At 39.2% G+C, this 144,179-nt stretch overlaps 1 protein-coding gene and 2 pseudogenes across 7 annotated transcripts; 2 read left to right on the forward strand and 1 right to left on the reverse strand.

Annotated features, from left to right (window-relative positions):
• Positions 1-9,042: 9,042 nt before the first annotated feature.
• On the reverse strand, positions 9,043-89,566 carry YES1 (YES proto-oncogene 1, Src family tyrosine kinase). 7 transcript variants are annotated; one of them, XM_067014372.1, is made up of 13 exons: positions 89,217-89,305; positions 86,400-86,549; positions 37,079-37,351; positions 32,713-32,812; positions 28,970-29,068; positions 26,822-26,925; positions 26,585-26,734; positions 24,453-24,608; positions 24,105-24,284; positions 17,935-18,011; positions 16,586-16,739; positions 13,542-13,673; positions 9,937-12,696 (listed from the first exon to the last, which is right to left on the reverse strand). In XM_067014372.1, exons 3-13 carry the CDS (start codon positions 37,341-37,343, stop codon positions 12,488-12,490), a joined length of 1,626 nt encoding a protein of 541 aa, XP_066870473.1. In that variant the 5' UTR covers positions 37,344-37,351; positions 86,400-86,549; positions 89,217-89,305; the 3' UTR covers positions 9,937-12,487. The 7 variants fall into 7 exon arrangements, with proteins under 7 accessions (XP_058895951.1, XP_066870476.1, XP_066870473.1 ...); XM_067014371.1 differs by lacking the exon at positions 89,217-89,305 and adding an exon at positions 88,909-89,087; XM_067014370.1 differs by lacking the exons at positions 86,400-86,549; positions 89,217-89,305 and adding exons at positions 39,023-39,105; positions 88,909-89,077.
• On the forward strand, positions 22,477-22,835 carry LOC131742314 (small ribosomal subunit protein eS26 pseudogene; annotated as a pseudogene).
• LOC131742993 (U6 spliceosomal RNA) lies at positions 75,335-75,434 on the forward strand (annotated as a pseudogene).
• Positions 89,567-144,179: the final 54,613 nt, after the last annotated feature.

Raw genomic sequence — 144,179 nt, forward strand, 5'->3', positions numbered from 1 at the left:
TTGGTATGGCAAGGATGTTTTCAGGGATACCCAGGTCACCTCTGCTGCTCAAGGATGCAAACCCCGTTGAATGAATTCCTTTGGCTAAAGACTGATATGGTTAACTCAAACGCCTACAGAGGCTGGGTGGACACCAAGAAGCAAAGGCGGGGGTGGCGGGGGGCAAGCAGCGTGAGGCAAGAGGCAGTCAGAGCAGCTAAGGGGCAGCCAGTTAGCTCCAGCTGATGTGGCCCTGTGGGAATTAGAGCCCAGATTGCTGCATCTTCACATTTTCCAAGGGAAGTCTGAAATTTGAATGTTAATAGGAAACAGCCCCTCTTTTCCCTGTCCTACCCACTTTGCCATTTAGACAGAGATAATTTTACATATGGATCAACATTTATTAACACTTAATCGTGTTACCTATTTGTTCACCCTTATTTTTTGCTTTCTTGATTTGGGGGGTTGGGGTGTATGTGGCTGGAATATATGCTCATTTTTTTTTTTTTTTTTTTTTCAGAATGGGTCTCTGGCCTGGGTGATCTATTCTGAGTACTTTGTGTTCTGAAGATGTCTTGAATACTTTTTAAAGTAATGTTAAGTCTCATTCTTTAAAGAATAAGCTGAGTTTTTTTTTTCCACTCTCTGGAAAATGTTTTGATTTTCTCTCTATGGTTTTAAAATATTACTAATATATATTTATGATTAACTTAAGTATTAATCTTACTCCACAACTGATGGATTCTTTCAAGCCAGAAGCAATGTATTGCTCTGGAAAGTTTTCTCTACTGTTCCTTTCACTGGTTCTTCCTCTTCATCTGGAACTTATATTGGTTTGATACTAAACCTCTGAATCTGTCACCCATGCTTTAACTTAAACAAAAACAAAAAAACCACAACTTTTTTGACTCTGTTGAGTTCTGGGCATATCCTTTGGTTTAATATTCCAGCTCACTGACTGGATCAGTTTATCATACAGGGAGAGGCCTGGCTACCCAGCTATTCCAAATGCTGACCACACCCCCCATCCAAATCCCTGTAATTAATAGCCCCATTACTTCTAGGAAAAATAAAGTAAAAGTGACAGGATTTACATTCCCATCTTACACAGCTAGAAAACCAGCTAAAATATTTGGAAGAAAGGACTTAAGACACTGGACCACAGGAGAGCAGAACTGTGATTTTGGAGAGAAGAAAAACAAACAAAGCACCCTACAGCTGCACCAGCTTACTGTCTGGAGGCTGGAGGCTACTGGAAAGGGGGGGTCCCAAACTGAGCCTAGCAGCCTTACTGACTTGAGAAGACTAATATTAGTGTTTGAGGAGGCCAATGTGGCTGTAATTTGAGAGGCAGAAAACAGAAGGATCTCTTCTAATCTTTGGCTGAGTGTGGATATGTGTGGATATGCACATGAATTAGAGGAAACTATTCAAATTTGAGGAAAGTCACCAGAAAGGAATAGGCAAAAAAATTATTGGAGGTTGCACAAGGTAGGGAATGGTACCTATTCCTGCCAGCCAGAGTGAGAAGATTTAGTAATACATGGGGCATCAGGTAGAATCCTCAATGGGGTATTGCCTTACTAGCAGAAAAAGTCTCCTAAGACTAAAGATTGTTTTGGATCTAACAGAGCTTGAAAGCAAAACTTGGAAGGATTCAACTGATGGCAAGTTAAGACAGACAAAATAATACCTGGAGATTCCACAGGGCTTAAAATAGTTCCTGTCCCCACAAGCCAGGGTAGAAAGTGTACATGAATCAAAATTCAACATTATTTAAAGGAATGACCCCCCTCCAAGTTCTAGCAACCAAAAATTACAATATATAGTGTCCAGCATCCAATCAAATTTACTAGGCATATATAAAAGCAGGAACATACAGCCCATGAACAAGATAAAGGTCAATGAATAGAAACAGACCCAACAGTCCTAAAATTCAGACAAGGACCTTCAAGATGGAAACTACAAGCATAAGGAGGAGAGGTATGAAAGATACAAAAAAGAAAAACATGAAAGCCACAATTTCTAAGATTAAAAAAATACACTGTATGGGATTATAAGCAGAAAAGACACTGCAAAAGAAAAGATTAGTGAATATGAAGACAGAGCAAAAGGGAAGTATCCATTATGAAGCAAAAAGAAGGATTAAACAGAAAAAGAATAGAACAGAGCATCACTGACCTGTGAGACAACAGTAAATGGCCCAATAGACATGTAGAGTTCCAGAAATGAATACAGAAAACAAACTGAAAAATAATGGCCCCAAATTTCCAACTTTGATGAAAACTATAATCCACTGAATCAAGCATCTCAAACTCTAAGTAGAATAACCTTTAAGAAAGTCATGTGAAGGTACATCATAAATAAATTGCTGAAAACCAGGAATAAAAGACTATTTTTAAAACATTCTAAAAAAAAAAAAGACACTCTACATTTAAAGAAATAAAATTGAGGACAACAGAAGACTTTTTGTCAGGAATAATGCAAGTTAGAAGACAGTGAAGAGACACCTATAAAGTACTAACGGAAAAAAAAAACCCTGTCAACCTAGAATTCTTAACTGAACTAAAACATTTCAAAAAGGAAGTCAAATAAAAACTTTTAAAATGCAGTACTAGCAGACCTGTGTAAGAAGAAATATTAAAGGAAGCACTTCATGGAGAAGGAAAATGATATCAGAAGAAATCTGGATCTATGCAAAGGAATATTATCAAGGATAAAGGGAAATATTTAATAATGATAAAGGAGTCAATTCGTCCTGTGACACAATAATCATAAATGTATATGCACCTAATAAGAGTTACACAACACATTAAACAAAAAAGATAGAATTAAAAGGAGAAACAGAAAAATCTACAATTGTAGTTGAGGATTTCAACATTCCTGTTTCAGTAATTGATAGGAAAAGCCAACAGAAAAGCAATAAAAATATAGAAATACTATCAATTAATTTGACCAAACTGACATTTCTAGAACACTCTAGCTGACAAAAGCAGGATGCATATTATTTTCAAGTACAAACAGAACATACATCAAGGTAGAACATATTCTGGGCCATAAAACAGAGTTTTAGTACAGTTGTACATTTGAGAGGATTGAAATTATACAAAATATGTTCTCTGGCCAAAACAGAAATAAACTAGAATAAAAGAGAGATATCTGGAAAATCCCCAAATAATTAACAATTAAATAGCAAACATATAAATAAGCCATGAGTCAAAAAAGAACTCAGAAGGGAAATTAGAAAATATTTTGATATGATAAGAACATATCAAAATATGTGGAATGTAAAGTAGTATTTAAAGGGAAATTTATAACATTAAATGTTTGTATTAGAAAAGAAGTCTCAAATCAATGATCTGACCTTCCACCTTAAAAAAAGCTAGAAAAAGAAGAGTAAACTCCAAAATGACAGAGCAAATAAAACCCAAAAGGATGAAATAAGTGAAGACAGGAAATCAGTGAAACAGAACACACATGCACATGGGTGATCGTGCACACAGGCACACATACACACACATAAATACACGCATATAGAGCAAATCAATAAAACCAAAAGCTAGTTCTTTGAGACAAATCACTAAAACTGATAAATCACTAGCCAGACTAATGGGGAAAAAAAAAGGAGAGAAGACACAAATTACCAAGATTACAAATAAAAGTGGAGGCAGCACTACAGACCCTACAAACACTAAACAATAATAAGGGTAGATTATGTACAAACCACCAAAGTTCATTCAAGAAGAAATAGAGAAATAATCCTATACCTATTACAAAGTTTAATAATTTAATTCAAAGTGAAAAATTTTCCCTCAAAGTAAATTCCAGGCCATCTCAGCTTCACTGTTTACCAAACATTTATGAAACAATAGCAATTCTATGTAAACTCCTCAAGAAAATATGAGGGAACATTTCCCAGCTTTTAAATAAAGAGGTTAGTATTACCCTGATACTAAAACAAGATATTACAAGAAAACAAAACTGCAGAACACTAGCACTCATGAACATATATACAAAAATCTTTTTTAAAAATAGCAAATCTGGGGCTTCCCTGGTGGCGCAGTGGTTGAGAGTCCGCCTGCCGAATGCAGGGGACATGGGTTTATGCCCCGGTCCAGGAGGATCCCACATGCCGTGGAGCGGCTGGGCCCGTGGGCCATGGCTGCTGAGGCTGCCATCTGGAGCCTGTGCTCCACAACAGGAAAGGCCACAGCAGTGAGAGGCCTGCATACCGTAAAAAAAAAAAAAAAAAGCAAATCTGACACTAGCACTATATAAAAAAGACAAAACATCATGACTGGGTGAGATTTATCCCAGTAAACATTATGACTGGGTGAGATTTAGTTTAGCATTCAAAAATCATTAATATAATTGTTCTTCTTAATAATAGACTAAAAAAGAGAAACTATATGCTTCATACAGACTGAAGAAGTATTTGACAAAATTCAACGATTCATGATTTTAAAATAATCTCTTAGCAAAGTAGAAAAGAAACTTCTTCAACATGATAAAGGACATTAGGAAAAAACTATTGCCACCATCTGACTTTATAGTAAAAAGTTAATGCTTTCCCCCTAAGATTAGAAACAAGGCAAGGATATCTGCTTTCACCACTTCTATTCAACACAGTTCTGAAAGTCCTAGTTAGTGTAATATGGCAAGAAAAAGAAACAAAAGGCATATTGGAAAGAATAAAGTAAGCCTCTTTATTCTAGGATGACATGATTAATGGTCTTTGTAGAAAATCAACATTGACTCACAGACATAGAGAACAAACTTACGGTTACCAAAGGGGAACGTGGGGGTGGGGCGGAGGGATAAATTAGGGGTTTGGGATTAGCAGATACAAACTACTATATATAAAACAGACAAGTAACAAAGTCCTACTGTAGAGTACAGGGAACTCTATTCAATATCTTGTAATAACCTATAACGAAAAAGAATATATATATATGTATAACTGAATCACTTTGCTGTATACCAGAAACTAACACAACATTGTAAATCAACTATACTCCAATAAAACTTTAAAAAAGAAAATCAACTTTGTAGAATTTACCAAAAAAAGCTATTAGAATTAACGAGTTTAGCAAGTTTTAGGATTCAAGGTCAATTTAAAATCAATTAGGGACTTCCCTGGTGGTCCAGCGGTTAAAACTCCATGCTCCCAATGCAGGGGGCCCTGGTTCAATCCCTGGTCAGTGAACTAGCTCCCGCATGCCACAACGAAGAGCCTGCATGCCATAACTAAAATAGCCTGCATGTCACAACGAAGATCCCACATGCCGCAACTGAGACCCAGTGACGCCAAATTAATTAATTAATTAAATTAAATATTAAAAATATAAAATAAAATCAATTACATTTAATATAACTAAAAACTGGAAATTAAAATTAGAAAACAATACCTCTTTGTATTAGAAGTCTGGAATACTTAAGACACAAATTTAACAACGACAACAAATAAGCAAGATCTATACACTGAAAACTTAAGACCTAAATGTACAGAAAGTTCATAATCTTGGAAAATTCAATACTGTTGAGATATTAGTTCTTACCAAATTGAACTACTGATTTGATGCAATCTAATCAGAATCCCAGCAGGATTTTTTGTAGCTATTAAGGACTTGATTCTAAAATCCCCATGGAAATTTAAAGAACCAGACTAGCCAAAATAATCTTGAAAAGAACAAAGCCAAACAATTTAAACTACTTGATTTTAAGACTTAATATTATAAAAGCCACACTAATTAAGACAATGTGATATTGACATAATGATACATGTAGATCAATGAAACAAGAGTCCTGAATTAGACCCACACATATACAGTCAACTGATTTGAAAAAGATGCCAAGGAAATTCAATGGGTAGAAGTCTTTGCAACAAATGGTGCCAGAACAAATGGATATTTGTATGGAAAAACAAACAAAACACTACCCTTGGCCTTTACCTTATATCATATACAAAAGTTATCTTGGAATGCAGACATAAACATAAGAGCTAAAATTATAAAACTTCTGTAGAAAACAATGGAGAAAATCTTTGTGAACTTGGGTAAGGCAAATTTTCTTAAGATACAAAGAGCGTAAATCATAAAAGGAAAAAGATGATAAATTGCACTTCATCAAGATTGAAAATGTTTTCTCTTCAACAGACACCATTAAGGACATGAAAATGCAAGGTGCAGAATGGGAGAAAAATATTTGTAAAACATGTATCTGGTAAAGTACTTGTATCCAGAATATTGAAAGAATTACAACTCAGTAACAAGACAACTTGGTATCAAAAGATGGGCAAAACAGACCCTCCACCAGAAAACATATATGAATTTGAAATAAGCTTATGAAAAGACTCTTTTTTTAATATAGCAGCCTTATTCATGATAGCCCCAAACATCCATCACTTGGTAAATGGACAAAATCAAATTGCGGTACATTCATACAAGGGGAAATTTCTAAGCCATAAAAAGATGAATATCAAAAGCATGTGCTAAGCGAAAGATGCCAGACACAAGTGACTACATACTGTGTGATTCCATTTATGTGAAAACCTAGAAATGTAGAACTGGAGTGGCAGAAGGCCCTCAGTGGTTGCCATGGGTCAGGAGTGAATGAAGAGGACTGACTGTAAAGGGGCATGAGGGAACTTTCTGGAAAGATGAAAAAGTTCTAGATCATGATTCTGGTAGTGGTTTCATGACTGTATACGTTTGTCAAGACTCATCTAATTGTACACTTAAAATGGTGAATTTTATTTTATGCAATTATACCTCAATAAAACAAAAAAATGTTGCGCTGAGGCTCCCTCCTCCTATTTGTTGATTTTGAGTTTGAATTCTCTGATATTGCACTTAAAACTCTCCAAGAATTTTCTCTTGTATTTATTTTGGACTGGGTTTCTTCTGGTTCCAGGAGTTTCTCAAAATTTCTGGATTGATGTCATCTTTCTAATTTTCTAGCAGTGGTAAGGATTACAAAAACAGACAAACCAACAACCCAAGATCTTTGATCCTTTCAAAGAGTTTGGGATCAGGAGACATAAAAGCATACATGTAGTTCGCTAATTCCACAGTATATTCTCTCAATATTTTAGGAGACCAAGGCTGAGGCTGTCCTTGAAAACAGTAATTATAAATAGCAATTTTGAGTAAAAGGACTCTCATAACATTTAAGGGACACACCACTTTAAATAATTCAGTTTTTCTATTAGGATCACTGTCACTCCTTCTGGCCGACTGCAAAGTTGTTTCTTTTTATTTCTCTTGTCCCTATTACCACTTGGGCTGGAGGCAATTATTTACTTTGGATTCTCAAACTCCTCCAGCTTCCTCACGCTAACTTGACCTTTAAGATGTGAGTGAAGCTGTACTGACCTGCTCCCCTGTGTATGTGGGAAATCTAGTGTCCCTCCCAGTGTCTCTGAAGTGCTTGGCGGACTTTTATTTCATCACAACATTTAAACTCTTACGTGTGAAATCCACCCCTCCCCTTTTTTGTACCTTGTCAACCCTCTGGACATTCCCCTAATCCCTTTACTTCCCTAAATGCCACCCATCCAGGGTGTGCAGCAGAGTTGAAGGAAAGTTTGTGGTAACAGAGGAGAGCTGATCAAGCATCTTAGACATCTGGTTTCTCGAAGGTCTGTCGGCCTTTCCTGCTACTGTGGGGTTCTCACATCATTTAACTTGGCTTTTATTGTTTTACTAACTTTCTGGGTACCTCCTTTTTCTTCCATTTCCTCTTTTTCTTAGGTCAGCACTCCCACCCCCTCATTCCTATTCATTTTTCATTCTACTCATGAATTAAATGATTCATTCATTCTTGAATTGGAGTGTTACATCTAACTAGTCTGTTCATGGAGTTTTAACATATATGGCTACCAATTTTTGTAAAACAGAAATTTAACTGAAAAATTCTTAAAAGGTTCCAATTTAGAAATGAAAGTTTTGAATATGCTCAACATTTGGTATGTTCTCTCCATTTAATAAGGTCTTATGGTAACTTTACATTTAACAGAATATTGTATATTGCTACCATACCAAAAATGTTACTGTTTTGTATTAACTCTCACTCTGACATATAACATAAGAGTTTCCAATTTTCTACTAATACATCTAGTGGTGGTATGATGAGCATCAGTCAGGGTCCCAGCTAGAAACAAATGGCACCAAGGATATTTACAAAGAGGGGGGCAGGATAAGGGAACCACAAGAATTAATGCAGCAACCAACATTAACAGAAGCACCCCTAAGGTAGAAAAGATAGGGGATGGGAGGTCCCCCAAAGGAGAGGAGGTCCCTTCAGTTGGAGGACATAGCCAGCCCAACCTCACAGGGAGTGAACCAGGGGAATAAATACCTTGACCTCTCTTTCAGATTTCCTCCGGTCTTCTGCTAGAGCTCCTCGTTGGCTCAGCCCAAGAGGAATCCAGAGCGAGGGAACCCACTGGTGAGTACAGGCCAGCCTTCCAGCAGTGTATGGCTGTGGAAGGACAAATGGAAGATACCGGGCACACATTGCTTATTTTAATCAGAAATATTCCTTTCTGTATCGACAATTTGAATGTTAATTAATCGGGACTCTGCTGTTGAAGGAAACTCAACTTGATGTCTTAAAAAAAAAAAAGTAAAGAAAGAAAGAATATGGAAGAAAGGCAGGGGAGGAGCTGATTTTAGGGAAATAAATGCTGTTCAGGCACACACTCTCCTCCTCATCTCTGCATATGCTTGTTTGTTTCGTATCCAAGTGGGGACCTGGACTCCAAGAGCATTGGAGTAGATCTTTAGAGCAGTATAATCAGACAAAGGATGACTCATCTTCCAACTCCATGGAGAAAAGTCTCAGAGAACTTTACTAGGAGATTTAAATCTTGATTAAAAGAATAAATCAAGGGATGAATAAACATTTGAATAGATGGGATGGGAAAACTGATTGGAAAGATGTTATTTATTATAAATTAACTTATAAACATAATGTAATCCTAACCAAAATCTCACTTGAACTTTTTTGGAGTATGAAAAATAAAGTCTAAACTTCATCAAGAATTTGCCAGAATACCAAGATGAAGGAAAAAAAAAGGAATCGCAAAGGCAACTTGCTTTATTAAAATGCATTATCAACTGATTAGTCATTGAAAGTATTATACTGACGTCAGAATGGCCAGTTAACTGGACAAAACCAATACAGTGGGCATGGATTAACCAAAATTGGTGCTGGGAAAATTAACTGTATGGGAAACAATCATGCTAGACTCATAAGTCACATTTTATACCCAAATAACTTCCAAACGAATTAAAGAGTGATGTAAAACACAAAAGCATAAAATGTAACAGATGAGATGAATATTTAATCTTGGGATGCAAAGGACTGTTTAGGCATAAAAAAGATTTGATAACATACAAATGTACAACTTAAATGTCAAAAAAATTACATGCAAACTTAAAAGGCAAACAGCAAACTAGGAAAACATTCTTAAGTTGAGAAACTATTACTGTACTGTAGAAAAATATTTAATAAATGTTTATTAAATGATGTGTTTGTTGATTAAATGTTACTTTTCTGAAATCATTAGGGAAAAACAAAGCTAATAATTTTGATAATATAACAGTAAATGGCAATTAATATTATTACCTTATTGAAAATAATAAATGCTTTTGATTGGCCATTCATAATTTAGTATCTTATTTTCATTAAACCTATAATAGAAGTGTAAAACACACATAGAAATAAGGCTCACATATTTTTCATTTTTAGAAAATTGAATCCCTTATGATCAAAAGTAGTTATTCTATTTTATACCCTTCACACAGATTCTTCTGTGAATAGCTTCACTTAAATCACTTAGGTTTCTCTGTATAATACATTAAAACTGTAGTTGCTGATATAATTTCAAAAAAACCTGTAAAAATAATGTCACTCACCTGACATGGAAAATTAACCACACAGAACGAGTTCAATAATGTTCTGAATTTAATAAAAAATTGATTTAACTCTGCTCAAGAGTCACAACTCAACACTCTTTTTCCCCAATGGAAGAAGAAACAATATACTTTATTTTAAATACCAATTCTTAAAAAACTGATGAGAAAGTATGAGTAGTGGCTAAAAAGATAAATGGGTGCATTCAATGAAATTTTTATTTCAATTATCCACAAAACAATATAATAACACTTTATAAAAATATTAAGTTTTAGGCTACCATTATTCATTTAAAAAAGTGTGCTAGAAGGCTGTTTTTGCCAACTTCCTCTTTTGGTAAGGAAAACACATTAAGAGGTTTAAGAAGAAAAGCTGTTGGAAAAAATCTTCAAATGTACAAAGTTGTTTATTTTTCTCAGCAATTTAAAAATACATAACTATTTAAACTGAATACACATTAAGTTAGCGTTTTATTTCCTAACCATACAACCGATATTATAAAGAACTGCTCCATTCAGTTAAAACCTAATGAATACCATCAACTTTTTCTGGCCTATTTTTCTTAAGAGAATTAGTACATAAACATATAATTTTATCCTTTTTAAAATGCTTAGAAAAATTGTAATATCATAGTTCACACAAAGCCCTTTAGAACTCTGGTGTCACAGGTTGTAGACGTTAAAGGTAAGTGATGACAGCAGTTTTCTTGGGAAAATCCTCTTGGAAGAGGGATTCAATACTAAGCAGGTTACGTAAACATAAGAAGCCACCACAATTTTTAGTACCAGAACTGTTGCCAACCTGCATGAAGTTCATCTGTCACATTTTTAAATGGTTTGAATCTCAACATAGATACCACAGCACAGAATTTTAAATTTAATGATCAAATCAGGTATGTGATGGTAGTCAGTAGTAATATTCCTAAAATACTGGGACCTGATGTGTTGCTTTATTTAAAGTATGACTATAAAAGAGAGTATTTTAAAACGTAAATACCAGACTTTTATTTGTCAGATTCAGTCCCTTTGCTAGACACTTAAACCAGTGATGCTGCTATTCAAATTCGTATTTTGGAATTTTCTTTCTGAGTTAGTCATAAAAATCAGTATTATTCTGTACATTTCACTTCTTTACTTTAAATAGGCAAAATCTGTCCCCCTCTTTTCACCACTACTATTATTCCGAATATGTTTTCCTCCTCAAATCAACTAAATTCTAAAAGGGAAAAAATGATCATCATTAAGTATATTTGAAAAGTGAATGTAGATTCAAACATGGATATGAAAACTGGAGTTCTAAAAATGTTTTGCATAAAAGCTGTATCACTGGAATTAGTGGGAAGCCTTAACTTAGCTATTTTGAGGCAATAGCACTCATTTAGTATTTATGTTAAGAAAGATTAGTTTTATAGTCATACCTTATAACTCTTAAAATCTCAGAAAATAAGTGAGGAGCTTTGAGTGCCAGCAAAGCCATTTTGTCACTCTGTAACATCAACATTAAACATTACATTCCATCTCTCTATCTGTAAAACTTTCACATTTTCTTTTCTCATATTTCTTTAAATACATTTTCCTCTCTGTTAGTCTATATTCAGTAAGAGCAAAAGTGCATTCAAGTCCCTGATCTAGTGATATTTTATATTTGTGGCACCCATCATCATAAGTACATATTAGCAATCTCACAGTACCAGTCTGTTTTTCAAAAAGGACTATTTAAATGCTGAGTTTATTTTATTTCATGCTATCTAAAGATTAAAAGATTTCCCCTTGGATTGGATAGTATGATTTCAATTATATATTGCCTTTAAAAAATCAGTGCAACCTTATAAAAGATTAACCCATATTCTAGTTACCTTCATTACTTTAAACTGAGCTATTCAGAAATGATTAAAATGAAAAATTTCTTCTACTTTCCAGTTCCATGAGTATACTGAGTATTAATATAGTGCGTTATACTTTCAAACTCCACTGCTGTTGTCTAACATTTAATCAAGTTTTAGATGCTGTTTATATTCCTTTTTGCTTCTAAAGACCTGGCCCACTTCCATGCAAACAGAGGCATATATTAAGGTTGCATATTAACTGTTCAACTTAGAAAAAACTTTTAAGAATAATAAATGCAAGAAATTTTTAAAAATTGGAATGGAATTGTTTGGTCCCATGAAGTTCCGTAATTCTAGACTTTATTATGGTATAACTTTTTAATCTCCCAAGTTTTGTCTATACTGATTGATAAATTTCTCTTAATTATGAGTTTGGGGAATAAAAGGAAGGTAGTGATTCATAAACAGTAGCCTTGTTGCTCTTCATTGTCATGCTATCACTCACACAGTCATCAATATCTTAACTATACTTTCTTTGGACCCTGAAATAAGCTGAAAAATTCATCATTGGTACTTTAGAGTTTAACACTTGGAAAAAAAAAAAAAAAGTGGTTTTGTGCAACCACATCTGTAATTCCAGTTTACCATCAAAAACATGCAGGGTGAAGAAGATTTTCTTCTTTTGATTCCTGTACGTAAGTGAGGAAGTCTACACATGTTCTTTACATTTTGGCAGATTTGTGCATATAAAATTGGCTTCTTGGATTATAAATTTTCTCCTGGCTGGTACTGTGGCTCTGTAGCAGTGAAGTAGTCTTCCAAGAAGGACTGGATATATTCAAACGTTGGTCTTTCATCAGGGTCCTTCTTCCAACAAAGATTCATCAATTCATGTAGGGACTCTGGACAGCCCTGTGGGCACGGCATCCTGTACCCTCGTTCCACCTGTTCCAGCACCTCGCGGTTTACCATACCTATCACGCAAGATTCAAACACCAAAAAACAGTGACGCCAAACACCACTAGCAAAAAGAACAAATCCCCTAACCACTAACTAACTGGAAGTATATTCAAGTGAGTTTATTTAGTGAAACGATTCTTTCAACAAAGAAAGTAAATTTTAAATATCAAAGTACATCAACAAGAGCTTAGAAAATGCTAATCTGTTTCAACATATCTTTTTTCATTCCACCTAAAATCTGGCTTTTAATATTAATGCCTTCAATGAGAATTCAGAGTGCTACTCTGAGGTATTGATACTTTCTGATACTAACAGTTAATAATGACCAAACTTGTGCTAATGAGGAATAGTGGCAAGACAGTGTGTGAAATAACTTTCAAACAGGAATTCAGAAGAAAGAGTGCTAGTCCTGGTTTTTGCCAAATATACTAATTATGTTATTTTATATCAAGTCACTTCCTTGAAACAGTTTCCTTAACAACTGTCACCTGTTTGACTTACCTCAAGTTATTACAGTTCCTTTCTTGTATTCCTCTGTAATCCCCACCAACCCCATCAGCAGTGCACCCTGTGTTATCACAGGGTAAGCATACCCTCAATTACCTGGGGAAGGAGAGGACTAGGATATATTTATGCTCATCTCCTAAGAGAACAGTAGAGCGAAAAGGCCCTTTTAGAAAATGCCCTAAAGGGAGAAAACTGTGCACACCTTACACTATCTCAAGGATTGTGGCTCTCATAGACTGCTCCCCATCCAATGACAAAAAAAAAAGAGACAGAGAGAGAAAAATAAAGGTCTCCCCCAACCCCTTACACTTTTGCTCATAATAAATTCCAGTTACATGAAATGCAAACTTACCTGGATATGGCACTCTGCCCTTTGTTACCAGTTCTGTCTGCAGAATTCCAAATGACCATACATCAGACTTTATTGTAAATCGACCATATAGTGCAGCCTCAGGAGCTGTCCATTTGATTGGAAATTTTGCACCTAAAACAGTATTGACAAGCTTGCTTCAGTAACTTGTATTTCTCTATTTGTGTAAGTATGGCATAAGCAAGGTTAATTTTTGGTCACTATCCCTACCGTACATGTCATCAGTGTCAAATTCTTCAAAAGTACAAGATACATGGGAAAATTTTCTTTAATACTATTTAAAATTTGCATTAATAAAAATCACATTTCTTCCTGATAAGATATTCAATGACAGAATGGCTGGTGGGGATAGAAAATCATTCAAGAAAATAGAGGTGGGGGCTTCCCTGGTGGTGCAGTGGTTAAGAATCCGCCTGCCAATGCAGGGGACACGGGTTTGAGCCCTGGTCCAGGAAGATCCCACACGCCACAGAGCAACTAAGCACGCAAGCCACAACTACTGAAGCCCATGCGCCTAGAGCCCATGCTCCGCGACAAGAGAAGCCACTGCAATGAGAAGCCCGTGCACCTCAACGAACAGTAGCCCGCGTGCAGCAACAAAGACCCAAAGCAGCCAAAAATAAATAAATTAATTTTTTTAAAAAAAGAAAAGAGAGGTAAAAGCTCTAATAAGAAGCAACCAAATACATGGGTTATCGAATCTATAATTTTTAAGTCAGTCTAGCTCTTAGTACTAACTGATGGTTGCCAAGAACATATTCTATCGGTTCTAACGTCTACTGGTTTTCGACCACAATCTCCTTTCTAAATATTTTATATCTCTCTGGAAAATTTTATTGTACTATCATTTTTAAAAGCCTAAAAGACTAAAAAATATTTAGTCAAACATTTACTGTATACTTACTTTTTATGCACAAGACATTATGCTAATTGTTATAGGAGACACAAAAACACAGCCTTTGTGACGTTTATACACTTATAGTGAAAATGAGATGATAGGTGTCTTAAATACTTGAAGTTGCTTATATATGTACATATTATTATAAAATAGTTCTTCAGATGTTCAAACAGATCAATTTTCATTAGCACAATCACAAAAGGTTTCATTTAAAAAGTGGAGGCTAAGTTTAGCCTTAAAGAATGCTTAGAATTTTTGCAGGTAAAGATTAAAGAACAATAGGAAGATATTTCAGCTGGAGAGAACAGCACAAACGTATGGAGATTGAAAAGAAAGCACTGTGTTGAAGACAGGGTTTCTCAACCTGGGGACTACTGGCATTTGGGGCTTGATAATTCTCTGCTTGGTCGGGGCTAGCTTGTACTTTGCAGGGTGTTTAGTGGTATGCTGGGCCGCCCCCAGTAGATGCCATGTCTAAAGGGACTTCTCTGGCGGTCTAGTGGGTAAGACTCCGCACTTCCACTGCAGGGGGCACCGGTTCGATCCCTGATAGGAGAACTAATATCCCTCATGGTACGTGACGTGGCCAAAAAAATAAGCAATAAAATTAAAATAAAAATGTCTCAAGACGTTGCCAAATTGCCCTCGGGGAGCAGTACCACCACCCCTGGTTGAGAACTGTGATCTAGGGAACAGTTCCCAGTGGTTTGTGTACCAATATAGTCAGTGACAAAAATATACAGTCCAATGAAAAAAGGAGAAAAAAGATCACGTATCAATTCATAAAGCTAATATCATTAATTTATAGGTATATCCTTTATTCTGAGATTACATTCTTCCTGCTTGTGAAGTGTTAAAATGCTCTTTTTTTAATGAAATGATGGTAATAGTGGATAGCTGAAAAAAGGTTTTTTTGGGGTATATCTACTAAATAAATCTTTGCTAACCTTTACATTGGTCTTACTAGTTTGTATTGAAATAGTCTGTTTATAATTCAGTTGCAGACAGACATTAGTCAGTGAGCTCCTTGACAGCAGAAATCATGCCTCTTACAGCTGTGCCCTGACGTCCAGCACGTGGAAGGACTCAAATGTTTGTTAAAGACAAGCTGGAACTAGACAGTAGGAGATTCTGAATGCCAAGGTATCTTTTTTATAGGTGTGGAGGCCTGAAGGTTTCATCAGGATGAACAACCTATGTGCTAATCTGCACTTGACCTTACTTATTACTCTCTGCCTGTCAAAGTTACACTCTTTCTTTTCATAGTGGACTAAGCATCCACTATGTTAGGTAATGTCAGGCATTCTACATCTATTAATGCATTGTTTCACAACAATCTTGAAAAGTAAGTATTACCATCTAATATTTACAAGTGAGGAGACTGAGGCCCAGTCAAAAAGGTGAGGTAACTTGGGTGAAATCTCTGGGCTAATAGGAGATGGAATTGGAACTCAAAACCCCATATTCTTTCTGTATGCATATATTTTGTCCTTTAAATGTTTACTGAATGAGAGCTCAGAGAGACAGACACCAAATAAAAGAACTGACCTTTGTTAATTTCTGTAAGCTCCCCTCCCTCACTGTTTACAGTGTCAATCTTATAAGTGTTTTTATTTACTACAATTTTATATATAATAAAGAATTATTGTAAATCTGGCATGGAATTGGTTTCCAAAGCCTTTATAAAACTGTATGCTATTTCTTAATATATTAACTCCTAGTCCTTAGTGTAGTAAGAACTGGATGGTTCTGAAGTTTCTTACAAAAGTTATTTTAAGATGTTTCTTATTTGTTGGCATGCCAAAGGAAGTATGAAGAGAATACTGCTTGCTATATTTATAATGCAAAGAAACACCCAAAGTCAGATTCTTCCTTGGGGGAAATAACTATCAGAAAGCCACAGTACTATGCACCGTGTATAATTTTATGAATAAAAACCAATGTTTTTATGACTTTTTTTTCTTTTCCTTTCTTTTTTATTGGAGTACAGTTGCTAATGTTTCTATGACTCTTCTGAGCAGACCAAGAGCTGTTCTTCTTATTCTGTAAAACCCTGTACATTCCAAAGAATGGTAAGAAAAATCCATCGAAAATGAGGTTACAAGCATTTATTAAAAAGTCATTTTACCTTGTCTAGCTGTATACTCATTGTCTTCAATTAACCTTGCTAAGCCAAAATCTGCTATTTTGCACACAAGGTTTTCTCCTACAAGAATGTTAGCAGCCCGAAGATCTCGATGAATATAGTTCATTCTTTCAATATATGCCATACCATCAGCAATCTTGGGAAGAAAAAAAACATATATGATACAAAGGGAAGGAGGGAGAGGACAATTCTGGTTAATGTTAAGTCAGATCGCTGAAGAATCATATATCTTCAAAAGAGATGATGGTAACGGGCACAGTCTAGCAGATAATAAGAAGAACAGAAAACCTTTTAATGGAGGGGGAGGGAGAGGAGGATACGTAGGGAGAGAGGGAGAGAGAGGGAAGGAGAGAGGAGAGGGGATAAGGGAGTAGGAGAAAGGCCCACAAAGCCTGAAGCATTTACCAGGCCCTTTCCAGAAACAGTTTGCCGGCCCCTAGTATAGAGGGGCTCAGAGCCTTAAGCTCAGGTGTGTGGACGAGGCTTGATGTATGCTAAAGTCTCACAGGTAAGGTTTCTTGGTATAAAGTTTCTCTAAATTGCTAGATCCCATGGACATGTGGACACTCACGGAGAGAGGAGTCTTAGACCCAATGTGTCAACCAAAGCCAATAAAAGGCCCCTTGAATACCTACCATACATCTGAATATAACTTTTAACAGTTTTCAATTATATTTAAAAAGAAAAATCGAGAATAGTAAAACTATCCCATCTATAACTGTATACTGCCATCTTAATTCTTGTTTTGGACTATATTAAATAAGAAATTCAGCACATACTTTATATTTATTTATTTATTTACTTATTTAAAGACCAATATTATTAATTATTTTAGGTATATTACTTTCCAACCTTCTATCCTTGTAGGATCAGTATGATTCTATGTTGCTTAATATCTGCCTATCTACGGCATCCCACTCCCAGCTTTGTTCAGGGCCTTTTGCAGCATACACTTTAGATTTCTAATATTTTCTTTGGAAGAGCGATTATTCATTGTCTTAAAATTTATCTACTGAAATATAAATACATATAGATTTTATATTTGTGGATGTATATGTTTCTGAAAGGCCATATGATACAGGACAGCACTGTACTGGGAGTTACTTACCTGATTCTAATACTAATAAGTTATATGACTTTTAGATACCTGGGTCCTCAAGATACTACAGTATCTGTAACATATGGAGTTCAGACTGGATTATCTGTAATGTTCCTCCCAGCTCTAAAATTCCATGATTTCACTATTTGAACAATAGTATCTACTAAGATTAGTTTACATTTTTAATGTACACTTGCAATTCAAATGGACACATGTATAAACACACAAGTACCTGAGCAGCCATGTCAACCAGTTGTGGGAGCTTCAAGTACTTTCCATCTCCCTCCTTCAGGAAATCTAATAAGCTCCCTGTAACAGACAGCAAGACATTCATGAAAAATAAGCAAATCTTACATCAGAATTGCAACAAACATTCCCCTACCTCCAAACAAATAATATCACAATACAAAACTTCAGCTTTTAATTCTTCAATATTTTTTGCAGCTTTGGAATTTCTGAATAATTATCTTTAAGATTCTAGAAGAGGGCCCTAAACTGAATTTTTTAAAACTTCTGATAACATGGAAAAAAAAAAAAGGGAAAATGCAATGATCTCACCAGATTACAGACATTCTTTCCTTGTTTGCTTTGATAAAAATCAGTCCAATTTTTAGTCAAAAAGTAGTATTAGATACTTATATTTTTAAGTCAATCTGTAACAAGAGCTCAGACAACTTGAGGACATCTTGGGGTACTTGAAACTAAAGCTAGGTGGCTAAATAAATGAGGTGATGTGAAGTGTTAGTACAACCAACTTCTCTCAATTTTAGCAGAAGATACCATGCAACAGCAAACTACTATGCATTACAGCAGAGATAAAGTCTGGAAAGAAAACGTCTAATTGCTATTCTATTACAGGTTAAAAACTTACCATGTACCTGAATTTAATCAAGAGAAAATATCAGACAAACCCTAATTAAGGCACATTTTATAAAACAACTTTGTTCCCTTAAAAAAAATAACAATGGGGCTTCCCTGGTGGCGCAGTGGTTGAGAGTCCGCCTGCTGATGCAGGGAACGCGAGTTTGTGCCCCAGTCCGGGAAGATCCCACACGCCGCGAAGCGGCTGGGCCCATGAGCCATGGCCGCTGAGCTTGCGCGTCCGGAGCCTGTGCTCCGCAACGGGAGAGGCCACGACAGTGAGAGGCCCGCGTACCGCAAAAAAAATAAAAATAAAAAAAATAACAATGTTATGAAAGACAAGAAAAGCTGAGGACTGCTCCAGATTAAAGGAGACTAAAGAGATGGATGACTAAAAGCAACGCATAACCATGGACTGGATACCAGATCAGGGGGAAATTGCTATAATTATCACTGGAACAATCGGTGAAATCTGAATATGAACTGTATTTTAGGCAACAAAATTGTAACCATGTTACATTTCTTGAATTTGATCACTGTACTGTGGTTATGTAAGACAATGTTCTTGTCCTCAGAAGACAAACAAGTATTTAGAGGTAAAGTGAGCATTATGTCTGCAATGTACTCTCAAATGGTTCGTGAAAAAACCCTCACATTTATTCATACATATATGTAGCACTGGGCGAATCTGGCTGAAACATACATGGGAATTCTTTGTATTATTTTTGCAACTTTTTTATAAGTTTAAAAGTACTTCAAAATAAAAGTAAAATAAAACAAAAAACAAGGCAAGGCAAAGAAAGCCCTTTCCGTGTTGACAGGACTATGAAGCAAGGCATAGTCATGACTTAATCTCTTCATTTACAGAGATTCAATGTCAGGGAATATATCTCTTTTCCTCTGGTCCGTCGATGGCAGGGAGGACATGTTACTGTGTTTGTCCATTTACCTGCCCTTTCAAATATTTACTGAGGGTCTACTACATGTGAGGCACTGTAAAAGGCATAAAAGATACAAAAGTAAATAAGATCTTAAAATACTATATGAAAGTATAGTATATAGATCTAGAAACTATATGCAAACAAATAAATAGTGTCCAGGAGGTGTTATAAAAGTTACTGTAAAAACTACAGTGGAGATACGATGGATCTGGTTAATTCTATGGAGAAATCAGGAAAGGCTTCACAGAGGAGATGCATCTTGAAGAAGAATGGGGGCAGATGGGGAATTCCAGGAAGAGAGAATAACAAGTACAAAGGCAGTAATTCACGAATCGGCACAGTAAGTTCAAGGAACTGAAAACGGTCCTTCCTATGCAAGAACATGGGCACAAAGATGGGAACTGATGAGAAAAAGGCTGCAGGAGTCAGAACACAGAAGGCAATGCATAAATGGACTTTATCTTTTTTATATAAGTTTTATACTGAGAAGCAATATGATCAGATTTATGTTGAAAAAGCAATCACTCCAATTTGATGAATGAAATCGGACTAAAACTGCATAAAAGGAATAAGTTTAAAAGTTCCTGCAATAGTCTAGGAAAGAGTGAGAAGAGGAACATTTCCGGAGACACTTAATAAATGAAATTAACAGCCTGCAATGGACTATTATTACATAAGGGGGTGGGAAAGTGAAGACTCTGGGGCCTCATTGCCAGCGTCTGTGTCTCTAACAAGTGTCCAGGTGATGCTACTGCTGCCGCACCCAATGTTCCAGAGTCTCTTTCCCCTTTCCAAAAATGGCAAGTACAAGAATATTCACTGCAGCACTGTCTGTGATGGTGCAAACTAAAAGCAACTTAAATGTTCATTGGGAAAGAAATGAATAAACAATGGAATACTCATACAGAATTTCATTCCATTAAAAGTACACAAATGAGATCTTCCCTTATCCACATGAATAACTCTCAAGCACGTAATGTTGAACAAAAATAAAGCTGGTTAAATTTATGTAATTTAAAAACATACAAATACTGTTAATAGGTAACTATACATTAGTAAAAGTATATCAGCATGAAAAACAGAGATGGGAAAAGCAACAACTTCAAAACTGAGGTTACCTCTGAAGGGAATGGGCTCAAGAAGAGGTAAAAACAAGGATTCAGTTAGATCTTTAATGTGTTGTTTCCTTAGTAGAAAGATCTGAAGCAAATATAGCACAATGTAAACATTAGTTAAATTTGGATGGTAGGGACATGGGTGTTATGGTATTCTTTGTATGTCTGAAATATTCTGTAATTTAAAAAGAATAAAATGGCTAGTTAGGAAGTAAAGATGTAATAATATTGTCTGTTCTTTAAAGAATCTTGGGGCTTCCCTGGTGGTGCAGTCGTTAAGAATCCACCTGCCAACGCAGGGGGACAGGGGTTCAAGCCCTGGTCCTGGAAGATCCCACATGCCACAGAGCAACTAAGCCTGTGCGCCGCAACTACTGAGCCTGCACTCTAGAGCCCATGAGCCACAACTACTGAAGCCCACGTGCCTAGAGCCTGTGCTCCCCAACAAGAGAAGCCACAGCAATGAGAAGCCCACGCACCGCAACGAAGAGTAGCCCTCACTCGCCACAACTAGAGAAAGCCCACGCACAGCAACGAAGACTCAATGCAGACCAAAATAAATAAATAAATAAATTTTTAAAAAAAGAATCTTGGCTGTGAAGGGAAGCAAAAGGTAAAGAGAAGTCAGTGAAAAGCAGATGTTGGGACCAAGAGAGGGATTTCCTTTTAAACGAAAGGAAGGATTTAACTGTCCTTAAACAGAGGAAGGAACACTTCTTTTTCTTAGCCTGCAAGACAGACTGATGTTATATAAATACTCTGCATGACAATGCTGAATATACAGAAAGTAGCAAAAGCTACAGTTCTTTGTTTCGGGATTTAGAATCTAGATAAGGAGCCCTGATCAATCCACTATGTAGAACATCATTCAGTGTAATAATAATTGCTAAAACAGTGCAAAGGTTGCAGAGCACAGAAATCCAGGACTGGAATGTGTGTTACTTTGACAATTCTTTTTTTCTGATCTTTAACTAATTACAACAAATCCCCCCTCCCTTAAAAGTTTCTTATATCCATTTATCAGAGCATTTTGGATCATATCAGTGGGTCCTTAACCTTTTTTTGGTCATGGGTTATTTTGAGAATCTGATGAATGAGTCTATGGACTCTCTTTCTAGAAAAACACACATAACTGTGCAAAAATTGACAGATAACTTCGGAGGAAGTTCACTGACCCTCTGAAGCTCATTCATGGCAGAGAGAGCATGTATTTGATAAGTAATTATGAAATCAACTCAGAGCAGTACTTAAGTTTGTCTCACATACCCCTCTGGACTTATTTCCAACCAGTTACCTTCTATATTTTCCACTACCCATTGTTTTGTTCCCCATTTCCTCATAGCTCTGCAGAAAAATACTGGTACCCTTCACTTTACTTATTCGTGTCCTTCATAATCTTAAAGGGTATTTCAAGACTTGTCTTTTCTACTGATATTTCTCATTTTATTCCAACCTATGTTATCTCTTCCTCAATTTCTATGTTACTTACTGAATGTGTCAAAACACCTAGAAATCCATTATGCTTTGAACTTGTTTGTTTATAGCGAGCTGTTATTTACTTTTATACTGAAAATTAACTCATCAGGTTAGGACTTTTCTCTCCTAATTCAATGTATGTTGGTTAGATGGCTTTATTTCTTTGATACCTTATAATACTGGCACACTGTTTATATATTAGAAGCATTCAATACATTTTAATTGTTAACAATTTCTAGAGTATTCTGATTACAAAGAGAACACACGAGGCAATGAGTTTGGATAGATTATGGAGGGCCAAGGTCTAAGTGCCTGAATAGCAAGATGGGGGATTATAGAGTTTAAAACTAGAAGGGCCTCTCTCGCCTCCTCACTTCCAAGATGACCAAGAAAAGAAGGAATAATGGTCGTCCCAAAGAGGGTCGTGGCCACGGGCAGCCTATTCACTGCACGATTCGCACCAACTATGCCCGATGCGTGCCCAAGGATAAGGCCCATTTAAGAAGCTCGTCATTTGGAACATCTTAGAGGCTGCAGCCGTCAGGGACATTTCCGAAGCAAGTGTTTTCGACGCCTGTGTGCTTCCCAAGCTGTATGTGAAACTGCATTACTGCGTGAGTTGTGCCATACACAGCAAGGCAGTCAGGAATCGTTCTCGGCAAGTCCAGAAGGACTGAAGACCTCCACCCCAATTTAGACCTGCGGGTGCTGCCCCATGACCTCCACCAAAGCCCATGTAAGACGCTAAGTCCTTAAAGACTAAAGAAATACTGTCCCCTGGAAAGACAATAAAATGGAAATTATACTTAAAAAAAAAAAAACTAGAAGGGGCATTTGTGATCTTGTATTCTAAACCTCCCATCTAGAAATAATCCTAACCCAGCATTCTGACAACATAGACTTCTACCATATTCCCCAAATAAATACTTCTTGAAATCAATATACAAAGCTAAACGGACCATTAGCTTTATCTCCACTATATTCTTATGCTATCAATATCCTGGATTTGAACTTTCACCTTGTCCCTTTTCTCCCTTCTAGTTCATCTAATATACTCTGACATGGGATATTTGGCAGTTGTTTGAAGTAGAGATTCTTTGCCAAAAGTGCCATGTGCTTTGGGAGTTTTAGGTAGTGTTTTGGCTCTCAGTTAGTAGGCTATGTCAATTCTTAACTTTTGGTTTTTCTGTTTCTTTTGGGAGGAAATATTTTCTTATGGTCAATGTGTAGCTTGTAGTTGGTCCTGTCTCCACTAGATGGAACTACATCACTGACCAAGATGGACAAATGGTGAGGGATGACTCCATCAGTGGCTTTAACTGCAGATTAGTGACTCATTAAGACTAAAAAAAGGAGATAAAATTCAAGAGGATAAAAAGCAGGCCTGTCAGCAAGCATATTTGGTGACTTACTAGTTCCTCTTCTAATGCATCATCAGCAAAGGGAAAAAGAGAGAAGAGCGACAGCCTTCCCTTCTCCTTTCCCTGGCCGTAACCAACCCTATTACTGAAAATCCCATACCTTGGGGTCTGGGGAAATGGAGAAATTGCAGTTGACAGTAGTGGAAAAAAGCAGTTTCTGGGACTCCTGAGTGAGATTATTAAAACTAGGTAAAGTTAATTTTCTTATCTTTATCTGATTTCTTTGCTTTAGTACTAAAGATATAAATAGCTTTCTGATTGCATTTATTTTCAATCAACTAGTGTGAATACTTTTTTTCTTTTTCACCTTTCCAGCTATTCCACTGACTTTAGTCAAATGGAATGAAGGACTGTTTACTTTCAAAATAAATTCAGTGCCTTATTTCCTTTTTAAATTCTGTACTATCATTTGGAATAACTGGAGCTAATTTCCATTAAACAAAATGTCAGGTTTTCTCTTTTCACATGTCTACATAAAAAATCTTAAGTTAGAAAATACAGTAAAAATCTGTATGCATAAAAATAGAGTTGAAGACTTAAAATTTATTAATAACATGAATACCCCATGAGATACTAACATACACATACCTTTTGACATAAATTCAGTGACAATGTAAATTGGCTCTTCAGAAACAACAGCATATAGTGGAACAAGTTTATCATGTCTTAACTTTTTCATTATCTGAGCCTCTTGAAGAAAAGCTTCTGGCATCATTGTACCTGGTTTTAGTGTTTTGATTGCAACTTTTGTGGTTCCATTCCATGTTCCTAGAGAAACAACCCACATTTCACTATTTTAACCTATATTTTAAGAGATTTACAACAAACTTTAATGAGCAGCAGCAACCTTAAATATTTCAACATATCTTATCATAAATTGGGGCATTTTCATCTATGGCTAAACAATGACAAAAAACAAAAGTTCAGGCTCCTTACCCATCCATACTTCACCAAAACATCCTTGTCCTAGTTTAACCTCTAGTCGCAAAGATTCTCGAGGGATTTCCCAAGCATCTTTTGCTAGACCTTGAGTCTGCGGTTTCACAGTTGGACACACAGTTGTTAACTTATGGCATAAACCATCAGCATGTTCTAGATAAACAAATAAACTACACTGTAAAATGAATAACTTACAAAAATTAAGGTACATATAGTTGTACCAGTGTTTTTAAGTTTAAATTACAGGAAATAAAAACAATGTTCTATCAGTTTTATTACAAAAGCACAAACACAAAAAGGGAGTTGCATAAAAGAAACAAAACATACAAGAAGTGAAATATTTTATTAAATACATTTTTAAAGTTATTATTTATTAAATACTTATTATGTCCCAGCTATTGTGCTAATTCAGCCCTTTACAAATATCTCATGTAAATAAAGGAGACTTAGAAAACTTAAGCAACTTTCACAAGGTGACCCAGTAAATACATGATAGAGATGGGTTTCAAACCCTAGATTTGACTGCCTCCAAAGTTCTGCTTTTGACCACTGTGCTTCATTTCTTCCCAAAGAGAATGTTACCATTAATTGTTATTTCTAAAAACCACAAGTGAGGGACTTCCCTGGTGGCGCAGTGGTTGAGAATCCGCCTGCCAATGCAGGGGACACAGGTTCGATCCCTGGTCCGGGAAGATCCCACATGCCGCGGAGCAACTAAGCCTCTGCGCCACAACTACTGAGTCTGTGCTCTAGAGCCTGTGCGCCACAACTACTGAGACCGCATGCCACAACTACTGAAGCCTGCATGCCTAGAGCCCATGGTCCGCAACAAGAGAAGCCCCTGCAATGAGAAGCCCGTGCACTGCAATGAAGAGTAGCCCCCGCTCTCCCCAACTAGAGAAAGCCCACGTGCAGCAACGAAGACCCAACATAGCCAAAAATAATAAATAAATATTTAAATAAATAAATAAAATAAAATAAAAACCACAAGCATAAGAAGCACACCAAAAATCAAGGAAAAACTTCTTTACTTAGAGGACTGATCTTCAAATAAAGGAGACACAAAAACTGTGAATCCCAAATTTATAATGGTTTGACTTGTGAAACCTGCTTAGACAATCTTTCTTATGGTAAATATGACGTGTTCCCTTCCATTCTCAACATCCACATCACATCCAATTACAACTGATGACACTGCTTGGTAACATGTTTAATCAGTGTCAAGACTGGTGATTGACTTGACAGACTTAATTCGCAGTTAGCTGTCACTGAAGAAGAAATCATCATGGAAGCTTCCCCTCCCCTAGTATTAAACATTTAAAGACTTTCAGATTCATTCATGTATCAAACTGGAGATTAAAAATTTTGAGAGAGAAGACTCTAATAATGAATACCTTTCAAAGGTCCTTGAAAGACTGATGAATGTCTATAGTTGCTATACCTTAATTTTCCATGACAAGAAAAATGCATCTTCAGATCAAATTTCATTGGATTTACACTTTAGGAAGTCTTATGTGGTTCAGCGCACGCTGAGGAACGTAACCCAACAGGACATATGATACAGCTTCTTACGTAAGTGTTTAGTTTTACCTACTTAGTAAGTGTCCCGAAATAAAATTTTTGTTTTATTTATTGTCACATCTATTTGGTATTTAGCTGTTATGAAATGGAACTCCGATGTAAACAAACATTGTGCCAGTAAGATATAAGGATGCAAATGATGACAGTCTGATTTAGCAAATCATCCAAGAACCCAACTCAGGGACTTCCCTGGTGGTGCAGTCGTTAAGAATCCGCCTGTCAATGCAGGCGACATGTGTTTGATCCCTGGTCCGGGAAGATCCCACATGCTGCGGGGCAACTAAGCCCGTGCACCACAACTACCGAGACTGCGCTCTAAAGGAGCCACCACAGTGAGAAGCCCGCACACCACAACCAATGCAGCGAAAAAAAAAAGAAACCAACTCAATAGTAAGTATTATCTGTTCCTCATTTTAAAACTAAAATACATTGGGCACATACTGTGTATAAAGTAGCAGGCTAGACCTTAAGAGACATGAAGACATGGATGCTGTCCTCATAAAACTGAACATGAGGAAATAATTTTCACCTTTGAAATATTCACGTACCTGTATAGTGTTTTACCAATTTCTGCAGAGTATCAAATTGTGCTCTGGTTGTGATATAGTATCCACCATTGTCAAGTTTCCTAATTTTGTAGTGTTTCACATTGTCACCCCTTACCTCATCCCAATCACGAATAGAGAGGGAATAAGCACCTAGAAGGGAAAATGAACACTTCTACTATACCTTTCTTAAAATACTGCCCAAGAAAATTTTTATACCTATATTAACAATATTCATACCTTTAGTAGTTTCACTCTCTCTTACTAAGAAAATACCTCGTTGATTCCCAGGATTCAGAAGTAATCTTTCAGCATCTTTTCTCCCCATTTTGCCAAAATACCATCTGGAAAAAAAAAAAAAAATGAGTAGTGTTCTGAGTTAGAAGGGTGTAATAAGCATCAGAAAAATTATACATAGATATTAGTAAGAATGGAGTGGAAAAGGGAGGATGACAAAGAATAGAACACAGCTTTAAAATACAGTAAAACAGAATGAAAGATCTTTCTTAAATATTACAAGTATTACTATCAGAATATATTCTGTCATAGTATTTTCATGTATTAACTACTCAACAAGTCTCTTAAACTCCACCTGGCAGTCACAGGAACCATAAATACAGAAGGAAAGGCAACAATGACAGCCTTTTAGTTAATGACAGATGAAAATATTAAGATTATAGCAGGAAGAGTAAAAGTGGTTCTCTGGCAACAGTGTGGTCATTTGTATTCAGTAAGATGCAAGTAAACCATATCCAAATTATTAGGGACTCTAAATTAGTGTGGGTTCATTTAATACAGTTTTGTGAATAAAAATGTGATTTTCGCTGAGGAGGAGCCACAGAATAGTGGAGAAGAAAGACCAAAGGACAAAATGGAAAGTAACAAGTGCCAAAGCAGAACAGAGAGTTATGGAGACAAATTACGCATCACTAATAAAAAAGCAAACACATATTGATAGAGCACCTACTATGTGTAAGATGCTGGGTTAAGTGCTGTGATATGAAGATGATGCATTATTTATGGATCCCAGATAAACCTGCTTTGACATAAAAGTACAGGCATACCTCATTTTATCGTGTTTTGCTTTATTGCGTCTTTTTAAAAATTGTAGGTTTGTGGCAACCCTGGTCAAGCAAGTCTATCAGAGTCATTTTCCCAATAGTATTTGCTAACTTCGCGTCTCTGTGTCACATTTTACTAAGTCTTGCAGTATTTCAAACATTTTCTTCCACATAAGACAGCAAACTTAACTGATAAATGTTGTGTGTGATCTGACTGCTTCATCAACTGGCCGTTTCCCCAACTCCCTCTCCTCATGCCTCCCAACTCCCTGAGATACACAATGCTGAAATTAGGCCAAGTAATAACCCTACAATGGTCTCTAAGTGTTCCTTTCTCTGAGTGAAAGGAAGAGTCGATCAACATGGCAAACTTCGTCGTTGATTTATTTTAAGAAATTGCCACGGCCACCCCAGCCGTCAGCAGCCACCACTCCAATCAGCAGCCAGCAACATGGAGGCAGGACCCTCTACAGCAAAACAACTATGGCTTGCTGAAAGCTCAGACAATGGTTAGCATTTTTTAGAAATAAAGTATTTTTAATTAAGGTATGTACATTGTTTTTTTAGACATAGACTGTTGCACACTTAATATACTACAGTGGAGTGTAACCATAACTTTCATATGCACTGGGAAACAACTCACTTTACTGCAATATTTGCTTTATTATGGCTGTCTAGAACCAAATCCATACTCTCTGAGTATGCCTGTAATATGTCACTGAAGGTGAACTTTAACTTTTTGAAAGTTGTAAGAATGGTACATAGAACTTCGATATACCCTCCACCCAGGTTTCCTGTTAACATTTTGCTTTGTCATATTCTCTCTTCCCCTGTGTGTGTTTGTGTGGGTGTGTATATTTCCTTCTGAACTGAATGATAGTTGCAAACATGCTGAATCATTACCTCTAAATGCTTCAGTGTGTACATCCTAAAAGACAAAGATACTCTCTCTCCATAGCCATGGAGCAAGCACCTAAGTCAAGAAGTTAACACTGATACAATAACATCAACGGAGGATAAATTTTTGAAGTGAAAGACTCTGCAGAATATAAAAAGGGTTAATGCAATTATTTTAAAGTGAAAAAATAAAGGCTAGGGACTAGGCATAATACAGTATTATAAATGCAGATTCATTTATGATCCTACTGTAAGCAAATACTATGGCATTAATTATTAATTTTCAAGTAACATCTCCTATTAATACGATATATTAGCTGTATTAAGACTGGTATGTAATTGCACGTGTGTAAAGTTGTGGCTAAGTAGAATGTGCATTAAGACATTTTAAAAATCAAAATAATTAATAAAATATGAAGCAGTGCCATACTCTTCTGCCTGAATGGAATCTGCAGGAGCTACATAATTGCTAGGGATATAGCCATTCTTTCCTGTAGCAATTGATCTTGCTTCCCACCAGTCTCCTTCCCTGCAACACATAAAACAACAATTACCACAAGGTAGACCACAGCTCAGGACACGATCTATTGCAGTGCCATCTTGTATCTGAAATAGACAAGAAGTATTACTTCCATTTTTATTTATGCATTCATTTGATCAAGAATTAAACTCTAAGAATAATATTTTAAAAATAGGTTACAGGACATCCCTGGTGGCACAGTGGTTAAGAATCCGCCTACCAACGCAAGGGACATGGGTTTAATCCCTGGTCCAGGAAGGTCCCACATGTCGTGGAGCAACTAAGCCCGTGAGCCATGACTACTGAGCCTACACTCTAGAATCGTGAGTCACAACTCCTGAGCCCGTGTGCTGAAACTACTGAAGCCTGTGCGCCTAGAGCCTGTGCTCAGCAATAAGAGAAGCCACCGCAATGAGAAGCCCGCACACAACCACGAAGAGTAGCCCCTGCTCACCGCAACTAGAGAAAGCCCACGCACACCAACGAAGATCCAACACAGCCAAAAAAAAAATAGGTTACATGAAATAAGGGAATAAGGCCACGCAAAATCACAACTGCATTATTTCTGCTTCAAACCAAAAAATAAAACAAAACCCCTGAAAAACAAACAAACAAAAATACCCCACTTTTAGTTATAAAATCTCTTTTTTATGTAACCTAACCTTTCAACCTAAGACAATAAACTATGCCAAATAAAACTATTTGGGAAGTAAATCTTTCAGATTACTCAGTCTCGATGAAATGTTTTCTCATTTAAAAGCTTTACTGAGATATAATTTGTATACCATAAAATTCCCCCATTTAAGATTTTTTAAGAGTTTTACAGCCATTACCACTATCAATTTTAGAAAATTTTCATCACCCCCAAAAGAAACCCTGTACCCATTAAGAGTTACTTCCTATCCCACCCCTCCCCCACCATTTCCAACCACTAATCTGCTTTCTATTTCTATGGATATGCCCATTGTGGGGGCATTTCATATAAATGGAACGATACAACACGTGGTCTTTTTGACTGGCTTCCTTCACTCAGCATAATTTTTTCAGCATTTATCAGTTGCTCATTCTTTTTTTATTGCTAAATGATTTTTTTACTTTTTTTTTTTTTTTTTTTTTTTTTTTTTGCAGTACGCCGGCCTCTCACTGCTGTGGCCTCTCCTGTTGTGGAGTACAGGCTCTGAACGTGCAGGCCCAGTGGCCATGGCTCACGGGCCTAGCCACTCTGTGGCATGTGGGATCCTCCCGTACCAGGGCACGAACCCGCGTCCCCTGCATTGGCAGGCGGACTCTCAACCACTGCGTCACCAGGGAAGCCCTCTTTTTTTTAAAAAAAATTTTTTATTCTTTATTTTTTTTTTTTTGGCTGCCTTGGGTCTTCATTGCTGTGCGAGGGCATTCTCTAGTTGTGGTGAGCAATAGCTGTGGCAAGCAGGGGCTACTCTTCGTTGCAGTGTGCGTGCTTCTCGTTGCGGTGGCTTCTCTTATTGCAGTGCACGGGCTTCAGTAGTTGTGGCTCGTGAGCTCAGTAGTTGTGACTTGCAGGCTCTAGAGCGCAGGCTCAATAGTTGTGACTCATGGGCTTAGTTGCTCCGCGGCATGTGGGATCTTCCCTGACCAGGGATTGAACCCGTGTCCCCTGCACTGGCAGGCGGATTCTTAACCACTGTGCCACCAGGGAAGTCCCAATGATTTTCTTTTTAACAATGCATAAAATTACAATGTTTCTTTCTATCATATTAGGAGAAAAAATTCAGATGCCCTAGAACTACTGTAACCAAAACACTGGCCATGAGCAATAATAAAAAGATTTAATTCCTGGAATAAAGTATATTTACAAGAATGTTATCCATGAATATCCAAATAAGACTAAAATCAATTCAGAACATGAGAATTGCATGTAGCTTGTAAAAGATAAGTCTTGACTTTTCCAAAATTAATGTGAAAGGAGAGTATATTATCAATCTGCAATGAGGAAGACATATGGGTTCTGCTACTATAGATTAAATGCATGTTTTGCTTTACCAGAGATAAGTATTGAAAATATTTTGTCTACATTGAAATTTTATAAATTCTTGAGGTGAATCTGATCTTTAAAAAATGAAATGGAAAATCCTTTCATAATTCAAATGTTTACAAACTCATATACTTGGCTTGTAGCTTCCTAGTATATATTAAGTACTTTCAGATATACAAACTGAAAACTTTGATCCTGATTATCATTCACTGATTCATTCAAACATTCACTGAATATCTTTTAAATAACAGACCTTACAATAGAGTGTGCTAGAAACAGGTAAAAAGTCCTTATCCTCAAGTAACTCCATCTAGAGCAGTATTTCTCAACCTCGGCACTACTGACACTTTGGGCTGGACAATGCTTTGTGGTGGGGGGGGCTGTTCTGTGCACTGCAGGATGCTGAGCAGCATCCCTGGCCTCCACCCACTAGATGCCAGTTGTAGCACCATGGATGTAACAAACAAAAATGTGTCCAGACATGGTCAAATGTCCCCTGGGTGATTCTGCCCCCATGCTGAGAAACACTGGTCTAAAAGGATGATAGGCAAGTGATAAATTATAATTGAAAACTGTGATGGCAGCTATAATTGAGGTTTGTACAGGTTGCTATGTAAACATGTAAGAGAGACACCAAATCCAGCAGGAGGTAGGGACTGGGCCAGGCAGGAAAGGTAGAAAGAATATCAAGAAAGGCTTCCTTGAGACAGGACACAGGAATATACACTTTGATGGATGCACAGCGTTGGCCAGATGAAGGCAGAAAAGTGGAGGGACAAGAAGTTACATTCCAGAAAAAAGAAATCGCATGTGTGAAAGCACAGAGAAGGGGAGAACCCCCAGTGTATTCAGAATCATAAATAATTCAGTCTGGCTGGGCAGTGGCGTGAGGAAGGGGAAGAAGCTCAATGAATGATGCCTGCTCTTATTGCTGTTTTATCCTGACAGCAGCCAATAGCTATTGAAGGATTTTAAAGCCGAGAGACAGAATCACATTTCATATTCTCAAAAGATAACTGGTAGCAAGTGGGAACAAGGATGGAAGGAAACATGACTGGACGCAAAGAGACCATAAATGTCTATTCTGAAAAGTTACAAAGTGGTCGCTGTGCCTGCTAATGAAATTATGGGATCTATTTTCCGTAACAAGCACTGAATTTTCTATGGTGGCCCACTAAATGACAAGAAGTCTGAGAGTCACATAAGGAAACAGCAACATAACATGGTCAGTTTGGGACTGCAGGAGTTACTTAGCCTTTTTAGTTTGTTTTTTTAAGAGAAAGAGATTAAGATCTTTAAATCATCTAGTACTTAGATAAATGGAATCACAGAAATATCTTTATAAAGGTTTTTTTTTAAACTAAGGTATTTACTTACATATACTCACTCAATCCTCACTCTTAAATCTCTACTGTTTATGGCAGAACCACAGCAACACAATTTGTAGAAATCATAACTTCTGGCTCCGGCAGTAGTATTATGCCGTATGTCTAAAGAAACCAAATGTATCATCCAATCCAGTGGGCAGAGACCCATGCCCCACTACTCTCGTCTCTGAAACATCAACCAGCTCAGTGGTTTCAGTGTAAAGTAGGCTGCTGTTGGTATTTCTCCCCAGTAAAATGTTCGTAACACTTACGTATTGTTAATTATTTGAAATCTTTCACCCTTCTTAAATGAAAGGTCTTCTGTAGTTCTAGCTTCATAATCATATAAGGCCACAAATACAGTAACACCACCTATTGGGGAAGAAAAAGACCAAGGTAAATTATATACAAATTAACAACAGAAAAATTTAAAAACACTGCTAACAACAACAAAAAAAGCTTAAACATAGTTCTCTTCCTGGTCTCCAGAATCTATTTTTAAAAGTTGGAGATCTGGGTCGCTGAAGTTTTCAAGTTATTAAGATGCTATCTTAAGGCTTTCCATGAGACTACTGTACTCCACAAATTCTAAAACTCTATAGACCCAGAGAGACATTTTTAATCTTGATTCACAGCTGCAACATCTCTAGCTTGAAAAGACAAAGTTCAAATCAATTCTTTGGCAGAAAAAGCATTAACGAGTATTATAAACTACTAGCAGTGATCATCTCAATTTCTTAAAAACAATAAGTGAACATTTCCATCCTTAAGACTTATCATTCACTGTATAGCACAGGGAACTCTACTCAATACTCTGTAATGACCTATATGGGAACAAATTTTAATTTAATTTTTTTTTTTTATGGTACGCGGGCCTCTCACTGCTGTGATCTCTCCTGCCGCGGAGCACAGCAGGCTCCGGACGCGCAGGCTCAGCGGCCATGGCTCGCGGGCCCAGCCGCTCCGTGGCATGTGGGATCTTCTTGGACCGGGGCATGAACCTGTATCCCCTGCATCGGCAGGCAGACTCCCAACCACTGTGCCACCAGGGAAGCCCGGGAATAGAATTTTTAAAAAGAGTGGATATATGTATATGTATAACTGATTCACTTTGCTGTACAGCAGAACACAACATTGTAAATCAACTTTACTCTAATAAAAATTAATTTAAAAAAAGACTAACAGTAATAACTAGGGTTTTATTAAGATTATTTATTATATTTAACACAAAGATAAAAACAGCATGTTTTTCTTAGAAATTAAATGGTATGGCTAATATGGATGATAAATTCCAAAAATAATTTTGTCATATAAAGCACTGTATGTAGTTGCTTAAGACATAAGCAACTTAAATAGCCAAACTATTTTGAACAAAATAGAACAAAATCTCATTTATCTGGCTTCTCCCATGAGGCCCTGTCATATACTAACTACCTATTTGACATCTCAAATGTCTATCAAGCATTTAAAATTTATTAGGTACAAAACAAAGGTGTTGACTTTTCTCCTCTAACCTGAAGTATTAGTGAAGTCTTCCCTACCTCAGCGAACACTACCAGTCAGGTATTCAAGCCAAGTCCATTACCAGCACTGTCAGTTCTACCTCTAAAGTACCTTACCTACTTCCTTTTCATTTCCAGCTCTTCCACCCTAATCCAAGTCCCTGTTATCTCTTACTGGGAAAGTAATAGCCTAGCTCACTTCTATATCTGGTTCCCTACATCCACCCTTCACGCAGCTGCCAGAGGGAAGTTTTTAGAAAGGGAATTTAATCATGTAAATTCTTTACTGAAATCTCTTCAATAACTTCCTTCTAGCTTTGAATAAAACCCATACTTCTTACTATAGTCTATGAGGTCCTGAGAAATCCTGACTCTTCAACCGCATATCATGTAATTCTACCCTCTGTCCATACTAATCCTCAAACCTGCCAAGTCCATCTGTACCTCCGAAAGTGCATTTGTTATTCTCTCTTCCCAGAAAGCTCTTTTCCCATTTATGCACATATTTAGCTCATTCTCATCAATCAAACTTCAGCTCAAACGATTTCATCTCAAGATGGCTTTCCTTGATCACCTAAAGGGCCTTCGCCAATCATTCTAGTTAGTTCCTTCATAGTATTTATGAACCATTAATCATCCTATTTAGTTGTTTCTATAATTATTATCCAACCCTCATTATAATGTAAACTCCATTAGGGCAGAAATCTTGTTTCTCTTGCTTACAACTCTCTATACCTGGCACACAGATACTCATCAATAAATTAATACCCATGAGTGGACTATTTCCCGTAAATAAACTGCTTTAGGTAACTGAAATATGTCTTCTCTACATTTAATCATTTTGGATTACTATCTTTCCAGAACATATAATCCCCTGAAAATAAACTTTTACTGGTGACTGAGAAATACCATCATGACCAACTATTACTGAAGTATTTAGAGTTAGGGGGCTGGAAATAAGACTATAATTGACTCTTTGATGTCCATAACTTCTCAAATGAACAGTCTAACAGAATAAGTGTATGACATTCTCTGGCCACATTTTTGGTCTGGAGGTGAGTAGAGTGAAGGGACACATTTATAGTCCATGCTTGTAGAAGAGATTCTTCTTTTGTCCCCTCATGTTGTTCAATTTGGTGCTGGCAGCTGTTTTGCCAAGCCTAAGGATAAAGTGGACACTCCAAGGGCTGCAAGAGAGACACCAAAGAAACTAGAGTCCTTGATGACATCAAGGAACTGCTGGATCAAGGAATCCTGGAGCTCACCCTACCTTTTTTTTTTTCTTTTTTGCGGTATGCGGGCCTCTCACTGTTGTGGCCTCTCCCGTCGCGGAGCACAGGCTCCGGACGCGCAGGCCCAGCGGCCATGGCTCACGGGCCCAGCCGCTCCGCGGCACGTGGGATCCTCCCGGACCAGGGCACGAACCTGTGTCCCCTGCATCGGCAGGCGGACTCTCAACCACTGCGCCACCAGGGAAGCCCTCACCCTACCTTTTAAAGCCAGTTGTGCTTTGTTACTCAAGGGAAAAGCATCCCGATAGGGGACACTTCACAAAACAACCATCTCTCTTTTTGAAGTTTCTGACTACGTTTTTAGAGCATTTCTGCCTCCATGAAAGGTTGTTGGCCATCACTTCTTGCTGTTCTCTGAAAGGATATTGTAGGGTAATAAATGAAGTTCTAGAACAGGGCATTAAATCTGTGCCCTCCTGCTTATTATCTGTGACTCTGAAAAAAAAAATCATTTAAACACTGAGCCTCAGGATTTTTCTTTTTTCAGTCAGTAGTATCTAATAGAAAAACTGTATTATCATCACGAAACTGCCATTTACCTAACATTTATCAAGTAACTACTTTAATACTTTAATAATGGCTAGCACTTCACAATCATCAGAAGTTGAAACATTCTAGAGGGAGGGGTATACATTTTTCGGGGTTGTTCTTTTTTGGCCGTGCTGCATGGCATGTGGGATCCTAGTTCCCCAACCAGGGATCGAACCTGTGCCCACTGGACTGCCAGGGAAGTCCCCAGGAGGGAGGGGTATACTTTTTTTAAAAAAATAGATCTTTATTGGAGTATAACTGCTTCACAATACTGTCTTCGTTTCTGTTGTACAACAAAGTGAATCAGCTATACATATATATATATCCCCATATCTCCTCCCTCTTGCGTCTCCTTCCCACCCTCCCTATCACACCCCTCCAGGTCGTGGCAAAGCACCGAGCTGATCTCCCTGTGCTATGAGGCTGCTTCCCACTAGCTATCTATTTTACGTTTGGTAGTGTATATATGTCCATGCTACTCTCACCTCGACCCAGCTTCCCCCTCCCACACCGGTCCCCAAGTCCATTCTCTATGTCTATGTCTTTATTCCTGCCCTGCCCCTAGGTTCAACAGTACCATTTTTTTTTTTAAGATTCCATATATATGTGTTAGCATACAGTATTTTTCTCTTTCTGACTTACTTCACTACATATGACAGACTCTAGGTCCATCTCCCTCATACAAATAACTCAATTTCACTTCTTTTTATGGCTGAGTAATATTCCATTGTATATATGTGCCACATCTTCTTTATCCAGTCATCTGTCGATGGACACTTAGGTTGCTTCCATGTCCTGGCTATAGTAAATAGAGCTGTAATGAACACTGTGGTACATGACTCTTTTTGAATTTTGGTTTTCTCAGGGTATATGCCCAGTAGTGGGATTGCTGGGTCATATGGTAGTTCTATTTTTAGTTTTTTAAGGACGCTCCATACTGTTCTCCATAGTGGCTGTATCAACTTACACTCCCACCAACACTGCAAGAGGGTTCCCTTTGGGGTGTACGTTTTTAATCTCTATATTTCCAGTGCCTGCCAGTCAGCACTCAATAATTATTTGAAAAATGATTTAGTGAAATAATTAATTATATAACCCAGTACATAATCACCACCAGATTACTACCATATATCTCAGAATAATATCCATGTATACAATAAGACTTGAATTTATGTTGGAGACTTTAATTTTCACATAAACTTATTATAATAGTCCCCCAGTAAGTTATTTCTCTTACAGCAGGCAACTTTATGTATGTATTGCCCAAGGTCACATTCTCAAACCAACAACAAGATTGTCCATTTAAATCTCACCTGTTAAACCAGCAGGATATGAACTTGGCACCACTGAAAATGAGGAAGATGCTCCTCCAAAAGGTGTCACCCCTGAGGATCCTCCAAATGGTGTCATGGAAAGGTTGCTGAAATTAACAGTTGTGCTCTTTGTGGAGGATGTTGGTGCCACTGCAGTGTGCTCTGCTCCATAATGGCTGACACTTGTACTGATCGGTTCTAGATTGTTATCTGGTCTGTATTTAATGGCTGGACTTTTGTTCTCTTTACTTTTAATGCAGCCCATTATCAAATCTACAAAGGTGATAAGGCGAATTTTGAGAAGCAGTTAACATAAAGCATACTTCAAAAGGTGCAATTCAATAGTTGACTTTAAACGAGGCATTTTTCCCCTGCAAATAAGTTAACAAAAAAAAAAGAACACAGACAGCTGCAAATAAAGTCTCTCCACCTCATTTATCTTTATTACAACTCTGCTAACGTATCATTCCAATCATGCATTCTCCAGCTCAATCTCCTTTAATGGTTCAGTGACAACATGCCACACTGTATTGGGAAAACCATGGGCTCTGATGCCAGAGGCCAGAGTTTGAATCCTAGCTTCCTACTTTCTAGTGCAGTGACCGCAGGTACGTTGCTTAACTTCTCTGCACCTCAGTTACTTGAAAAAGAACAATAGTATCACCTACTTCATAAGGTTTTCTATAAGGATTAAATCTCTTACAACTTCTAGACAATCTCTGGTTCTACATAGTGGGTACTAGCAAATTCTGGTTGTTTTCCTTCTACCTATACCAGCACTGTGTAACAGAAACATAATCTGAGCCATGCATATGATTCTAAATTTTCTAATAAATACATTTAAAAAATAAAAACAGGTAAAATTAATTTTAATAATATATTTGACTCAATAAATCTAAAATATAATTATTTCAATATGTCATCAATATGAAAAATTTAAATGAGATGTTTTATATTCTCTTGTACTAAATCTTAGAAATCTGGTGTGCATTTTAAACTTACAGTACATCTCAATTTGGACCAAGCACATTTTAAGTGCTCAACAGCTGTATGTGGCTAGTGGCTACTACACAGGACAATGCATCTCTATATCTTTTCCCTTCCCTACCAATGGACACACTCCCAATGCTTGCCAAATTGGACTTCAATTTATCTTTCCCACTTTATCATTTCCTCACTTATCTTATGCACACATGGAGAAATAAATTCCTGTTTCCCCAATACATATGCCCTGTGCTTTCCCATTTTTGTGTTTTCCCTCCTTAAAAGTGCCTCTGTCGGTTAATACTCTCCTCACATCTCTACCTGCTAAAATTTATCCATTCACTAAGGGTCGTTACAAATGTTACTTTACCATTCAGGCTGTCTCCATAACTGGTAAAATACCTTCTTCCTTAAAACTTCTAATGTACTTTTGGAGAGATTTTTGTACAAGACTCTCACTTGCATCTTGTTTTTTGCTCATTCCCAGCCTACCCTCAAGTCACTGGCAACACACTTCTTAAAAAGCAAGAGTTTCTCACCTCTTATACACTGTACAGCCTACATAACTGGTAAAATATCTTCTTCCTTAAAACTTCTAACGTACTTTTGGAGAGATTTTTGTACAAGACTCTCACTTGCATCTTGTTTTTTGCTATCCTCAAGTCACTGGCAACACACTTCTTAAAAAGCAAGAGTTTCTCACCTCATATACTATACAGCCTACCAACATGACTTGCATATAGTATGTTTACTGATATTACAAAATCTGCATTATTCCATTCACTTCCTGCAGAAGAACTAACGGTGATTTCATTAATTCACTTTTTTTTTTTTTCCTGGCTGTGACTCGCGGCATGCGAGATCTTAGTTTCCCAACCAGGGATTGAACCCGCACCCCCTTCAGTGGAAGTGCAGAGTCCTAACCACTGAACTGCCAGGGAATTCCCCTAATTCACTTACTTTTTACAGTATTTCCCTTCTTTTACAGCATTCAAAAGGAAGTAGGTGAGTGATAAGATGACTGCTTCATCAATTCTGAAAGACTGAACATTTTTACAAACTCAACTACATAATATTGATTTTAAATGTAGCTATAAATATTAAAAGAGAAACAGTCGCAGAAACCCAAAGTTGGAAGGTTTTCACATCTAAAAACAGGTATATTCTGAAGACGTGACAATAAAGCACAGGATTGGAACATGACTGGGACTGGAAACTTAAATATCTACTGAAAACACTATGAGAGAATAATAAGCTAAATATATAAAAGGCAGTCTTCTAAATGTGTTAGAAAAAACTAAAGGTAAGCTGTTTCATAATCTAGCAGTTGGAAAAGCCTTTAAAGCGTAAAAGTAGAAACCTTAAAGGAAAAGACTAAGAGATATATGATGAAGTTGGGTGGGCAGATGTGGACACAGAAACTCTTAAGTGAAACTAAAGACATGAGAAGTAGGGAGAATTTGCACTTCCTCATTCTCTTACTTGCTCTCTCAACATATGAATGTACTCATGTGAAAATTGGTTGACATTCTTAACACAGACAACTCTTACACATTAAAAAACATATATATAAGCCCCTTAGAAAAATAGGAAAGCCTATCAACAGGCAATTCACAAAGGAAATATGAAAGGCCAATTAGCATATGAAGATATGGCCAACCATCCCAGTCTTCTAATAAATGCAAATTTTTAGGGAATTCCCTGGGGGTCCAGTGGTTAGGACTCTGCACTCTCACTGCTGAGGGCCTGGGTTTGATCCCTGGTCGGGGAACTAAAATCCTAAAAGCCACGTGGCACGACAATCAATCAATCAATCAATAAACACAAAATTTTAAAGGTATCCTTTTTGCTTATGAGATTGGCAAATTTTGGCTCAATACTCAAGGCTGAAGGGTGAATTTTAATCAACAATCAATATACATCCACAAAATATGTTAAATTGCAAAAATATTTTAAAATCTATATAAGACTTTCATATTACCTATATCCAAAGTCTAAATATTAAAAAAATATTTTAACAATTACATAGACTTTGAAAGAACAGTAGTTGTATGACAGAGATAAAATTATGAAAGCCAGTAATGGTGCTAACATTTTAAATTTGATAACAGACCAACTGAAATACATCAATTCATAACCGAGGTTACTATAACTATTTACCCACCCTCATTTCTATTTCCAGCTTCCTTAATTCCTCATTTTCACCTTTTTCTTCACTCAGGATCTTTGCTAAGGTCTTTTCTCCCCATAAGACATCACTCCTAACTTAACTCCTCTTCCTTCAAAAGTCATATCTTTTTTCCCTCACTCTACCAGTTTTTCCTTACTACTGTCCTCCAGTCTCTTTTTCTTAAATAGACTCTTTGGTACAGCTCCTCACATCTACCCACTTATTCTTTTCAGTAGCTCCAGGACAGAACATCATTTTCAGTCCAGTTCCAATAGCACCCAGTATCAATACACAGGAGCCATCACTGCTGCCCATCTCCTTTAGAAACATTAATATATATATATATGTATATAAGTGTGTGTGTATATATATATATTGGCCACACTGCGTTGCTTGTAGGATCTTAGTTCCCCGACCAGGGAATGAACCCGGGCCCCCGGCAGTGAGAGTGCAGAGTCCTAACCACTGGACTGCCAGGGAATTCCCTAGAAACATTATTGTAAGTGTAGGATGTGATTTACATTTTTAAGTAAACTTCAGGTGCAATGAGTTATACAGATTTTAATAGACTGTCTTAGAAACATAACATTATTTAAAATATTTACATGGGAAAAGCCTCTTTCAAGTTCCAAACTTACAGATACATATTTATTAACAACATATATTTATTAGACACTCTAAAGGGAGATAAGGATGGCAAGAATGGTTCTTTTTCTTTAAAAAGGTCACAAATAAGTGCAGGAAAAAAATACATTGTTGTAAAATTTGAAAAATGCCAGAGTGAAAAAAAACCCTAGAGCAGAGGTACATACAGAACATGTATGTATACATACATGTATACATACATGTATTCATGGGAATACAACAGAAGTTATAAGCTCTGCCTTGAGTGTTTGGGAAAGATAAATTTGCAGACAATGGCATCTGAGCTAGGTCTTGAAGAGCTGGAGATTTAGGGAAGAAGAACTAGGATATTCCAGGAAGAAAGAAGTGGGAAGAATGGTTTAGATGTTTGGAAAAGCATGGTGTATTTGGGGAACAGAAAACCCTGTGGCAGGAGTATAAGGGGGTGTTTTTGAGAATGGTGGGACAGATGGCTAATGTTAGAGAAGAATTTACACACAAAGAGGATTATTTGTCAAGCAATAACTTTTAGATTTATCCAGGGAGCATTGCAAAGTTAAGATTCTTAAAAAGGTGAAGAGCAGAAAATATGTTTCAGAATAACTGTGGTAAAAGGACAAATTAAAGAGTGGAAAGAAAGAAAGAATGGAGGCAGTTAGTCAAGTTACAAAACTACTGCCATGACCCATGTGAGGCAGGACAAAAGCAGGAATACTGGGGCCAAAGATGAGGGGAAATGAGAGGTACACACCAAGTAAAATAATCAACTCTAGGTGATCGGCTGGGTATGGGTAGAGGAGACATGAAAAAGGAGTCATTTACTCAGTGTCTACAATTTACCAAACACTTTAAAAGTAGTTACTATGTGCGTGCTACGAGCTGGATGACTCCAAAGTTTCTAGTTTGAACTGAGTGGAAAGTAACACCATGAGGTAGAGAAAAGAGAAACAGGTTTTTCTGGACCAACGAGTTCAGCTTCACATGTTAGTTTTAGGGGTCTGTGGGGCATGATGTTGAGAAGTCTAGTGGTGAATGACAGTAAGTGTAAAACTCAGAAAGAGGTAGAAACCAGAGAAAAGTTAAAAATTTTTTCACAGTGTAACCACACCATTTGGAGATAATAAAACTCACCCAAGGCACAGATTTGGAGGGGTGTGAAAAATTAATAGTGTTGCAGGACACCTACAGATAAGGGATAGATAGGCAAGGAAATTAGGAAGCAGCAATTAAGAGTTGGGAGTGCTTTCATAAATACAAAAACACAATTGGAAAGGATAATCATTAACTTCAAGATGGTGGAAAGGGTTGGGGAAGAGTTTCAACTGTATCTGTGGCACTTTTTTTTTCTTAAAAAATATATGAAGCAAATAGAGAAAAATGTTAATGTGTTAAACGTAGGTAATAGATATAATTTTTCTTGTTAGTTTGGAGTATTTAATACATTTTTAACAAGTAGAATAATACGGTGGGAATAGAGAAATAGACTTTCAAGAAGAAAATGGCTAATAATGGTAAAAACCAACATGAAATCAAGTGGCATTTAAACTGATTTTAAAAGGCCAGCTGATTAGTAATTAGGAGCTCACTGATGACTTTCACAAGAGCATTTCTTAGCATCATGAAGATAAAAGTTAGAGCGCAGTTAAGTTGAATAAATTAATGACTAGGCCATGAAAATATGGTGAATTCTGGAGTGCAACATCTTCATAAGCTGGGAACATATACTTTGTATCAAAACATTTTCTATGATTTCTTTGTCTACTTCACAGATCCTTTCCTTTGCAGTCTTGGTAATCTAATTTGGCACACTTGGTTACTCAACAGCCATCCTGCTTTGATAAAAGAAAGCTGATTTTGTTCACCTTCCTTCATTTGTCCAGCCCCAGGTAATAAATAATGACTGATTTAAGCCACTCTTGGTCCTATCCCTTTGCCATTAACTGTGTAAGACATGAGCATGGGCTTCTAGGAAGTTTTTCCTCACTTGTAAAAAGGAATACAAGACAGAAACATTCCATTTTCATTCCCTAGATGTTATTGTTGTTGATGCCTAAATCTGAGACTACAAAGCACCCATGTGAAAGGAGGACACAAACATACTGAAAAGGGGAGATGAAAGGAACTTGGGTCCCTGATGCTGCTGCTCAGTTACTGAACTACATAACCCTATAACCCGAGAAAACAATTTAGCTCCAGAAAACTTACTATGTGAGATAAATATCTACTGTAAAAGTCAATTTTCTTGTTTGGTTTTCAGTTACTTGCAGCTGAAAGGATCTTAAATAATAAACTACTCAAATCACATGACAATGGTTAATATATTAAATCCCTTTCAGCATATCAAGATTCAATAGCTTAACAAACAGATCCTCTCTCAAAGTATTTACATAAATCTGAGCTATCCTTAAGACTGTAAAATTTATAGTCTATAAAAGTAAAATTCAATTTTTAAGCAAATGATTTCATATAGATATTTGCTTGAGTATAAGGTACATGAATATTTGCTGAAAAACAAGGCTTTACCTCAATTTGAATATTACTGTTATTTTAAGATTTTCTGAGAAATATGAATTTAAAATTTACAGAAACTTCTTCCCTTAGACACTATCAGATATTCTTTCCTAAAATGTTCTTTTTTTAAAAAAATAGCTTCGGGACTTCCCTGGTGGCACAGTGGTTAAGAATCCGCCTGCCAATGCAGAGGACACAGGTTTGATCCTTGGCCCAGGAAGATCCTGCATGCTGTGAGACAACTAAGCTCATGTGCCACAACTACCGAGCCTGCGCTCTAGAGCCCACGAGCCACAACTACTGAAGCCCGTGCGCCTAGAGCCCATGCTCGGCAACAAGAGAAGCCACCACAATGAGAAGCATGTGCGCTATAACTAGAGAAAGCCTGCATGCAGCAACGAAGACCCAATGCAGCCAAAAAAAAAAAATCAACTTTGAGGTGTAATTTACATACAATAAAATGCACCCATTTAAAGTGTACAGTTCAATGAGTTTCAGCAAATGTCTGTAACTGTGCAACCAATACTATAATTACAATATAGAAGATTCCAATCACCCCCAGAAGATTCTGTTGTTCCCTTTCCCCACTAGGGAAAATCCCCAACCCCAGCCCTAAGGAAATCACTGACTTGTTTTCTCTAACTATAGATTTATCTTTTCTACAGTTTCATATAAATAGAATAATACTATAGTCTTTTCTGTGCCTGGCATTTTTTTTTTAAATTAGGCATTGTGTACCTGAGATACTTCCATATTGTTGCATATACAGGTAGTTCATTAATTTTTATTTCTAAGTAGAACCCCATCATATACCTTAATTGTTTATCCATTCACTTGATGGGTATTTGGGTTGTTCCAGTTTGGGGCTATTTTAAATAAAACAGCTACAAACATCCCCATACAAGTCTTCGGGTGGGTAGATACGTGCCTCTCCCCCCTCTCACCATAAATACCTAAGGAATGGAACTGCTTGGTCATATAAAGTTAAGTTACTGTAATAAGCTGCTAAACTGGTTTCCATAGTGACTGTACCATTTTGCATCCACACCAGCAGTGAATGTGAATTCATTCTCAACAAAACTTCTAAGTCTTTCTTTCCCCTCTCAGAAACCCATCACATGTTTACTTGGGTTTGGATATGATCCAAATAGTCTACACAGCTCTTTGACTTTTTATTCTATCTAAAATGCTTTGACAATTGAAATCTACTGATATCAAAGGTAGCTGACAATATAAAATGCATATGGCTGAAATGATGTTACACACATTTACAACATGAGCATTACCAAGATCATTAGAACTGTTGATTAACCACTGATTTTAGTTCACTCATATAAACAATGGTCAGGCCTTAGGTAACTGCCAAACACCTTTACCACCATTTAATTTGCCAATGTCATCAAGAGCATTTCAATCTCAAGCCTGCCCTCTATAATCCAGTATTTTCTACACTCAGATTAGATCCAACGGCAATCTAAGACTGCATGGTTACTAAGATGCAATGATGGTTCTTTCATATCTTACTACATCAATAGGTCAGTTTCTCACTTTTAAAACCCTATCTTTCAAGATTAAGGCATAAATGTGTAAAATCCACTCATATTAGTATACAAGTCTGCAAGTTTTGACACATGCATACAGTCGTGCAACTGCCACCTCAATGAAGACAAAGAACAGTTCCATCCCAATCCCCATCCCATGACACCTCCATGCACTTCTTGTAGTCAACCTCTCCCTCCGACCCCAGGCAACCATTAATCTGTTTTCTGTTCTTACAGTTTCACCTTTTCCAGATACCATAGAGCGTAGCTTTTTGATTCTGGCTTTTTTCAGTTAGCATAATGCATTTAAGATCCACCCATGTTTTTGCAGATATCAGTTCACTCCCCTCCCCCACCCCCCTTTTTTTAGTTCATTCCTCTTTATTGCTGAGTGGAATGCATATACCACAGTTTGTTTATTCATTCCTCAGTTGATCTGGGTTGTTTCCAGTTTTTGAAAATCACAAATAGAGCCACTATGACCACATACACATAGGTTTTTCTGTGAACACAAGTTTTCATTTCATTTGACTAAATACTTAGGAGGGAAACTGCTGGGCTGTATGGGAAGTATAACTTTATAAAAAACTGCAAACACTTTTCCAAAGCAGCTTTAACATTCTGCATTCTCACCATCAAAATGAGAATTCCAGTAGCTCTACATCCTCATCAACACTTGTTATTGTCAGTTGATTTTTTTAGGTGTGTAGTGCTATTGTTAAGGTTTTAATTTATATTTTCCTAATGACTAAGCACCTGATATTAAACATCTTTTCATGTGCTTATTTGCTACTCATATCTACTTTGGTGCAGTATCTGTTCAACTCTTTTTTTTTTTTTTTTGGTGGTACGCGGGCCTCTCACTGTTGTGGCCTCTCCCGTTGCGGAGCACAGGCTCCAGATGCACAGGCTCAGTGGCCATGGCTCATGGGCCTAGCCTCTCTGCAGCATGTGGGATCTTCCCGGACCGGGGCACAAACCCGTGTCCCCTGCATCAGCAGGCGGATTCTCAACCACTGCACCACCAGGGAAGCCCCAACTCAATTTTTTAATTGGGTTGTCTTCTTTTCTAATATATTCTGGAAACAAGAATATTTACTAATATAATACTATTTATTATATTATTTAATATTCTAGAATCAAGTTCTTTGTCAAATATATTTTTTCCCAACCTATAGGTTGCCTTTGCATGTTTATAACAGTATCCTTGAACATGATTTTAATTTTGATGCTCAATTAAGAAGTTTTAATTTTATGGTTTGTGCTGTGTCCTAATTGAGAATTCTTCACCAGAAGAATTTCTCCTGTTTTCACCAGAAGTTTTAGCTCTTTATATCAGGCCTACTGAGCCATTTTAAGTGGATTTTTGTATATGTTGTGAAGTCTGAGATCCCATATTTTTAAACTGGATATACAGTTCTTTAACTGCCATTTATTGAAAAGACTATCCATTTCCCATTGAATTATCTTGATACCTTTGTCAAAAATCAATTAATCAGGGGCTTCCCTGGTGGCGCAGTGGTTGCGAGTTCGCCTGCCAATGCAGAGGACACGGGTTCGTGCCCCGGTCTGGGAAGATCCCACATGCCGCAGAGCGGCTGGGTCCGTGAGCCATGGCCGCTGAGCCTGCGCGTCCGGAGCCTGTGCTCCACAACGGGAGAGGGCACAACAGTGAGAGGCCCGCGTACCGCAAAAAAAAAAAAAAAAAAAAAATCAATTAATCATAAATGCATGGGTCTGTTTCTATACTATTAGTTCCATTGTTTTATATTATATGTCTATGCTTATGTCAATTATCACACTATCTTCATCACTATAGCTTTACAGTAAGTCTTGAAATTAGATTTAAAAAGTCCTCCAGGGTTTTTTTTATCTTCTCCAAAATTGTTTTGGATACTCTATGGAAGGGGGTCAACAAACTTTTTCTGGAAGGGGTCAGAGAATAGACATTTTAAACTTTGCATTTGCAAACCAAATGGTCTCTGTCACAACTACCTGACTCCACCATGTTAGTGCAAAAGCATGTTAGTGCATAGACAATACATAAGTGCTAAGTGTGGCAATGTTGTAATAAAACTATTTCCAAAAACAAGCAGTGGGTCAGATTTGGCCTGGAAGTTGCAGTTTGCCTGTGCACTAGGGTCTTTCATTTCCATACAAACTGCAGAGTCAGCTTGTCAACCTCTAGAAAAATGCCTGCTGGAATGCTGACTGGGATGATATTGAATCTATAGATCAATTTGGGGAGAACCGATATCTTGAAAATATTGATCTCCTGATCCAAGAATACAGTACTCCATTTATTTAGAACTTTAAAAATTTCCCTCAGCAATGTTTTGCAATTTTCAGTGATAGACAGGTCTTGTCCAATTTTTGTTAAACTTATCTCTAGGCATTTCATAGTTTTTTGTTATGACTATAAATGGTATTACTTTATTTCTATTTCTAATTGTTCATCACTTATACAAACATATATTAACATAGTAATAATATATATACTTGATACTTATATATTGACCTCATATCCTGTGACCCTAATAATAATAAGTTCACATCTTAGTTCTAATAGCTTTTTCTTTTAGCTCCATAGGATTTTCTATATTCAAGGTCAAGTGTACAAATAAACACTTTTACTCTCCTTTAGCACCTCTAGTACAATGCTGAATAGAAGTGAGGAGAGAGAACATCTTTGCCTCGTTCCTGCTCTTAAGGGAAAAGCATTTAGTCTATCACCATTAAGTATATTAGCTGTAAGACTATAGCTGACCTTCATTAGGCGGAGGGACATTCTCTTCTAATTCTGTGTTTGCTCAGAGTTTTTGTCATGAATGGGTGTTAAATTTTGTCAGATATTTTTATTTATCTACTCAGATGATCACATGGGTTTTCTCCTTTACTCAACTGACATGGTTGATTAAACTAATTGATTTTTGAGTGTTAATCCCACCTTGGCACCTCTGCATTCTTGGAATAAAACCCATTTGGTTATGATACATTACCCTTTTAATATATTCCTAAAGGCTAATATTTTGTTCAATATTTTTATGTCTATAGTCAAAGAGATATTGCTCTTTAGTTCTCTTCTAATTTGTCTGTGTTTGGTATCAGGATAATTTTGGTCTCATGAAATAAGCTGGGAAATGTTCCTTTCCTCCTCTATTATTTTAAAGAATTAATATTAGTATTATTTCTAAAATGTTCAAAAGAATTCACCAGTGAAGCCATCTGGGCCTTGAGGTTTCAATTACAAATTTAGTATCTTTAACATACAGGGCTACTCATATTTGATTTTTCTTGTGTTACTTTGGTAACTTTTCCAAGATTTGTCCAATTCACCCAAGTTATTAAATTTATATTGGCATAAAGTTGTTCATAATATTCCTTTGCCACCAGCTCACAACAACAAACCGCTCTTTGCCTGGCTTTACAGCTTCACGTTCTGCAGGTACCTTCCAGAATTCAGCAAAAAATCAGAGACTCCTATGTAGATTGTTAGCGTTATTTTTTCTAAATAGTGGTCTTTCTGCTGGAATTCTCCCCTGCAATTTCCAGCTGCCTTGGCCTCCATGAATTATGATCTCCTCGACTTATTAAGACCACTCTCAGGCTTCCCTGGTGGCGCAGTAGTTAAGAATCCACTTGCCAATGCAGGGGACATGGGTTCAAGCCCTGGTCCGGGAAGATCTCACATGCCGTGGAGCAACTAAGACCGTGTGCCACAACTACTGAGCCTGCGCTCTAGAGCCTGTGAGCCACAACTACTGAGCCCACATGCCACAACTACTGAAGCCCGCACGCCTAGAGCCCGTGCTCTGCAACAAGACAAGCCACAGCAATGAGAAGCCTGAACACCGCACAACACAGAGCTGCCCCACCCCCGCTCGCCACAACTAGAGAAAGCCTGCGCACAGCAATGAAGACCCAATGCAGCCAAAAATAAATAAATAAAATATATTTTTAAAAAAAGAAAAGAAAAAAAAAAAAAAGACCACTTTCCTTTGCCCAAGATCCCTATCCCTGCTCTGCAATTCAGACCATGCCTCTAGAGAAAGCTGGGGTGATTAGCTGACTGTCCAGCTTACCTCATTTGTTTCCTGTCTTTCAGGGATCACAGTCCTGTATTGCTGTTGTTCAATGTCTGAAAACAATTGTTTCATATATTTTGTCAAGATTTTCAGTTTTTGTTTTTGGGGGAGTGGTAAATCCATCATGGTAAATCTATCATGGCCACTTTAAACGCTCTTAAAGGGGACTTCCCTGGCAGTCCAGGGCTTAAGACTCCATGCTTCCAATGCAGGGAGCGTGGGTTCGATCCCTGGTTGGGAAACTAAGGTCCCACATGCTGCAAGGCACGGCCAAAAAAAAAAGTTCTTAAAAGTTAACCCCTAAAAAAAATTTCATTCCTTAGTTTTAATATTATTAAAGTGCAGAGAGTATTATTTCTAAATAAATTTAAGTCAGTTTATATAACAGATAATGGACTTATTCCTTAACAATAGCCACTTTCAGGGACTTCCCTGGCGGTCCAGTGGTTAAGACTGTGCACTTCCACTGCAGGGGGTGTGGGTTCGATCCCTGGTCAGGAAACTAAGATCCCACATGTCACTCCACATGGCCAAAAAAATCATCATCATCATCATCATCATCATCATCATCATCATCACTTTCAAATTAACATTTTAAGTGTTTTACTATAATTGGTTAAAGTGCTCTGTGGTATTTTTATTTTAATTTCAAGAAATAATTTTTAAGGTAGCATTTATGTACCCACTTGGTAAGTCTAAAATTTATACTCAGCTTAATGAGTTAGGCTCTTTTGGACTCAAGAAAGTTTTTATTCTAAACATAAAAACGGTAAAAGGGAAGAGGCAAGAGTCTCATAAAAATCAGAAACTACAGAACAATCTGATCATACAGATTAATCCCAAAAGGCCGATGGTGTTCAAGTTTGAATGCAGGTCTTGACACTGGGTAATCATTGTTTTATTGTTAGGAGCTTATTGCTTCCCTTCTATAACGTGGATTCAGCATCTCTATTTCCATACCCCTGATGCTTCAACCAACTACTTCACTCTCTACTGGGATAACAGTTCCCTACTTCTAACCCCTATTTATTCATAATTTTGATCCATTTATGGTCTATTCCAGGTTTCCTCAAACTCCCCCAGCCACTGCCTAATTCACTTATTTCTGAGTTTGCACTAGCATGAAGAAGAGTAAAAGCAAAAGAATGTAAGTTGCTATCTCAGTGCCCTAACCTGCTGACCAGATTTGGCCGTCAGCTGCTCACCTCATGGTCTCCTTATGAGATTGTGGGCCTAGAAGTTACCATGATGATTAGTCTGTTCAGCATAAGCTCTTGCTTTAGTACCTTGTAAAAATACATATATTTTAGCAAAATGTACTAAAAGTAAAAACTTTTCCAACTGAAACAAATTTCTGTGTTAGATTTTTTTTCTTTAGTGGAAAGGAAGTCAGAGATATGGAAGATTAATGTGTGATGCTGATCTAGCCCCACTAAGTCACCAGCCATTACCAGAGGGTAGAGTCAGGCAGGTTAACAAATGCAAAGTTTTACTTTGATCCCTCATCGCGCCTAAACTATTGTACTTTCTCATCTTCCCTGGATAAAGGGCAAGAGAAGGTAGAGTGGAACTAAAACTATCAACAGAGCTTTGCTGACGGGGCAAATTCTCAAAAGCAGAGAGGTAAAATGGCCCCTTTCTGTTTCTCATATGGCTGTCTTGTCATCCCCCCAAAGAACGTAAATTATAGTACTAGAAAACCTTTTGTTTCAAAATGCTATAGGAAATAAAGGATTGATAAGGTAGTGACAACAAGAACAAATGCTACCAGATATTTAAGATGGTCAGGCATTCTCTTTTCAAACCTCTGGCCTTCATAATCCTGTCCATTTCAACTTTCCCTCTTCTCTCCACACATCCCACTTATTTTGGCAAAACTTTTTCTAACTTTCCTATGTTTCTCATACTCACTTAAAATATAATCCAAATTTTCTTGATTTCTGCCCATGCTTGCTGCTTCCACTACGTTAAAACTGCCCACTAAGGTCCCCAATTAACTTCACATTGCTAAATCAATTCAGTCCTCATCTCACCTAACCAGTCAGCCACAGTACACACAAGAGATCCTTCCCTTTACCACCTAGTTTCTAGGACACACTCTCCTCACCTCCTGACATCTAAACACAGGCCTTCTCCATCTACACTTGCTCCTTTGCTGGTACACCCAGTCTCATATCTTTAAATACCTATACCATTTATATATCGACGGTTACCAAAGTCTCCTCACTTGAACTCCAGATTAGTTTTCTAAATATCTACTCAATATCCTCACTTGGATGTCTAAAAGCACCTCAAATTTAACATTTCCAAGACTCCTAACCTTTTTCCCCAAACCAGCTCCTGGAATCTTCCCCATATCAGTAAATGTTAATGCTGTTCCTCAAGTTGTTCAAGACAAAAACTCTGAAGTATCCTTTAATCTATTTCACATCCTATATCCAACTCTACAGCAAATCCCATGGCTTCATTTTACAAATATATCCAGAATCTGAAAACTTTTCTCCACCTCCACTGCTAATCTGGTCCAAGTCACACCATCTCTCACTAATTCAACAACATGGAATTACTCCCAACAGCCTAGACGGTTTCCCTGTTCCTGCTTTTGCACCCCCTCACAGGCTTTTCTGAAAGTAACAGAGCTATCCTTTTAAAACATTATTCAGGGACTTCCCTGGTGGTGCAGTGGTTAAGAATCCGCCTGCCAAAGCAGGGGACATGGGTTCGATTCCTGGTCTGGAAAGAACCCACATGCCACGGAGCAACTAAGCCCGTGCGTCATAACTACTAAGCCTGCGCTCTAGAGCCCACATGCCACAACTACTGAGGCCACGTGCCACAACTACTAAAGCCCATGCACCTAGAGCCTGTGCTCTGCAACAAGAGAAGCCACCGCAATGAGAAGCCCGCGCACCGCAACAAAGAGTAGCCCCCGCTCGCCACAACTAGAGAAAAGCCCATGCTCAGCCACAAAGACCCAACACAGCCAAAAATAAATAAATAAATTTATTAAATAAATAAATAAATCACGAATCATTTCACATCACTCTGTGCCACAATCCGTCCAAGACTTTCCACTTAACTCAGAGTAAAAGCCAAAGTTCTTACAATCGCCTTCGAGATCCTTCTACGGAGCCCCCATTACTTCTCTTACCTCATCTACTACTACTGTGTCCTTATTTGCCCCATAGCCTTCTTGGTGTCCTTCAGACAGGCCAAGCAACTCCCATCTCAGGCCACTGCACCTTCTTTTCTCTGCCTGGAAAGCTCTTCTGCTACATACTGGCATGGCTCATACCCTCAGCTTCTTCGGGTCTTTGTACTATTACCACCTTCTCAATAAGAACTTCTCTGACCACCCTATATAAAGCAGCAGTACAACATTCCCTAGAGTACTGCCTATTCCCCTTTAACCTGCTTTATTTTTCTTGATAGCATTTATCACTATATAAAACATAAGCGTTGACAGCACAGGCTGTTCTGTTATTTGCTTATTGGATGTACAGCACAGTGCTTAAGAACAGATTTTAGAAACAGGATGTCTGGATTCAAAGTCTGAGTCCACCACTCAGCAGCTGTGTGAGCTTTGGCAAGTTACTCAACCTTTCTGTGCCTGTTTCCTCATCTGTAAAATGGGAATAACAAAAGTTAAGACTCAAGTGTTATTGTGAGGATTAAATGAGTTAATACATGTAATGCGCCTACAACAGTGCCTAGCATATAATAACCACTAATGTTTGCTATAATGGTAATGACTTTGATAATGATGGCTCTCCTCTCCAGAATCTAATGGGCAAATTTTGTTTTTAAATTTTATTGAAGTATAACACATATGCAGAAAAGTAAATATAACAAATGTACAGCTAGACGAATTAGCACAAACCAAACACCAATGTACTCACCACCCAGATTAAGAAACATACTTAACTGCCAGCAACCATCCTACTGGAAATATACCTTGCAGGAGATTGCTGGGTCACAGAGTACACACTGCCAAACAGTTTTCCAGGGTGGCTGCACCAGTATATAATCCCATCAGCAGATTATGAGAGTTGCCAATGCTTCACATGTTCATCAATACTTGGCATTTTCAATCTTTTAAAATTTACCTCTTCTGGTGGGTATGTAGTAGTCTCTCACTGTGCTTTAAATTTTATGTTCCTAATTATTAATGAAGTGAGCACCTTTTCATGTTTATTGGCCATTCTCTTTTGTGAAATGTCTATTCAAAACACTTATTCAGGGCTTCCCTGGTGGCGCAGTGGTTGAGAATCCGCCTTGTAATGCAGGGGACACGGGTTCGAGCCCTGGTCTGGGAGGATCCCACATGCCGTGGAACAACTAGGCCCGTGAGCCACAACTACTGAGCCTGCGCGTTTGGAGCCTGTGCTCCACAACAAGAGAGGCCGCCATAGTGAGAGGTCCGCGCACCGCGATGAAGAGTGGCCCCCGCTTGCCACAACTAGAGAAAGCCCTCGTGCAGAAACGAAGACCCAACACAGCAAAAATTAATTAATTAATTAATTAACTCCTACCCCTAACATCTTCTTAAAAAAAAAGTATTCAGTTTTTTATAGAGTTGTCTCTTTTTCTTATTGATCTATAAGGCATTCTCTATAGTATTCCCAGAACCTAGAACAGAGCCTGGAACATAATAAGCATCAATAATATTTTTAAAATGAATGAATGCCTGCTCTGTTTTTCTTCAGAGCCCAGTCATCTCTGTTTCTGCAACTATGTTTCATAATTGGATAATTTATAGTGATTCTCAACCTCTAATCCAATCCAAGGAGGTTCTAACTTGTGAACTGCTTAATAATTTTTATAAAGGAGACCTCTGTCTAGAACACCGTCCTGGATTAAATCTTTCAATGGCTTCCTACTACCTACAGAATAAGAACCCAACTCCTTAACCTGGTATTCCACATTAACTTCCCCAATTTACCTTCCCAACCTTCTTTCCCTACCACCTGCTAATCTTCCCAAATACAGACCTGGGGTTGTGGGAGACAAAAAAGCCAATTAGACTTCAAGTATGTAAATCAGGGAGCAGAGACTGTCTTTCAGAGGCAGAGCTATCAGGATGTACAAAAGCCCACAGACAAGAGAGAACAAAGTGGGATTTTGAAACCATAAGTAGTTTGGTGCTGTAGTACAATGTGGAAGAGTATAATAAGGGGAAAGATGAGGCCAGAAGAGACAGCAACAGGGAACAGAACCTATACTACAAGGATCTTCTTCTGCTTAATACAAATTGCTTTAGATGCATGGGTATTCATTTAATTTTTGTTGAAAGAATAAATCAGGGACTTCCTTGGTGGTCCGGTGGTTAAGACTCTGTGCTCCCAATGCAGGAGGCCTGGGTTTGATCCCTGGTCAGGGAACTAGATCCCACATACCGCAACTAAAAAAGGCCGCATGTTGCAACTAAAGATCCCGCATGCCGCAACTAAGCCCTGGCGCAGCCAAACAAATAAATAAATAGTTAGAAAAGGAAAGAATCAACCACTGAATTGTAACTTGATTCTGACTTACTCTTTCCAACAACCTGCCTAACATTTGTTTCTCCCCAAAGGGCCAAGCATAGCAAGCATTCTACAAATACTTGTAGGTTTTTCAACTATTTCCTTATCAATTCCATAAGTCAGATAAAAGTTTTTCAAATTTCTATCAGGCAGTCATATATCAGAACTGCCTGTACTATATCAGAACCTGCTTTGTAACGGTATGTTTAGAGCTGGAACAGATTTGAAATAATTTTTAAAATGCACCTGGCTCAATCAGTAGCAAATAACACTTCACATTGTACTCTATGTTAAGGTATTCTGTCTTAATAATATTTTACACTTTGACAGTGTTTTATGTCTCCAAAGTATTTTTTTATTATTTAATTTGACCCCATAATAATCCTAATATTACCAGGGAAAAAAAAGTAGGTATAATCTCTACATCTTTTATTTGAAGAACCTGAAGTCTGGGTGGGTGAAGTCACTTGGCTCAAGATGAAGCTAGAAGTGAGCACAACTGGGAACTGGGTCTGAGTTCTAGGCTGCCCTCTTTTCACTACTCGTATAGCCTCTGGGGAAGCTTGTGTATAACACTTTCTGTTCTTTGATAAGTTACTAAACATCAGCCCTTTAGAAAATGTTACAAACATGATAATACTATTGGCAGTCAGCCTCACTGCTCTACCCACGACACAAATCTACTAACTCTGAAAACAGCATCCCGCCCCTCTCTACCATAACCATGTTGTTTTATTATTAGTAATAGTGATTAAAAATTCTCAGATGACAACACATTTTTGAACTCTTAAAAAAATTTAAATGTACATTATTTCTATAAACTAACTCTAGCAAGTTAACCAACTGTGACGTTATATGCTGTATCCATTAAGGGGGTAAAAAGCCCTAGTTTGACACAGTGCTCTATGGATCATAAACATAATCAATGATTTTTTCTCTTACTTTCATTTTTAAATCCCTTCCCTTTAGCATAAAGTACAAAAGATAAGCAGGACCATGAAAGAATAGAAAACAGACAGGGAGGAGGAAACATCACACGACTAAAGGGCGTGCACTTTGTCTAGTAAAAGCAAACAAAGAACTTAATTTCCCAAGAGTCAAAGGAGAACAGAAAATGTGAGCAATGGAAAACTGAGCTTGCAGTCTCACTGATAGCAATTTTCTACCATCATTTTTTCCTTTTTTTGCACTTTAGATGTGCAAACAAGTGACCTTAAAGAAAAAGCCAACTCATTGTAAATTCTGGGTTGTTCTGCGTGGTTTCTTTAATGAAGTCTGGCACAGGATCAGCCATAAGGACCTGATGTAAAGAACTGTAAAGAACACTTAAAATTTATTGTGTTAGGAAATATAGTAACAAATTACAAATTAATGTAAAGCCCCAAGATATTTATTACTTGTAAGTATTTATAAGCATCATTCTCTCTACAAATTCAGGCAACTCTTGAAAAAATAAGCTGATTTTATACCTATCTTAAGATTATTTTTATCGTTCTTTGTCAAGATTTCTGACCTAGAAATTATAATTAGTAATTGTAAACAATTAGTTAATACTTTCAAGTCCTTATGGAAATTAAATGCTCCTCAGACACTGTATGGATTCTTCTTTAGTCATAGTTTTAAACCTTAAAAATATATCATTCAACTATTTCTATAATAATGTATATATCCCTTCTGTTTATCTTTTTAAGATTAAAGAAAATAAATTAGATACACACACGATTTTAGAAACATCAGTTTATAAAACTGACCCAGAACTCTAGCTTTTTCCAAATTCCTGTAATATTTTTTTTCCACTATGCTTTTGCTGTAACAATATTTTGAGTTTCAATGCATGTTTTAGTCAATAGATTTAAAACTGAGACTTTTTTGGTAAATAAAATATATAACTGTAAACATGAAATTAATGCAGATTTGAGGAAAGGGAGTTTTGGCAACAGAAGCAACAACAAGGAATAGTCAGATGTGTTTCAAAAATCAAAATAAATCACACGACGAGGGGCATGGCTGGAGATGAGTTTAGGGAAGCAAGGCGAGAAGCGAATCAGTTTAATCTGTTACCACTCTCAGAGACCAGGAACCTTTCTGACCTTTGATACCATTTGGTGCAGGTCTTATATTCTGCAAAATCACTAGCCTTTTATCAGGAATAAGCAGAAACTGTATCCCTGCCTCTTGAACTCAGGCTAGTATTTATACTAGTATGAAAGAAGTTTTTAAAAACACATTTTGGGGAGTTCCCTGGTAGCGCAGTGGTTTAGACTCCGCCTGCCAATGCACGGGAACACAGGTTCAATCCTTGGTCCGGGAAGATCCCACATGCCGCGGGGCAACTAAGCCGGCGTGCCTAGAGCCTGTGCTTCGCGACTAGAGAAGCCACCGTGATGAGAAGCCCGCGCACCGCAACGAGTAGCCTCCACTTGCCGCAACTAGAGAAAGCCTGTGCACTGCAACCAAGACCCAACGCAGCCAATCAATCAATCAACAATACATTTTGACTGGTATCCAAGAATTTAATTGTAACTTGTGCATACTATATAGGTTTAAATACATCGTTTATTTTAAAACTATTGTGAAATAATTTTAGATGTATGGAAGAATTATAACCTTTTTAAAACACTGTCTTTTTTAGCTTTTTTTTTTTTTTTCTTTTTTGGTACACGGGCCTCTCACTGTTGTGGCCTCTCCCATTGCGGAGCACAGGCTCCGGACGCGCAGAACCAGCGGCCATGGCTCACGGGCTCAGCCGCTCCGTGGCATGTGGGATCTTCCCAGACCAAGGCATGAACCGGCATCCCCAGCATCGGCAGGCGGACTCTCAACCACTGCGCCACCAGGGAAGCCCTTAGCTTATTTTGCTAACTTCTCAAACAAGATGTTACATTACTACATGAAGTAAACAGTTTACGTTGGTTTTGCCAGAGGTTAATACAGTGTTTTAAAATGCTTGCTTCAAAATTTGAATTACCAAGTATGTTAAAAGATATTTTAATTTTTAACTTCCACGAAGAAAGTTCTGTCCTGTCAACAATATTTCTTTTTAAACTGTGGTTTTGTCATACAATATGTACTCAATAAATGTTTATTTTTCTCTTTCCTGGCACTGATTTTGAAGGAAATAAAAGCTAATATAATTCTCTAGATATCTACTAGGTAAAAGGATATGTGAAGTACCAATTTTGCCTTTAAATAGGTTTGGTTTTTTCTTCTAAACATAAAAGTCTACAGAATAATGGTAATTACACAGTAGAATGGCAAAGACAAGCAATGACTTTCTAGCGATTTGCTGGAAGAGACCATGATTTTACTTTTTAAAAATTAATGGAAAGTCTTTCAAATCCTCTAAAATATAAAAATTCATTAGATACCTACAGGCACTGCCCTCCAGAAACATGAAGGGTGAAGATGAAAGGCTAGTTCTCATTTTGTCAAAACATCCTCTCTCTGCAGGAGGCTTTGTTAAGTGGGACAGCTATCTTCCAAGAACTCAGATTCATCACGTCCGAAATGGAACCTGCCATCTTTCCCACCAAAATCCACTCTTCCTCCTCTGTCACCCAGGTGTCAGTGAACGGTGAGTACACTGTTGCAGTCCACCCCGCTGCCTCAGTCAGAAACCAGAGAGTCATTCTTAACTCATACTCCTCCCACGCTCACACACATCCAGTCAGTAACGGAACTGACAATACTACCCTGTAATCTCCAACATTCCACTTTTCCCTCAACTAATTACTACTTCCCTCGGTACTAATCATTTACTGTCTGGATTACTGCAAAAGCTTCCTTCACTGACCTTCACTACCTCTAGTGTTAAGAATTTCTCCAGTCTTTTCTGGGTGTAGTGTGAAGGATGTTTGTGTTTTCTAAAGAGAAAATCTGATTAGGAGCCTTCAATGGCCCTGCCCATATACTGCTCCCAATATAAGGTCTAAATTCCTTAATATGAAATAGGAGACCCTGCATGATTTGCTTTATTTACCTCTCTGGCTCACCTCTTTCCATTGATCTCCTTGCTCCCCACATATGAATTTTTTTTAGATCCTCAAATGCCCCATTTTCTTTTCATAAATGCTCACCACAACCTACCTCTTTCCTTATGCTTGGCCTATGACTACTCAACCTTCAGCTCTTAGCTTAAATGTTCAAGGCATCTTCCCTGATGTCTCAGGTGCTCTTATAGCCCATTTTATTCCTTCCCCACAGCATTTACTAAATTGTCACTGCCTGTTGGTCTCTGTTGTACCTTGGCCTGGTGCTAGCCCAGAGAAGATGGTCAATAAATGTCTTTAGAGTGAATGAATAAGAACTGACTTGGAATCAGACCACATTTCAATTCTGGTTTTGTTTCTTATTAGCTACTGGGATTCTTGATCAAATTAGTTAAATCTCTCCTAAACCCAGGTTCCCTCATTTTTCTGGAGGAATGATACCTATCATGCAAGGTTGTGAGAATTAACTAATATTGTATGTAGAGCAGCTAGCAGTACCCTAACAAAAACAAGTGTTTGCTTTAGTTAAGACTATTCTGGCTACAAGGACAGAACTAACTAGAGGTAGATTAAGCAAAAAGAGGATTTTAAATAAGGTTACAGCAGTGTCTCATGGAATCCAATCGAAGGTCATAAGAAAAAACCAGAAATCAGGAGTCCAAGTCATAAAAAGTTAGTTTGCTCATTTTTCTCTCTTCCTCCTGAGTCCTCCTCTCTCTGCTTACTCCCTCCCCAACCCCCTCTTCTTTCTTCCTCTCCCCCCTGCCTATTTATCCCTCTCTCTTCTCCATTCCCTTCCTATATTTGTCTCAGTCCCTCTCCAACTTTCACCTCTGCTACTCTGTTCATCTGTCTTATTCTTTTTTTTTTTTTTTTGGTCTTATTCTTTGCTCCTGTGGGAGAATGGCTTTTTGGCTCTTGACTTCACATGGTAGAACATGGCTGTCAACAGTTCCAGAGTTATGATCTTCAGTTTAGAGCCAGACAGAGGATTCTAAGTATCAATTCCAAATTCCTAAAGGACTCTGGCTCATATTGGGTCAGCTACCTGCCTCTGGGTTGGTCTCGCTAAGCCAAGAGGTGGGATCACCACCGGAAATGGCAGATCCCACTTTAACCATGAGATGGTGGAGAAGGTCCTAGAAAATGAGGGAGTCTGAGCAATCAAAACACTTGGGGTTTACTATTCCATCAAGTGAAAGCTATTAACATTTAGAGAGAATTATTTTACTTGAGTGAATTAGCTACAATAAGAATATATTAGTAATTAGTCATGTTTTAAGTTATACTTCTTTGATTTTAAATTTTATATGAATGGAAAACTTGATAACAGCATATATAAAAAGGATTATATTCTCTTTATTTCTAACTTCCTGAACTTCTGATCTCAACAGCTAATGATGCAAAACAGACTACTAAGGTAAATTTATTTACTTAATTTTATTTTTTTATTGCCTCACTTGTTGGATCTTAGTTCCCGGACCAGGAACTGAACCCGGGTCCTCGGCAGTGAAAGTGCTGAGTCCTAACCACTGGAGGGCTAGAGAATTCCCAAACATTTGTTTTTTATAAAGGAAGAGGATTCAAGGATATTCTAAGAAAGTTTTAAAATTATACAGTATACTTAAGCTAGAGATCCAAAGACAAAGTTCAGAAAAGACATCAAAAACACTTCTAAAAATTTTAACTAGCACACTCTAAATAAATGCCTTCCCCATACCTTGTTCCAAATTGAACAGAAAACACAAAAAACCTTAAGTGGAAAAACCATGTGGGAAAAACCATTACATAACCTTTTACAGCTCTTTAGCAATAAATAGGGATACAATGTTATAACAAAATTAAATCTGAAAGTTCAATTTAGTTGATTGGAAACACTAGGAAAAAGCAGTAAGAAGTGATTTAATTTCTGCTTCCCAGCCCCACACACAGATTTTCCTGAGCTTGTATCTATACTGGTCAATTTTTCACCTGATAATAATATTTGTAATATACTTAGTTTTTTAGCTTTTTCCTTTAAGGATAATAAAACTGGCATGATAAATTATTAACTCTTCCAATCAAATTTCACATTGGCAAAAAAAAAAGAAGCCCACTTTTGAGATATATTTTGTCATATATATAGCTGAAACTTTTCTTATAACTCTAAATGTTCAAAAGACACTTACTAAATATAACTTCTAATTTCTTCTTATAATAAAATAAAGTTTTTATTTTTTCTTTCTCTCTCTCTCTTTTTTTTTTTTTTTTTTTGCTGTACGCGGGCCTCTCACTGTTGTGGCCTCTCCCGTTGCGGAACACAGGCTCCAGATGTGCAGGCTCGGGGGCCATGGCTCACGGGCCTAGCCACTCCACAGCATGTGGGATCTTCCCGGACCGGGGCACAAACCCATGTCCCCTGCATCGGCAGGCAGACTCTCAACCACTGCGCCACCAGGGAAGCCCTACTTTTTCTCTTTTTAATTGCAAATTTCCTACATGCTCACCATATTAAATTTAAATAATAGATGTATACAAAGTTAAAAGGTGTTGGATGCACTAACTTATTTAATCCAGACAATATCCATTGAAGATATGTCCTATTACCCCTGTTTTACAAATGAGGAAACTAAGGCCTGAGAGGTTAAGTAACTTGGTGCTCTATATCACAAAAGCGCCAGAAATTGAGCATGAACTCAGAAGATCTTGTCTCAGCCTTTTCTATTTCTATTTCTACCACAACAAATTATCCATTGATAACTTCTATTCAAATTACCTATTTCTATAACTGCCTTAACAAATCATCATAAACGTAGTGGCTTTAATCGACACAAATTTATTATCTTACAGTTCAGAAGTCTAGCTGGGCTGCTTTCCCTTCCGGAAAATCTAAGAATTGGTTTTCTCATTCCTTCCAGCTTCTAAGGGCTGCTGCCCTCCTTGGCTCATTGACTACCTTCTTCATCTTCAAAGCCAGCAGCATTGCGTCTCTCTGGCCTTGCTTCTGCCATTTACACTTCTTCCTTTGACTCTTCTGGCTTCCTCTTCCACTCTTAAAACCCCCTGTTCTTACATTGGGCCCACCTGAATAATCCAGGCTAACCTCCATATTTTTAAACCAATTTATTAGCAACCTTAATTCTGCCTGCAACTGTACAGTAACTCCCCTTGGCCATGTTAACCTAATGTATTCACAGGTTCTGGGAATTAGGACATGTATCTCTCTGTGAAGCCATAATTCTGCCTGCCACTGTGCCCATACTTGTAATCAATATACTCTCAAAATCACTGATCTGGGGGCTTCCCTGGTGGCGCCGTGGTTAAGAATCCACCTGACAATGCAGGAGACAAGGGTTCGAGCCCTGGTCTGGGAAGATCTCATGTGCTGTGGAGCAACTAAGCCCGTGTGCTACAACTACTGAGCCTGCACTCTAGAGACCATGTGCCACAACTACTGAGCCTGTGTGCCACAATTACTGAAGCCTGCACAGCTAGAGCCCATGCTCTGGAACAAGAGAAGCCACTGCAATGAGAAGCCTGCTCACTGCAGCGAAGAGTAGCCCCCACTCGCCGTAACCAGAGAAAGCTCGCGCACAGCAACGAAGACCCAACACCACCACCAAAACAAAATCACAATGGTCTGTTAGGGTTCAGAGTTTATTATGATATAAAGCTAATTCTGTACTAAGCAACATAACTTTGCTAAATTAGGAGAATGGTTTAATTTAACTAAGTAGAACAAAGTAGTTGAATCAATCAAATGAACAACTCATTCATTTAACTAGGTTTTAAAGGGAAATAAGCCAATAAGAGTACCACCTTCCTCTTCCCTTACAAAGGGAAGTACTAGCCTTGGGGAAGAAATAAGAACGGGCAGATCTGGCCTGGCTCTAAGTGGCTGGAAGAGAGAGAAGCACTGTAAAAGGTCCGAGTCCTGGTAACAGGGCTGTGGTTGGCATTACGAGCAGCCTGTCTGGATGACACTCTGGACCCAACTGTTCTTTCAGTGTCCCCTGAATGGGAATTCGGTAGGAAGCTGGTCTCAGCATAGCAATTACCCAAATCACAAGGACTCAAAGATGGGAGACTAAGTGGGTGGGTGACTTCCTTGACGGCACAACACCAAACATGGAGGCATTTTCCTTTTTTCCCTCTATGGAGTGAGAGGGAGGGGTGCTTAATATAGGAGCACTGAATTTGGGTGAAACATGCAGGAGAGCTAAGGAAATCTGAAATAGGACCTTTGTCTCTTGTGGTTAGCCCAGAAGATATTCTGCAACATACACTACTATAAAAATGTCATCATTAATAAATCCTCATTATCCTGGATTCCATATTTGCAAAATAGCCTGCTTGTTAAGATTTATTTGTAACTCCCAAACCAATGATAACTTATGGTGTTTTAGCAGACACTTGCAGACATGAGCAGAGCTGTGAAAAATGAGTTGCGAGATCCACACGTACCCAGCTCAGGGCAGGCAAGGCTCTCATACTGTAAACTAGTGTCCTTTCCACAGTCTCTCTAGTGCCACTTTCTTTTCTTTTTTCTTTTTGTGTTTTTGTTGGTGATGTTACTGTTTAAAGTAGTATCCCAGGTGTTGCTGCTGAAGCGCTGTCCTCTCTCTAAACACAAGGCGGCTGTGGTGCACCTTATGGAGAAAATGTGTGCTGGATAAGCTTCATTCAGACATGAGTTATACTGCTATTTGTTAGTTCAGTGTTATTGAATCAACAATACACATTAAATAAGGTGTGTTTTTAGTAGTTTTCTCCCTACTTGTTGAGCCTTCTAGGGCAGACTTAAGATGTATTACTGGAAGGAATCTTAGTTCTTTCAGGAGAGCTCAAAAAGAAGGCTAAGTAACTGTAAACTTGGTGAAATCTAATTGTATTTCTCTGTTTTGCTAGATAAACTATTTGCCTCCTCCAAAAAAAAAAATAAGGTGTGTTTTTAAATAGAAGCACACATAAAACAGATTATACATTGATCAGCTGACAAAACGTTGTAATCAGAGGCTCACGGGGACCTAACCTTGTATTTCCTCTAGGAGCGATGGTTCAGTATTCACTAAATCAGTGTTCAAGGTGACTTTCTAGAACATAACTACTGCAAATAATGAAAACTGACTGTATATAAATACTTTGATAGGGCTTCCCTGGTGGCGCGGTGGTTAAGAATCCACCTGCCAATGCAGGGGACATGGGTTCGAGCCCTGGTCCGGGAAGATCCCACATATGCGGAGCAACTAAGCCCGTGCGCTGCAACTACTGAGCCTGCACTCTAGAGCCCGTGAGCCATAACTACTGAAGCCCATGCTCCACTCCTAGAGCCCGTGCTCCGCAACAAGAGAAGCCACCGCAATGAGAAGCCCGTGCACTGCAATGAAGAGTAGCCTCCGCTCACCACAACTAAATAAAAAATATATAAATAATATATAAATTAAATAAAAAATAAATAAATTTAAAAAAATTTTTTAAATACTTTGATAGAAAAGATTTCCATAAGCAAGTCAAAAGTTGTGCTTTTTGAAAATTGATTACATACTGCTAAATTTCCCTATAATAAATTTTTTAAAGGAAAAATCTAAAATGCTGTACTTTAAAAATGTATAGCTGGGCTTCCCTGGAGCAGCGGTTGAGAATCCGCCTGCCAATGCAGGAGACACGGGTTCGTGCCCTGGTCCGGGAAGATCCCACATGCCGCGGAGCAACTAAGCCCGTGAGCCATGGCCGCTAGGCCTGTGCGTTCGGAGCCTGTGCTCCGCAATGGGAGAGGCCACAACAGTGAGAGGCCCGCATACCGCAAAAAAAAAAAAAAAAAAAAAGTAATACTCATTTAATTAAAAAAAAAAAAAATGTATAGCTTTTTGTTCTGCTTTAAAATTATATCTTTAAATATACTAAAGCCCTCCAACAATTTCTATACCACTTTTGCATTTTTAAGTGAATTAAAATTCATTCAAATGAATTGTTACATTGTTTTGCTCCAAATAGGGAAGTATTGAATTTGCTAGCCATGTATTTAATCATCAATTACTAAAACAAAAATCAGTAATTTAGCAAATAAAGAACAAGTAGTTAAGACATTCTCTTTTTTTGTATATCTAATATTGTGCACACCCACTACATTTCAGAATGTTTTTCTGAATAAATGAATGAGCAAAAGAAGTAATATACACAAGGTAATATACCAAAAAGTAGTCTGATTAAGCATGTAGGGTAAAATAACGAATTTAATCATAACCTAGTAATAAATATATTTCTCTTAATTAGATGACAATAATTTCAAAAAGAGCTAACAGTTAGTGTGTTATAGCCACTGTGCTTACCACTTAAAATGAATTATCTCATTTAATTCTCAAAACACTCTAAAAAACAATTACTGTTACTTTCCTCATTTACAGATGCAGAACCTGATACACAGAGGATTAAGTAACTTGTCCAAGGTCACACGGCAAGTGAGACAGTAAGACTCCAGACCTCCAGTGGTTTACCACTGTCAAACTGAACATCTTTAAAGCTTCAAGTTGTATAAATGGGTCTCTATTTTCAATTTTTCCATACCGCCTGCGTGATAATGGTCTGAGGTACTTATTACAAATGAAGATTCCTGGCTCTCAGTCCAGGTTTACTGAATTAGAATTTCTGGAAGTAGAACTCAGGAGGCTACACCTTAACAGACATCCCAGGTGATGAGCATGCACTTATTTTTAAGTAATGATGAGAGCCACCATTTTTAAGTATATGACTGACCCCTTATTCCTATGCTCCAAGCATACCTATTTACTATAACCAGAAAGCATCTTGCTTTCTCCATCTTCTCTGTGTCTTTATTCCTATTACCAGCTCCCTATGGAATGTCCATTTTATTTATCCTTCAAAACCTTCTCAAATCTTACCTTCACCTGGCCTCTCTTGAATGGGCCCTTTTCTTGATCTGCCATTGAACTTTAAGACTCCAATACAATATTTCTCTCAGGTTATCTAAAGAAGTGGAATACTTAATTGATAAACAGAAAGGAGAGTTTCCTTTTTACCTCCTAAAAAGCCTTATTAATATGGTGCCTTGCCTGGAGTAGATGTAAATATTTTTTAAGTTTGTTGAATTGAATTACAGATTCTTTTCCCCATCAATGTTTAGGACTTGACCCAAAAGATAAATATTAGTCAACAAATTAATGTTTGAATCTGGTTTCTTTAACCAAAGGGAATGGAGATTAAAAGTCTGTAGTACCAAAAAAAAAAAAAAATCATCCTAAGTAAAAATAAATTTAGGGCTTCCCTGGTGGCGCAGTGGTTAAGAATCCACCTGCCAATGCAGGGGACATGGGTTCGAGCCCTGGTCTGGGAAGATCCCACATGTCGCGAAGCAACTAAGCCCATGCACCACAACTGCTGAACCTGTGCTCTAGAGCCTGCGAGCCACAACTACTGAAGCCCATGCGCCTAGAGCCCGTGCTCCACAACAAGAGAAGCCACCGCAATGAGAAGCCCGGGCACTACAACAAGGAGTAGCCCCCACTCACCTCAACTAGAGAAAGCCCACGTGCAGCAATGAAGACCCACTGCAACCAAAAATAAATAAATAAAAATAAAAAATAAACTTAATCCATAATTAACAAGGTTAATTTACTAGTTATCTACATCTCCTTTAATCTGTGAAGACTGATAATGCTTATAACCTCAACAACTGCTCTAGCCTCAAAATGTCAGTATAGGTAGGTGACAAGAAAAACAGCAGCTGTATGAGAAAGGTAAAATGCATGTTGACCATTTCCAGACATTTCTGACATCACCTTATCAATTCAAGGTGGCAAAAACAATTGATAATATCGGTTTTCTGCATTATTATTTAGCAACTGCTATTACTCCACTTAGAAATAGGTAGGAACGTTATAGACACAAGTAAATGAAAACTTACAGGAAAATAAGATTTGGTACTTATCAAATTTTTATATCGTCAAGCTCCAAGGACCATATCTATATCATAAAATCAAACAGATCTACATGACATATTTTCTGAAGGACTTCATTCCATTTAATTTGAATTTCCAAAGAATATCAATTTGCCTGCTTTGGCTCTTGGGAGTAAAAAATTAATGTGGAAGTAGTGTGAATGGTTTTATTATAGTCCAATGGAGCTGTCACATTAAAAGGAGACATGAAGTTTTTGGTCTCTCACCATCTGTGGAGTGTGTATCTGTGATGGCCCACACATTGTCTAAGGAATGTGTATCACCCTGTTTAAACCTTTTTTCATTAAAAAAAAGAAAAAAAAAAAGGGAGACATGAAATTTTTAATCAAAGAAGAGTTGATGTTTTCTTTCTTTCTATTTTCATATTACATAAGAAGCCTTTTACCCTGCACTATAAATGATCACAGTCTTTAGTTCCTTAACATGACCTAAGAATCAAAGCCAAAACCTTGGCACAATATTTCTGAACTGTTACTTACTTCTGTGCTATACTATTTCAATCCTAAAGTCATTTTTAAAAACATGTATGTAATAACTATGTGAATATATGTCAACATTTAAAACATCTTGGGACTTCCCTGGTGGCGCAGTGGTTAGGAATCCGCCTGCCAATGCAGGGGACACGGGTTCATGCCCTGGTCTGGAAAGATCCCACATGCTGCGGCAACTAAAGCCTGTGAGCCACAACTACTGAGCCTGTGTGCTAGAGGCTGCGAGCCACAACCACTGAGCCCACGCGCCTAGAGCCCGTGCACTGCAACTTGCAATGAAGAGTAGCACCTGCTTGCCACAACTAGAGAAAGCCCGCACGCAGCAATGAAGACCCAATGCAGCCAAAATAAATAAATCAATTAATTAATTAATTTAAAACAAACAAACAAACAAACAAAAAAATCTTATTAAAAAGTTAAAAGACTGCATTCGATTTTTACGGTTTATCATATAAAAGAGTACAAGTTTCCTACCAGAGCCACAAAAACTGTATTAGAATAGGTTAAGATTTTTTGCAATATCGATACTATTTTGTGCTCTTACCAGAATATTACAGTAGTATTAGCAGTATTTGCTTGCTTAGAGCAAGTATATAAAAAAGGTGGGTTGTATTATTATGGCCCACATTTTATAGTATTATTTATTTGAGGAATGGGTATTTAAAATTCCATGAGACAAGTTACCTATACATGCATAAATTATTTCTGACTGGAAACAATTTTCTCCTGTTTATCATTTTTGAGTATTGACAACAGAATACTATATGCTATAAAACCTAAAGAAATGGCACACAAGAGTGTTTTTTCAAGTTTTCCTAAATAAGATGAATATGTAAGATTTTTCATGACCCAATACTCTTGTGTCAAGGAGGAAATGAAAACTGAAATTATAAAATAAAAAGAATAACAACTTCCTACCACATCAATGAGCCATAGCAAAGGTTGTATTCAGAGCAAAATTCATAGTCTTACACACCTATTACTAAAAAGAAATTAATACAAATAAAATTTAGGGAAAAACAACAAAGAAACTCAAAAAGAGGATTTTTACTTGTAAATCATACTGAGATTTCTTTTCCTGTTGTTTCTAATTAATTTTTCTTTTAATTTTCTTTTATTTCATTATTATAATGGAAAAACTTCCAATGTGATTTACAAATAAAAATGAATGAAACAGATAAATCACTAGATTTAATCTTAATCAAGAAATGAAAAAGGAGAGTACACAGTTTTCGGTGTGAAAAGAATGCTAGAGCAATAGAAGATTTGAAAAAACTATAAATGGGAATGTTAAAAAAGTTTTAACAATCAGATGAAAAGGATGACTATCTAGGCAAATGGAAATTAATAAAATTAACTAAGTTAAAAGATAGGAGACCTAAATAAATCAATAAGCATGAAAAGGGTTTGTTTAAACCTTGTCAAAAATTCCATCAAAAATTGTTAAATATTTTATGGGTAAATTATCTGACACATGTCAAGAATAAATTAGTTCTATGCTCTTTAAAGAAGATGTTGGGGGTAGGAGTTTATTAATTAATTTATTTATTTTTGCTGTGTTGGGTCTTCGTTTCTGTGTGAGGACTATCTCTAGTTGTGGCAAGCGGGGGCCACTCTTCATCGCAGTGCGCGGGCCTCTCACTATCATGGCCTCTCTTGTTGCGGAGCACAGACTCAGTAGTTGTGGCTCACAGGCCTAGTTGCTCGGCGGCATGTGGGATCCTCCCAGACCAGGGCTCAAACCCGTGTCCCATGCATTAGCAGGCAGATTCTCAACCACTGCGCTACCAGGGAAGCCCTATGCTCTTTAATCTCTTCCAAAGCATACAGAAAAAAATTTCCTTCTTATTTTTTACTGACATCCAAATCCTGACAGTTGGTTTGGGGTCTCTACAGAGCCAAGAAGTTGGGGAAACAAGGGAAAGATCTAGTGAAGAGTTCCTGAGTCAGGTGAACCTTTGCACTCTCTTGGCCTGCTAACAAATATCAGTCCCTAGCAAATTAGAGTTTTTCTGAGGAAGCAACAGCACTGAAAAGCCCTTAAAATACCACAGCCACCAAGGACCAGCAGCAGCATGCTCTTCTAGCCCACCACCAGATATTTGATCACTGACTTAGTATTGTTTTTTAGTTTTTTTAGGTTTTTTTTTTTGTAGGCTTAAAGAATTTTTATTGAGAGTCTCGGACAGCCTGGAAAATGCAGTGCAAATAATAATATATTTTTTCTACTTTTTAATCTCAAAATATATCTAATTTGTCTTCTGATTTTTCTAACCTTTTGATATAGATTTTTCCTAAGAGAGAAGTCCAGGCCACCTGTCTTTTAGGGATGCAATTTTCTTGGTTGTAATATTTTTTCAACAGACATTCTGGATAATCAAGAAACCTCCTTCCCAATCACTACCTACGTTACTCAAAAACTCCATATTCATTCATTCATTCAAAAAATACTTACTGAGAACCTAAGAAGTGGAGATATAGCAGTGAACAAAACAAAGTCCCAGCCCTCATGAAGTTTGCACTCATCTTGGGAATAGTAGCAGACAACATCAGGCACCTACTATGTGCCAAGCACTGTTCTAAGCACTCTAGCACACATTAACCTACTCAATCTTTTAAAACAACCCTGTGAGTTAAAGGCTTTTTCTTTTTACTTTTCCTTTAAAGATGAGAAAACTGAGGCATAGAGATTATGTAACTTGCCCCAAATCAAAGATAACTCCCAGGCAGCCTGGATCTAGAGCAATGCTATCCAACAAAAATATGATGTGAGTCACATATATAACTTTAAATTTTCTAGTAGCTGCATTAAAAAGGGTGAAAAATAGGGGAATTCCCTGGAGGTCCAGCGGTTGGGACTCCACACTTTCACTGCAGAGGACCGGGGTTCGATCCCAGATGGAGGAACAAGGATCCCACAAGCTGCATAGCAGGGAAGAAAAAAAAAAGGTGAAAAATAAACAGATGAAAATAACTTTAATAATATCTTACTTAACCTAATATATCCAAAATATTATAATTTCAACCTGTATCAACAAAAAAAGTTGAATTATTTTACATTCTTTTTATCATATTAAGTCTTCAAAATCTGGATGTATTTCACACTTACAGCACATTTCAACCGCTCAACTGTCCCATGTGGCCAGGAACTACCTGACACATTGTGATTAACAATAAGAAATATGTATTTGGTTTTCCTCTCTATCCCTAGCCCAGAGCTCCTAAAACCCTTGGAATTTCCTGACATAAGAGCAATAAAGGTGAAGGAACACCTTTTGTTATTCACAAGTCCCTGAGTCTGTCTTAGTGGTAACTAGTAGAAAGCCCCTAAGGGTGAACCCACCAGTGGACTGAGTGGTTGGAACTTTCAGCCCCACCACACACTCCCACCTCAGGGGAGGGAAGAGGAGCTGGAACCGGAACTAAACACCAACGGTCAATGGTTTAATCAGTGAAGCCTCTGTAAAGAGGCCTCCATAAAAATCCTAACTGAAGGGGTTCAGAGACCTTCCAGGTGCTGAAGAGACCTGGAGGTTCTGGAAGGGTGGCTTACCTGGAAGCCCCACACCCCTTCCCACATACCTTGCCCTGTGGATCTCTTCCATCGCCTGTTTCCGAGTTGTATCCTTTTATAATAAACCAGTAACCAAGTAAATAAACTTTTCCTGAGTTGTTAGCCATTATAGCAAATTATCAAACCCAAGGAGGTGTCATGGGAAATCCCAATTTACAGCAGTTGAACAGAAGTTGTGGTTAATGTGTAGACTCACTATTTGCAACCTTGGTATTTTCATAAATAATGAAATAGAGATAAATGATAGGAAATTTTAGGTGACCTCTTACGGCATAATTATGTTTTAGGTATGTCTATTTAAAAATAGATTCTCCAAGGACTTCCCTGGTGGCCCAGTGGTTAAGACTCCACGCTTCCAACGCAGGGGGCCCGGGTTCCATCCCTGGTCAGAAAACTAAGATCCCACGTGCCACGTGGCGTGGCCAAAAATGAAAAAAATAAAAAGTTTCTTCAGACTTTTGGCAACTTGAAACTTTAAAGTTTTGCTAAATTAAGTTAAATGATGGGAATTCATTGAATATCCAGGTCATTTCAAATAAGATAAAATACTGAAACATTAACTGCTAAACAAGTCTATCTACTTTTGTCTTCCTATGAGAGAAAAACTATAAAGATGTTTGGGTTTATTAGACACATCCTGTACCACGTTGAGGAAAGAAACTATGTTATGAGAAACTAACATAATACTGTAAATCAACTATACTTCAATTTTAAAAAATTATGCTCTGAGGAAATTTATGTCCCTAGAGGTTATAGAATACGTTCATAAAATTTGCTAATGGGGAAATGGTGGTATGATAAACAGTCCACAATTGCTTACTTCTTAGTTTTCATCAGAAATTAAGGTTTTTAAGAGTTGAGAGGGCTTCCCTGGTGGTGCAGTGGTTGAGAGTCCGCCTGCCGATGCAGGGGACACGAGTTCATGCCCTGGTCCGGGAAGATCCCACATGCCGCGGAGCGGCTGGGCCCGAGAGCCATGGCCGCTGAGCCTGCACGTCCAGAGCCTGTGCTCCACAACGGGAGAGGCCACAACAGTGAGAGGTCCGTGTACCGCAAATAAAAAAAAAAAAAAAGAGTTGAGAATTTTAATTAATGTAATTAAAACTAAAAATTAATATGGAAAACATCTTTGTATGCAAGGAAAAAGAAAAGGTATAAGGAATGGAAATGCATTTTGTTAAGGGAAAGAAAGTAGGGGACAAATTAATATGGATACAGAAAGCTGTAGAAGATTTGCAAGAGAAAATAAAGAATCCATAGAAAGGAATTCTATGAGACTTCCCTGGTGGCAAAATGGTTAAGAACCCACCTGCCAATGCAGGGGACATGGGTTTGATCGCTGGTCCGGGAAGATCCCACATGCCGCGGAGCAACTAAGCCGTGTGCCACAACTACTGAGCCCATGCGCTGCAACTAATGAAGCCCACGTGCTCTAGGGCCCGCATGCCACAACTACTGAGCCCGCGTGCTTTAGGGCTCATGTGCTGCAACTACTGAGCCTGTGTGCTGCAACTACTGAAGCCCACACGCCACAAGAGAAGCCACCACAATGAGAAGCCCGCACACCACAACGAAGAGTAGCTCCCACTAGCTTCAACCAGAGGAAGCCTGCCTGCAGCAACGAAGACCCAACGCAGCCAAAAATTAAAATTAAAAAAAAAAGAAAAAGGAATTCTATGTGTGGTCAGGATTAAGATCAGAATAAATTTAATTGAGTCAATGAATTTTAAGATTAAAGGTAATATGATACAAAACTTGAATATGTTTTCTTTGTTAAGAGAACAAATTTTTTTGTGGGGAATATTGGAGCTGCTAACTTTACCTTTTAAGTAATTTGTTCTAACTCTCTATATTTGCTTTTGAAATCTTTTATTGTCACTTTGTTAAGTGAATAAGTATTGTTTCATGGTGACCTATGATTTATTTGACCAAGTGTTTTGAGAGTTGGTATGCAACATTTCCATTCCCCAAATTGAGGCAAGAATACACCCTGTTTCAGCAAGAAGTAGCCAGAGCAGCTGTCGCCCCATTCCCTCAAAGATTTGGGGAAAGTTAAAACAGGAGTGGGGACTGAAACCAAATCCCCCTAAAACTAAGTTCCATTACCAAGTTTATGGTTAATATCTCTATCCAAAACTTTATCCCCTTTCTTGTCCCCTCTGACCTCAATGCAGTGCTAACTGAACACTAATCAACTAGAGTCAGATGCCTAAAACTGCTGTTGTAGATATCATCAGTAATATACAAACTCAGGTCATTTCTCCAGGGCAAGATGAGCTAACAGACCCCCGAGCCATGGATCACCTGGCTGGGAGAATCATAAACCAGAAACATCCCCACTCCCAAACTATGACTGGAAAATGTCACAAGACCATGGTTAATTCCAGCCTCTTTGTTCTTCCCCTTTAAGAATACCCCTAACTCAAAGACCAAGGTGGAGTGGGCCTGAGGCTTGTCTCCCACTCCCTTGCATGGCACCCTGAAACAAATCCTTACTTTGCTACCAACTCCTGCTGTCAGAGTTTGACTTTCTGCACTGCAGACACACAAGCCCTTTGCTCAGTTTCACAGCCTGGGACATCTTACACCAAGAAAATTAAGTACTACTCAAAACATGATGTGGATATATCAAAAGTGTACAGGAACCATCTTGAAGAGGCTCTTGCTGGCTAAATATAGGATGAATTTGAGCATCAAAATGAATGACACTAATAGATGACACTAATTATAACCTGTTGACTAAAAAGAAAATCCAAAAATCACTCTGATATAATTAAAGGAGGGAGAGGGAAGATTTTCTTTCAGAATCCCAACTAATAAATGTAGAATGAATTACACAGTTAGAAAAGTATTACTTTGCAGCCATCATTTCAATAATCAATTCAGGCAAGACTCATTCATGGAGTCTAAAACTATTTTCCCACATATCATTTATTAATGAAAAAGAGAAAAATGCTAACTTTACAGTGGAGAAACCTGACAGATATCACCTTACCTAAGCAGAATTCATATTGCTAATAATGGGACAGACTAACAGGGTGTGCCTCCTGATGGGCTATACCAGGAACGACACTACCCCTGATACATCAGTAGTATTCCTGCCCTAATTCATAATCTAAATCTATCATGAGGAAGCACTGACAAATCCTTAATGAGGTACCCTGTACAAAACAAGCAATCTGACTTTTCAAAAATATCAACATCATGAAAGATAAAGGCTAAAGAACTATTCAGATTAAAGGAGACTAAAGAGACATAACTAAATGCAGTGGGTTACATTTTGGATTTTTGTTATAAAGGACACTATTAGGACAACTAGAAAATTTTGATTATGGACTGCGACATTAACTCCTTAGGGCTGCTGTTTAAAAATAAGTAAATATGGGCTTCCTTGGTGGCGCAGTGGTTAAGAATCCGCCTGCCAATGCAGGGGACACGGGTTCGAGCCCTGACCCAGGAAGATCCCACATGCCACAGAGCAACTAAGCCCATGCACCACAACTACTGAGCCTGTGCTCTAGAGCCCGTGAGCCACAACTACTAAGCCCACATGCCGCAACTACTGAAGCCCTCATGCCTAGAGCCTGTGCTCTGCAACAAGAGAAGCCACTGCAATGAGAAGCTGGTGCACTGCAACGAAGAGCAGCCCCCACTCGCCGCAACTAGAGAAAGTCCGCACTCAGCAATGAAGACCCAACACAGCCAAAATAAATAAATAAATTTATAATAAATAAATAAATTTTAAAAGGCTTAAAACAACAGAAATGTATTATCTCACAGTAATAGAGGCTAGAAGTCCAAAATCAAGGTGCCAGCAGGACCATGCTCCCTTTGAAACTCTGGATAGAATCTTTCTTGCCTCCTGCTAACTTCTGGTTCTGGCTGGCAATCCTTGGGACTCCTTGGCTTGCAGCTGCATCACTCCAATCTCTGCCTCTATCATCACATGGCACTTTCAGTACACCAGTCATACTGGATTAGGGCCCACCCTAATTCAGTATGACTTCATTTTAACTTGATTACATCTGCAAAGACCCTATTTCCAAATAAGGTCAGATTCACAGATACTGGGGATTAGAACTTTTGGGGGAACACAATTCAACCTACAACAACTGTCTATTAGATAACTTTATTATAGTGATGTTAAATTTCCTGAATTCGATTGACTGTAGTATAAGAAAATGTCCCTGATTTAGAAAATATACACTGAAGTAATTAAGGGTGATGAGAATGATGTTTGCAACTAACTTTCAAGGTGGGGATGTGGGGAGGATACCCACACACAAATACAAGAAAGGAATGACAAAATTAAATGTGGCAAAATGTTAGCAATGTTTCTGTAACTTTGAAATTATTTCCAAATGACAAGTTTTTCTAAAACCACACATGAAATAATACCTATGAATAAGCTTAACAACAAATGTTCAGAGTCTATATTAAAAAAATAGAACTCTGTGGGATATAAAGAACCTTAATAAATGAAACAAACATTTATTTTTAGATAATAAGATCCATTATTATAAAGGTGTACATTCTTCCCTAACTAAATCTAAATAATTAACATTATCTAGATCAAAAGCACAATGTTCATATGGAAAAGTAAATGCATAAGAATAGCTGAGAAATTTTTTTAAAAAGAAAAATGAGGAAATTTGTCCCACTAGTAATCACAACCTCATGGTTAAAGAGTATAGGCTCTGGAGTCAGAGTTGGTGACAGTCCTAGCTTGTAACCTGAATAAATATAACTTCTCAAAACCTATTTCTTCACCTGTAAAAATAAAGATATTGAGAATACTTAACTCAACTGCTTGCTTTGGCAGCACATAAACTAAAATTTGAACAACACAGAGAAGATTAGCATGGCCCCTGTGCAAGGACAGGCACATTTGTGAAGTGTTCCATATTTAAAGAAAAAAAAGAAAGAAAATCCTTTCATTAAATAAGATGGCTACTGGTCAGAACATTTAAGCCAGATTTTCAAAAGAAAAAAGAATACCTAACTCTGGGTTTTGTGAGAAATGAATCAGGTAAAATATATTAAAGTATTTACTACTATGACTGGTACACAGGTAATACTCAATAAGCATTAGCTGCTGTTCCTGCTGTTGTTATCGGGGTCATGATCATCCTCATCATCAAGCTATGTGGTACTGGCATAGGAATAAACAAGTAAATATCTGGAAAACAAAGAGTGCCCCCCAAACAAGCCTGAGAGTAAAAGAATTTGTAAATGCTAAATGTGGCATTTTGAATCTGTGGTAAAAGGAGAGATTTAGATTTAATAAACAGCATTGGTGAGCTCTATCATCTGAGGAAAAGAAAAAAGGAATTGGATCCTTATCTCACAACATATATAAGTTTCAGAGTAAACAGCTAAATTATTTGTAACATAAAACAAAACAAAAAACTATAAATAGAATTTTTAAAATTACTGTCAGCTGTGGAAAGTATTCTTAGAACACAAAATTCAGAAGTTACAAAAGGAAAATTATTTGTAATACTTTAAGATAAAAGAAAAACAAAATAAAGACAAGCAGAGATATGAAGTGTTTGCAACATAAAGGATTAATATCCATTGTACATGAAGAATCTGTAAAAATCTATAAGAAAAAGACAACCCAAGAGCAAGACTGGCAATGGTTATGAACAAGCACAGAAAATTGCACAGTAGACTTCAACTGAAAAAGCAAATAAAAATAACTTTGAGGTATCTTTGTTCATATATATAACTAACAAAAATAAAACAATGTTCACAGATATTATGGGATAAACACACATGCTTATCCCATACTCCAGTTTAATTTTCCTTAAAAAAAAAATCCAGAAATACATAAAAAGAGCTTTAAACCTGTTAATATCCCTGACTCTGAATATCAAAAAGATAAAGCAAAGTCTATAGTGCCATTAGAAGACTTAATTACAGAAAGGGGAAAATAAAACAGACAAAAAAAAACCTGGAAAAGGAATCACTGACCCTTGCTGTTAGAAGGAAACTAAGCTTTATCAGGTCTGACCACTCACCAACACAGGAAAGTACCACTGACAGATGATCTAGAGCCAGTATTTACTCAGACTACAAAGAGGTGGTTCAACAATTCAAGAAAGCAGTGCTGGACAACTAACTGCTAAAAATTATTTCTCTGTAATATTCCAATTGTTTATAAATGGTAACTGTTTAATAAACTGTTACAGAATCTTGTCCAGATTCAAAGGCAACTTTCAGTGTCTGCATTTATTAAAATTCACCTTTTAAGGTATCATTTAATCATTTTTCTTTTTTTCTGAGATGTCTGTCTCTATGATTTTTTTTTAAATTTTGTTTTTATTTTTGGCTGCGTTGGGTCTCCGTTACTGCACGCGGGCTTTCTCTGGTTGCGGCGAGCGGGGACTACTCTTCGTTGTGGTGCACGTGCTTCTCACTGCAGTGACTTGCTTCTCTTTGTTGCAGAGCACAGGCTCTAGGTGTGCGGGCTTCAGTAGTTGCAGCACGTGGGCTCAATAGTTGTGGCTCGCAGGCTCTAGAGCGCAGCTTAGTAGTTGTGGCACACAGGCTTAGCTGCTCCATGGCATGTGGGATCTTCCCAGACCAGGGATCAAACCCGTGTCCCCTGCATTGGCAGTCAGATTCTTAACCACTGTGTCACCAGGGAAGTCCACCAAGATTTCTTTCTATTACTGGCGGGGTCCTGGGAATATCAGAAATGTCTTTCAGAACCTTCAGATGGAAATCTTCTGGACCTAGAAGCCTGAAATCAGTCAAAGCTAGATGCCCTCTTACTATCTACTACCTAGTTTCTTATACTTTTTTCTAGCTTTTCCATTAAAGAGCATCCTCTTGTTACAGAAGTTAGGAAATTAAAAAGAAGACATGCTAGCTGTTTCTTATGATTTACCATTTCGACTTTCTGAAGTTGTGGATCTGTGGCTTCTTTCTTACCTCTGGCTGTGATTATCTTGAAGAATCATCTACGTTGTCATTAGTTTTTCCTTCTTCTAAGCATCAATCATCCTAAAAATCCTATTCATCCTCTGATAACCTAAGAGGTTCCTGACTCTCTCTTCTACTTGACCTTTATTACGAGTTCCTCCTTCTGACTTAAGTTCTATTCATTTAAAAAAAAAATCAAAAACAAAAACTAAGCCCCAGTAGGAGTGGCTTAAGGGGGTGGGGGGAAGGGGAAGTGTGAGGTGAGACTGGGGAAAGGGAGGTTTAGCTCCATCATAATTTCCACCTGCCACTATTCCCCACCAAATTCTTTGATATTGCTAATTACTGTCTTTTCTCAATCAGTAAAAGTGTTATCTAAATGTATTTAGATAAAAGCCCCATTCTACTCTAACCCCCTTCCCTACCAGAGTGCTTCTCAAACTTTCCATATAAAAAAGCCTGGGGAATTCATTCCTTTAGGTGGTATATTGCCCATTAGAATCTTAAACCATCACCGTTAGTTTGCTTCTGTACTGATATTGTTGCCTGAATTAAGAAGATACCATCTGTGCCCACACCTTTCAAATAAATATTCTAATCATGTTTATACAACGAAATAGTGTATTTCCATATACCTAACTCATTCAACTACTAGGTTACTTCCTGTTCCCTTCTGTGGCAGAGACAGCTACGTTTCCATTAAAAATGCCTTCTCCTCTTCTATGGTGTAAAGCTGTCACTGGAAGGTAGCTGCCCTGCCAAGGACTATTTGTCTCAGTTCTACCTACAACCAGATACAAGCATATGACTCAATCAGTGTAAGGGGAACTGATGTGTGCTAGAGTTTTTAAGAAGCATGGCTGCTAGAGATATAGTTAGAGACTATGATATAAAGAAAAGAAACCCACTTATTCTTACTTCTCCTTAGCATTTACGAGTCACTGCTAAATCGAAGCTCAGTTTCTTCATCAGACTCAAGCAGTGTTTATCTGAATTCATCCTGAGCATTAATGCCATTGTTTAGCACTGGGCCTGCCACTCCAAGGAGTCTTGAGGTTACTTACTGTATGTGTTTTCAGTGAGAAGCTGGCTGCTGACACTCCTTTCTCCTATGCCCATGGTAAGCAAATATTGCCAGCGAACTGCTGTACTTGCCCATATTTTAAAAATATTTAATACGTGCCTACTATGTGCTGTTGTTCTAGATACTTGGGATAACTTCAGTAAACAAAATAAAGGTCCCTACCCTCATGGAGCTTACCTAGTGGAAGCCATTCTAAGCTCACGGAGTTGGCACAACAGGGTATTTATTTATTTTTTGGCTGTGCTGCATGGCATGCGGGATTCTAGTTCCCCCAACCAGGGATGGAACCAGTGCTCCCTGCAATGGGAGCGTGGACTCTTCACCACTGGACCACTGGGGAGTCCCTGGCACAACAGTTTAAAACCTATCTGCTAACCCTTATGTAGACTCAATAAACACAGGCAGTGATGGAACTGTTGGCAGTGATGTGTGGAGTTGTACTGCGGATATTCTATGTGGGATAATAATGCAACAAAATCAAGCTGTATTCCCATAGAAAACAATGCTCCAGCTTATAAGAGGACAAAGGGTACATTCTTAGATACAAGGGAAGAAATAAAAGGAAGCCAAAGAAGAAAAGGCTTCTAAGGTGGTGAAGGAAATCACTGTCAATGGAACTTGACACAGTGGCAAAAGAGTAGCAAACAAAATTTCCACTTAGAGCTTTAGATGAGACTCTTCATGCAGAGAGTGAGGAATTCATGGAACAATAAGATTTAAAGGACAAGCCAGGGTTTCCCTGGTGGCGCAGTGCTTAAGAATCCACCTGCCAATGCGGGGGACATGGATTTGAGCCCTGGTCCAGGAAGATCCCACATGCCGCGGAGCAACCAGGACCGTGCACCACAACTACTCGGCCTGCACACCACAACTACTGAAGCCTGCATGCCTAGAGCCCATGCTCTGCAACAAGAGAAGCCACCACAATGAGAAGCCTGTGCACCGCAACGAAGAGGAGTCCCCGCTGGCTGCAACCGGAGAAAAGCCCACGCGCAGCAACGAAGACCCAACGCAGCCAAAAAAATAAAATAAGTAATAAAAATTTTAAATAAAGAAATAAAAGAATGAGCCAATGTGGAAGAATTCTAATGGATTTCCTTAAGAAGGAAGTGCAGCTTTGAATGTTGGTGAGTCTGTACCAAGGTGCAGGAAACCACCATCCTACTGACAGAGCAAATCAGAAAGTGTGCTCTCTTTCTGCAGCATGTGCCTGAAACATGATGGAGGACAATTTAGACAATACAGAGTTTCCATCCATTTCTACTAACTCATCTAGGAATAAATCATATATTTAGTAAAAAGAAGGCAATATTGCACAGTAGAAAACTGATTTGACCATCAACTATATATATGTATATAAATATATATGGGGGGAGGCTGACTATATACATACAGACTATATATATACTTTACAAACCCTAACTTACAAAAGAACCACATTTACTCCAGTTGAGTTAGAGTAATAACCCACTTCTGCATGTTCCTTTGTTCCTTTGACGAATTTTTTCTTTTTGGCTACACCACACAGCTTGTGGGAGGCTTGTGGGATCTTGGTTCCCTGACCAGGGATTGAACCCGGGCCCTCTGCAGTAAAAGTGTAGAGCCCTAACCACTGCACCGCCAGGGAATTCCCTGATGAATTAAATTTAGATAGGAAAAAAAAGCTGATTGGAAAAACATGCAAACACTGTCTCTGTAATGTGGGCTGTAGCTACAGTTTAGTTAGTATAATAACCCAATTTTTTAGCTCATATAATAGTTGACCTCGACACCCATTATGAAATATGCACCACAAAGTTAATTCCATTAAAAAGAAAAGTGTAAGTGTTGAAAATTCTCAGCCCGATACAAATGTACAGTTTAAGGAAGAAGGAAAAAGATAAAAAATCGCCCTTTCCATCATTGCTCCTTATCCCTAAGGAAAGTGTCTTATAGGAAACAGTCTTGCTGTCAGTTATTCAATCACATCAATTAGTCATGTGACCTTAGCAACTTACATATACTTACTGATCCTCAATTTCTTTGTGTGTAATAAAAGCCTATCTTATGCATGATTCCTGTGTTTTTGGAATGCTTTTCAAAGATTTAAGTTAAACATGAAAATGTATATGAATGTATAGCAAAGCATCTGACATAAAACAGGCTTTCTTGGGACTTCCCTAGTGGTCCAGTGGTAAAGAATCCGCCTTCCAATGCAGGGGATGGGGGTTCAATCCCTGGTCAGGGAACTAAGATCCCACATGCTGCAGGGCAACTAAGTCCCCACACCACAACTACTGAGCTCACGCGCCTCAACGAGAGAGCCCGTGTGCCACAAACTACAGAGCCCACATGCTCTGAGGCCCACATGCCACAACTAGAGAAAGCCCGCGTGCCAAAACAAAGAGCCTGCGCCGCAATGAAAGATCCCACATGCTGCAACTAAGACCTGATGCAGCCAAAAAATTTAAAAAAAAATAAATAAATAAATAAAATCTAAAAATAAAAAATAAAACAGGTTTTCCTTCCGTCTTTATCCAATACCTAACAGAAGGAGTGAATGGGTGGGAAAAAGAAAAAAGGACACAAAAATGAAAATTATAAACTTCATACTACATCCACTTCTCATTTTTCCTCTTCTACTCTCCTCATTTTTGTTTCTCATTCCCAATCTTTTGACCTGTTTCCATTTCTCACACTGGGTCAGGGTAGGAAGCAAGTTTCACACTGCCTAGCAAGCAGGTGGGAGGAACTAGGGAAGCTTCTGTCCTTAATTAAGCTCAGAGTCCTAGCATCCTAATATGGAGCTCATAACAGTGATTTTTAAATAGTGAAAAGCAGGGAAGGTGGGGAGGAAAGACCACTGGCAAGGCTACAGGTTATCCACTGTACGATCAGAGCATTTAGTAGGCCAAGTATTTCATTTGCTCAAAGAGCTCAGCAAATTAAAAAAAAACACAAAACTTAAAATCAATCAGAACATATTTACCACAGAAACACCGTTATATCTTTATGTTAGGTTTTTACAGGTAAACTCTAATGGGCTGCCCAGAAATCTAACCAAAAAGGCTAACCTTACAAAAAGAACTTTTTCTGGGAAAAATATACTGATTTTCCACCTTACAGTTTTAGTTTCTTCTCTTTTTCTTCCTTCTCTTTCTTTCTACAAAATCTATTATGCAAACCTTAAAAAGCTAACCATTTTCAAATGCCCATGCTTATTTTGTTCTAAACGTTAACTACATGTATTAAAGAAAAATATCCTAAACAATTAGTCTGCGCTTTTGTCAATTAAAAAAGATGTTTTAATGTCAGTGGCTCTTTTCCCAATACAATGCAGCAAAGCTGTCATCCAGTCATGACTACCTGTTAACTGACATCACAACTATGTGCTTCAATGAATCATTCAGTCCTTTTCTAATTTTACTGCAAAATAAATCTGAAATTTTTTTTTAAAGCCTTGCTTTCAAATGTGTTTTCTTATAGTAAAACTTCTGTATAGGTGTTGTGGAGCCTGTGTATGTGAGTCACAAGTATCTGTAATGAACTAACATCTAGAAAAACATCAAGTCTTCCTGCCTAGAGAACTGAATCGATTTACTTGAGGCTAAATCTATGTAGTACAAAGGGATTTATTAAAGCTTCAGATGTATCACACCCTAACACCATCAAAAATCAGAGAAGTATTCTAATGGATTATCACACGAAAAAGATCAATCTAAAAAATTTATAACAGGGATTCCCTGGTGGCACAGTGGTTGGGAGTCCGCCTGCCGATGCAGGGGACACGGGTTCGTGCCCCGGTCTGGGAGCATCCCACATGCCGCGGAGCTGCTGGGCCCGTGAGCCATGGCTGCTGAGCCTGCGCGTCCAGAGCCTGTGCTCCACAGCGGGAGAGGCCACAGCAGTGAGGGGCCCACATACCGAAAAAGAAAAAAAAAAAATCATAACAGCCTCAAAATTATATCCAGTTCCACCCAACTGTGAATTCCTAGAAGGCAGCAGTCATGCTGCAATCATTTTTATAACATCAAAACTGGCATAGTATTTGTTGCACCACAGGTTTAATAAATGTCCACTTAATGAATGGAATACACTTTATTTGCCTGAGAAAGTCCAGGGTCAAGTCTGTGGGTCAGTTTTTTACCCTAACTTTTACTTACCTGATATCTAATTGTATTTCAAATTCTAGACTCTAAAACATTTCCTTAAAATTTTATCAATATAAAAACTTCAACTGCAGTAGAGCCACATATTTAAATAAGGCTGAAAGAATATTAGAAAACATCTGGCCCAACTGTACCCCCATTTCAAATGGTGAAACTGAGGCCTATGAAGTTCAGTGAATTGACCAAGGCCACATAGCTCTTCACTGTCACAAGTGGAATTAAAATCCAGATGGTCTTCTACCTTTTAGTCTTGTCCTTATTACACCATGTTACCTTCTCTGCTCCTTTTCAAATGCCTGACTGCTATTAATTAAAGAGTATCCATAATGTGAAAATACTAATTACATCAGAACAAATGTAAGAAATCAATAAACTTAGGACTTCCCTGGTGGCGCAGTGGTTGAGAATCCACCCGCCAATGCAGGGGACACGGGTTCGATCCCTGGTCCAGGAAGATCCCACATGCCACGGAGCAACTAAGCCCGTGCACAGTAACTACTGAGCCTGCGATCTAGAGCCCATGAGCCACAACTCCTGTGCCCTCGCGCTGCAACTACTGAAGCCCGCATGCCTGGTGCCCGTGCTCTGCAACAAGAGAAGCCCACGCACCACAACGAAGAGCAGCCCGCACAGCAGTGAAGACCCAACACAGCAAAAAAAAAAAAAAAAAGAAAATCAATAAACTTGCCATGAAACAGTTTTAAGTATTAACTTATGAAACAAAAGCCACCAATTTTCTCCACCCCACCCCAATTTCTACTTAATGCTAAGAAACTAAAAGTTACATTAAAAAATTAGAGAAGTGACTAGCCTCTAATCAGTTTAAGAAAACCTAAGGTCTACATATATTGTTAGGAACAGAGGCTGAAACCAGACAATCTTTAGGTTTCAGTGGTCAGTCTTTTCCTCCCAGTACTTCCTGCCTCCACCCCCACCAAAAATTCAGCAGACATGCCCTATGACCTATGCATTCTTTCACAGATTACATCAAGAAAACAAGGATTTCTTTTTGTCCTTGGAATATACGAATATTATCACAATTAGAATACTGACTGTCACTAATACCATGATAGGATACTCCCCCCCAAAAAAAATTTTTTTAATTTTTGGCTGCACTGCGTGGCACCAGGATCCCCGTTCTTTGACTAGAGATCAAACCTGCACCCCCTGCAATGGAAGCATGGAGTCTTAACCATCAGACCACCTGGGAAGTCCCCCAGATGTACTTTTTTTTTTACAATCTAGAATCTTGGGCTTTCAACATTCACTAAAATAGTAAAAAAACACTTATTTAAAATAAACCTTACTAGAAACTAGTATAACTTCAACTACAAAGAGTTTCCAGTTTATGTTAGAAATATCAAAATGACCTTTAAGTTCACATTTAAAGTTTAAATTTTTTAAACAGTTTTATAAAATCATTTTCTAGACCAAAACTTTTGAGGGTTAAAGATCTAAAGAACTTGTTTTAACATCAGCTTCTGAAAAAGTACTAAGCTACTTTTGTAAAATTTTACTACAGGTATACCTTAAAAACATGTTGTGTGTAGGGAAAGTCTGTATATATAAACTCATATAAATATACACAGAACCACATCCCTGAATACAACTCAAAAGGATTTATTCTACTAGGGACTGTTCTCAAAGATTCATATAAAACAGTTCCTTGCCACAGTGAGTACTACGTCAAGTATATCACAGTCATGGAAAGAAATAATTAGAATGCAAGGAGAAATGTGCTTTGATACCAGCGTTCTGTGGGAGCACAGAGAAGAGGGGTCAACACACCAATGTATTGTTAAGTATGTGCCATGATAACAATGTGTACTTGTTAATGTTCAAGTGTATACAGTCTTCCATACTTCTTCCTTCTTTCTGTTTATACCAGTTTGAGAGCTACTTCTCCCAATACTCTTTATTCCCCATCCCAAATTAGCCAAATCCTGAACCACTAAATTCCAAAGCCAGAACTAGCAATAGGAATTGTCTAGATTTTCCAACGGTAGTGGTAAACGAGAGGACAAGATGCTGCTGCTCTTTGCTTGGCACACTGAGCAACATTTCAGAAGGAGCAAAATTTGCCTGCGGCCTCTTCCAGTCTGGGGCTTGCCATATAGAGCTGATGCTGTATCTGCGTTTGTTGATGTCCATCTTCCTAGGGTTCCTACTTGCAAACCTCCAGCAGTCACAGGGGATATGCCATGTGCAGCTAGTTCTAGAAATAATCCCTTTTGAAGGTCTTCCACTTCCTGGAAGAAAAGCAGGGAGTCCAAAGAACCTGCATATCAGCTCTGCCACTCGCCAATCAACAGTAACAGCAGCAGCACTTCGAAGAGACACGGGTTAAAACAGCACAGAGTATATGGTATACGCTTCAGAGAACCTGAAATCACATATATACTCAAATTAGGGAAACTGAAGGGCACCGCTGTTCCGGGTTAGGGGGCGGTGGAGGGGAGCAGAGGCATAGCTCAGCCCATCAGTAACCTCACTGTACATTATCCTGTACTCTGAAGTTACAGGATTCCCTTTCTTTCCTGGAGTGAGCTTCAAGATCTTAAAGAATAACACCAGGTAAACCTAACCCAGATCAGGATGTGTTGCTATCAAGTCTGCTAGTTCCAAGACAACAGTGGCGCTGCAGCAGCCAACGATTCCTTGGCACACAGACACGTTAAAATGATCCTGGCAGCGGCACTGGCTCTTCTCTTTCACCCTCTGTTGTTACTCCAGCTCCTTTTGCTAAATCTGCCTGTGAGTTTAGACAGGAGCTGGATGGTTCATAATCACCCAGCAGCTGTAGCTGAGCAATAGGCAGGCTAATTGTGGCGCCAGAGCAGCTGAGAGGAAGAAAAGAGAGACTACATACCCTACCATAGCCACACAAACCGCCGCACACACTACCAATCAGATACCAAGGTACTTTAACAGGAACAGATGATTTCCCTTAAAGAAAAGCAGTTGTACCTCGCTAGAGGAACTTGTATTTGTATTACAGACCTGTTTAAACGTGAACTGAAGGTGACCTAAGCCATGTAGGGCTCTGAACAAGGGAAGATCTTAACTAAAACTTCCTGTAAATATTCACACAACAAAGCCAGCACCACAAACATCACCTTTGTAACATAACTGAAAGTTCCTGTGATATAAGAACTTGGTACAGCCATGATCTCCTCTTCAGCTCTACATTACCACAATGCAAAGCAACCACACCAACAACTAACACAGAAAGCCATTACACAAAGCAAGTAAAGTAGCATAAGGCAGCGGTTCACAGCATTTTGGAAACTCCAACACCATGTCATTTGAAACAAAACACCATTTCTTTAGGTGCTATATGGCACATCTTCATAAAGTCTGAGTAAATGAAAACTTATTTTATGCTGAGAATTTTAAGACATCCTTAAGAATAGCAAATCGCAGGCTGAAATTACCAATCTAAATTATTATTGTTCCAGAAAACTGAAAATGGATGAAAGACTTATTACCTTGATGCCATAGTTAAATTTTGAGTCTTAACTGTCATGTTACCATAATCTTCTGAAAAATAGGGCATATTTTATATTTGATGATAGAACTTCCCTAGTTTAATAAATATATTTTGATTACCTACTATTTGTCATGTACATCATACAAAACTGAAGAGGCTTTGAAGTTAGTTAAACCTGGTGTCTTTCCTCAAAATATTAACATAATTAACATATGTTATTTACCTGTGAAAGTAGTTACATACACCAGCTGGTATTTCCCAGTTATGGTTTAATAGGTCTAATCCTGTTTGCAAAGGGCAGCCCAGCAGTATTCTAAAGTCAGTCACCAAATACTAAGTCCTTTAGCGAAACACCTACATTACACACAGGCTTCTTTAAAAAGGAAAAAAAAAAAAGTTTCACATAAAGTAAAACACAGACACAGAAAAGCAATCACGGCTTAATGAACTATACGCTTTAACTATACCACCATCAGGTTAAAGAACTTTGCCACCACTTCAGGAGCCAGGTCCCAATCACAGCCTCCTCTCTCCTCTTTTACCTTTACTTTTACAGAAATCACTTCCTTGCAGGTTTTTAAAAAATACATAGTTTTACCCCCCGAGTTTGCATTCCTAGATACCAGACCTTAATACTGCTCTTTAAAAATTTTTGGCGTTAGGCTTCTTTTTTTAATATAATGCTAATAGAAACTAATAATAAATAACGTCTACGCTAAACAGACTCACTAGATTAAGAGCGAAACAAATTTATAAAGAAAAATTACATTAATAAATTATTTACTGCCTAAAAGGATGCAAATTTGAATTCCACATAAACAACTCTTAAAGCATGTGTTGGTAATATTTCATTTACACTGGGTCCTTGTTATGTTTTAGAATATTTATTCTTTTAACATTACATACCATGAAGGAGATTTATTTGCATGGACTTTGATTTTTCAGCTTGAGAATTCACTGATTAAAAAAAAAAACTTGAACCATGTATTAATATAATACTTCAGCCATAAAACAAATTCCACCTATCCCAGAAGATGGGTCAAGGCTGTAATTTCACTTTCGGTTGAACAGAAAGGAGTCAATTTTGTGGTTTATGAAGTCAGCAAAAACGTACTGCAAAATTAAAGCTATTATAACATTATGGTGGTTACGGCAGAGTACATATTTTAAGAGCCCTTTTATACTTTATCCTGGAAACATGAATGTGAACTGTCTTGTACTTAGATTCAGATCAAAGTCATTTGTTTTTTTTCAAATTTAGGACCCAATGAATTGTCAACCAGCATTCAAAATCTCCACTGAGGTTTAGCTAACGTCCAAAAATTAAAATACAATTACACTTCCTTTTCTTAAAGGGTCAACTATGGCAGGGGTCTAATATATTACTAAAAACAGAACAAAACATAAATAATTAAATATAACTTTCTTACAGAACAACAGATGAAAATCACATGTGACACATACAAGATCCTTGGCTTTAATAATAAGACACTCCTTCATTACCTGTCCATTCAAAATGTTTCCTGTCCACTGCGTGCCAACCATTGTGCTAGTTAATGCATTAGATTTACCACATACTTTGCCTTAAATGCCTATAGTCACAAGTACCTATTTAGTAACATTTTCCTTAGCGTGTAATTTAAACACAGCTAATTTAACAGGATGGTTTAAACACACTTAGAATTATCAAGTTAACTTTGCCACTGCAATCCTGCAGTTGCAATGCATGAGTATACCACTATCATACACATGTATATATGAGATCATCTATGTGAACACACATTCCGGTGGGAACATATACACATAATAAATGGCTTGAACATAAAGTTTGATTCCAGTGGAGACTCAGCTTTTCATTTCTCTAACAATTTATAAATCGTCAGACCGTGTGTTATGCCGTGCCTGTTTTAATTAATGAAGCAGAAAATAATTCTACCAAATCCAAACCATGTTGGGTCCCACCCACTACAGACAAAAATTAAAGCAGTCCCTACCCTACATCGGATTTGATTTTCTAAGAGCTTCTTAAAACAACGTTGCCCCGTACCCAATAAAGCAAAAGCTGGAAGCAATTATCAAGAAGAAAAACACACATTAAAACAAAATTTTCTGTAACACATGTGGACAGAGAACCGAACCAAATGGGAGGCGGAGAATCATAACACTAAAAGTGCACGCTGAACAGCATATTTCCCAACCCCCAACCCAAAACAAAGGAAAACTTTAACATGTTGCGGTTTTCAATCAAACCTAGAGAAGCGAGAGACTCACCCGCTCGCCCCCCCTCCCCCGCCCGCTTTCCCGGCACAGTTGCCACCCCGCGTCCGCCGACAGGCAGACCCCCGACCCCGGGGACGGGAAGGAGCCGCTGCTCCCTCCCCTTACTTCGGCCAAAAGAAACCTCGCCGGCCCTCGCCGGGCGGCCAGCACTACCTCAGAGACGCGGGTGCGGGTGTCCGGCGCTCCCAGGACCTTAGGTCGGACTTGGGCGGGACCGGGAAGGAATGGACTGGGCGGAGACCAAGGCAGAGGGCGAGCAGGTAGCGCCGGGAAGGACACACGCCCGTCGGGCGAGCCGGGCCGGGGGAGGGGAGAAGTTTCTCCCCAACTTCCCGACTCGGAGCCGACGGGAAGCGGCGGCGCCTCCGGCGCGGGCAGGCTCCGGGCCTAGCGCTGCGGGGCTGGGGTCGGCCGCCTCCTGCTCCGTCCGCGGGGCCCCGAAGCGTCCTTACCTGCGCTCCAGCCGCGCTCACATGAGTCGCCGCAGCAGAGGGGAAGGGTGGCGGGGAGGGGGCGGCGGGCGGAGGGGAGGCCCGCGGGGCCCTCTCCGTCCTCCACCTCCTCGTCCCGGGCGCCGAGCGGCAGCGACGACGGCGCAGCCGGCCGGGAACTCGCTACTTCAGGAGGGAATTCCCGGGCTCCCCAACCCCGCGGCCTCACGCTCCACCTCCTCCCCGCGCGGTGCCCGCCCTCACTCCCGGCCCCGCCCCCCCGTGTAGGGGCGGGGGCGCGCTACCTGCGCGCGCGGCCGCCCGCTCACCGGAACTCGTGCCGCGCCAGACCGGGCTCCCGCGAACCCGCCTTCCGACGCCGGCGCGCGCCCCCTCGGGTTGCGGGCCGCCCTCCAGCCGTCCCGGTCGGCGGCGAGACTGAGTCACTAATCCCGACCCAACATGGCGGCGGGGTCCGGGGCGGATTCCCGAGGCGGCGCAGGCTGAGGGGGCGTGAGGAGGAGGCGCTTCTCCACACGGAAAGCAGGCCCACAGCGCCCCCTCCCCACGCGCGGAACCTGCGGCTCGGCTCCCGCGGAAGATAGGGTGGAGTGCCTCGGCCTGTCTCCTTTCCCTTCGCCCCGCTCTCTGTAGTGCCAAGGGCTTTGTTTTCGTGGGGGAGTACAGGAGTTTGGGGGGTTGGCTGTTTGCTCTTCAGTACTATGCTTCCGCACCCTTTGTCGTGGATAGTAAAATCTCAGCCCAGCCAGGGGGCTGTTACTAACACCCTCATCACCAGCCTGATCGCCGTCCAGAAACGCTCGCGTCTGGCCTCCTTCCGATCCAGGGATCCTGTCCCAGCCCCAGGAGCTTCCTGTTGACTGTAGGTCGAACCAGCCTTGCCGGGAGAGGGAACCGAAGCCGAGTTTTGTTGGCGACTCTCCCAGTAGTGGTGGCTTTGGCTTGTCTTGGGACAGCGTGTTCTTAGGCGATGCTGGCAACGTCCCATCGGAGGAACTGGGGCAGGTATTATTGTCCCGTTTGACAGCTGTGGAAACTGAGGCTGCCACCCCAACGAACGTGGAGCAGCCACAACTAGAATCCTGCTCATCTGAATCCAAGCACCTTTCCTACTGGCCTTGCAGCCGGTCGCTGAAGCAGAAGAGGGCCCAGAAGGAACTGGGAAAAAATTAGGTTCAGTCAGTGTCCAGAAGGGCTGAATACTGCGTGTCTTTTGCTGAAATCACTTCTGCCCTGACAGACTCTCAGAGTAACTTCCTCTTCGTATTTCCTCTTTGGTGGGGTTATCAGAACTATTAATGTTGGGACTGTTGGTTTCCTTTGTGGTTTTTAGCGAAATTCAGAATCATCTTCGACAAATACGAAATGCTACAATCATATGTGTCAGTATTCTGGTATTCTAGAAACTTAGGAAATGCATATAAGGGTTTGAAAAGAAAAAATTTTCAGCTCACTAAATGAGCCAGAGGTAGGCATAGGCATTCACATTAACTAAAAGGTAACATCGTGCTTTATATGATTTAGCTGCTAAAACTTCATTTGCCCTTTGACTGTCTTGGGCATTAAAATTTTCATGTAAATTTATATTTAGCTTTTTTTTTTAAACTAGAAAATAAATTCCTTGAGCTGCTACTTTTCTAAACTTCTATGTAAAATAGAGATAGTATTGTTTTGTCCTAAACTCTCAGCCTCAAAAAAACCAACTCAAAAATACTAGTTTGCTCCAGTTCAAGGGATGAAGTGGCTTTGAAGATGTTCTGTATGGAGTTTTAAAGATGGGAGAGGGTGTGAAAATCCTACATGTTTTGTTATACTCACTTATCTTCACTTTTCTTCCTTTAACCCTCATTTTAATTCTTTTTATTACTTCATTCCCTGTTTTCTCTTTTGGAATATTTGTCTAACAACATCAAGCTTCAGTCTGTAAATATTCTGGAGACTTTTCAATCTGGAGTCTCACTTATCTTCAGGTGTATTTAAAACAAACGAGGGCTTCCCTGGTGGCTTGGTGGTTAAAAATCCACCTGCCAATGCAGGGGACACGGGTTCGAGCCCTGGTCCAGGAAGATCCCACATGCCACAGAGCAGCTAAGCCCGTGTGTCACAACTACTGAGCCCGCGTACCTAGAGTCCATGCTCTGCAACAAGAGAAGCCATCGCAATGAGAAGACCGTGCACCGCAAGGAAGAGTAGGCCCTGCTCGCCACAACTAGATAAAGCCCGTGTGCAGCAAGGAAGACGCAATGCAGCCAAAAATAAATAAATTAAATAAATAAATTTTAAAAAACAAACAAACGGGACAAAGAGAATCTCTAAAGCCTCACTGAGTTTGGTATAATAGAAATTGCTTTCAAGTGAAAATCTGTTCATTTGTGAAAAGGACAAATGAAGAAGCACACCCCCTGTGTCCCTACCACACAGCAGGGAGGTCTGGTATGTATGGGTTAAGGAGTGATAAGGAACCTAAATCATGGGATCCCTGGGTGAGTCTGCTGGATGAAAAAGCTAGGGGAAAACTTGAAATAAATTAGTGAAATAGGTTAAGTCCCTGCAAAAGTGAAACACATCGTTTATGTAAGTTTATTAATGCTTACAATTGTTTGACTGATGGAAAGTCTGAAGGATTTGGAGTTTCATTGGGGCCCACTCCCTCTCACCCTGCAACATGTGATTTTGCCAGGAAGTGGTTGTGTGTGGAATAAACCTCTCCCGCCTGTGTCAGTCATCTGCTGCTGTTGCTGCTTGCATCACTGAGGCTGTGATGATGATTTTCTCTTCCTGGTAACTAGAGAGCCTGCAGTCCTAAACAGGGTGCAGGCACTGGCCTCTGCTCTTTAATGACTATCCTCACTACCACCCCATCCCCCCCACCTCCCACCCCCTCCACCATAACCATTCAAAGCTTGGATCTCCTTAAGTCACGGTGCCTTGGGTTATCTACACCACCTCAGCCTTGCCTCCTCCACCTGGCCAATTAGGGCAGATATGAGGAGCCCTCTAAGCAAAGATAGGGAAAAATCAAGCAAAAGGCAAGTATCCATCCTTGAATGTTAGGCTTGTTGTGCCAAGCTCTGTGGTGAGGTGCCGTACAATTTCTGATGCCTTCATCACCTCCAGGACTGGTGCTCACCTGGGCAAGGTCTGTCTAAGAGAAGCAATCCACTGGATGTGTAAGGACACCTCCTACAATGAATAGATACAAGAAACAGCGATCTTATGTGAGCTGCAGCAAATCCGGCCCATTGTTTTGCCCTGTTTTGTTGCTCTCTCCAGTGTCTAACTTATTGCCTGCCTGGTCTACAATCTTAGATTTCCACCCTGTGCCTGGTGTGCCTCCACAGCTCCGGGACTATTTGTTGGAAATCTAGTCTTTGCTGTTGGAATCCACTTCGGCGTCATCTAGGTTTATTTTTCTGACTTCAGTTCTTCCTAGTTCTCCTGTAGTTTTGTCCCAGGCCTGTTATACCTAGCAAAGTCCCTACTAGTGTCAGCAGCTCTAGCTCCCCGGCTACCACTCTGCCTGTTCCTAGATAGCCTTCGCCATCACTTCAGACTTTCCTGCTCTCAGCTTGGTTCATCACTGTTCTGTGACAGCAGTTTCTAAGCTGGATGGCACTTGGCATCTTCTCACATGCTGTCCCCCTTGCAGAATATAGCATGCAGTGGACACCTTTTGAGGGTGTCTGTTTAACCCAAGGTCCTCTACTCTGAGAACCAATCCTCTCCCAATAGCCGGAGTGTAGCCCTTTGATCTGAGTACCCCCTACTCTCAGGCTCCAGCTTGGAATTTGGAATTTTGAGGGAGTGACACAAAGGTGACTCAGGTTATTCATGATGGTGTGGTGGAGTTCAGGGTCCCGTGGCATAAGGTGAGTGTCCAGGGGTAGGGAGGGTCCAGGAGTAGCAAGTGTCCAGTGCTACTGGTGCCTGCATCCTAAGCAGACCATCCCTATGGCAGGACCTGGACTCTGCCCCACCTCCCTTGGTTCCTGCCTGAGCCTGCTCCACCAATCCTCCTGTTCATTCTCTGAACTTCCAAAATTAAATTCTCTTTCTGCTTAAATTAAGTAGAGACCTGTTCTTTGCAACTATGAGCCACTGTTAGTTTCTGCTACTTACTCATACTGCTGACAGTAAACTCAAGTGCTGTGAGGGCAGCACCTCCTGCCCCCTGCACACAGTGGGGGTGGGTGAGGGCTGAGGGGAGCTCGTTTTCAGGGAGAGGGTGAAGCAGATGCATAGTGAGAAGCTTTTCTGGGGATAAGAGCTTGTAGGACCCCAATGCCAACTCTAGTTGCCTTGAGCCTCCTGTAAGACCCCAAGAGTAGAACACAGCTGGCAAATCAGTTCCTCCTCCAGCTGCCAGAGGCAGTCATTGCTTTTTTTTTTTTTTTAAATTTTTTAATTTATTTTTGGCTGTGTTGGGTCTTCGTTGCAGTGCGCGGGCTTCTCATTGTGGTGGCTTCTCTTGTTGCGGAGCACAGGCTCTGTGTGCAGGCTTCAGTAGTTGCTGCATGCGGGCTCAGTAGTTGTGCTTGCGAGCTCTAGAGCGCCGGCTCAGTAGTTGTGGCGCATGGGCTTAGTTGCTCTGAGGCATGTGGGACCTTCCCAGACCAGGGATCAAACCTGTGTCCCCTGCATTGGCAGGTGGATTCTTAACCACTATGCCACCAGGGAAGTCCAGTCATTGCTTTTACATCACAGCAGGCATCTACCCTTTCTCCCAGAGCACTACCTCCATCCTCAGAATCCTTCTCAACATGACGATTCAGGCAGCAAACACCTGAAGTTGATGTTAGATGTTGAAACCCATTTGATACCTCTGCCCTATAGGCTTATAATTTCCTCCCAAGATCTGCATGTGCAAGTCCTGTAGCCATTCCCAAGTGTTTGACCTGATACATTAAGCTGATGTGTGGTCAGTGTTTCTGACAGTGAGTATAAACACGGCCGAAATTGCTACCAGATTGCTACTTCCTGGAAATCTTTACAAATGGGTTATAAAAAGTAGAACATAACTCTGCTTAAAGGCAAGAAGTTAGAATGTTTACCTACATCAAAGGTTTAGGAAAGAAACTATAAATCAGTCATGCTCCTATCTCTTAAATTAACTAACATCAGATCATGAAACATAAAGGACTGGAATCAGGGAACTCTTTTTTTATTAGATATTTTGCAAGCTAACACTGCAGTTGGGGTTTAGAAATACGTTTGGAATGAATCTATGTCTTTGAAAAACTCTTTCAACATTGTTTTAAAGCTAGGCTTTCTTTTTGTACTTTCAGTGGTATAGATAATTATTTTTTGCATTGTATCTGAGCAATTAAAATCTGACAAGATCTTGTTATATGATGTACACCATAATGCACTTTTAATTCTTTAGCAAAGTGTATTTACGCTTCTTTTACTTGTATATGAAGAAGGCTTTTGAGTACTTGACATAGCTACTTAATTGCTCTTCTTTCTAGGGGAATATCTTACATAACAAATATCTAACACAATATCTATGCTTTGATGAAATGTCTTAGGTCATGTGAATGAATTAATTTGATTGCAACACCGATACCAGGGTTGTAAAAACCATGGCTGTCTCTTATTGAGCCCTTACCATATGCCAGGTGCTTTACCTGAGTCATTCACTGAATCCTCATAATCACTCTGGAGGTTAGTAGTAGTATTCCCATTTGCAGATTGGATCCCATTGCAGAAAAGAAATTATTTTTTAAATGTATTTCAGTGACTATGTAAAACAGCATTTGTTTCTCCAAATTCTAAAATAATTAAAATTGGTAAACTGCCTTTATAATTAGGAAATATAAATAAGAAATGTAGGATTCTACAAATTTTATAGGAAATTCTTTAATGTATAATCTTGTATCTCTAAGAAAGAGTTGGGGACAAACTTAAAAGATGCATGAGATTAACCTATAAAGAATGAATTCAATTCAGAAAAAACTATGAATTGAATATTAATTTTCTGGAGGTTAGTATTTGGCATCTATCAAGGCAGTCTTCCAATGACACCTCCCTCGAACCATGGTCTTCACTTGAAGAACCAAATATTTGAGAAATGACTATATGTACAGCATATATAATTACCTGGCCAAATAAAAAGTATGTAGGTTAAATGAATGTTAAGTTTTATATTTTAATCTGCCAAGGCTAGGTAACTGCAGTTAAGCCTTCCATGGTAACATAACTCAGTGATTAGAGTCAAACAGCTAGTAACCCAAACTAGGTAAGGTTGTTTAATATTTTAAAAATCAGCTGATTCATTCATTCGTAAAGCATTCATAGACTATCTCCTGACAAATTCTGTATATTTCAGTTGATGCTGTATTAAAAGAGATCTTATGACTTTATTAACTTGAAGGATTGGAAAATTAATGGCAGTATACTTTCTTTGTATTGAAATTCAACAAATTAAATATTAATAGATTTTCAAAGATTTGTGGACTTTTTTTCAGGGAAAAAGGAATTAATATCCTACCAAATTTAATGTTAAAATACGTAGTTTTCTTTTGGATATTCATTGGAGACTAATACAATCAGTTTTTATACTTTATACCTAATTTAATTTAAAAAATTTTTTTGTTTTGCTTAAAAGAGCTAGCCACTATTTTTTAAAATTATCTTTTAGCTTTATTGTTATTATCATCATTTTCATTTCTTTATAGTGGACTAATCTACAACCATTTCAAATTTTTGAGCCCTGAGTTCTGGTCATTAATTCCTGTGGGCCTATGTCCTTCTGAATATTTGAAAGCATGTTTACTAAAGAATCAACAGCCATGCAAAGAAGAATCAGAGTGTACAATGACTCACACTAAAGAGGATGCTATTTAAATAATCCAAATGTGACTAACTTCAAAGTAGAGATTTTTTTTTTTTTTTGGACACCTGGTAATTTTGACATAAAATAGAAAATTGGCACTCACGCTCATTTCACGTAAAATTAATTCCAACAAGTTAAAATAGAAGCAGAGCTGGAGACCAAGGAATGGATGTTTTGTTGAAAACCAGACTGGAAATTCTGTTTATATTATAGTAAGTCCCTTTTAAAATTTATTTGAACTTCTGTTCAGGAAAATATTTAGATTTTCCTTAGCCCTCTTAAGGACCTATTGTCTAGTTGTGGATTTTATTTGAAAACCTTGAAACAGAAAAAAAAAATTCCTCCTTTTGTCAAAGTCTCCAAGCCTCACATATTCTCTTTAAAAATCACCAGTCTCATTTCCTTTGAGATGATGAGCTATACATCCAAAGAACAAAGCATTTCCTGAGTCTGTTTAGAGTACATAGGATTAGTTCCTAAGTGTTTGTCATGTACCCTCAAGAACCTGGTAGAAAGTAAAAAAACAAGAAAGCCAGAAACCTCCCAAAGAATACAGAAATTTATATAAAATCTTAAGATGGTAAATAGCACAGAATTACATAAAGTCCTAGGAAGTATTTGATAAGTTTGGTCATTTAGACATATAAACACTTACTAAGTTTTACGTTCCTTAAGAAGATAGAAAGCTATGACAGTGGAAAGATGTTTGGACTGGAGATAAATACTAATTCTGGTCCAACTGCTAGTGGATATGGGATTTCTTTTTTTTTTTTTTAATTTGTCATTTATTTTTATTATTGAGCTGTAATTATTCTTTGTACATTCTGGATACAAGTGCCTTATGAGACATAATGATTTGCAGGAATGTTCTCCCATTCTGTGGGCTGTATTTTCACTTTTTAAAAATTATTTGTTTATTTATTTATGGCTGTGTTGGGTCTTCGTTGCTGCATGCGGGCTCTCTCTAGTTGTGGCGAGCAGGGCCTATTCTTCTTTGCGGTGCGCGGGCTTCTCATTTCGGTGGCTTCTCTTGTTGCGGAGCACAGGCTCTAGGTGTGCGGGCTTCAGCAGTTGTGGCGCACGGGCTTAGTTGCTCCACGGCATGTGGGATCTTCCTGGACCAGGGATTGAACCCGTGTCTCCTGCATTGGCAGGTGGATTCCTAACCACTGTGCCACCAGGGAAGTCCTGGACATGGGGTTTCTTTAGGGGTGAAGAAAGTATCCTGGAATCAGATAGTGGTAATGGTTGCACAACTTTGTGAATAAACTAAAAACCACTGAATTGTACACTTTAAGGGGTGAATTTTGTGGCATGTAAATTGTATCTTGATTAAAAGAAAATTCTGGTTCCAGAATTGTATGCCCTTCTGTAACTATGTAATCTTTTTTCCCCAGCTTTATCGAGGTATAATTGACACATAACATTGTGTAAGTTTAAGGCTTGCAAGGTGATGATTTTGATACCTGTATATATTGTGAAATGATTACCACAGTAAGGTGAGTTAGCACATCAAACACCATTTATGCTACATAGACTAGATCAAAGGAAGAAGTATAAAGTACATAAATGTAGGGAAATAAATGCCATTATGTAATTTGCAATGGAAAGAGTAGGATACTGGGACAACTGACTATCCGTTTGGAGAAAGAAAAATTTCTCTTGAAGATTTTGTGTAAATTTATTGGCCATTCATATTTCTAATTTTGTGAATTGTCATTTACCAACTTTGCATTTAGGTGTGATTGTCTTTATGAATTTATAAGTGTCCTATTTTGAGATTTTGAATTCTTCATTTTTCATAAATGATGGCAACATTTCCCCCAAGTTTTCATGTGCCATTTAACTTTATTTGTAGGTTTTCTTTTAATACAGAGAACTTGAGAAATATTTTATTCCATTTATCAATCTCTTCCTTTTTGGTTTCTTTTAAATCACCAGTCTTAAAATTTCCTTTCCAACCTAAAATTATTTATATATTTTTTCCTAGTATTTTTGTGATTTTTTTTTGCATTAAAAAATTTAGTCCATTTGAATTTGTTTGATGTTGTAGGACATGAAGTAGCAATCTTATTTTTCTTTTTTTTTCTAAATGGATAGTCACTTGTCCCACTATTCTCCTCTTTCCACTAGAATTACATTTATCTCTTTTTCTTGCCTGATGTTTCTGACTAGGAGTTCCAGGACTAGGTTGAATAGGAATTGTGAGAGTGGGCACTTTTGTCTCATTCCTGATTTTACAGGAAAAGCTTTTCACTTTTCACTATTGAGTGTGATATTAGCTATGAGTTTCTTAGATATAGTTTATATTATGTGAGGTATGTTCCTTCTACACTCAATTTCTTGAGAGCTTTGATCATGAAGGGGGTTGAATTTTGTCAAATGCTTTTTCTGTATCTATTGAGAAGATCATATAATTTTTATCCTTCATTCTATTAATGTGATGTATCACGTTTCTTAGCTATATAATCTTAAGTAAGTTTCCCAGGTTCTTAAAACTTTAGTTTTTCCACTGTAAAGTGAAGGGGTTTTATTAGAACAATGCTTTTTACACCATGGTTTGCAATCCTTAGTGAGTGGCAAAATCTATTTAGTGGAGGGCAACCAGCATCTTAAAAAAAAGAAAAAGAAACAAATATCTGAGTGTATTGCATATAAGTATTATTTTGCCAAACTCTTATTTCCCTTATATGAGAATACATAAGGAGTCATGATGTAAAATATGTTTTTATTTTCCACTGTTGGTTACAATAAAAAAGTTAGCTGATTTGTAATCTCCCTCTTATAAAATTCTGTCAATTTACACTGTTCAGCTTGGTAGCAGCAAAATCTCCAATCCTTACTGCAAACTATGAAGCAGTATAATCATTATGATCCTTCCCATTTTATAGGCAAAGAAAATGTGGGGAAGAGAAATTAATAATTAAGACAAAAACATACAGCTAGAAGTGGTAAAGCTGGTAATTGAACCCAAGTAGCTTAATTTTAGAGCCGCCACTTTTAACCACTATATCATTCTATCTAGAATTCTGGCAATAATTTTTTTTTTTTTGCGGTACGCGGGCCTCTCACTGTTGTGGCCTCTCCCGTTGCGGAGCACAGGCTCCGGACGCGCAGGCTCAGCGGCCATGGCTCACGGGCCCAGCCGCTCCGCGGCATGTGGGATCCTCCCAGACCGGGGCACAAACCCGCGTCCCCTGCATAGGCAGGCGGACTCTCAACCACTGCGCCACCAGGGAAGCCCCATCAATTCTCTTCTTAATGCCCTTTGTAGATCCCAAGATTTTGGCTGAGTAGTAGAAACTTTTCACTTAAATACAAACAGAGGTGTTTCTGCAATAAAGAATCTTCCCCTAAGAATAAAGCTCCTATAATTCCTTTGCTATATTCTATTGAAATAACGAGTTGTTCAACTTTAGTTCAGTTGAATTTGGCCACAAAAATATCTAGTATTTTTCCTCAGATCAGAATTGTTCTAATTAGCTCCCCAGGAAGGCAAAAGATCATAAGAAGCCTGAGAAATAAGAAGCAGAATTTAGATGAAGCACTGAAGTCAATGCAATGAAAACAGTAACAGCAAAGGTCAAGTTCTGTCTTCCTATCTTTCTTCTTCTTGATGATAGCTGTATCCTGTGACACACACACATACTCACTCTTCTACTAATTCAACAAACACAAAATTATTTTGACACGGTCCCAGCTTCTCAAGATGACTCCAATCTCTTGGCAATAAAAATTGGAAACCATCATTTGTTAAGTGTTTGTTTTTACTAGACTTTTGCCCTGATTTATATGCTGATTTAAATGGTCTTCACCACAGTTTGTGAGATTACTCCACTTTTTATTTTCTTTTTTAAAAAGTATTTATTTATTTATTTGGCTGCGCTGGGTCTTTGTTTCAGCACGCTGGGTCTTCATTGCTTCATGCAGGATCTAGTTCCCTCACCAGGGATTAAACCCAGACGCCCCACCCCCTGCATTGGGAGTGCAGAGTCTTAACCACTGGACCACCAGGGAAGTCCCTACTCTACTTTTTATCTTATTTATTTTAAATTAATTATTTATTTATTTTTAGCTGCGTTGGGTCTTTGTTGCTGCACATGGGCTTTCTCTCTCTCTCTTTTTTAAACATCTTTATTGAAGTATAATTGCTTTACAATGTTGTGTTAGTTTCTGCCGTATAACAAAGTGAATCAGCTATATGTATACATATGTTCCCATATCCCCTCCCTCATGAGTCTCCCTCCCACCCTCCCCATCCCACCCCTCTAGGTAGTCACAAAGCACTGAGCTGATCTCCCTGTGCAATGCAGCTGCTTCCCACTAGCTATCTATGTTACATTTGGCAGTGTATATATGTCAATGCTACTCTCTCACTTCATCCCAGCTTACCCTTCCCCCCTCCCTGTGTCCTCAAGTCCATTCTCTACATCTGTGTCTTTATTCCTGTCCTGTCCCTAGGTTCTTCAGAACCTTTTTTTTTTTTTTAAGATTCCATATATATGTTAGCATACAGTATTTGTTTTTCTCTTTCTGACTTACTTCACTCTGTATGACAGACTCTAGGTCCATCCACCTCACTACAAATAACTAAATTTCGTTTCTTTTTATGGCTGAGTAATATTCCATTGTATATATGTGTCACATCTTCTTTATCCATTCATCTGTTGATGGACACTTAGGTTGCTTCCATGTCCTAGCTATTGAAAGTAGTGCTGCAATGAACATTGTGGTACATGACTCTTTTTGAATTATGGTTTTCTCAGGGTATATGCCCAGTAGTGGGATTGCTGGGTCATATGGGAGTTCTAATTTTAGTTTTTTAAGGAACCTTCATACTGTTCTCCATAGTGGCTGTATCAATTTACATTCCCACCAACAGTGCAGGAGGGTTCCCTTTTCTCCACACCCTCTCCAGCATTTATTGTTTGTAGATTTTTTTGTTGATGGCCATTCTGACCGGTGTGAGGTGATACCTCATTATAGTTTTGATTTGTATTTCTCTAATGATTAGTGATGTTGAGCATCCTTTCATGTGTTTGTTGGCAATCTGTATATCTTCTTTGGAGAAATGTCTATTTAGATCTTCCCATTTTGGGATTAGGTTGTTTGTTTTTTTGATATTGAGCTGCATGAGCTGCTTGTATATTTTGGAGATTAATCCTTTGCAGTTGCTTCATTTGCAAATATTTTCTCTCATTTTGAGGGTTGTCTTTTTGTCTTGTTTATGGTTTCCTTTGCTGTGCAAAAGCCTTTAAGTTTCATTAGGTGCCATTTTTTTTTTCGTTTTTATTTCCATTTCTCTAGGAGGTGGGTCAAAAAGGATCTTGCTGTGATTTATGTCATAGAGTGTTCTGCCTATGTTTTCCTCTAAGAGTTTTATAGTGTCTGACCTTACATTTAGGTCTTTAATCTATTTTGAGTTTATTTTTGTGTATGGTGTTAGGGAGTGTTCTAATTTCATTCTTTTACATGTAGTTGTCCAGTTTTCCCAGCACCACTTATTGAAGAGGCTGTCTTTTCTCCTTTTTATATTCTTGCCTCCTTTATCAAAGATAAGGTGACCATATGTGCGTGGGTTTATCTCTGACCATATGTGCTTGGGTTTATCGCTGGGCTTTCTATCCTGTTCCATTGATCTATATTTCTGTTTTTGTGCCAGTACCATACTGTCTTGATTACTGTAGCTTTGTAGTATAGTCTAAAGTCAGGGAGCCTGATTCCTCCAGCTCCGTTTTTCTTTCTCAAGATTGCTTTGGCTATTCAGGGTCTTTTGTGTTGCCATGCAAAGTGTGAAATTTTTTGTTCTAGTTCTGTGAAAAATGTCATTGGTAGTTTGATAGGGATTGCATTGAATCTATAGATTGCTTTGGTTAGTAGAGTCATTTTCACAATGTTGAGTCTTCTAATCCAAGAATGTGATACATCTCTCCACCTGTTTGTAACATCTTTAAATTCTTTCATCAGTGTCTTATAGTTTTCTGCATACAGGTCTTTTGTCTCCTTAGGTAGGTTTATTCCTAGGTATTTTATTCTTTTTGTTGCAATGGTAAATGGGAGTGTTTCCTTAATTTCTCTTTCAGATTTTTCATCATTAGTGTATAGGAATGCAAGAGATTTCTGTGCATTAATTTTGTATCCTGCTACTTTACCAAATTCACTGATTAGCTCTAGTAGTTTTCTGGTAGCATTTTTAGGATTCTCTATGTATAGTGTCATGTCATCTGCAAACAGTGACAGCTTTACTTCTTCTTTTCCGATTTGTATTCCTTTTATTTCTTTTTCTTCTCTGGTGGCTGTGGCTAAAACTTCCAAAACTATGTTGAATAATAGTGGTGAGAGTGGGCATCCTTGTATTGTTCCTGATTTTAGAAGAAATGGTTTCAGTTTTTCATCATTGGGAACGATGCTGGCTGTGGGTTTGTCATATGTGGCCTTTATTATGTTGAGGTAAGTTCCCTCTATGCCTACTTTCTGGAGAGTTTTTATCATAAATGAGTTGGTCTTTCTCTAGTTGTGTTGAGTGGGGGCTATTCTTCATTGCGGTGCGTGGGTTTCTTTCTCTTTGCAGTGGCTTCTCTTGTTGTGGAGCATGGGCTCTAGGCATGCAGGCTTCAGTAGTTGCAGTGCATGGGCTCAGTAGTTATGGTGTGTGGGCTCAGTAGTTGTGGCACATGGGTTTAGTTGCTCCATGGCATGTGGTATCTTCCCGGACAAGGGATCGAACTCATGTTCCCTGCACTGGCAGTAGATCCTTTTTTTAAGAAATTTATTTATTTATTTATGTATTTATTTTTGGCTGCATTGGGTCTTCCTTACTGCATGTGGGCTTTCTCTAAGTTGTGGCGAGCGGGGGCTACTCTTCATTGCAGTGTGCGGGCTTCGCATTGTGGTGGCTTCTCTTGTTGCAGTGCATGGGCTCTAGGTGTGTGGGCTTCAGTAGTTGTGGCACATGGGCTCAGTAGTTATGGCTCACGGGCTCAGGAGTTGTGGCTCATGGGTTCTAGAGAGCAGGGTCAGTAGTTGTGGTGCACGAGCTTAGCTGCTCTGCAGCATGTGGGATCTTCCTGGATGAGGGCTCGAACCCATATCCCCTGCATTGGCAGGTGGATTCTTAACCACTGTGCTGCCAGGGAAGTCCTCTACTTTTTAAAAACTGAAACTCATTTAAGATAATTTGGTATTAAATGATCTGGCTTGAGTTAAATCCCAGATTCTTTGAGCCAAGCCTGGTAGTTTTTCCCCACTATCCAGCTCTGAAGTGTTGCCCCTCCCTCAATGCACCTCTGTACACAGCATATATGTATTTAGTATGGTTTTTGCTGTTGTGATTATTTGAAATAAATGTAACATGTTTACCCAGACATTTCCATTTTTTAGCTTCTATCTGCTATAGGATCTATGTTTTACTAATACAGAATATTTAGAAGATTTAGTTTAAACACAGGGATTTTTATTCTTTTATCTTTGGTTCAGTTCAAATCTTGACTATTTGCTTTATATTTGCAGTCACATACACATTTTTCACATTTCCTTTTTACTGCTTTGCTATGAATTGTTAAACTTAAATCCTGCAGCTAATGCCTAATGGGCCAGGAACAATGTAGCTATTTAGATAGAATTTTGCAAATTAATTGTGAAACTTAAAGAGGAATGGAGACCCCATGTTGAGTTAAACAAAACAACAACAACAACAACTATAATCCTATTCTTGGAGCAAGGCTTGAGATAATGATCCCCACAAAGAAGGTAAGTAACATAAAGAAAAAGCATTTGTATAAAGCATAAAATAAGAAATGAACTTCAAACTTATAAAACCTAGATTTCCTTTGTGATCCAGTGGGTAAGACTCCACACTCCCAATGCAAAGGGGCCCAGGTTCAATCCCTGGTCGGGGAACTAGACCCCACGTGACTGCTGCAACTAAGAGTTCGCATGCCGCAACTAAGAAGCCCACATGCTGCAAGTAAGAGTCAGCATGCCACAACTAAGACCAGCCGCAGCCAAAATAAATAATAAATAAACTTTTTTAAATTATAAAAACTATTTTGGAAAAATCAGATTATAAACTTCAAGACATAGGAAGAACACATTTAACAGAGATTTTAGCCCAGTAGGAATAACACGGAACCAGTATGAAAAATGTAATGGGTCTAGCCACATACAAGCTTTCTGGCCATTTATTTTCTAAGGCAGATATCATTAATTTCACAGTTACTAAGTGCCAGGCACATTTCCTGTACTTTACATCATCTTAACCCATTTAATCCCTCACAACAATCCTATAAATTTAGGTATAAATGAAGCTAAAATCTCCAGAGAGTTAGAAGTATTCTTTTGTGATGAATATCCTTTTCATTTTATACCAAGTAAGAAGATAGAGATTAAAATTCTTATTCTTTTTTTTTTTTTGGCCACGCCATGTGGCCTGTGGGATCTTACTCCCCCCACCAGGTGTCAAACCCAGGCCCATGGCAGTGAGAGCACCGAGTCTTAATCACTGGACTGCCAGGGAATTCCCAAGGCTAAAATTTTAATTGATGAATTTTAAAGAAACTAAGACTTAGCAAAGCTTATGTGTCCAAATGTGTGCAGTTATAACAAGTGGCATCACTATTTTACTCTGAGTCTGAGTCATAATCACTTTTCTCCCCTGCCTCCACAAATGAAAAAGGTGCTCCCAGTCCTGCCCTTTTCCTTAGAGAACTCAGGTCCTTAACCACTATCAATAACTTTTAACTGCAACTTATATATGGCTTAGGCCTTTTTCAAAGTTTAGACTTTTATTATTCATTAAATAAGATTAGAATAAGATTAGAATCCTTATATAAAGGACTACTTTTGCATATTTGTCATGAACAGGAGATATTTAATTTCAGTAATAGATGTTGATTAATTTACTTATTGCCATAATGACTGTAAACAAATTATGATATTTTAAATTTATTTGGTCTTTTTTTCCCACTTGGAAACCAATAATATTTTACACAAAATTTCCATTTTAAGTGTTTTCTTCACTGCGTAGCTTATGAAAAATCAGGGCATCAAAATGAAACGATTTTCCAGTTTCTTTTACTGAGTCAATAGTAGCAAGTCATTGTTACTCAAGAAATGCTTAGGGCTTCCCTGGTGGCGCAGTGGTTGAGAATCCGCCTGCCGATGCAGGGGACACAGGTTCGTGGCCCGGTCTGAGAAGATCCCACATGCCGTGGAGCGGCTGGGCCCATGAGTCATGGCCGCTGAGCCTGCGCGTCCGGAGCCTGTGCTCCGCAACAGGAGAGGCCACAACAGTGAGAGGCCCGCGTACCACACACACACACACACACACAAAAGAAATGCTTAGTGTACTCAATGAAACAAAGAAATATCAAATTATATGCTGCTTGTAGAAGCTTAACAACTAGAATATTATATACAAAGATGAATAATAGCTCATATTTGATACACACTAACGAAGAGCATAAAGAAGAAAATCTTTGGGAATTCTCAGTTAGAGGAAGATCTGAGTATGGTGAGGCAGTTAAAAAGAGCTCTGAAAAGGTAGTGGGACATAATTGGGAAAGACAATTCCATAAAGGCATTCCTCAAAGGGAAGACGATGGCTTAGGCAGAGTTTCAGGGCCCCAAATGTGTGTTCAGATAGAATGCTACCAGGGCCAAAAGTTGAGGGTTTGTGCAGGAATAGCATATAGGAGATAAAGGTCCCTGATGATCCAGCATTTACAACTTTTGACTTCAAACATGAATTTTCCTATCAAATGCCTCCAGCTCTCACACTACGGAACTTTTCGAGGGTGGGACATTTATTTTATCTACCCTGATGTTTTCAGTGCTAACACAGTACTTTGAGTGCCTGACTCAGAAAAGACATTCTGCAAGTATTTGTTGAATGGATGGATGAATGAATGAATGCATGAATGAATCTCAGATAGATTCAGTGAATTACTCAAGGTCAAACAACTAGAAAGTGAGTTACAGCTGGCACAAACTTTCTTTTTACTCTATACAGATGTGAACTATAAAGTGTTACAGAATCATTATTTTTACATTCTCCTTGTCTTTTTGGAAATTTTCTTGGATGGACCTTAAGAAGCTTGTATCAGTTAAGGTTCTGCACAGAAACAGAACCAATGGGCTATGTGTGTGTAGTTGTATGTGTATGTGTGTATTGAGAGAGAGACACACAGAGAGAGAGACACACACACACACACACAGAGAAAGAGAAAGAGAGAGAGAGAGAGAGAGAGAGAGAGAGAGAGAGAGAGAGAGAGAGAGAGATTGATGATAAGGAATTGGCTCATGCAACTACGGAGGCTGACAAGTCCCAAGGTCTGTAGGGTGATTCAGCAAACTGGGACCCAGAAGAGCCAATGGTGTAGTTCCAGTTCTAGTCCAAAGACCTGAGAACAGGAAGAGCTGATGTTTCAGCTCTAGTTTGAAGACAGGAAAAAGCCAGTGTCCCAGTCTGAAGTCAGTCCAGCAGGAGGAATTCTCCCTTACTTGGGGGAGGGTCAGCTTTTTTTGTTCTATTTAGGCTTTCACCTGATTGGATGAGGCCCACCCACATTAGGGAGGGCAATTCATGTAATGTTTTTAATTTTTAAAATATTTATTTATTTATTTTCGGCTGCGTTGGGTCTTTGTTGCTGTGTGTGGGCTTTCTCTAGTTGTGGCGAGTGGGGGCTACTCTTCCTTGCACAGGCTCTAGGCGCATGGGCTTCAGCAGTTGTGGATCGTGGGCTCTAGAGCGCAGGCTCAGTAGTTGTGGTGCACAGGCTTAGTTGCTCCGTGGCACGTGGGATCTTCCCGGACCAGGGCTTTAACTCGCGTCCCCTGCATTGGCAAGTGGATTCTTAACCACTGCGCCACCAGGGCAGTCCCCATATAATGTTAATCTCATCCAGAAACACCCTCACAGACGTGGTCCAGAATAACGTTTGACCAAGTATCTTGGCATCACATGGCTCAGGCAAGTTGACACATAAATTAATCATCACAGATCTTTATCACTCACAAGTCATGTAGTCAGTTGAATATCCCAAATTTATTCCACTAAAACATCATGGGCTACATATTTAGTTCTCAATGTGTATTTATACAAGTTCCTTTTGTTGACATAGTACAGCATGATGGTGAGGAGCACCTCTAGTTCAAATTCAAGTTATCAGATGTGTGACCTTGACAAGTTACTTCTCTTAGTGTCAGTTTCTATCCATTAATTGGGAATAATAATTATTCCTCCATCTTAGAGTTGTTGTTATGAGAATTAAATAAAATAAGAGCATAAAATACTGAGTACAGTGCATGGCTCATAGTATTCACTCAATAAGTGATGGCTACTGTTTAATAAAAAATACTAATGCAGGGACTTCCCTGGTGGTCCATTGGGTAAGACTCCGAGCTCCCAATGCAGAGGGCCTGGGTTCGATCCCTGGTCGGGGGAACTAGATCCTGCATGCATGTCGCAACTAACAGTCCGCATGTCGCAACTAAAGGTCCCGCATGCTGCAGGGAAGATCCCACGTGCTGCAACTAAGACCCAGTGCAGTCAAAAAAAAAAAAAAAAAAAAAAAGAAATACTAATATAAATTTAATGAATGTGGCATACCATTACCACTTGTTTGATTTGATCACATAAATATCCTTTTAAAATGTCAAGTTTGGGCTTCCCTCGTGGCGCAGTGGTTGGGAGTCCGCCTGCCAATGCAGGGGACATGGGTTCGTGCCCTGGTCTGGGAAGATCCCACATGCCGTGGAGCGGCTGGGCCGGCTGGGCCCGTGAGCCATGGCCGCTGAGCCTGCACGTCCGGAGCCTGTGCTCCACAACTGGAGAGGCCACAACAGTGAGAGGCCTGCGTACCGCAATAAAAAAAAAAAAAAAAAAAAAGTCAAGTTATGTTTTTAATTTTAACCACTCAAGTGAAATAATAATTCTTGGCAGGTATCATTCATTTATATTTCTATCTTTAATTCCTAGTGCAATGCCTGATACATAGTAAGCACATGATAACAATTTTAAGAATAGTTAATATTATAGTATCAAAAAATATAATTTAGGGTGTTTGAATTCTGTCACCCTAAAAATATAGAAAATTTGAGAATAATGTTTATGCACAAATGCTAATTTGATTTGAAACAAAACATTTGGAGAGGTTATAATAGCAGAAGGCAGGTATTTTCATTTATTTAATATTTTTAAATTATGTTGTCTTATAAACCCATGAGCCTATAAACTGTTTCCATGAACAACTAAAGATGACATGAACTTTTCATTGACTGAATCAATAAAGTAAATAATTTGTATCACATTTTAAAATCACAGTGGCATAAATATAATGAAAATAATACCTTACATTGCATAATACTTTATACTTTTCAAATTATTCAAATACACTATCACATTTGATTTTTTTTTTTTTTTTTTTTTTTTTTTGTGGTACGCGGGCGTCTCACTGTTGTGGCCTCTCGCGTTGCGGAGCGCAGGCTCCGGACGCGCAGGCTCAGCGGCCATGGCACACGGGCCCAGCCGCTCTGCGACATGTAGGATCTTCCGGGACCGGGGCATGAACCCGTGTCTCCTGCATCGGCAGGCTGATTGTCAACCACCGCGCCACCAGGGAAGCCCCACATTTAATTCTTAAAACAACCTTGAAGGGTGGGTAAGTAGACGTTACTATCCTCATTTCAGGGTGAGGAAACTAGAAATGAGAGATTCAAATTAGTATGCCTAACACCAAGCATCAAATTAATGACTAAGCTAGAAGCTTTTAACTTAGTATGCTTTCTAATACACCAAAACTCATTAGACTGAATTCCACTCTCCTAAGTAAAAAATATCAGCAAGGTCTTCAGTTAAGAAGTGATTTTTCTTCAATACGTGTGATTATTAGGCAGTGTTTATCCCATGCTAAAATCTCAAAATTTTATTTTAATACAAATGCAAAGTAGGTTTTCTACATATCACATCAGTACCGAAAAACTATAATCACAGTAATGAATTTTATACTCTTGAGTATTATTTAAGGTAGTTTGGGTCACTAAATAACATCATATAATTTAGATGATAGTTTTTCTCACTCTTGAGTATTATTTAAGGTAGTTTGGGTCACTAAATAACATCATATAATTTAGATGATAGTTTTTCTCATATTAAAGTTAGAGTCTTGGGTTTGACACAACTGTCTTTTTCTATGTTACTATAACATTTTCCCTTTTGATGTGATACTGTTTACTGTGTTGTCTTAAACTCACTCCAAATAAAAAAAAATCAGACTTCCCTGGGTGGCGCAGTGGTTAAGAATCTGCCTGCCACTTCAGGGGACATGGATTTGATCCCTGGTCCAGGAAGATCCCACATGCCACGGAGCAACTAAGCCCGTGCACCACAGTTACTGAGCCTGTGCTCTAGAGCCCGCGCGCCACAACTACTGAAGCCCGCATGCCCTAGAGACCACACCACAACTACTGAGCCCACGTGCTGCAACTACTGAAGCCCACAAGCCTAGAGGCCATGCTCCGCAACAAGAGAAGCCACCGCAGTGAGAAGCCTGCGCACCACAACGAAGAGTAGCTCCTGCTCGCTGCAACTAGAGAAAGCCTGCACACAGCAACGAAGACCCAATGCAGCCAAAAAAATAAATAAATAAAAATTAAATTAAATTAAAATAAATTCTTTTTTTAATAGGAGCGTGGTATGCAGTGGAAATAATAGTTTTTGTAATTTGGTGTAAGGGTCATATCCTTAACACCGATTTAAGACTCAACTATTTTTTTGTTGAAATTGTAACTTTGACAAGATGATAAAATAATTAGAATGACCCCAAGTCTGCCATTCTGATGGTGTAGTTATTTGGTTATCATTGCATAATTTTCTCCTGCTAGTTCATCCCCCAAGTTGGTTTTCCAAAGCCCCAACATAAACGGCTACCTGGTAGTTTTGAGTTGGAGGACCATGTCTTTCACATTATATGCCCTCTTACAGTACCCAGAACCATGCCCTGCATGCAGAAGGTGCTTAATATGTGCTTGAGCAATGAATATATAAATGAAGTTCTTTTGGAAGAGACCTGGGAATACTTCTTTTGTTAGAAGTAAAGATGAATAGATACCTCAACGCTGGGACGTCAAGAACGACAGTCCCGTGCAGAAGTGGAGAGAAGCAGCAGACAGCACGGGAAAATGCAAGCCCAGAGGCAGCACAGAAATGAAGCCCAAGGAAATGAAGGCAAACTGGGACCCGGAAACTAAAGACAGGGGCAAGTCAGGGAAGGGGATGATGTCATCAGAACAACAACAGAGGAAGATAGTTTTTGACAGCAGCTTTTGAATAGACGTTGAAGAAAAAAAATGAGAGAGAGGGGAAAAAGGAAATGGGAAAAGGAAGTCTGCTCAGCACGCAGGATGACATTGTGGTGGGAGGAGAGCTTCCTGTCACAGCTTGATGTTTGCAACATCTGGCCACCTCTTATACCAAGGAAACTTTAGAAACTGGAGCCTTCTCGAGCAACCGGGTTAGAATATGTACGGATTCCACGGCCGTTAACAGTGATGGCAGACAGGCACATCCGAAGAAAGAAAAAAATATAGACGGAAGACAATTGTGTCTCTTACACTGAGAACACTCCCACTAGTTTTCCAATGTAAGTATTCATATCTGGAAAAGTATATGCTTTACATGTTTTGGGAATTTATTAGTTTTGTATTAAAATTAAAGTGTTATAAATTTTCTCTTAATTAAATGATCTCAAATGGCGAAATGTAGCTAAGAAATTTGCAAAGAAAACAGTTGTTTCCAAAGCTAATGATTTTCATGACCCATTTTTCTGTCGCACTGTTTAATTTTTGCGAGATTCCATACCTTGCTTCATTTACAGTATCGGCCAGTTTTCCACAACGCAATTGTGCCCTCTAGCGTTTCTTAGTATTTAACGATGGCTACTTTGGAGTTTTAGAAAGTGGTCACAGGTAGAACTGACTTGATGAGTAGGGAAAATAGTAAGGGTTTCCACCTTATCATTTGTATCAGTCAGTAGAAGTGTGGCTATGTTATGGTAACAAATAAACCCCGGAATTTCAGTGCCTAAAAACAATTTTTTTTTCCTCACAGAAGGTCCAATGCAGGCTGGCCAGGCTTGTCTACAAGCAGCATCTTGAGAATCCAGGCTTCCTGATCTTGTGAACTCTGCACCGTGTCAGCTGCCAGACTCAACAGGACAGGGAAACAGATGGAGGGGGCCCTCTGGCTTTCACCTGCTCCATCTTGGAAGGGACACATGTCACCCTGCTACTTTCCACTGGCCAGAACTAGTCCCCAGCCCAATGGCAAGGTGGCCTGGAGGGTGGGAGAGGCAAATGGAGGTTCTGGGAGCATCAGTGGCCTCTAATAAAGCTTCTACAAGAGCAGCTGGGGGACTTCCCTGGAGGTCAAGGGTTAAGACTCTGCACTTCCACGGCAGGGGGCACAGGTTTGATCCTTGCTCAGGGAACTAAGATCTCACATGCCACGTGGCGCAGCCAAAAAAAAAAAAAAGAGCTGGGAAGGAACATATTAGAATATTAGAAATTCTAGCTGTGTTAATCTGAGAAATATTTTTGATTTGAAGTTTTCCATTAGGAGATTATTCTATCCAAAACAGAATAACAAGAGCAATTTTGATGTTCATAATTCTTCATTTTTGACACTCAAAATTAAATATCCCCTTTTGTATAATGGTAGAAGTATAGTGACAGACTTTTATATTACAATTTCTGTTCTCATTAACTTTTGTATAAAATAAAATGTCTCTTGCTCCCCTATTCTTTGAGAGAACTATCCTCCTCCTCCTGCATCTCTTCCTTGGATGTTTAAGTTATGATTTTTATTTTAATTACTTCTTTCCAACTTTAATTTGGATATATTGGAAAGCTGTTCCCCAAACTGTTGTCCTTACTGACACCCCATCTTGAGACGTATATTGCATTTATTTATGAAATTTTACAAATTTTATCTATTACTAGGAAAAATATATTTAAGGAAAACTTTACAGTTGTTTATTAAGTATTGAGCTTGATGGCTCTTCTTTTGATATTTTTAATTGTGGTAAAATATATATAACACAAAACTTACCACTTTAACTTTTTTGTGGTTCGCGGGCCTCTCACTGTTGTGGCCTCTCCCGTTGCGGAGCACAGGCTCCGGACGCGCAGGCTCAGCGGCCATGGCTCACGGGCCCAGCCGCTCCGCGGCACGTGGGATCTTCCCGGACCAGGGCACGAACCCATGTCCCCTGCATCGGCAGGCGGATTCTCAACCACTGCGCCACCAGGGAAGCCCACACTTTAACTATTTTTAAGTGTCTAGTTCAGAGGCACTAAGTACATTCACTTTGTCGTGCAATCATCACCGCTATTTATCTCTAGAACTTTTTCATCATTCTGAACTCACACTGTACCCATTAAAAACTAGCTCCCATTCCCTCCTCCTTGCCAGCCCCTGGCAACCAGCATTCTACTTTCCATTTCTATGAATTTGACTACTTTGGGTACCTCATATAAGTGGAATCATACAATATTTGTCATTCTGTGTCTGGCTTATTTCACTTAGCATGTTTTCAAGATTCAGCCATGTTGTAACATGTATTAGTACTTCATTCCTTTTTAAGGCTGAATAGTATCTCATTGTATGTTTATACCACATTTTGTTTATCCATTCATAATGGCTCATCTTCGACAATATCTCATTAATTTTGTTTAGTCAGTAAGTCATTAATACATCCTTTGAGAGTCTTCTATAATCTCTAGCACATCTTGATTAGAGAGACATAAAACTGTTCAACCCTTGGTCATCTGTGTCCTCTTAGATTGTATATCTGAAATATCTTGCTATTTCTACTTTTTGTTAGGTTTTCTGGCAAGGCTTCACTTTTCAAAGGAAGTTTTATTCTGGGGATAATCAACCTAGTATTTGGCTTCCAGTATGAGCATGTTCCATCATTAAGCTTTTCCTTTTCTACTTCAGTATTTAAGAGACTAGTTTTGAAAGTTATCTTAAATATGAAGATGCTGTAGAGTGACAGATACTTTATCTCTGGCTTCACCATATCTCTAAAAGTTTTTGTCATAATTCTAGTATTATAATTTTATTGTTAAAAATATTATTAACCCTCATAGAATAATAATAGCTGCTAGGCACTGTTCTAAGTACCTGATACACACAGGACACGATGATACTGGCTTCTGAAATAGAAAACACAGGAGGAAAAGCCGGGTAGAAAGAGGGAAAATGACAACTCAAGTTTTGGACGTGTTGGTTTTGAGGTGCTGGAGGAAAGTCAGTGTCTTGTGTAGGACAGCAGGCAGGAGATGTGAATTTGCATCAGGACTCAGGAGCACTGCTGGGGCTGGAGGAGGATTTAGGAAAGAATTATATGTAGGGAAGAGCTGCAGCTGTGGAACAAATGAGATTTCTAAGGGAGAGAGAGAATGCAGAGGGTCCACTTAGCCCAGGAGCAGCCAGGAGCTGAGCCGGATTGATGAGCAGCAATTAGCCAGGCAGGAAGGCAGGAAGGGACACCTCGGGTGATGGTCTGGAGCCTGCATGGCCCCTGGTGGCTCTGTTCTACTTTCCGTCTCCATGAATCTGACTACCTGAGTACTTCATATAAGTGGAATCGTGCATATTTACCATGGGAGCAGGGAGCAGTGGTTCTTACCCTGGCTGTGCAGCCAAATCACCCAAGGAGCTTTGCAAAACTACCCCAGAGCCAGAGATTCTGAGGCACAGGGTCTGAGATAGGCTTCAAAAAAGCCAAGTGAGGGCTTCCCTGATGGTGCAGTGGTTGCGAGTCTGCCTGCCGATGCAGGGGGATTCGGGTTCGTGCCCCGGTCCGGGAAGATCCCACATGCCGCGGAGCGGCTGGGCCCGTGAGCCATGGCCGCTGAGCCTGTGTGTCCGGAGCCTGTGCTCTGCGGCGGGAGAGGCCACAACAGTGAGAGGCCCGCGTACCGCAAAACAAACAAACAAACAAAAAACAACCAAGTGAGAACATTGTTGTGGAAGAAGGCCAGAGGAGGACAGTGTCCTGTAAGCTCAAGGAGGTGAGGCTGCAGGGAGGGGACAACGGTGACAAAGAAGGGAGAGGAACGGGGCACCCACTGGGTCTTATCAGGAGCTTCAGTGGGGCAGTTTCCGTAGAGGAATGAGGGGAGAATAATTGTCCTCTGGGACACTGAGAGATACCGGGATCAGAATTACAGGTAGAAAGGGAAGGATTCAAGGCTGGGGGGAGATGCAGATAATGATGGGGTAGAAGGGATGGAAATGGAGGGACTGGATGCCTGGTAGCTTGAGTTTTCTAAGAGAAGCTGCAGGCACATTCACTGGAGGCCACTGCTGGTTGTGTTAAGCCCTGGGGATAACACAGGCTTGAGGCTCAAACTGCAGCTCTGCCATTTCCCCACTCTGAGATCTCTGTGCCTCAGGCTTCTCATCTGTAAAATGGGGATTAAATTAAATTAAATTATTTATTTTAAAATGGGGATTTTATTTTTTTCTGCGGTATGCGGGCCTCTCACTGTTGTGGCCTCTCCCGTTGCGGAGCACAGGCTCCGGACGCTCAGGCTCAGCGGCCACGGCTCACGGGCCCAGCCGCTCCGCGGCATGTGGGATCTTCCCGGACCAGGGCACGAACCCGTGTCTCCTGCATCGGCAGGCGGACTCTCAACCACCGCGCCACCAGGGAAGCCCTAGGGAAGCCCTAAAATGGGGATTTTAAATACTCTTTTCTGCCCTATAGGACCGCTGTGAAGGTTATGATGAGTTAGTACATGTACTACTATTAGGACAGCACCTGGAGGACTCAGGTGTGTTCTGTGCTACGGAGGCAGGGGTTGGTGGCTGGGTGTCCTCGGAGGGGATTAGAAAAAGAAACATCCAGAAGAGAGAGGTTGTTTTGGTTTGAAAACCACTGCCCTTTGGTGGAATGAATTTGGGATTGACAGTGTTGACAGAGGGACTTTGATCCTGCCTTTGGCAAAGTATCGCTGTGGTATGGGCCGGGTCCCTTACCTTCTTTGGGTGGCAGTTTTCTCCTTGGCGAAACGCGTGGGCTGCTCTCTGGCACCCCTGGTTCAGGCTCGCGGAGGGTGGGATTCCCAGCACAGCCAGGCAGCGCCTTTCGAGGTTCGCGGGCGCCACCCTGTGGTAGAAACGGATAGTGTTGTCAACAGGCTCCACGAGGCTGAAAACCCAGGGACCCAGCTTTCTACATGGGTTTTTATGTATATACAGAAAAATCTCTCCAGGGACAAGGGACCCTATCCAGGGTTGGAGTGTTCTCTTATTAGCATAAATGGAGCATGAGTTGAACATGGCACAGTAGCCAGAATTTCATCATAGTCATGATGAATAACTTAACACACGTGAATAATTTATAGCATGCTCAGCCCATTGGAGCGAGAGAGCCTATAACACTAGCTAAAACTTGGAATCTGTTTACTTCAGTGCATTTTTTCGTTGTTGAAACAGTGACCTTGAAAATGACCCCATCTTCATAGTTAGGTCTATCTCACAAGTTTCCCAGTAGAGTTGTAACGCTGCTGTGTGTGTGTGCTGTTTCTGTCCCGGCATTTGTTGAGCTGAGAGAAGAAGTCAAGGTCACTCTGCCATGAGCCCCAGCAGCCTCTTCTGTCTCTAAAGGATTTTTTTTTTTTTTTTTTTTTTTTTTTTTTGTGGTACGTGGGCCTCTCACTGTTGTGGCCTCTCCCGTTGCGGAGCACAGGCTCCGGACGCGCAGGCTCAGCGGCCATGGCTCACGGGCCCAGCCGCTCCGCGGCATGTGGGATCTTCCCGGACCGGGGCACGAACCCGTATCCCCTGCATCGGCAGGCGGATTCTCAACCACTGCGCCACCAGGGAAGCCCTCTAAAGGATTTTTAAATGACTGATTAGTAATATTGGAGAACCAGTTGTATGATTCAGAAAGGTTATTGAAACAAAAGCTTCTGGGAATGGCCTTGGCTTATGAATTCCCTACCATGGGCAGAGAGAGTGTCTGCAACAAAGGCTGTCAGGAAACAAATATAATAAAACAATAATAGACCAGAAACCGGAGGGAGGTTCTCTGTCATTTTGCAAATTTTTGAACCCTGGAAGCACAAGTGCCATGCCTCTGGTTTGGGACTGCATATATCCGCTCCCTAGGTTTAATCCCACTTTTTTTTTTCCCCCAGCAAAACCTCAGACTGAAATTTTACCGTCCAAAGAGCTAGCTTCAAAAGTTGCTCAGGGGACTTCCCTGGTGGCGCAGTGGATAAGACTCTCCCAATGCAGGGGGCCTGGGTTCGATCCCTGGACAGGGAACTAGATCCCACATGCATGATGTGGGAGCTTGTGTGACTCAACTAATGAGCCCACATGCCACAACTAAGAAGCCCACGTGCTGCATCTAAGGAGCCCTGGAGCCACAACTAAGGAGCCCACCTGCCACAACTAAGACTTAGTGCAACCAAATAAATAAATAAATATTTTTTTAAAATTGCTCAGAATATCTCCTGTTCCTTTATATTGGGTTGGCCAAAAAGTTCGTTCGGGTTTTTCCGTAACATCATGAGAAAACAAACGAGCTTTTTGGCCAACCCAATATTTGGGTCATTTTATTCCCTCTATAAAGAAACTTGTGGATTAAAAACTATAGCATCCTGGGAGTTCCCTGGTGGCCAAGTGGTTAGGATTCTAAGCTTTCATTGCTGTGGCCTGGGTTCAATCCCTGGTCGGGGAACTGAGATCCTGCAAGTGGTGTGGTATGGCCAAAACAAACAAACAAACAAAACCCCTCAACCCACCCCCCCCAAACCAGCTAGTATCCAAAAATTGTTACAGGCCAATATCAAATCAATCACCCACTTCTGTAGTTCCATAGGTCAATCCTGTCAACCTACCCTTCAATTCCTTGTCCCTCAGTCTCAGATCTAAGTTCCCTGGCAAATGCAGTACACCCTGAGAAATTTAAACTCTCTACTCCCATCTGTAAAAGGTTAGGATATTTACACTCATTCATATTTCCTTCTCATTTCATAACAAAAGGTGTACACCGTCCACTCGTGTTCTGGGTCCTATGACCTCTTACCTCCCACCTATACATCAACTATCATCCTCTTCTGTATTTTCAGCTTCTCCTCAGCATATAATCATGTGTAAGTGATTCGCATCTTTAAACAAAGAATGCAAACTTGATCCTATTCTCCACTTCAGTTACTGTCTTGGGTCTCTGCTCCTGGTCTGAGCCGACCTTCTTAACAGGGCAGGTATGTTATCTTTCTGCATTTCCACGTATGAGAATAATTCCTCAGATGATAGTCATAAGGTTTCCAACTTAGCCATGATAGTGAAGCTACTCTGCTAAAATGACCATGGCCAGATTCAGTGGTTGCTTTTCTGAGCCCTTTTACCCACTCACATGTAACGATGGCAGAACAACCAGATCCTCACGCTGTGATTTCCTTTCCTGAACATCCTGAGATCATTTTCTCTACTAATTACATGTCTCAAAGGGGTGATCTGATATTTCTAATGACATTTCGTTCATGAAGGTCAGAGGGTCACATGTTAGTTACTGGGCTAGATGTCAAAATATAGAATTCAGCACTGGTTTCCACTCTCTGGTTTACAGTAAATTCTGCACATCATGTGCCCACTTAATATCAAAATGTCTGTCATCTTTCATAAGGATACAAGGACAATAAAAGTTAAAGCACTTATTTAAAAAAACCCATTTCACACCGCTGACCACCTTCATCTTTTAACTCTCTCCTCTTGACTTCAGTGACACCAGACTCTTCTTTTTCCTCTTTAGAAATTCCTTCTCAGTTTCTTTTTTAAGCTTATGGCTGTGTGTGTGTGTGTGTGTGTGTGTGTGCGATGCTTATGATTTATCAAGCCCCTACTAAATGCACACATTATCTCATTTAATCCTCAAACAACCTTATAAGGTAGGTGTTTTGAATCTCCATTTTATGTGAGGAAGCCAGGACTCAGAGAGGTTAAATAACTCTGAGTAACATAATCAAACCCAGGGTCAGCTGTCTTGAGTTAAGTTCTTACCCCCTGATGTTATAGCTCCGCTTCAACTTTAACACACCTGAAGGCCATCACACATGCTATTCTCTTTTACTGCAATGTTCTTACTGCATTTGTCTCCTTCTCATACTTCATGCCTCAGCCTAATTGCCATCTCTTCAGAGGAACTTTCCTGATCATCTGATCTGTAGTACAGAAGTCTTTCTCTCTTTAGTTTTTCTCCATCACACCATCATCTATAATTATTTTGTGTTTGCTTGGTTATTGTCTGTCTGCCCCCGCTAAGAAATAAGGTAATTGAAGTCAAGTCACTTGTCCAGGGTCACCATGAACATTTGCACAGGTTGTGCACTGTATAAGGATGCCTAGTTGAGGTAAGTGAATGGGCTAAAATCTGCCTTTACTTACCTACCAGAAGGGTTGTCTTAAAAAAACATTGTCCAAAGATATCATCCAGGCTGGCAGTGGATGTGATTTTGCCTATCTTGTTCAATAGTTTATATCCAGAGCCTAGAACAGTGACTGGTGTGTATTGGACTTTCATAAAATATTTAATGAATGGAAGGGAGTAATGTAGTTGCAGGACTGGTTTATACCTGAAAACAACCAAGGAGTCCTTAATAAATAAAAAGTCTTCCAATGAGTTTCATTATACGTAGAGTAAAATCAAAATTCTTTTTTTTTTTGGCCGTGCCACGAGGCATGTGGGATATTAGTTGCCCTACCAGGGATCGAACATGTGCCCCCTGCAGTGGAAGTTTGGAGTCTTAAATACTGGATCGCCAGCGAAGCCCCCAAATCAAAATTCTTTGCATGGCCCATTGCATAGGACCCTTCTCCTGATTGTGATGAAAAACTGCAGTAGTTCTAATCTACTTCACAAAAGACAACCTTCCAGGTATCTTTTGATAATCAAATTCATGATAAGTCCAGAGCCCACACATAACACAAGGAATGCTGTTTCCTGCTATATTTCAACTTGCATGAAGGGATAGTCTGTATTTCTTTTTCTTTATTTCTTTTTTTATTTTTGGTCACACCATGAGGCATGAGTGTTTTTAGTTCCCTGACCAGGGATGGAAGCTGTACCCCCTGCAGTAAGAGCACAGAGTCTTAACCACTGGACTGCCAGGAAGTCCCAATATTCTGTATCTTAGGAGTCAGTTGAAGATGCCTTGAACACTTGCATTTTCTCCCTATTATAGGATGGCTTTTGATGGGACTCTTCACCAAAAAACTTCCTAGTAACATTAGTTCACTCAGGTCTTGTGATTCCAATCAAATTTCCCTGGGAATGTTTCCTTGTCCATTTTGATTAGAATAGCCACTTACATGGGAATTCTGTACCAATTCTGGAATTTGTTTGACCCTTTCTTTGACAACTATCTCGAACCACTTGGACCCTTAAGGAACGTAATTCCTCCTTAGATATCCACTTTAGCTTTCTCTTTGTGGATGACCCAGCTCTTTTACTAGATTCTCATCCTCATCAAATTCCATTCCAGCAGTCACATAACCATTTGCTTCTGTCTGACTTTTTAGTGTGTTCTTGCCCTTATCCGTTTTTACAAGGGTTGCCCACCAGTGCAGGGGAGACTCTGATCCCAGTGGTAATAGTAATTCAGCAACTGTGGAATCACCTCCCTTCAAGCTCCCTGGGCAGATGAGGTTTTTTTCTGATTCTGAAGGTGACTGGGAATTCATTGCCTGATGACTAACTTCCTCTTTTGTAATGTGATAGGAGGGGAAGCAAGGCAAAAATCTCAACCTCTAAACTCCCTGTGAGGCTTTAATAAGATGTGTTTACAAAGGAACAACTTTAGAACACCAAACCAAGCCAAACAAAATCCCAGGGCCAAAGTTTTTGATTTTTCCTTGTTCACTCATCTGGAAAAGTAAGTGGCAGCTGTGGTGTTGGGCGTGGCCAGGATGGCCTTAGTTAACATCAAGAACATGTGATTTCTCCTAGTCTGTATTTCTGGTTAGTCCTGCTTGAACATACACACGCCTCTTAAATGCTATGCATTGAGAACTTCAGATCTGGAACAAATGTGATGACCTCCGAGGCCCTCATTAGCTTGCCTACTAACTTTAGGAAATTTGGGCACTTGGATGAGCACTGGCCCCCTCTAAGCCTCAACCACAGGAAGCGTGGGGTAGAGAGACCGCTTTACTAGGGCTCGTTACTCGGAATACTTGCTTGAACCAAATGGAAACCACCAGGCCAAGTGGATTGGTTGTCATGAGCTAACAACACTGTATATTTTCATGTAGATTTAAAGGGCTAGGTTACTGAAAAAATTAAAAAAAATTGGCACTTTAATCCACTTAAGCCATTTGTAACTTATTTCAGTTTGTGGTAGATATTTTATTTTATTTTTTTGGCCGTACTGCGGGGCTTGTGGGATCTCAGTTCCCCGACCAGGGATTGAACCCGGGCCCTTGACAGTGAAAGCACCAAGCCCTAACCGCTGGACCACCAGGGAATTCCTGAGGTAGATATTGTAGATCAAATTAAAAGTGATCACTTTCCTTTTTAAGTATATTTGGCCCCTCAATATTGCTGCTTTTCAAAAGTGTGTTTGATCATCCTCAACACAAATAGTAAGATGATGATAAAAATGCTAAGAAGAGGGCTTCCCTGGTGGCGCAGTGGTTGAGAGTCCGCCTGCCGATGCAGGGGACATAGGTTCATGCCCTGGTCCGGGAAGATCTCACATGCCGCGGCTTAGGCCCATGAGCCATGGCCGCAGAGGCTGCGCGTCCGGAGCCTGTGCTCCACAACGGGAGAGGCCACAACAGTGAGAGGCCCACGTACCCAAAAAAAAAAAAAAAAAAATGCTAAGAATAAGTAGGCATCTTTCTAATCCCATGAGTAAATTTTCTACCCAAAGTGTTTCTGGCAGAGGAGTCCATTTTATATAGTAACAACATTTTAGACAGTCTGGAAACAGCCTAGATTACCTGGTGTAATAATAACTATCAGTTATTAAGCATAGAATGCATGCTCTGCTAAATATATGTGCTAAGTCTTTTACATGAGCTATAGCTCATTTAATCCGTATACTGTGAATACAGGGTAGTTACCAGTTTTATTTTACAGATAAAGAAACTAAAGCTTGGAAGAACAGAGTAACTTGTGTCAGGCAAGACGGGTGAAAAGCAGGAAAGTGGGATCTGAACCAAGGTCTGTCTGACTCTAAACATGTACTCTGCCTGCCATGTGAAAGAGAGATAATTATGCTTATTTTTTCTTGGCTCAGAGTGGCCAGGGCATTAATAAATCCTAAACTTGTGAAATAATGACAATTGCTTTGTAGATATGTTATATTGTGTAATTATCATGCCTATATCATGTAAGGTGTGTATTATTGTGACCATTTCACAGATATGGAACTGAATCTCAGAGATAATTTATCACACAATTATTGATTGAATCACATGCAAACCCAGATCGGTCCTGGCTCACAAATCTCTTCCTGGGAGCTTGTTAGATGCAGAATCTTAGGGCCCCTCCCCCTCCCTCACCTGTTGAATCAGAATCTGCATTTTATGAATTTGGTAAAGTTGCAGGATACAAAATTAATGCACAAAAATCTCTTGCATTCCTATACACTAATGATGAATAATCTGAAAGAGAAATTAAGGAAACACTTCCATTTACCACTGCAACAAAAAGAATAAAATACCTAGGAATAAACCTACCTAGGGAGATAAAAGATCTATATGCAGAAAACTATGACACTGATGAAAGAAATTAAAGACAATACAAACAGGTGGAGAGATATACCATGTTCTTGGATTGGAAGAATCAATATTGTGAAAATGACTATACCCACCAAAGCGATCTACAGATTCAATGCAATCCCTATCAAATTACCAATGGCATTTTTTACAGAACTAGAACAAAAAAATCTTAAAATTTGTATGGAGACACAAAAGACCCTGAATAGCCAAAGCAGTCTTGAGGGAAACAAACAGAGATGGAGGAATCAGACTCCCTGACTTCAGACTATACTACAAAGCTACAGTAATCAAGACAATGTGGTACTGGCACAAAAACAGAAATATAGATCAATGGAACACGATAGAAAGCCCAGAGATAAACCCATGCACCTATGGTCAAATATGACAAAGGAGGCAAGGATATACAATGGAGAAAAGACAGTCTCTTCAATAAGTGGTGCTGGGAAAACTGGACAGCTACATGTAAAAGAATGAAATTAGAACACTCCCTAATCCCATATACAAAAATAAACTCAAAATGGATTAAAGACCTAAATGTAAGACCAGACACTATAAAACTCTTAGAGGAAAACATAGGAAGAACACTCTTTGACATAAATCACAGCAAGATCTTTTTTGATCCACCTCCTAGAGTAATGGAAATAAAAATAAAAATAAACAAATGGGACCTAATGAAACTTAAAATCTTTTGCAAAGCAAAGGAAACTGCAAACAAGATGAAAAGACAACCCTCAGAATGGGAGAAAATATTTGCAAATGAATCAACGGACAAAGGATTAATCTCCAAAATATATAAACGCTCATGCAGTTCAATATTAAAAAAACAAAAAAAACAATCAAAAAATGGGCAGAAGACCTAAATAGACATTTCTCCAAAGAAGACATACAAATGGCTAAGAAGCACATGAAAAGCTGCTCAACATCACTAATTATTAGAGAAATGCAAATCAAAACTACAATGAGGGCTTCCTTGGTGGCGCAGTGGTTGAGAGTCTGCCTGCCGATGCAGGGGACACGGGTTCGTGCCCCGGTCTGGGAAGATCCCACATGCCGCGGAGCGGCTGGGCCCATGAGCCATGGCCGCTGAGCCTGTGCGTCTGGAGCCTGTGCTCCGCAACGGGAGAGGGCACAACAGTGAGAGGCCCGCATACCGCAAAACAAACAAAAAAAACCTACAGTGAGTATCACCTCACACCAGTTAGAATGGGCATCAACAGAAAATCTACAAACAACAAATGCTGGAGAGGGTGTGGAGAAAAGGGAACCCTCTTGCACTGTCGGTGGGAATGTAAATTGATACAGCCACTATGGAGAACAGTATGGAGGTTCCTTAAAAAACTAAAAATAGCATTACCATATTACCCAGCAATCCCACTACTGGGCATATACCCAGAGAAAACCATAATTCAAAAAGACACATGCACCCCAATGTTCATTGCAGCACTATTTACAATAGCCAGATCATGGAAGCAACCTAAATGCCCATCAACAGACAAATGGATAAAGAAGATGTGGTACATATATACAATGGAATATTACTCAGCCATAAAAAGGAATGAAATTGGGTCATTTGTAGAGATGTGGATGGACCTAGAGACTGTCATACAGAGCAAGATAAGTCAGAAAGAGAAAAACAATATCGTATATTAAACGCATATATGTGGAACCTAGAAAAATGGTACAGATGAACTGGTTTTCAGGGCAGAAATAAAGAGACAGATGTAGAGAACAAACGTATGGACAGCAAGGGGGGAAGTGGGGGGGGTGCGGGTGGGATGAATTGGGCGATTGGGATTGACATGTATACACTGATGTGTATAAAATGGATGACTAATAAAAACCTGCTATATAAAACAATAAAATTTAAAAAGTTAAAAAGGAAAAAATAAACTATCCTTATTTACATGACATGATTCTTTACATAGAAAAGCTTATGTAAATCCAAAAAATAATTCCTAGGACTAATAAGTGAATTCAGCAAGGTCACAGAATATAAGATTAACATAAAAACCCAAATATACTAACAATGATCATGTAGAAGCTGAAATTAAAACAACACAATTTACAATTGCTCAAAAAAATTATATATAAATCTAATAAAACAGGAATGGGACTAATATGATGAAAATCCTAATGAAGGAAATCAAAGATCTAAATAAGTAAGAGCTGTACCATTCTCATGGGCTGAAAGACTCAACAAGGATGTCAATTCTTCCAAATTAATACAGTTCCTATCAAAATTCCAGCAAGACTTTTTCTTTGGTAGATAAGTTTATTCTAAAATTCACATGGAAAGGCAAAGGAACTAGAAGAGCTAAAAGAATCTTGAAGTTCTTTTTCCTGTTACTTTTCTGACTCTATTAAGGAAATTTTATGTCTTGAATCTAGTAATTAAAAAACTTGGGGGCTTTCCTGGTGGCGCAGTGGTTGAGAATCCGCCTGTCGATGCAGGGGACACGGGTTCGTGCCCTGGTCCGGGAAGATCCCACATGCTGCGGAGCGGCTGGGCCCGTGAGCCATGGCCGCTGAGCCTGTGCGTCCGGAGCCTGTGCTTCGCAACGGGAGAGGCCACAACAGTGAGAGGCCCGCGTACCACCAAAAAAAAAAAAAAATAAAATAAAAAACTTGGAACGTGCAAAAAAAAAAAAAAAAAAAAAGAACCTGCATCTTAACAAGATTCCCAGGTGATTAGTGTGCCCGTTAATGTTTGGAATTAGATTACATAGCGATTTTGGAAGCTGCCTGAGGTCTCCCTCCTCTGCCTCCCCCCACCCGCATTTTTTCTCCTTAATCTGTTAAAAGAACCCCCCCCCCCAAAAAAATTTGTTTAGTTGGTATCACTCACCAATACTTCACAAACACGGTTTCATTTAAGTCTCATAACAACTCCACAGTGTCAATACTATCATCTTCACTTACAGGTAAGGAAATTGAGTCTTGGGGAGAATAGAGTGCTAAGGTAGGAACCCGAAAAGGTACTATAATTCCTCTCAGGTGAAATTAAGGTTCAAAATGGTATCAAATACTGCTTCTTTTGATTTTCCTTTTAACTAATGTTTAATAATAAAAAAGCTGAAAATCGTAGCTATTTGTTGAGTACGCATAATTTACTAAGCACGACACTAAATGCCTTACCTTATCTAGATATGTAAAACTATTATATAAATGGAATTTATTCTCTCTTGACAAGTAGACAAATATCATGGAAGCATTTGGCTTGTTTATCACAAACTAATGGGTTAAAAGAAGGACTGATAACTGTTTTTTTTTTTTTTTTTTTTTTGCGGTACGCGGGCCTCTCACTGTTGTGGCCTCTCCCGTTGCGGAGCACAGGCTCCGGACGTGCAGGCCCAGCGGCCATGGCTCACGGGCTCAGTTGCTCCGCGGCATGTGGGATCTTCCCGGACCAGGGCACGAACCCGTGTCTCCTGCATCGGCAGGCGGATTCTCAACCACTGCGCCACCAGGGAAGCCCTGATAACTGTTTTTTTTTTTTTTTTTTTTTGCGGTATGCGGGCCTCTCACTGTTGTGGCCTCTCCCGTTGCGGAGCACAGGCTCCGGACGTGCAGGCCCAGCGGCCATGGCTCACGGGCTCAGTTGCTCCGCGGCATGTGGGATCTTCCCGGACCAGGGCACGAACCCGTGTCTCCTGCATCGGCAGGTGGATTCTCAACCACTGTGCCACCAGGGAAGCCCGATAACTGTTGATTAACTGTTATCAGCAAGACCATCTGACCATCAGCCAACGACTCAGTCAGGTGTGGGGTTCCCTCCAAGGGACATCTGGAATCATACGGCGGCCCTTTAAGGTTGTCACAATGCATGGGAGGTACAACTGACATTTAGTGTCTTGGGATGAGGGATGCTAAATAATCTGTCAAGTATGGATTCCAGCACAACCAAATATCCCTCCCCAAATGCCGTTGGTACTCTCCTTGAGGAATGGAAACCTTTACCACAGTTTTTGTGTTCATAAAACAAGACTCAACCTTGGAGAGAACTATACGAATTATTTCCGTTCCCACAGACTTAACACGTTCCGCTACCAAATCATTGTGATAAACCCACTAGGACACAGATATACTGAGAACCCGGGGGCTGTGAGGCCATCAGAAATGATTTAATGAATGGTCAGAGAAATCTGACCATTTACCCACCAGGGTAAATCTCTTCTCCACCTACCTAGACTTCCACCGCCTCTCTCAGACAGGAAACCTCCTCTTCCTCGCCACCCTGGCCGGTGTTGGAGAATCAGGCACAGACGGGTCCCACCCATTACTGGGAAGAGGCGCGACCAGTTTGAGTGAGCCTCGGATCCTACTGAGGCGGGTTTTCCTAGCGGGTGGGGTTACGTGCTTGAGCTCACCCTTCTGGATTCACTTCCTACTGTAGGAGTTCCTGCCCGAGCCCCAGGCTAAAAGGCGAAGGTCAGGAGCGGGGCCAGGGGCAGCTGAAAGTGATGGATCTCGTGCTGTTTTTCAGGTTCCTCTGGCACCTGGAATGCAGGAGTTTCCAACTGGCCTTTCCCGGCGCCGCAGTAGCTCTATCTACCCTTGGATTTGCAGGTGAAACGGGCAGCTATGTATGGGGAAAGCGGTCGGAAGCTGCACTCTACCTTCAGGCCTAAGCCATTCTCCAGACCTGCTTTTAAGAGAATTTATGTTAACGGCTTGCTTAGCTATTAACAGAGCCACTGTCTTTCCTTCTGTGTTCCTTCCCACTGCGCATGCTCGTCAGTGAGACGGGGAAAGGAGCTGGGGGGAGGTGGCGGAGGGCTGCGCAGAGGGGCAGCTGAACCTTGAGCATGTTCAGTCGCAGTAGTAGCTGCCACGTCCATGAAGTGCCTCCACTGTTCTCAGCACTTTTTTTTTTTTTTAAGAAGATGTTGGGGGTAGGAGTTTATTAATTAATTAATTAATTTTTGCTTTGTTGGGTCTTTGTTTCTGTGCGAGGGCTTTCTCTAGTTGTGGCAAGCGGGGGCCACTCTTCATCGCGGTGCACGGGCCTCTCACTATGGCGGCCTCTCTTGTTGCGGAGCACAGGCTCCAAACGCGCAGGCTCAGTAGTTGTGGCTCACGGGCCTAGTTGTTCCGCCGCATGTGGGATCCTCCCAGACCAGGGCTCGAACCCGTGTCCCCTGCATTAGCAGGCAGATTCTCAACCACTGCGCCACCAGGGAAGCCCCTCAGCACTTTTATTTACATTATTTTCTTTCCTCAAAACAACTCTGATAGGTCTTGTTCCTGATGTGGAAGGAGAAACTTTGAGACATTAGTAATTTGTCCAGGGCTACTTAATTATTAGATACAAGAGTTGCAATTCAAATCGTTTTCTGTAGTCCAAAGACATTAAACATTTTAAAATTAAAAGTCAAAGCTGAGCTCTGGTGGCGCAGTGGTTAAGAATCCACCTGCCAATGCAGGGAACGTGGGTTTGAGCCCTGGTCCAGGAAGATCCTACATGCCCCGGAGCAGCTAAACCCATGTGCCACAACTACTGAGCCTGGGCGCCACAACTACTGAACCTGCGATCTAGAGCCTGTGCTCCACAACAAGAGAAGCCATGGCAATGAAAAGCCTGTGCACCACAACCAAGAGTAGCCCCCGCTCTCCTGCAACTAGAGAAAAGCCTGCTTTTAGCACCCCAAGCAGCCAAAAATAAAATAAATAATAAAATAATAAAGACTAAGCAATTTCTTCCATGTTTTATGATACAGATTTATCAACAAAGCACTTTTTTTTTAGTTTATGAGTAGATCCTGTTGACTGAAATAAGAACACATGATGCAAAAGTTGTGAATTAAGTTTTATTCAGGGACCTTACTGAGGACTATAGCTAGGGACACAGGCTCTCAAGTAGCTCTGAGGAACTTCTCTGAAGAGGTGAGGGAGGAACCAGGTTATAGATGAATTTTTTTGCTGGGAAAAACATGGTCAAGCATAAAAAGATTACTGCTAATCCCAAAGAACAGATATCTCAAATTAATGATTTTAGTGTTTTTCTAAGTGTGGGAAGATGCAAGAATCTGAGGTCATTGAAATTTTTCCTTAGATAGGTATCTTATCTAGGGATATTCAAAGCACAGAATGCTTCCTGTTTTTCTCCATCCTGAATTCCCCTCAGGATGCACTGTGGGTGGGTGACTGCAGTGACTAATGGCTTGATCTCTGTAGAACTGGAATGGCAAGCAACATTTTTTTCTTTACAATCCAAAGCTGTACAGTGAGAAAAAAATACATGGTTTCTGGTAGCTTCTCTAGGAATGTAGGCTGCTCTGTCTCTGGCAAGAATGTGGATCAGGTTCCTAAATTTTCCCAACACTTTCAACTGTGCCATCTGCACGTCTGGGATCTAAAGCATATGTATTTTCCTCCATTCAACAACACAGAAGACTGGCATTTTAGTTATTTGTCACTACGAATTGATTGCAGTTCAGCCCTTGCCAGAGTTTGCTTGTGACATCTGATAAGAGAGAGAAAGGGAAAGGAAGAATATGAAAAAAGATTTGTGGGAATTGTGTTTATCTGTTCTGCCAGGGTCTCCAAGTTATTGGACTGTATTATCTTAGGTAATCAGAGGATAATGTTCTTTAATCTGTGTGTGTGTGTGTGTGTGTGTGTATGTGTGTGTGTGTGTGTGTGTGTGTGTAATCACAGTTCCTTTAAAAATATCTTTATAGGAGTAACAAAACAATGCTGTTAGGTTAATCTGTCATTTTACTAATTTCTAGGGCTGCTTTAATTGCTCTTGCAGAAATGACAGGTGTCCCTTTCTTTTCTCACTGTTTAGGTTCTGTTTCACAAAATTGGATGTTTGAGGGGGGAAGACTTTTTTTTGGCCTCTCCCCGTGGCTCATGAGATCTTAATTCCCCAACCAGGGATTGAACCTGTACCCTCGGCAGTGAAAGCACAGAGTCCTAACCACTGGACCACCGGGGAAGTCCCAATGGAGGAAAATTTCCTTTTCAGATACAGAAGGCTGGTTCTTTAGTCAAGGTATACAAATGTCCAGGCTTTTACAGTATATGAATAATTATCCATTATATTATTCAATGTATTTATATAAGTATCCCTTTGAGACATTCCTGCTGGAGTCTAGTTCACCTTTTTGGAAGAATTCATGTGCCTTATTCTATTCAGAAGTGAGACTTCATACTAAATATCTTTGCTTTGTTGTTTTGGTTCCCAGAAAACTCATGGCCAAATGAGTACTTGACTATATTGCTTAATTAATTCCAGATGCTAAGTATACATATTATTCCTTAAAAATTACATTAAAAATTTTAATTGTCAGCTTGTGTCTTAATATTTGTTCATTATTTAAAACACCCTCTCCCACTTAATTTTTTTGGCAATAGGCATAGAATTACCCTACGGATTACTTGCTAACTGCCAAGGGCAAAAATACCGAAAATGGAGAGATCTGGCTTTCACCACCGCAACCCAGTGATCAATTTTACAATCAGTAATAGTAGGACAATCAGGCATTACGTGCCTCCTGATGAGATGCAATATGATTTACATATTACCACTTGCCAAATATGTTAACTTGAATGTAATCAAGTCTTTAGGTCTTATTTCCAGTTCCTAGAAACAGAAGGGATAGAGAAATTTAAAAACGTCATGAAGGAACGAAGTTAAAAATAGAATGTGGGAGATTGTACAATGAAAATAATTCAGGATGTAGTCAGTTCTAGATTAAAAGAGATGGGAGAGGGAATTCCCTGGAGGTCCAGTGGTTAGGACTCCGCACTTTCACTGCTGAGGGCCTTGTTTCAATCCCTGGTCAGGGAACTAAGATCCAGCAAGCTATGCAGCATGGCCAAAATAAATAAATAAATAAATATTTAAAAGAGATGGGAGAAGGTACCGAAACTAGATCAACAGTGATTATTTTTAGGCATGCAAAGTGCAGCCACTTTGGAAACAGTTAACAAGTTAAACGTAAATTTGCTCTGTGATCCAGCAATTCCTCTCCTGGGTGTCTTCTACCCAAGAGAAAATATATATCCACACAAGGACTTGTATGTCAATGTTCATAGCAGCATTATTAACAAAAGCCAAAAACTGGAAACAGTCTAAATGTCCATCAACTGACAAGTGGATAAACAAAATGTGATCTATCCATACAATGGAATATTACTCAGCCATAAAAGAAACAAACTATTGATACATGTTATAACATGGGTGAACATCAAAAACCTTATGCTAAGGAAAAAAGGCTAGATGTATAAGACCGCATATTGTATGATTCTATTGATATGAAATGTCCAGAAAAGACAAATCTAGAGAGATGTTGGGTAGATTGGTTGTTGTCATGGGCCGAGGATAGAAATGAAGATTTACTGCATATGGTCATAAGGGAGCTTTTGGGGGTGGAAAAATTGTTCTAAAACTGGATTGTGGTGATGGTTTGTGCAGCTCTGTATGTTTACTAAAAATCATTGAAACATCCACTTATAATGAGTGGATTTTACAGTACATAAATTGTACCTCAATAAGACGGATTAAGAAAGGACTATGGCAGATGTGATGTTCTGTGAGCCTTGCAGCTTTCCCCTTTCTCCTACTGATACCCACCCTGAGACTGTCCTGGAGGAGAATTGAGGGGCTCAGCCAACAGCCAGCACCAACCACTGCACCTGGGAATGAGTCCACCTTGAACCTTTGGGAGCCTGGCCGACCTTCTAGGCGAGTGAGTTCTTCAGGAGTGAGCTCAGGTGAGACCACAGGAGGAAACACCTGGCGGATCCACAGATCATGAGATGTAGTAAGTTGTTTTACATTAATTCTATATTTAAATATATACATTTAAATAAAAATATATATCGGTGAAGTGACATAGCAAAAGATTAACAGCTGTATTTAAATGGTGGATATATGGATATTGTGCTGTTTCTATTTTCTGTCTGTTTGAAAAATTTTTAATGAAAAGTTGAAATAGTCACATAGGGGAAATCATACCTGGAGAGGGAACTAGGCATTTGGGGCAGATACAAATCCTTCCCTAAATTCATGTCTGCATTTCCACCCACGCAATTCTTAGACATATGAGATGGGTCTTGAGGGAGTAGCTGCTGGGAGAGCAGAAGGGATTCTAATTAGAGGAAAGAGCAGATGCAGTGAGATAGAAACAGGAAAGGGTTTGGTTCATTTAGGGCTTATCGCTTAACTATTCCACAAAAATTATTAGCATCTACTATGTGCTCGGCACTGATAAAGGTACTAGGGATTCAACAGTGAACAAATGAGCTAAAATTCCTGCCTGATCGGTGCTTAAACTGTAGTGAAGGAAGACAAATAATGATAAACAAACAAATGAATATTATATATGGAATATCAAATAATCAGGAGTGGATCCAGGTTTTGTGAAGTTATACAAAGTTGGGATATTCATTACTCCAAAAATCCCCCAACATCATCCCTGAAACTAGGGAGTTCTGATGCTGATGCTTCATGAGCTTCATAGTAAATCTGCTCAAGTTATCTTTGTGTGAATTTCTCCAGAAGAAGAACCAGGACAGGTAAGTGGTGGATGTGGAAAATAATTCTAGGAAATACTGGTAATGGGTGGGGCCATGAAACAGAAGAAAATTAAGTTGATAAATGTGGTTACTCCAGCCTGGGGAACTGGGAGATGGTATAGAATGAAGGGCAAGGAGCCTGGGGTATATCTGTGCACCATCTCCTGTCAGTCATGGGTTCAAGCTTGCTCTAGGCAGGCCAGTCAAAATTTCGAAAAGATAGACTTATACAGAATGGTTGGAACTCATACTGTAGCTCCCGCTGCTGTAGTTCGTCCCCAAACTGCAACAAACATTCACCACCTTTCTCACCTGCCACCCATTCTAGATTCCCCTCACCTGTGGCTCATCTTTCTGCTGGTCTAGCTTGTTTGCCTAGTGGGAAATCCAGACCTTTACCTGGAGGGATCTGAGCCCTTAGCTCCTGTGTTCTTACCAGGCATGGTTGTTGTATACGGAAACAAGTGGTAGCCTGGTGAATCCCTGAGTTCCAGACATATTCTTCCCTGCCTTGATTATGTAGCAGCAATCTTATTTCCTCATGCTCTCTGGGTCAATTACCCCCACCAGCAGAGTAACTCCACTCTGCTTTCTGATCCACTAGCAGGAGAAGCCCCAAATGCAGTCAAAGCTTTAGGTTCAGTGGAACTCTTGCTTGGTTTCCTAGGAGAAGTGTTCCTGTGGTCCAAGAGAGCCTAACATTGCAGGGACAGGAACCACTTCTGCTCTTTGGTTCCAGGACCTGTGTGCTCTCCTAAGAGAGCCACAGCACCTCTTCATGGCCAGTGCTTCAGAGCAATTTTACCCTTTCAACATGAAGCAATATGCACAGGCAGATAAAAACAGTTTGTTTAAAGGGAGCAAAACATAGGCTTAGACCTCTACGAGTACCAGAAGAAAACAGATCATTGCTGACACTCCTAGTAGAGAAAAGTGTGCGGTTAGAGGATTTTATGCTTGGCCAGATTGCAGTTTGTTTGGGAAGATTAAAGGAAGATGCTATTATACATGCAAAAATCCTGGTAAAACACTTGTATTAGAAAGAAATTACTTGGACATATAATTCAGTTCATCAAGAGATAAACCAACATTTAAAATTTAAGAATGAAGATACCATGTACAATGGAATATTACTCAGCCATAAAAAGGATTGAAACTGGGTCATTTGTAGAGATGTGGATGGACCTAGAATCTGTCATACAGAGTGAAGTAAGCCAGAATGAGAAAAACAAATATCATATATTAACACATATATGTGGAATCTAGAAAGATGGTACAGATGAACATATTTGTAGGGCAGGAATAGAGACGTAGACGTAGAGAACGGACATGTGGACACAGGGTGGGGAGGTGAGGGTGGGATGAATTGGGAGATTAGGTTTGACAAAAAATACACTACCATGTGTAAAATAGCTAGTGGGAACCTGCCGTTATAGCACGGGGAGCTCCGCTCGGTGCTCTGTGGTGACCTAGGTGGGATGATGGGGTGGGGTGGGAGATCCAAGAGAGAGGGGATATAGGTATACATATAGCTGATTCACTTCATTGTACAGTAGAAACTAACACAACATTGTAAAGCAATTTTACTAAAAAAAAAAAAAAAAGAAAAAGAAAAGAGATATCATGGCATATAGAGAACAGACTTGTGATTGCCAAGGGGAGGGGAGGCATGGACTGGTGTTTGGGGTTAGTAGATGCAAACTATTACATATAGAATGGATGGACGAGGTCAAACTGTATAGCACAGGGAACTGTATTCAATGTCCTGGGATAAACCATAATGGAAAAGAATATTAAAAAGAATGTATATATATGTATAACAGAGTCACTTTGCTGTACAGCAGAAATTAACACAACATTGTAAATCAGCTATACTTCAATTTAAAATAAATATATCATGGCATAAAAGACTGGTATCAGTTAAACTTGGATTACAGGACCAAATGCAAACTTTATTGAAAAAACTGAAGAAGACCTAAATAAATGGAGAGATAGAGCATATTTAGAGATGGAAAAACTAGGTTTTTACTGCTTAATTACTGACCATTCTGTTGGTGGACACTTAATTTTCTTTCTTAATACAAATCAGACTGAAGTGAATGTTCTTTCATATTTCTTCTTAGGCATATAGGCTAGAGTTTCTCTATATACGTTAAAGTGGAATTTCTGGTTCAGAAGACATTCTTATACTCAGTTTTACGAGATGTTCCTAAATCACTCTCCAAAGTGGTTGTAGGAATTATACTCCCTCAGGTAGAACATGAGAGTCCTTGTTTCACATTCTTACCAATCCTTAGGTCTTTATCATTGTTGAAATTTGCATGAGTAGTAGCAAAGCCCAGCACCATGTCATATGTTCATTGTCTATTTGACTTTCCCTTTCTGCCAATTTGCCTGTTCATATCTCCTGTTCGTTTTTTTTTCTTTTTCTTTTTTTTTTTCTTTTTTTTGTGGTCGTGCCCCGTGGCTTGTGGGATCTTAGTTCCCTGACCAGGGATTGAACCTGGGTCACAGCAATGAAAGTGTAGAGTCCTATCCACTGGACCACCAGGGAATTCCCTCTGTTCATTTTTCTATTGGGTTATTTGTCTCTCTCTCTCTCTTTTTTTGTTTTTTGTTTTGCTTTTGATTTGTAGAATTTCTTAATATGTTCTAGATACTAATCATTGGTAAGTTATATGCATTACAAGTATTTCCTTCTCCTACCACTCTATGGTGTGTCTTTTGATTTTATTTATAACTTTATGGGGGTTTGTTTTTTTGGGAGTTTGTTTTGTAGCATTTGAGCCTCGAGGCATCCACTCAAGGGGGTCTCGGTAGATAAAGACCTGGAGATTTTGATCAGGGTGATGAGTGATATGGGTGGATGTGGGTAAGCTCTCATTCCAGACTGCTGAAATTTAAATCCCACTACCACTTGTGTAACCTTGGGCAAGTTATTAATCTTTCTGTGCCTCATTTTTCTTGTCTGTAAAGTGGGAATATTAATAGTACATGGATTATTATAAGGATTAGAGTGTATTAGTTTTCTATTGCTGCATAACAAATTACCACAAACGTAGCAGCTTAAACAACAAAAATTTATTATCTTACACTTTCTGTGGGTCAGGAGCTGAGTTAGGAAACTCAGTTCTTCCTCCTGTGTCTCTTTTACTCTCACTTTACTAGCAAACTCACAACAGTTCTGACACCCAATGTGTGGGTTTCTTCCCACCAAGCAACTCCATGTGACACTAGCTGGGTATCCTACAATTTAACTCCATTCTGACACTACCTACATGGGGATAGAGTCAGACCCCACAGGTTAAGGGCTCAGTCCTACAAGACTGCTCCCCTCCCCCTCCTTTTTTTGGCCACACCACATGGCTTGGGGGATCTTGTTTCCCCCACGAAGGATCGAGCCCAGGCCCTTGGCAGTGAAAATGCAAAGTCCTAACCACTGGACCACTGGGGAATTCCCTCCCCCACCCCCTTTTAGATGCCAGTGGCAAGTCCAGGTTGTCACCTGTGCTTCTGACCTAAAGGCTATACATTGAAGGTTCCCACGACCCCCTCTCTGGGTTTGATTAATTTGCTACTTGCTGTTGGCCAACTGGGCAACCTTCTCATATCCTAGAGGCAACCTGCCTTCCCTGCCACGTGGTCCTCTCCCCAGCATGGCAGTTTGCTCCTGTGAGATCAGTAGAAGAATCTCTCTCATCCCCTGAATCTCTTCCCAAGGGACGTGCCCATCTGATTAGGTCAGGCCCACCCAGGAAGATTCCCCTTTTGATTAACTCAACATCAACTGACGAGGGAACTTAATTATATCTGCAAAATCCCTTCTGCCATGTGATGTAATATAATCATGGGAGTAACTATCCCACCATAGTCACAAGTCACATACACACTCAAGGGGGATGTGTACAATGGGGAGCAGGAATCTTGGGGACCATCTTACAATTCTACTTGTCATAACATTTCTTCTCACTGGTTAACCCACCTTAGGTTTTCTGTCTATTCCATAAACACATTTGTATTTAGAACTTGAGGAATTTCATATTGGACTTTCCTATTTGTTACCCTCTGGGCCCTTTGGGAAAGGGTTGTCTTGAACAGAATGGAAAGTAATAGTAAGAGTAATTGGGAAGAACGCCCCTGCCACCCCCAAGAAGTCATGGAGGATCAGGACAAAGCCAAGGAGCCCTGCACCTTCTTTTCAGGGTGGGACTGACAGCTGAAGCCAATGACACATCTTGTGTCTTACAGTTGGTTGCCCTATTAATTACACAAATGAAAAACTTTTCATTAGGTTTCCTCCTTCAAAGTTGAATATGTCTTCATTCTCTTTAGAGTCTTTGGCAAATTAGATTTCTGAGTCATTTTATAAAAATTTAAATTCGTTATTTTTAACGATGCCTGGAAGAAGGAAGAGAAATCATCATTTATAGAACTTTTAATGGGAAAAGTAATTTCTGTATTCTTTCGGGTGAGCACTTTTGGGCAAAAGCTAGTCACAGAATCCCCATTATTATTACTTCAACTATGAACCTGAGTTAAAAGAAGAAAGATTTGCTGATTTTTGTGTTTGAGATTCGTGTACCCGAGGTACAGGGAGTGTTCAATTTATTTATTATACCATAAATTATGCATTAGATTAACATTTTTTAGTGATTCATTTTCTCACTTATTAATTTAATGAACACAATTTTTCAAAGTGAGATTTAATATTGTGAGTAATACAGTGGTCGTAAGGATCAGGTAGAACAATTCATCCTGTGTTAAGTGAGAACATTTTCATAACTTAGAGCATTATCCCTCATATAGAGATATTGAACTAAATGTCAAGCTTCTGTATTTGCCCAGAGAGCTTATCAGGATAGTTTGTTAAAGAGGAAACATCTTGTGTTTGGCTGAAAGTAGCAATTTAGAAAAAAACTCAGGAAACTTTTAGGGACTGAACTGGTTTCATGCTTTTAAGAATTTATAAATGAACTAACTGTGGAAATGAAAAGAAATGGTTGTAAAGATTATTTCTCAGTTTGAAAGAATATGAACCAGTGTCATCAACAACTTAAAAGCCAGTTTTGGTGATACATATGGTATATAATAAATAATAAAATTCTGTTCTATCTTTTATTCTAAGTAGCTGTAAGTATAGAACCAACTGCAGATACCATGCCTAGCTCATAGTGAAGCCATGAGTCGCTGGTCTTTATGAAAAACAAAATTTGTCAGTAAGCTTTAGAAGAAAGAAAACATACTCAACCTTGGATCCTATGATATGATAATATTACCCAATGTGCATGTTGAAAATGCAATTTACTAACATTCCATCTTAAAAACAAATCATAGAGGATTCATTTTGGGGGGGATTAAACATAATTTGAATAGATTTCACCTCAACACATCAATCAGGTGGGATACTTTCAGGTGGAATAATTTTGCTGAAAAAATTTAAAAACTAAGTTATAGTTTAGTTCTAGTTAGTTTAGTTTAATTCTAGTTCTTGGTAGTCACAGCTCTGTCAGCTTGCTGCTCACTGCTACCACATCTTCTCTTTTTTTTTTTATTTTAAAAGATTATTTTTTAAAATAAATTTATTTATTTTCGGTTTATTTATTTTTGGCTGCGTTGCGTCTTTGTTGCTGCGTGCGGGCTTTCTCTAGTTGTGGCGAGCGGGGGCTACTTTTCCTTGCAGTGCGCGGGCTACTCCTTGCTGTGGCTTCTCGAGGCGTGTGGGCTTCAGTAGTTGTGGCTCGCGGGCTCTAGAGTGCAGACTCAGCAGCTGTGGCGCACGGGCTTAGTTGCTCCGTGGCATGTGGGATCTTCCCGGACAAGGGCTTGAACCTGTGTCCGCTGCATTGGCAGGTGGATTCTTAACCATTGCGCCACCAGGGAATCCTCCAGATCTTCTCATTTTTAAAAAGGATTTGATTTATGTGTTTACTGAGAAATGATTGCCACAATAATTTAGTTCATATAAATCACCTCACATAGTTACAAATCTTTTTCTTGTGATGAGAACTTTTAATTTTTACACCCTTAACAACTGTCTTTTTAAAATTGAAGTATAATTGACACACATTATATTCGTTTCAGCTGTGTAACATCGTGATTTGACATTCATGTACATTATGAGTTGATCACGATAAGTCCAGTAACCATCTGTCACCACACAAAGTTATCACAATATCATTGACTACTTTCTCTATTCTGTACATTACATCCCTATGACTTATTTATTTTATAACTAAAAGTTTCTACCTCTTGATCTTCTTATTCCACTCAACCTCCCACCTGCAACTTTCAAATATACAATATTGTTAATTATAGTCACCGTGCTGTACATTACACCCCCAGAACTTATTTGTCTTATAACTGGAAATATGTACCTTTTGACCTCCTTCACCCATTTTGCTGACTGCCCACCTCCTGTCTCTGGCAAACACCACGTCTGTTCTCTGTATCTTTTTTTTTTTTTTTTTTAAGATTCTACATACACCTGAGATCATATAGTGTTTGTCTTTCTCTGTCTGACTTATATCACTTAGTATGATGCCCTTAAGTGTCATCCATATTGTCACAAATGACAGAATTTACCTCTTAAAAAAATAGCTGAATAATATACATATTTCTTCTATTTCTTGCCTATTATAAATAACATTGTAATGAACTTGGGGGTGCAGACATTTTTTTGAGATAGTGATTTTGTTTCCTTTGGATAAATACCGGAAGTGGATTTGCTGGATCATATGGTAGTTCTATTTTTAATTTTTTAAGGAATCTCTGTACTGTTTTCTAATTTACATTCCTACCAACAGTGCACAAGGGGTTTCTTTTCCCCACCTTGTCCCCAGCACTCATCTCTTGTCATCTTCTAACAGGTGTGAGATGATATCTCTTTGTGGTTTGATTTGCATTTGTCTGATGATTAGTGATGTTGATCATCTTTTCATGTGCCTGTTGGCCATCTGTATGTCTTCTCAGATCTCCTCATTTTTAATAGAAGCAGAAATCTGTGCTCTGTTTTGCATGAGATCTTCTAATTTTTAAATGTTGGCTCAATTTTTATAAAAAGTACCTTTTGCCTCAAAAAACCCCACAAAAACCCTGTGTGTGGCTCACTGGGGAGAGAGAGCTGTGTGGGACATTGATATTGATGTGAAATAGAAAGAGAATGGATTCAGGGCTGCTGTGCTCAGCTACCTGGCCTCTTAGGGAAGCCTCTTCATCTACTGAACCCCAGCTTCCATTTATACAAGAGGGGATCTACAGATGTGTGGTTCCCAGAGATTGGGGTAGGGGTGGAGGGAGGGGGAATTGGATAAAGGTGGTCAAAAGGTACAAACTTTCAGTTATAAGATAAATAAGTACCAGGGATATAATGTGCAACATGATGACTGTAGTTATGGTATATTTGAAAGTTGTTAATAGATCCTAAGCGTTCTAATCACAAGAAACAAAAAAAACACAATTTTTTCTTTTTCTTTTTTTTGGTATCTATATGAAATGATGAATGTTAACTAAACTTACTGTGGTAATCATTTCACAATATATGTAACTCAAATCATTATGCTGTACCCCTTAATACAGTGCTGTATGTCAAATATATATCAATAAAACAGAAAAACAAAAGAGAGGGGATCAGATGCCACATTCTCTAAAGAACCCCCCTCTAAAACTCTTGAAGAATTGCGTTTTCTGTTTTGTACCGGCGACATGCTGTGCAGTCAACATGTTTCTTTTTTCTTTTTTTTTTTTTTTTGCGGTACGCGAACCTCTCACTGTTGTGGCCTCTGCCGTTCCGTAGCACAGGCTCCGGCCGCGCACGCTCAGTGGCCATGGCTCACGGGCCCAGCCGCTCTGCGGCACGTGGGATCTTCCTGGACCTAGGCACGAACCCGCATCCCCTGCATTGGTAGGTAGACTCTCAACCACCGCGCCACCAGGGAAGCCCAGCATGTTTCCTGGTGAATCTTCTACCTAATACATGAAATTCATGAGTTACTTGTTTTTTCATTTATTTTTCTCATGCCCATTATCTTTCACATAGATGTTCTCAGAGCAGGAGCATGCTCTGGACCATCTGTAGCTAATTACCCTTTTGTTTTGACATTTTAGGCTTTTCAAGGATTAGTTTCTTCAGGTGTAGTTCAAGAAACTAACATATCTATAAAGAGAATTTGCATAATAATTATTTTCTCTCTCCTCCCCTCCTTTTCATTTTGTGTGACATTATCTCTTGGGCCATATTAGGTAGCAGAAATGAAGCTAAAGTTAGTAGATATTTAGTGAATTTTAGCTTTTCAGGCAGTCATTCTGGTTGATTCAGTTCCAGTTTCAACTTCACCTTTAACAGTGTACAAATTCAAAAAAATTCTATAACTAGTTGTAGTAATTACAGTTTTGCAGGTTAGGCCACAAAATATGATTTTTATTAAGACTGATTTCTTAGATTGCTGGAATTATTTCTGTGTTACCTGGGCTTGTTATGCCATCTAAAAGCATTATACCATTTATTATTATTATTTTAAAATTTTATTGGAGTATACTTGATTTACAATGTTGTGTTCAAAAGCATTATACCATTTTAAAAAACCACACTCAGGTGTAAGAAAAACAATAAGAAACAGGCAGCCTGATGTAAAATCCTATTCGGCATCTCTAAACTTTTGTCAGTCTCTCTGCTTTACATATTTGTTGTGAAAATGTATCCTTAGCAACAAAGATCATTGGCTTGTTATATAAAAGAGACCCCAGACTATCCTTATAAAGATTCAACTGCTTGACACTGGATTTGCTTTTCCTTCCCAATGATAATAAGCACCCAGATGGCAAGACTGGAGACCTGACAGCAAAAGCACATGGGCCACAGCATTTGAATAAAAAGTAGGATGTTCTTTAGGCCATGTGCCCACATGCCTGAGGGCCTCCCCTTCTTAGCCCTCTCTTCTTGTCTTTCATCAGAGCCTCTTCTAGCAAAGCTGCCCAACAAAGGCAGTCTGGCATTTCATTATGGCACCAGGGAAATCAAAGGGAAAATAAAAAGGCTCATGAAGCATTTAAAAACTTCAAAGTGGAAATAGTTGAGTTCTACCTGAAAGCAAATGTATATTTGTCCTCATTTTCAATAATGACAATATTGTCATTATTGAAAAAAAGAATAATGAGAAAAAGGAACGATGAGCCCCCAGGATGATCATATTTGGGTGCATTTGAGAAGTAATAACATGGAGGCTGTTTTCTAATTTTTATTCTGAAATTGGTGATTTCTCTAATCAAAGAGAGTTCCCCTGCTTCTATGGTTGTTCTAATTAAGTCAGGGAAAATGTTCAAAAAGAAGGTATTACCTTTGAAATTCCTTTGAGACATTAAATGTCCCTCCCCCTTTCTCCTGAAGGAAACAGCAGCAAATTTCCCGATTTGAGGCGGTGAAAAGAAGCAGGGTCTTCCTGACTAGAGGCTGCTTTGACGCTAGTTAATTTCCTACAGGTCAGAGCTACCTGCTAATTTTGTGAATGAGAAAAGTGGGAGAGGAAGATTGCGATAAAAACAAAACCCTTCCTTTCTTGGCACTCCTGTTTTGGTAGCCATTTTCGGTCTCTGGGTTGGCACCTAACTGCAGAAAAATTTCCTGGAATTGGCTGTTCACACTTATAGGAGAAACCTCTGCACTGCCCCCCCGCCCGCCAAAATTGAATTTTTTTCACCTTTTCTTGGCTGCCTGACCATTAAGTGACATTTATAGTTCAGGCAATGCTTTGTGTTTCTGCCCTACCCCTTTCCAGGTGGAATAAGGGCGAGCAGCTTGGGGAATCTCACTCCGAACAAGGCTACCCAGGCCCACAGTGAACTCTGTGTTCCTTCATGAAATGCAGAAATAATGAATTAGCCCAGGTTGTGCAAAGGAGTTTCTCAGACTGTCTCCTCTTGTGGGATTCAGATCTGGTTTCATAATCTTCCAGTTTCTGAAAACCCAAGGTGACTTTCAACACAAGGCATCTGGGTGTAATTAAATAATTGTTGGCAATTATTTGCGGAGTCATACACACAGGGAAAATGGGAGACCCTCTGATTGCAGCAGTGTTGCTTACACCTGTGGTTTTTGTTATTTAAACCCAGACACGACTCATTGGATTTCCTTCTTAATGAGTCCCCCTTAAGGTACTAACTCAAGCAGTTCTATTATCTTTCTGTCTGAAATGACCAACTTTGCTCTTACCTTAATCAAGTAAGTTATCTTTACAGTTTTTCTCAGGGGGAAATCACCCCTTAGAGAAGTACAAACTTCTTTTATGTGGAATAGAATGCATATACTACCCAGAAAATAAGGCGTGTAAAAGCAAAGATGGTTGGCTCTGGACTTGGGACCTGTCATCCATCGAAGTCTCCTTCAGGCTTGATCCCTCAGTAATCAATCAGTCCTTTAAGAGGGAGGGTATTCACTTTTAAAATATGTTATTTTGCTTTACATCAAAAGAACATGAGCCCAAGTAAACACAAAGCACAAGAACAAGGGCGTTCAGGTTCAAAGTTAGGATTCCATTAACAGCCAAGTAAACCTGGGGGAAAAAAAAAATCTGATTTTCTCTCTTTCCTAACTATAGTCAGAGATAATCAAGTGCTCCCTTGGCTCAAGACACTAACCTCGGTAAACACATACATGTTATATTTTTCTGTTTCATTTTTGCATTCTTCTTTCTGTCTCATTGAGGGTTTCTGTGAAATAGTGCACTTCAAATCGCTGCTGTTAATTCCAGTTTTGCCTTCTTTTACTCAGACAGAAGTTGGGAAAGAAAAAGTGCAATTTAAATAACTGAGATATTTATGTAAAGTGAAAGATACGGGGACTTCCCTGGTGTTCCAGTGGTTAAGATGCTGCGCTCCCAATGCAGGGATCGCGGGTTCTGTCCCTGGTCAGGGAACTAGATTCCGCATGCTGCAGTGAAGATCCCGCATGCTGCAACTAAGACCTGGTGCAGCCAAATAAATATTAAATAAATAAAGTGAAAGATAATGAAGACTGAGGATCCTGCTCTGAATTGCTTGTGGTCTCCGTCGCCTTTATGATAAATGGTTCCTATTTGCTTGCTGGATTGTGATCTGTGAACCAGAAGATTTCCTGTAATGATGTAGAAGTCGTTTCAGGACCCTATCTTGGTCGCTATGCTCGTGAAAATAGTTCGCCAACCCAGAAAGGCCAAGGGCGGTGGTTTTGGCAGAGAGCAAGTTCCTCAGAAGAAGCACTAGGTGGCGGTGCTGCGCCGTAAGTGCTAGAAGGCCGAGGCCCGCTGCACTTCAGGGCTGCTAGGATTTCTGTGGAGAGAACCCTGATCACTGATGTTTGTGCCCCAGAGCGATCAGATTAACCCAAGCAGAGATGGTCCTTACAGGATGTATATCTGGAAAAGGAATTTTCTGTTAAGCTTTCGTTAAGGCTGTGATTTGTTATATCAACAAACCATGGGACTTCCCTGGTGGTCCAGTAATTGAGACTTTGCCTTCCAATGCAGGGGGGTACAGGTTTGATCCCTGGTCAGGGAGCTAAGATCCTGCATGGCTCCCTGCCAAAAAACCAAAACATAAAACAGAAACAATATTGTAACAATGAGTCAATAAAGACTTTAAAGACGGTCCACATTAAAAAAAAACTTATTAAAAAAAATTGTTTCACAGTCTAAAGGCTGGGTTGTGTTGTTTTGAAAAATTGGGAAGGAAATATAAGGGCAAATTCAGTCTGTCAAGATTATAAATAAAATTTTACATTTTTTATTTTTTCTTTATTTATTTTAAAAATTGAAGTATAGTTAATCTACAATGTTTTGTTAGTTTCAAGTGTACAGCAAAGTGATTCATATATATATATTTTTTTCCACTATAGGTTATTATAAGATACTTAGTATAGTTCCCTGTACTATACAGTAGGTCCTTGTTGTTTACCTATTTTATATATAATAGTGTGTATACGTTAATCCTAAGCTCCTAATTTATCTCTTCCCACCCCTACATTTTACATTAATTTATGTTTTCCATTTGATGGATAAATTTTCCTGAGGCTGAAGGCTTTTTTTTTTTTGCGGTACGCGGGCCTCTCACTGTTGTGGCCTCTCCCGTTGCAGAGCACAGGCTCCGGACGCGCAGGCTCAGCGGCCATGGCTCACGGGCCCAGCAGCTCCGCGGCATGTGGGATCCTCCCAGACCGGGGCATGAACCCGTGTCCCCTGCATTGGCAGGCAGTCTCTCAACCACTGCGCCACCAGGGAAGCTCAAGGCTGAAGGCTTTTGATGGCTGACTGGAAAAATAAAGAGCTGGTGGTGGGAGTGGCACTGTGAGCTCTGAAGGAGCGAGAATGTAGCTGGTGAGGCATCTACTTGTCCCACCTGTTCTCAGCTACAACAGAAGAAATCAGGACTGGAGACCACAAAGCTCCCTTCAGATTCTAACGGTCTGTGATTATCTGATTTTAAGCAGTTGCAAAATATGAGCTCCTGAAAGCCATTTAATTTGATTCCAGTTTACTGTAAAGGCATGTGAATGTTTATAATATGGTATATACGTGAATACTACTCTTGTTGAATGTCAGAAGGGATGTGCATTCCTGGAATCCCAAGATATGGAAGGAAAACTTTGAAGTTTTGGTTGAGGAGGTAATGGAATTGTCTATAATGATATTAGCTCAGTGCTTTATCTTTGCTCTAAATGTTTTGGAAACTGCTGGCCTTCTATTTGCTACATGTAAAATTACATTAGGAAGTCAGACAGAGAAAGACAAGGACTGTATGTTTTCACCCATATGTGGAATCTAAAAAAGCTGAACTCAAAGGAATTGGGAGTTGGAATGGTGGTTGCCAGGGGCTGGGGGGGCGGAGGGGGACGAGGAACAGGAAGATGTTGGTCAAAGGGTACAAACTTCCAGCTGTAAGATGAAGACGTTCTGGGGATGTGATGTACAGCATGGTGACTATAATTACAATATTGTATCATATACTTGAAAGTTGTTAAGAGAGTAGATCTTCAAACTTATCACCACACACACAAGGTAGTTATGTGAGGGGATGGAGGAGTTAATTAACCTTATTGTGGTAATTATTTTACAATATGTACTTGTATCAGATCATCACACTGTA

This window comes from Kogia breviceps, chromosome 15 (assembly GCF_026419965.1).
Source record: "Kogia breviceps isolate mKogBre1 chromosome 15, mKogBre1 haplotype 1, whole genome shotgun sequence".
NCBI lineage: Eukaryota > Metazoa > Chordata > Mammalia > Artiodactyla > Physeteridae > Kogia > Kogia breviceps.

Bases quoted from the DNA above. Each gene is read 5' to 3' on its own strand.
- YES1 (XM_059039968.2), bottom strand. From the start codon at position 37,343: ATGGGCTGCATTAAAAGTAAAGAGAACAAAAGTCCAGCCATTAAATAC. The intron at 32,813-37,078 runs GTGAGATTTAAA...CTTCCCCAATAG, and splicing joins ATATCCTGCTGGTTTAACAG to GTGGTGTTACTGTATTTGTG. The intron at 13,674-16,585 runs GTAAAATGACTT...ATACTGTTTTAG, and splicing joins TGAGTATACAGCTAGACAAG to GTGCAAAATTTCCAATCAAA.